Source organism: Cervus canadensis, chromosome 18 (assembly GCF_019320065.1).
Source record: "Cervus canadensis isolate Bull #8, Minnesota chromosome 18, ASM1932006v1, whole genome shotgun sequence".
NCBI classification, from domain to species: Eukaryota; Metazoa; Chordata; class Mammalia; order Artiodactyla; family Cervidae; genus Cervus; species Cervus canadensis.
In genome coordinates, this window is record NC_057403.1 from 29713969 (window position 1) to 29827080 (window position 113112).

At 39.5% G+C, this 113112-nt stretch overlaps 1 protein-coding gene across 2 annotated transcripts; it reads right to left on the minus strand.

Annotated features, from left to right (window-relative positions):
- Positions 1 to 20772: 20772 nt before the first annotated feature.
- DPY19L3 (dpy-19 like C-mannosyltransferase 3) lies at positions 20773 to 96446 on the minus strand. Of its 2 annotated transcripts, XM_043435567.1 has the most exons (20): positions 96268 to 96446; positions 95000 to 95298; positions 94346 to 94487; positions 91043 to 91176; positions 71575 to 71665; positions 64424 to 64545; positions 63689 to 63834; positions 61608 to 61731; positions 60933 to 61067; positions 48570 to 48701; positions 47094 to 47195; positions 44910 to 44983; positions 44589 to 44747; positions 41670 to 41792; positions 41192 to 41303; positions 40319 to 40375; positions 36059 to 36141; positions 29043 to 29175; positions 26308 to 26466; positions 20773 to 24809 (listed from the first exon to the last, which is right to left on the minus strand). In XM_043435567.1, the coding sequence occupies exons 3-20, from the start codon at positions 94446 to 94448 to the stop codon at positions 24648 to 24650; spliced, it is 2151 nt and encodes a 716-aa protein (XP_043291502.1). In that variant the 5' UTR covers positions 94449 to 94487; positions 95000 to 95298; positions 96268 to 96446; the 3' UTR covers positions 20773 to 24647. The 2 variants fall into 2 exon arrangements, with proteins under 2 accessions (XP_043291502.1, XP_043291501.1); XM_043435566.1 differs by lacking the exon at positions 95000 to 95298 and having other exon boundaries at positions 96268 to 96445.
- Between the last annotated feature and the right edge of the window lie 16666 nt (positions 96447 to 113112).

Sequence of the window (113112 nt, forward strand, 5' to 3'; positions counted from 1 at the left end):
ACACTGGAAAAGGAACAGGCTTGGAAGAAGAAATAATGAGTTTGTTTGGACATGTTGAGCTTGAACTGCCTTTGAGACAGCAAGGAAGAGAAGTTGAATGGGCGCATATGTACTTGTCTAGGCTGAAAAAATCAGTTTGTGAGTCATGTACATTTAGGTGGTCTTGGAAGACAGGACATGGTAAGATCAGAGGAGAGAAAATACAAGGAAGAAGGGAAGTTCTAGGACTAACTCCTGAAGTACCTCAACATCTGAAGGGGTAAGTATTAGAAGATACCCCTGCAGAAGAGCTGGGGAAGGGGAGACCAGGGAAGTAGAATGAATCAGGAGAGCACTGTCTTAGAAAATAAGGGAAGAGGGTTATTTCGGAGAAGATGGAGTGGTATATTTTTATTTTTTATTAAAGTATACTTGATGTACAATACTGTGTTAGTTTCAAGTGTACAGAAAAGTGATTGTTATATATATATATATATATATATATATATATATATATACATACATACATATGTGTATGTATCAATTTGGATAAGTATGAAAATATATATATTCTTTTTTCAGATTTTTCCCTTTTAGATTATTACCAGATATTGAATACAGTTCCCTGTGTATACAGTAAGTCCTTATTGGTTATCTATAGACAGTAGTGTATATATGTTAATCCCAAACTCCTGATTTGTCCTTTCCCCACCACCTTTCCCCTTTGGTAACCATAGGTTTATTTTCTATGTTTGTGAGTCTATTTCTGTTTGTATATAAATTCATTTGCATAATTAAAAAATTCTACGTATAACTGCTATTATATGACATTTGTATTTATCTGACTTACTTTACTTAGTGTGACAATCTCTAGGTCATCCATGTTGCTGAAAATGGCATTATTTCATTATTCTCTATGGCTGAGGACTGTCCCACATCTTCTTTATCTAGTCATCTGTCAAAGGACATTTAGGTTGCTTCCATGTCTTGGCTATTACAAACCACCAATGTTTAAACTTAAGAGAACACGAGGACTGAAAATTGTCCCCAAATCTCGTGAAGTCATTGGTGACAAGAGCTTTACTAGTCAAGTAATCCTGCTAAATCTACACTGAAATGAGTTGAAAGTGACTATAGGCAGCTTTTTTGGAGAAAGGACAAGGGCATTAGGACTGTTCAACCAAGGAGAGAAATTTATATGTTGGAAAGAGAGGATGTGAGGGTTTAGTTGGTTTGGTTTGTGCTTTTGTTGGTCTGTTTCTGTGAGAAGAGCCAGGAGTACACTGAAAAGCTGATGAGAAAGACCCAGTTGAACTGAGAGGTTGGCTGTGTAACCAAGGAGGGATAATCCATCCTGAAAGCATCCTGAGAAGAAGGGTCAAGATGGGACCCAAACCGCAGGTGAGAGGGTGCGTCTCTGTTGCGACAGGTGGTAAGGGTAGTAGGATGATGCAGATGAATGAACAGAGGAGAAAGTTCTCATACCATGGCTTCTATTTTCTGTGTAAAATTGGAAGTGGGGTGTGGTTGGTAGCCTTGAAGACGGCCTCCACTGATGCCTCCTGGTGCTCATGCCCTTGTGTGACCCCTCCTTAGAGTGTGGGCTGGACCCAGTGACTTGCTCCCACCAGACCCAACATGGCATAGTCATGGGAAGCCACTTCAGTTATGAGATACCCTGAAAGGTAGTGGCTTCTGTCTTGAACTCTGTTGCATGCAAGCGCACTTGAGGAAAGCCAGCTGAGTTGCCCTATGGAAAGTCTCAAAAGGTGAGGAACTGGGGAGGGGGCTTCTAACCAATAGCCTGCAAGGTGCTGAACACCACCAACAAGCATGGGAGTGATCTTAGAAGAGGATCCTGACCCACTTGAGTCTTCAGGGGAGACATAGACCTTACTGACAACTTGGCTGAAACCAAATGAGACCTGGAGCCAGAGGCATCCAGCTGATCCACACCTGAATTCCTGAACAACAGAAATGATGGACAGCAAATGCTTTTCATGTTTTAAGCCATTAAGTTTTTTAAGGTAATTAATTACACAGCAATAGATCGCTAATACTTGGTTTTATCTACTTAGAATGTAGGATGGTCTTTCTGTGACATCTTCAGGGACCTGACTCATTCAGCACATTTGCTGAGGGTTTATTATGTGCTAAACACTCTTTATGGATTAACAAATATTTACTGGGTGTCTAATTGGGGTTCCCTGATGGCTCAGACAGTAAAAAATCTCCTGCAATGCAGGAGACCTGGGTTTGATCCCTGGGTCAGGAAGATCCCCTGGAGAAGGGAATGGCAACCCACTCCAGTATTCTTGCCTGGAGAATCCCATGGACAGAGGAGTCTGGCGGGCTACAGTCCATGGGGTCGCAAAGAGTCAGACACGACTGAGTCCATAACACTTTCACTTTCATTAATTGGTGCTGGGGCTTCCCTGGTGTCTCAGACAGTAAAGAATCTGCCTGCAATGTGGGAGACCTGGGTTCGATCCCTGGGTTGGGAAGATCCCCTGGAGAAGGGAAAGGCTACCCACTCCAGAATTCTGGCTTGGAGAATTCCATATAGTCCATGGGTTGGCAGAGTCGGACATGACTGAGCAACTTTCACTTCAGTTGGTGTCCATTGTTCTAGACACTGTTCTTGTCGGCGATGTGGAAAATTAATAAGTAAACAAAAAGGTGATGCAAACTCGAAAGGAAAGGAAAGAGGAAGGGATGGGATGAAGGGGGCTCTTTTATGCAGGGGGCCAGGGCAGCTTCGTTGCAGGGGCTTCTGGAAATAGAGGATAGTGCAGTGAACAAGATAAAGTCTTTGCCTTCTTGAAAGTTACATTCCTGTGGAGGAAATAGAAAATAGAACAAGCACAACTGTGGGACTTCCCTGGGGGGTCCAGTGGTTAAGAATCCACCTGACGATGTAGGGGACACGGATTCAATCCCTGGTTCGAAAGGATCCCTTATGCCGTGGGGCAACTAAATCCATGTGCCGCAACAACTGAACAGGTGCTCTAGATACTGTGTTCCACAACAAGAAGCCCACGCACCGGGCTTAGAGCAGCCCACACTCACCCCACTAGAGAAAGCCTATGCACAGCAGTGAAGACGCAGTGATGCTACAAATAATATATAAATACATTGTTTTTTAAAAAGTGTACTTGTAGGCACCAATAGATGGTAGGAAGCAGAATCAGAGTGAGCAGGGCATGCCTCTCATAAAGGGTAATATCTGAACAGAGTTGAATGGAGGGAGGGAGGGAGTCCTGTGGAAACAGAATCCCAAGCCAAGGGGATGACACCTAGAAATGCTCTCGGATGGGACCATGCTTGAAATGTTCCAGCCTTGGCCAGTGCTCTGGGAAGTGAGAATTGCTTTTTGCTGGTGGCACACAGTATTTCAAAATTTTCATTGAGTTAAAAAAAAAAAGAGCAGAAAGTGTCTATTAATAGATGATCTCGTCACACCAGGGGTAAACATTTTATTCCGTTGGGTAAGAAGAAGAATTACACAAGCCAAACTCCCCTTTAAGAAGTGTCAAAATTGTGTTAATAACAGCAGTAAATATTTATTAGGTGCTTACGCCATGCCTGACACTGCCAGAGAGCTTTAAATTATTAACTAATTTAATCCTTTCAAACCTTATGGGATGAGACTATTGATTTAATCTATTTACAGTTCAGGAAACTGAGACACAGTTTCCTGTGTTTATGTGTTTCTTGTCCAAGGTCACGCTGCTGTCAAGTGGTGATGCTGTGGCAGAACCCTTCGCCCTTGTGCTGCCTTCATCCAAATCTCTTGGAAGGATATTAGAAAATATTAGCAAATAATATGCATTATGATTTAAGTGTAATGGAGTGGATTATATATGTGAAGGGGAAATTAATTTCAAATATCTTAATGTAACATTAGATTTCAGTAGTTGGATAGAAAGCAGCTTAGATTTTACAGATGGCTTACTAGTTGTTTGGGTTAGAATTCTTAAAATGTCACTCACTGAGTGTGTATCTTATCATAAAATATTAATGGGCTAATGATTTATGTTGAACTCTCAGCTGCTGATATGCCGAATCTTTTCAAATATTGTCCATTTGGAAAACCCTAACTGATCATGGGGTAGTAGTCACTCTTTGTGTTATATAGTCTTTCCGTTTACACAGCAGGCTCAAATACTCTGCATTTGTTTTTCCTTTGATAGTTTTGAGCTCAGTCTGTTAATGACTGATTTTCATGTAATTAACTTAAAAATAGACTTTATTTTTTAGAGCAGTTTTAGGTTCATAGAGAAATTGAGCAGAAAGTATAGCAGTTTCCTATATACTGCCTGCTCCCCGCTGACTCCTAGACAGCTTCCCCCACCATCATCTTCCACAAAAGGAGTGCATTTGTTACAATTGATGAATCTACCTCGACATCCTAGTCACCCGAAGTCCATAGTTTAGGGTTCACCCTTGGTGGTGTCCATTCTATGGATTTTGGCAAAGGTATAATGACAAACATCCAACATATATTTAGGGAAGATGCATGTCCCTAAAAATCCTCTGTGGTCTGCCTATTCAACATTTCCTCCCACCAACCCCTGGAAACCACTGATGTTTTATGGTCTCCATAGTTTTGCCCGTTCCAGAATGCCATATAGTTGGAATCATACAGCATGTAACCGCTTTGTACTGGCTTCTTTCGCTTACTAGTATGCCGACTCCTCTATGTCGCCGGCTTCTCATGACTTGATAGCTCATTTCTTTTTGTGCTGAATCACATCCTGTTGCCTGGATGTACTGCAGTTTAGCCATTCACCAATCAAAAGACATCTTGTTACTGTCGTCGTCATTCAGTCGCCCAGTCGTGTCCAGATCTGACCCCATGGACTGCAGCACTGAGGGACAGGGAGGCCTGGTGCGAAGGACATCTTGGTTGTTCCCAAGTATTGGCAGTTATGAATAAAGTTGCTATGCTGCTGCTGCTGCTGCGAAGTCACTTCAGTCATGTCTGACTCTGTGTGACCCCATAGATGGCAGCCTACCAGGCTCCCCCGTCCCTGGGATTCTCCAGGCAAGAACACTGGAGTGGGTTGCCATTTCCTTCTCCAATGCATGAAAGTGAAAAGTGAAAGTGAAGTCGCTCAGTTGTGTCCGACTCCTAGCGACCCCATGGACTGCAGCCCACCAGGCTCCTCCGTCCATGGGATTTTCCAGGCAAAGGTACTGCAGTGGGGTGCCATTGCCTTCTCCGAAAGTTGCTATAAAAGTAGATAAACATTTTCAACACATTTAAGTAGTGTGATTTCTGTCTGGGTCATGTGGACTTGGTGGCAGGGGGAGTGGCCCCCTTCTGAGTGACACCCTTGTTTTCGGAGGAGGACGCAGGGTGAGGGCAGTAGCTTTCAGTCTTCCCAACCTGCTCTTCCTGGCAGTGACCCTCAGTCTATGAAGCGGGCCTGGGGTTTTCACTGTGCCATCCTTGAGGAGAGCCTCCATCTGCGGGGACCTGGGTGGCAGAATGGAGCCCCACACCCTGGGCCACACCTGCCTGGAATCTAGTCCCTGCAACACGTAGCTGGGGTTGAAGGGTAAGAAATGCTGTGCCTCCTGGAAAGACGCTGCAGCCATCAGCTGGGAGGCTGGGGAGGGAGCCCTGCGTCCTCAGCTACACTGGCCTGGACTGGAGTTCCTGTCACGCTGAATAGGGAAGGGGAGGGGAGAGAGGGACCGGCCGTGCTTCAAATACCACAGACTCGCACTGTGTTTATTAAGTGTTAATAGATTTTCTTGAATAAATGGTTTTTTTGATAAGATAATTTCCAGAGACTTTAAATGGTTGGGTTTAAAAAATTATTTTCCCAATTTATACTTATTTCACTGATGAGCAGGTCCATAGAATTCCTTGTGCTACCAGTGTGGAAGTGGAACTCTTTGGAAAGGTTTTTGATAAATTCAATTTTATTAAAACATTAATTCCTAAAGTATTGTCTAAATAGCTACAAATAAAGTGTGGTAAAGAGAGAGGGTGAGGGAGGTCACTTTAAGGTTTACAGTAGGTGCCTTCATTACAGAATACCTTCAAATAATCCTGTATCACTTCAGGTAAAATATAAGAATCTTATCACAGGTGGAGACAAGGGTGAGAAATAACAGTAAACAGAATATAGTCTGACAAAGTGTGAGTTATGACTGAAATTTGGAGGAGAAGGGAGAAAAGCCAAGGTAGATGGGATAATTGATTGTTGAACAGATAACAGTTGAGAATCAACAGACACCCGAGATGCCAGATAGTAAAAGCTAAATGAGTTTTTCTTACTTATGCCTAATGAAGAACATAAAGAGTATAAATATAAAAGTAACCAGTGAAACAAGATACAAGCTTTCCTAAATATAAACAATAATTTTAAAAAGAAGTTGACATATCACATTAAAAAAAAACATGGTCAATATAACATACACAATAATTAAAACAATATGAAGGCATTAAGACCATACACATCAATCATCAATAAATGCTAACGGGCTTAACAGCTACTAAAAATGAGTAAAATCTCTATGAAAATATGTGAGATGATTTCAAGGATATATCATTAAGAAAAAACAGCAAAGTGCGAAAGAATATATTCATTTTGTGTAAGGAAAAATGGAAAATAAGAAAACATACACACACCTGCTTAGTTTTGCAAAAAGATACAAGGAAAAAGTAAACACTAGAAACTAGTAAAATGGATTGTGCACAAGAATGAAGTCAGGTGGGAAGGATAATGGAGAAAGTGACACTTCTTTTTTATTTTTTTGACTTTTGTAATCATATTAATGTTTTAAATACCAATAAACAAAAAACAGAACAACATGGATGGGGAGAGGGGAAAACTAAAACTAAATGCAAACATAAACTGGTGAATCCAACTGTGTTTCATAAGAATAACAACCACAATAAAGGCGGAAGGTATTAATTTGAGCAATATTTGAACACAATACTTTGACTATATACCCACCCTCAGTCTAAAAAATAATAAATACTGAACTTTTCCAAGTAGGTTTTATTTTCATAGTGACGTATAGGCATAGCAATTCTGAAACTATTTTATGGGATTTTGGATTGCTAACATTGGGAACCAGGGTTCTCACTGCAAAAGAAAGATATAAATACTGATTTTTTGTTTAAATATAGGGAAAGCAAGGAAGAACATTGTGGAGTTGTGTTGGAATTGGCTGTATCAGCACAAAGTCACTTGTATGTTTATGCATACGTGTACGTAATATATTTATGCATACACATATGTATATAAATTTTCTCATGCTTGCATATATGTGTATGCATATGTGTGCATGTGTTTCTGTGTATTTCATCACATAGTCCACGAAAAGCCTAGAAGCCACAATGGTCAATAGCAATGAGCACACCTAGCCTTCAGAGTCTGGTTTCTAAGTACCATTTCCTATTAAAAGGACCAGAGCTCCTTAGAGAAATGTTTGGTTGTAGAGCTCAGGAAGGAATCACACAAAGTAAGTATGGAATGTCTTATTGTACCAGAGAGAGAGGAGAGGTTAAGATAAATAACAGGGCATGTGAAAGAGGCAGAAGAGTCAGCTCGAAGGACTTCCACTGTTCAAAGATAGAAGAATGTGAACACTGAAATCATAAGATCAGGGATGGTTTGTAAATCTAGTGGAGGAGCTGGAATTGATGAAGGACACTGTTTTTCTTCTCAAAATATCTTCCCACACATCACTTACTATTTATATTTTCATAATTATTAATAATAACTATATAGTGACTAATTGGACAGCACCTTAAGTAAGTGACCAAAACTAATATCATTGAGAAAAGAAAAATGGTATCATGTGTCTTCAGGCGTGGTGCCCTGAGAAGGACACAAAATCACTTGTTTAGTATCACTGTATCCACATAATGTATTTATCCCAATGTATTTATCCATGATTACACTAAAATCTAAACAGACTAACCTTTCCTATTGAAAGGGCAACATTTTCAGAATGGAGGAAAAAACCCTACTGTAAGTTTATAAGGGACATAATAAATATAGGAATACAGAAAGCTTCCAAGAAAAAGGGTGGAAATATATATATATATATATACCATGCAAAGAGAAATAGGGTAACTATACTAACATCAGACAAAGAAAGCTAAGTCAATAAGCATCATTTAAAAATTAAGTGGGGAATTTCGTAATATTGAAGAGATTCCTCTACCAGGAAGGCATAGCAATTCTAAATCTTTTAAAATTAATTTATTTATTTTCGATTGTGCTGGCTGTTTGTTGCTGTGTGTGTGCTGTCTCTAGTGGTGAGCAGGGGCTACTCTCTAGTTGTGGTGTTCGGGCTTCTCATTACGGTGGCTTCTCTTGCTGGGGAGCACAGGTTCTAGGTGTGTGGGCTTCAGTACTTGCTGCACACGGACTCAGTAGTTGTGGCATGTGGGCTTAGTTCTCCCCATAGCACGCAGAATCTTCCCAGACCAGGGATCGAACCCATGTTCCCCGAATTGACAGGTGGATTCCTAACCACTGGACCACCAGGGAAGTCTGCAATTCTACATCTTACTGCATCCAATAGCATAGCTGCAAGACATGTAGAGCAAATTAACAGGAGAAAACTGAGAAAAAGGCGAGTCCATAACCATAGTGGGTTATGGGTTCTACCACCTTTCTCAACAACTGACAAGCAGAAACAAAGAAATAAGTAATCATATATATATTGAATATCTAAATAACAAAATTAAATTTGGCCTAACAATAAATATTAGAGCATTGCATTCAATCAATAATGACATAATAGATATCCTTTTAAAGTGTACATATATGTGTGTGTGTGTGTCTGTGTGTGTATAGTCACCATTTTTTTTTTTTACTGTTGAATGCTTGGATATTTTTGAGTGGAATTCTCATATTCATCCATTCTTTTTGGAATGTAGGTGAATCAGTTTCTTCAATAGGTAGTAGGAAGGGAAAGTTACCTTGCAGGAGCCACGCTCTCATTCCTTTTCTCTCCCTAAGAGGAATTGACTGACTATAGCTCAGTGAGTATTATTTGGCCATTTTGATCTTAACTGCAGAATCCGATGCAATAAACCCTTACAACACACTCACTCTCAGTGTCCATTTAGCGTTTGAAGATGGAAAATAAATAGTCCCTCTCAGGAAGTTCACAGCACAGTGAGAAGGGTAGAAACTTCCATAATTAACTAGACCCTGGTGCTGGGAAAGACTGAGGGCGGGAGGAGAAGGCAGGCGACAGAGGATGAGATGGTTGGATGGCATCACCGACTCAATGGACATGAGTTTGAGCAAACTCCAGGAGACAGTGAAGGATAGGGAAGCCTGGCATGCTGCAGTCCATGAAGAGTAAGAGACGACTTAGTGATTAAACAACAATAGGGTGACAAGTACCATGTCTACTGTGTAGAAATAGTCTTATGAAATTAAGAACAGCAAAAAGAGATGTCTTAAGAAAGCCAGACTCCTGAGAATCCTTTGCCTGTACTATCGTCTTCATCAGGGATCATTTGGTTATGAGAAACAAGCCCATAGTAGCTCAAATCAAAGAAGTAATTTACTGGAAAGTAACCTGACGGGTACTTTCTGGAACCCAAGAACAATGCGTGAGGCCAGCCCCAGGGGGACTATGATTAGACACTGATCATCCACAACCTGGTAATTCTCCCCCTGTCTTGCCAGGCAGCCACATGACTTCTTATGGCCGCTTTTCCTGTCTGCTTCACTCTTTGCAGGCTGGCTTTGTCTGGTTTGGTGTGCACATAGCTGCTCCAGTCTTGTGGTTTTACAACTCAAAATGCCAGTGGAGACTGACTGGGGTCCTGAAGTCATATTTCCAATTACACTTATGGTAAGATAACCCATTTAGTGTAAGTCAGCGGTAGGGAGGATTCGGGAATGTGATCTTTTTTGTGTTAAACAGAGGCTGAGGGGGGCAAACTCTCTGGGAAGCAGATGTGGGCAGTGTGGGTAACACACTTGCTATAGATGGGCAGACCCATAGGTTTTTCAGACTTCTCTTTACATGGTTAATTATCACAGTTGTGGCACTAGAAACAAATGTTAATTATTGTTTTCATAGTATCTATGGGGAAAATGTCAAATTAAATCTGTGGGTAGATAAAGTTACATACATGATATCTGCAACAATTTTAGCTGAGCTTAATAGTGCTCATAATGGGTTCCATGAAGGATGGGATTACTGATAAAATGGTACATGCTGGGAATTCCCTGGTGGTCCAGTGGTTAGGACTCTGCACTCTCATTGCTGAGGGCTTGGGTTCAGTCTCTGCTCAGGGAACTAAAATCCCACAAGCCACACACAGTGCAACCACACACACACACACAAAGGTACAAGCAAAGTATCAAGCCCTGTGCCAGACCTACAATAGGAACTTGAAAATGTGTTTTCCTCTTGTACTGAACATGCATTCCCAGCAGCTTCCCTCTCAAGAATGCTCTGGTTTTCCTAGTCATGTGAACTACATGCGATTGGTCTCACATTCAACTCCAGAGGGAGACACTGATTGGCCTACGTTGTCCATATAACCCATCCCCATGGTCTCAGCAATTGGCTCTAAGACAGACGCATGGACAAGATCAGGTCATAAAAACTCCATTCTTAGACCTCTGAGCTATCTGAACCTGGATCATGCCAGCATATAGATCTTGAGAGCAGCTGACAGCAAGTCTAGAAACAGGAAGAGTTCTCTGAGAATGGAGGTGATACATTAGTATTAAATTGCACTCATTTCACATGCTAGTAAGGTTATGCTCAAAATCCTTCAAGCTAGACTTCAGCAGTATGTGAGCTGAGAAATTCTAGATATACAAGTTGGGTTTAGAAAAGGCAGAGGAACCAGAGATCAAATTGCCAACATTTGTTGGATCATAGAGAAAGCAAGGGAATTCCAGAAAAACATCTGCTTTGTTGACTACATGAAAGCCTTTGACTGTGTGAGTCACAACAAACTGTGGAAAATTCTTAAAGAGGTGTGAGTACCAGACCACCTTACTTGTCTCCTGAGAAATCTGTATATGGGTCAAGAAGCAACAGTTAGAATCTTACATGGAACAATGGATTGGTTCCAGATTGGGAAAGGAGTATGACAAGGCTCAATACTGTCACCCTGCTTATTTAACTTCTATGCAGAGTATATTATGCAAAAGCCAGGCTAGATGAATCACAAGCTGAAATCAAGATTGCAAGAGAAATATCAACAACCTCAGATATGCAGATGATACCACTTAATAGCAGAAAGTGAAGAGGAACTGAAGAACCTCTTGATGAAGGTGAAAGAGGAGACTGAAAAAGCTGGCTTAAAACTTAACTGATAAAACTAAGATCATGGCATCCCGTCCCATCACTTCATGGCAAATAGAAGAGGAAAAGTGGAAGCAGTGACAGATTTTATTTTCTTGGGTTTCACTATGGACAGTGACTGCAGCCATGAAATTAAAAGACACTGGCTCCTGGGAAGGAAAGCTATGTCAAACTTAAACAGCATATTAAAAAGCAGAGACATCACTTTACCAACAAAGGGCCATGTAGTCAAAGCTACAGTTTTTGCAGTAGTCATATACAGATGTGAGAGCCGGACCATAAAGAAGACTAGGTGCCAAAGAATTGATGCTTTGTGGTGCTGGAGAAGATTCTTGAGAGCCCCTTGAATAGCAAGATCAAACCAGTCAATCCTAAAGGAAATCAACCCTAAATATTCATTGGAAGGACTAATGCTGAAGCTGAAGTTCCAGTCCTTTGGCCACCTGATGCAAAAAGCCAATTCATTGGAAAAGACCATGATATTGGGAAAGATTGAAAGTAAAAGGAGAAGAGGGCAGTAGAGGATGAGATGGTTGGATGGCATCACCGACTCAATGGGCATGAATTTGAGCAAACTGTGGGAGATAGTGAAGGACAGGGAAGCCTGGCGTGCTGCAGTCCATGGGGTCGCAAAGAGTCAGATATAACTTAGCGACAGAAACACAAAACTGAAGCAGAGCAGGGAAGTAGACAGAGAGGCACACTTTCTGACACACCACTGATTAAGCATCCTGAACTTAACTGGTCAATTCATAACTCTTTATTCTTGCTTCTGCAAAAGGGCTGTTCCTTCCCCAGTAATGTCAGGTCAGGATAGGTGAGACTGAGGTGCAGTAACAAACAACCCTAAATCAAGGTGACTTAAAACAACCAAGGTTTATTTCTTACATGTTGAATGTAACTTGGCAGGAAGGTCTGTTCCACACCATCCTTTTTCAGGACCTAGGCTGATGGGGCAGCGGCCACCAACTGGGAGAGAGCTCTTGAAAATTTTGCACTGGAGGGTAAATGCTCTGACCCAAAGAGGGACACATCTCATTGGCCAGAATTGGTAATAAGGCTGCATCCAACCAAAAGGTGGGCAGGGAGAGGGGAGAACCAGATTACTGAACACCAATAATGACTACAATGCCAGTCTTCTCCATATCAAAAGGTACTACCATCACATACCCAGTTTTCCAAGTAAAAAAAAAAAAATCTAGGTGTTTCCTTTGATTTTACTCTTATTCTCAATGTATAATCCACCAGCAACTCCTATTTAACCCTACTTCTTTTCCTTCTCCATCACTACCATTCTGTTCCCCAAGCCATACCCTCTTCCTTGGAGTACTGAAATACCCTTCCAGTCTTACCCTGTGCCTGCTCAAGTCTGATTTCCACACAGCATCTGTGGTAGGCTGAGTAATGCCCTCCTCCCCCAATTTCTACTTCCTAACCTCCAGAACCTGTGAATATGTCATGTTACTTGGCAAGATGGTCTTTGCAGGTTATAAACCTTGAAGATTATAAACCCTGAGATGGGGAGATTATCCTATAATTTCTGGTGGGTCCAATCTAAGGCCACAAGCCCTTAAAAGAAAACTTGGACTTCTCTGGTGGTCCAGTGGTTAACAATTAGCCTGCCAATGCAAGGGACAAGGGTCCGGGAAGATTCCACGTGCTGTGGGGCAACTAAGCCCAAGCACCACAACTACTGAGCCCATGCTTTAGAGCCTGTGCTCTGCAACAAGAGAAGCCACCTCAAGGATAAGCCTGTGCACCCCAACTAGAGAGCAGTCCCTTTTCGCCACAACTAGAGAAAACCCGTGTGCAGCAATGAAGACCACAGCGCACAGTCAAACATAAATACAATTTTAAAAAGTGGAAAACTTTTCCCAGCTGAAATCAGAAAGATGCAGTAGACAGGAGATAGACGTGAGAAGTGATGCAACAGAGTGGGGCTCCTAACCTTGTTGCTGGTCCTGAGATGTAGGAGACTAGGAGAAAGGATCACAGAGAGATCACCAGGAGCTAAGGGTGGTCCCCAGCTGAGAGCCAGCAGAGAAATGAGCACCTTAGTTCCACGTGTGCTTGGAATTGAATTCTGCCAACAACCAGAATGAGGCTGGAAATGGACTCATCCCCAGAACCCTCAGAAGGGAGCCTCGATTTCTCAGGAGAGTTTGAGCAGAGCAAACAGCTGAGCCATGAAGACTTCCGACTACAAAACTGAGAGGTAATGTTTTAAGCATAGGAAGTTCTTGGTAATTTGATACAGCAGCAACAGAAAGTTGCATCCATGGATACCTTTTTTGAAATAGAAATTAATGTCACTACTCTGCTCAAAATCCTCCATTATCTTCCTATCACATTGGAGTAAAATTCATCCTCTTTCCTATGGCATCCATGGTCTGATGGCTGCATGCTTCCTCCATTCACGTCCTTCCCTATGTTCTCATTTCTGACCCTTAGTCGACCCAGGCTCCTCCCACCTACTTGCCTCTTTCCTGTCAGTCACATCCTAGCCTAAATGCCATCTCCTCAGACAAGCCTTTCTGAGCACTTAAAACCAAGTAAGCCCCTATCTGGGCTTCCTACATGGCACAGTGGTAAAGTATCTGCCTGCCAGTGCGGGAGACGAGGGAAGATCCCCTGGAGGAGGAAATGGCAACCCACTCCAGTATTCTTGCCTGAAAAATCCCACAGACAGAGGAGCCTGGGGGGCTACAGTTCGTGGGGTCACAAAGAGTTGGACACAACTGAGCGACTGAGCACTATAACCCCCTGATTACACTATCACAATGCCTTATTTCCTCTCTCAACATTTTCTTATATTTTTTCTTATCAATTGTGTGTATCCTCCACTAAAATATAAGTTCAGTGAAACCATGGACCTTGTCTGTCTTATACACTAATATGTTCCCAGTGCCTATGTGTCTCAATAAATATTGAGTGCATTTAGTCACTGGGACATTAGACTAAGTCTTATCTAAAGGCCGAACGTGCTAATAAATTCCTTTTGGTTTGAGCCAGTTTGAGTTAGGTTTCTGTAACTATCAATATGAAACTTCCTAACTGGCACATCCTTTCTTTTCCCTTAGAGGTGTTTTGTTTTTTTTTGATGAGAGGATAATTGCTTTAAAACATTGTGTTGGCATGAAAAGATGCTCAACATCACTCATTATCAGAGAAATGCAAATCAAAACCACAACGAGGTACCATTACACGCCAGTCAGGATAGCTGCTATCCAAAAGTCTACAAGCAATAAATGCTGGAGAGGGTGTGGAGAAAAGGCAACCCTCTTACACTGTTGGTGGGAATGCAAACTAGTACAGCCACTATGGAGAACAGTGTAGAGATTCCTTAAAAAACTGGAAATAGAACTGCCATGTGACCCAGCAATCCCACTCCTGGGCATACACATCGAGGAAACCAGATCTGAAAGAGACACATGCACCCCAATGTTCATCGCAGCACTGTTTATAATAGCCAGGACATGGAAGCAACCTAGATGCCCATCAGCTGACGAATGGATAAGAAAGCTGTGGTACATATGCACTATGGAATATTACTCAGCCATTAAAAAGAATTCATTTGAATCAGTTCTAAGGAGATGGATGAAAATGGAGCCCATTATACAGAGTGAAGTAAGCCAGAAAGATAAAGACCAATACAGTATACTAACGCATATATATGGAATTTAAAAAGATGGTAACGATAACCCTATATGCAAAACAGAAAAAGAGGCACAGATGTACAGAACAGACTTTGGGACTCTGTGGGAGAAGGTGAAGGTGGGATGATCTGAGAGAACAGCATTGAAACAAGTATACTATCAAGGGTGAAACAGATCACCAGCCCAGGTTGTATGCATGAGACAAGTGCTCAGGGCTGGTGCACTGGGAAGACCCAGAGGGATGGGATGGGGAGGGAGGTGGGAGGGGGGATCGGGAAGGGGAACACATGTATATCCATGGCTGATTCATGTCAATGTATGGCAAAAACCACTACAATATTGTAAAGTAATTAGCCTCCAACTAATAAAAATAAATGAAAAAAAAATAAAATGTTGTGTTGGTTTCTTCTGTACAGCATGAATCAGCCAGAAGCATACATATGTCCCTTCCCTACTGAGCCTCCCTCCCCCTCACCTGTTTCACTCCTCTAGGTCATCACAGAGCACCAGACTGAGTTCCCTGTGTCTATACAGCAACTTCCCACTAGCTATCTAGTTTACACATGGTTTTATATATATTTCAATATTACTTCCTCAATTTGTCCCACCCTCTCCTTCTCCACCATGTCCACAAGTCCATTCTCTACATCTGTGTCTCTATTCCTGCCCTGCAAATAGGTTCATCAGTACCATTTTTCTAGATTCCATATGTATGTGTTAATACATGATATTTGTTTTTCTCTTTTTGACTTATTTCACTATGTATATAACATGCTCTAGGTTCATCTACCTCAGTTTAACTGACTCAAATTTGTTCCTTTTTATGGTGAGTAATATTCCATTGTATATATGTACAACTTCAGCTCTGTCTAAAGCATAGCATTATAACCATTTCTATTCATGTTTATATCATAGCACCTTCCCTATCCTTAGGCTTCACCCTGTCATAGAGTAGATCCTCAGTAAGTTCTCATGGAAGGAATCAGTGAGCTGAATGATGGTACAGGGAAGGTTGTGTTCATAATGTTCATAACCCAGCAGGCTCTTACAGATAATCAGATTTCCTATTAAACAAGCAAAAAGTACTGCCCACAAAGCCAGAGCAAAATAGCTGTACAGTAGGCCCTCCAATAATGGTTTTGTCCGTTTGTGTCACACCATTAATTATCAATAATCCCCAAATACTTTCCTGGCCAGAGAGAGAATCAAGGGTAAGATCAGGCATTGTTTAAAAAAAAAAGCATTAAGAGTGAATTCTGAATGAGCACAAGTTATGTAAATAATCTTAATAGCAATGATAAAAGAGATAATTGTTCACAGGTGTCATTTCCTGGGGGCGGGAGAAATCCACCATTTCTTGCAAAAGAAAATGCTAATAGTTACATTACATTTATGAGCTTTAATTATCACTCTGCTGTTCTAATTACTGTGGTAATTCCTGAAGTCATGTTCTTTTACTCCTTTCCCTCTCTTAAGTAGACTCATACACAATCAAACACTTTTACTTTCTTTATGAATATGTGTATTTTGGCAGGGCTTTGACATTTATCTTCGATGATGTTGCCTCCCAAAACATGCAAATAATTAGCTTCTCAGTCTTTGTCTATGGCTCTTTTTTCTCTCATATATATATACATATATATATATACATACACACACACACACACACACACACACACTCAGCAACAGACACAAACATACCTCTCTTTGTGATGTAAATACGTAACTCAGAAAATAGTAAGAAGTTAGTTTCCTTACAAGCTGTATGTCCATAAAGGTTTTTGTTTTGGTTTTTAAAGATTTTTTTTTTTTTAACAGCAATACAGCAAGAATAGTTCACGAAATTATCAAGGGTTCTTCTGTCTGAGTCACGTAAGTTTGTTCTTCATATTCTTCTTGACATTCTAATTTTGATGACAATGATGATGGTGATAATATCCTGTAGCTTCCACCTACTGTACTCACCTTGTACAAAGTATTAGGCCTATTGCTTAAAATGTTATCTCATTTAATCCATCCAATGACCCTATAGGTATATTATTAAACCTCTATATACAAAAAAGGAAGCTGAAGCTAAGAGTATATGTAGCTTGTGCAAAGTCATATAGCCCCATTCTCTTCCTTCTCTCTTTGGGGCTTTAGTTATACTTACAGGAAAAGTGAAATGTTTTAACATATATATCTCATGCTCTTTCCTTTTTCACTTTTTTCTCCTTTATGTTTTAGTCTGAATATTTTCTTCTAACCTATCATCTAGTTGATTAAATCTCTCTTCAGCTGTATCTAATTTTTTAGTTAACCCTTCACTGAATACTTTATTATTTTTCAATTCTAGTATTTCCATTTTGTTCTTTTTTACAGTTTTCAGTTCACCTAAATTTTCCATCTTGTCATTTAACTTCTTGAATATAATAAGCATAGTTATTTTTGAAAGTTTAAATGGGTTTCCCAGGTGGTGCTAGTGGTAAAGAATCCACTTGCTAATGCAGGAGACATAATGAGCTGTGGGTGTTGGGAAGACCCCCTGGAGAAGAGCATGGCAACCCACTCCAGTATTCTTGCCTGGAGAATCCCATAGACAGGAGCATGGTGGGCTACAGTCCATGGGGTTGCAGAGTCAGACACGACTGATGAGACGTGGCATAGCATATGCTTTAAACTCCAATGTCAGGCTTTTGTGGTGGTCCAGTGGTTAGGAATTCACCTGCCAATGCAGGGGACAGGGGTTTGGTCTCATGTCTGGGAAAATCCCACGTGCCTCAGGACAACTAAGCCTGTGTGAGACAACTACTGAAGCCCAACCACCTAGAACCTGTGCTCCACAAGAGAAGCCACTGCAATGAGCAGCCCATGCACTGCAGTGACCATCCACTGCAGCTAGAGAGAAAAGCCTGTGTGCAGCAACGAAGACCCAGTGCAGCCAAAATAGATAAATAAATAAATGAATGAATAAAAATACAGAGATGGTACTCTGGTCTGTTGCTGCCAGATACTCAGTATTGGCCAGACTCTAGTTTTCTTTTTAACCTGTCTGTGGTAGGCAGAATTCTAAGATGGCCCCTAAGATTCCTACCCCATGGTGATCACGCTGTCTATAATCCCTCCCCCAAGTACCGGTGGGCCCTGTAATTATGATGAATGTCACTCCTCTGATTACATCACAGTCTATGGTAACAGTGAAGGAAATCTGTTGATGTAATTCAGGCCCCAAGTCAGTTGATTTTGAGTTAATAAAAAAATGGAGATTATTCCGAGGGGGTGGGAGTGGGTGGGTTGTGGAGTCTGACTTACTCAAGTAAAAGGCCTTAAAAGAATCTTTCCTGAAGAGAGATGCATTCCTGCTGGTCTTGAAGAGGCAAAAAGCCATGTTATGAAACGCTTATGGAGAGGCATGGGCTCCAAGAGCTAATGGGCTCAGTCCTACAATCACAAGTAACTGAAATCTGCCACCAGTTTTACGATAACCATGCACTCCAGATGAGCAAGCCGCCTGGCTGACACCTTGACTGAAGTCTTGTGAGACCCAGCTCAGCTATGCTTGGACTCCTGCCCCATGGAAACTTTGGGATAACAAATGTATATTGTTTTAAGCTGCAGAGTTTGTGGTAATTTGTTATGTAGCATTAGAAAACAAATAAACTATTTGTGTTGAATTCTAGTGAACTAACTGAAAAAGTTTCCTAGAAGAAATGTGGGAGATTTCCTTATTTTTCTATGGCCCACATTAAATTTGGAGTCATCCTGTCTTTAAAAGTTGGAATTCAGCTGTGTATCCTTCTTGCCCAGGAGTCCTTTACAACCTTTGGACCTCTTTCCAGATTCTTCTATGGTTCTTATCTATTCAAGTTTTCATCTTCTTCTTGGGGTTTATTTTGACAATTTCTGTTTTGTTAGGAAATCACCCAATTCTGGTAGGGTTTCAATTTATTTCTTGCTACAAAATTGTATACATTGTTTATGTGTATTTTTTTTTTATCGTTTCTGATGCTGTGATTGTCTTCTTTTGCTCTCTTTCTTAATCAGGTTTACCAGGTGTTTTCACTAGTCTTTTTAAAAAATATGCAGCATTTTGGGGGTGGGCAATTTGTTTATTCTATTGTTTTCCTATATAATTGATTTCAGTTCTTTTAAATTTTTTATCTTCCTAGTTTCCTGGTTAAATTTGTTAGTTTTTTAATAACATCACTTTGATAAGAAGTTAATTTTTTTTAATTTAATTTCTATTTTTGGCTGTGCTGGGTCTTTGTTACTTTTGTGTGGGCTTTCTCTAACTGTGGCAAGTGGGGGCCACTCTTCATTGCGGTGCTCGGGGTTCTCCTTGTGGTGGCATCTCTTATTGTGGAGCAATTTGGATATAAACCCTGTATATATAATCTCTCCTATAAATATTTCAGTATATATTCTAAAAGATAAGGATCTAACAAAAGAACAACGTCCATATCATACTTAAAATGTATAATTCTTTAATGTCATCATCATTGTTCAAAAGGGTCTACTCTAGTAGAGTTGGGGGACAAGGACAGAGTCAAGTTCAAGCTGCCTCCTCCCAGAGTCCTCCCTGCTGTAAGGGCATGGCTTTCCAATTGACTATGAATTCACAGTAAGAAACACGTTTGACATTGCATTCCAGTGCACAGATATTGACATGTATAACTGAAACAAACATTTCACAAAACAATACTTAGAGTTACCATACTGGCTGTCTGCTCTCTCCCTTCCCCTTTCCTCTCTCTCCCCGTCCTCCCTCCGTCCTCTCTCTCTCTCTCAACTACTAAATGTTGGCTGCAACCTACTAAGCTGATTTCACATTACAGTATAGCTCTGTTATCTGTGCTTCAAAGAGCAATGCTATAAAGCAAACATTTAAGTATTAAATTAACTGAAAAGGGGTACCTCCTTGGCAGTTAATGGTTAAACATTTAAGTATTAAATTAACTGAAAAGGGGTACCTCCTTGGCAGTCCAATGGTTAAAACTCTGTGATTCTATAGCAGGTGGCATGGGATTGATCCCTGATCAGGGAACTAACATCCCACATGCTTCGTGGTGTGGCCAAATAAAAATAATAAAATAGTTTAAAAATTACCTGAAAAGGTTTGGGATGAGTTTCAGATACCTCTTCTGAAAGGAGGGGCAGAGAACTAGCATTTTATCTGCCCCGTGCCTGCTGTCACTGTCAAACCACTACATGTTCATTCACACCTGAATCTCTCGCTTATCTGTACTGCTTGCAATTCTTATTTTGCTAGACCGTTAAAGCAACCTGTACTTAACTGTAAGTACACGGAAACTGTATATGTATAAAGAGTCAGCACAAAATATCTGAGATCCCACTGCCATTTTCTTCTGTTAGGAAGTATACCCGTCTCCCTGACCATTTTTGCTTGGGATTTCAATATCTCCTTTGAACAATAGTCAAGCACACTTGTTATCTATACGCTTAGCAAAAATGTGAACCATTGCCCATTTTCCTGAGTTACTAAAGACTGAGAATTTGATCAAGAAGTAGAAACAATTCCAAAGGTCAAAACAATAGCATTTATCTTTTTATCAGAAGATAAATTTATCAGAAGATAAATTCTGCTTATAGCAGCCTTCTCTTTAGAAACTGTAACTATAACCTTGAGGTTCACGTGAAGCAAATAAGCAGCTAGCAAACCAAATTTTGTGAAAAAATGAACCCCCTTCAACATTAGCAAGCACAATTAAGACCTTGCCACATCCATCTTTAGTGATGATACTCTATTTAGCACATATTTAATACACTTCAGTAAGCCAGTTCCTAGATTTTTGACCTTCAAAGAACTGAGAGACACTCATTTTGTGTAACTTAAAAGAGCTTTATTCAGTACATAATCTTCATACAGTTCAGTACAACAAATTATAAAAGCTCTTTGTAAGATTTTACCCATAGGATATTAAGTACAGAAAATGAATTGCCACAAGACAGTAAGTCACTCTCTTTTTCAAAGCTTCTTCCCATGAACAAACAAGCACTCTCTTTTATGCCAAAAGGTTGTTGTATATAAAGCATTTGGGAGCATACTGGCCAAGTTATATAATCTGAGAACATTTTGTCTTCCTATTAATTCCAAGGTTTAAATGAAAATTTAAAAATGGAATATTTCTGTGTTACTTTAGGTAAGTTTTGGCCAAAGATGAGCTAAAATTGTTACAAGGTCCATGTGGAATCAGAATAAACATTTTTAGTTACTTTTAAAGATGCAGGCCAGATGAAACATTGGTCTGCAGTATCTACATATGCCCTTGCCATCACCAGCACCAACCCAACACATACAAAGACACACACACTCACATAAATACATTTATCTAGTTGATCTCAGTGAGGTCAAGAAAATCACCTTTAAGTGGACAACAAATGACCTAGATAACACCTAATTACGGTCCTGGCTAATATATCTGAAATGAATTCCTACTTCTAAGTCTGTAATAAAGTGACTGGAACCTTTCAACTCTAGTAGATCAGTCACTGTGATCAGCATCAGCAGCTAGTCATTTAATGAAGTTAAGTGGGTCAAAGCGGGGAATCCTAACTTCACATGTATAATTTGTCCATCCATTAGCTCATCTTTTGATGTAAAGCTGAAACCTTTCCTTTGCATGAGGGTCCAATGACTGTGGTTTTATTCTTGAATAAATCATACCAATAACATCCTTTGAGTACATTTTAATATCTTCTGATTAGTCTAGATTTTTTTTAAAGGTGAAATGAGGACTAAAATAAACAAACCTGTGACGCAATCTAAGCTCATAAATTTTCTTGAATTTTAAGTTCTCCCAATATTTTATAATTTTCCCAAACACAATTAATTTAAAAGCAGTTTTTACTAGTGGCAGCGTTTATCAAATAGGACCAAAGCATTTTAGCTAATTTTCACAGAAATAATCCTTTTGTTTTAGATCGAAATGTCCTGGGTTTATGTTGAATCGTGTCTTTCCAACAGGAAGTAGAGCATGCACGGACAAGCAGAGAACTCCAAGGAGGGCGCTGAGGCCTGTGAGAACAGGGCAGCGGGGAGCAGTCCCCACTGGTGCTGGGTGGCAGTCAGCTTACATGACGATGGAACTATCAAGGGATCTGGTGAGTTGTGTACGTAAAGGATAATTAAGAGCACTTACTGTACTTAGAGTTTCTTTTGAATGCTAACTCTGAAGCAAAATCAAGTGGTATTTCTATGCATAAAACACAGCCATAATTTGAGGTCATTATCAAATATTAGCAGAGCCACTGAGATCCGGGTGGAAGGGACCTTGGGCTACAGGTCACTTGCTTTGGCTCGGCAGAGAGCCAGGAGTCAGCCGCTTTTCTTCTCTTTCCTCCTGTGTACTCCAAGGAGAAGGTCATAAAAGAGAAAACTGAGGCGCACTAAAAATATTTAACATTATTCATTGAGAGATTTGGTCATCAGGAAATAAAAATGTCAACTATACATGGTCACAGTGTTTTGGAAAGAGTATATGTATGGATTCTGTCTTGCAAGATTTTTTGGCACTTTATATTTTTCACTAAAGACTGAACACTAAGTGTTTTGGCAACAGATGGCACCTAGACCATGAAAAAAGATTACTGTGTGCCATCAATGCAGTGATGATAAGCATAAAAATTTAAGTACACGTTTCTAGTATATTGAAACTCTAAATACCCAAATGCGTAGATTATAATAATACATATAGAAATATTTAAAATAAATCAAAATATTTCTGAGAAGGTAATAGGGGGTTTTAAAAACGTAACTAGATAGTTTAACATACTGTACCTTACATGTGCTTGGTTTCAATTAGAGTAAGGCACTCACTGAAGAATGGACTGACCCATGCTGTCAGCTACAACGGCATGCATCATTATAGAATTAAAGTTTTAGTACTGATTAAAACGTTTTATTATTGTATTATCCTAAACTGCAGTGGTCTCCAACCCTATTAAGGGATACAAGATATAATTCAGGAGTTTCAGTTGCATAATTTAATAACCCAGCTACTGTCAATTTTTTATTTAAATAAGTTGTGATAAAAGCCAAGTGTCCTTGAATCCAACATGACAGTGTAAAATTTCTTTCTGAATATTGCTTAATAAGTAGTAGCTGAATATAAAATCATTTGGACATATGATATATCCATCTTCATGCCGACAGTGATTTACTTTAATACAACTGTGAGGAGAAACATTTAAATCATTTCCAACTGGCATGAGAGATGAAAGTTAATTTCATTAGCCATCTTGATTTACTTGAAAACACAATATGCTTTTATCAGCAACTTTTACATGTCCCTATCATTAGAAATTAATTATAAAAGAAATTATCAAAAGACTTTTGAGCAGGTACAAGGTACACATAATCCTCTTCATTGTTGTTTACAAGTAAGCATGACTTAGAGGCACTTGGTTACCTTTGAGTAAGAAAAAGAACAACCTGTCAAGGGCCCTTGCAGTAAGATTGGAGACCACAAATCAAACCTAGTATGAAAATGCTTTCTGCCAAAAATATCATAGTTGTAAGTTAGTTAAGATACAACATTTAAAAAATAGTAAGACTTTGCAAGGTTCTAGGCTGTAAAAAATACAAAGGCTAAAAACAAAGAGTTTACAAAATCTTGCAAACCCAGTAAATTTGAATGAGTAAGAAATAAAGAAATATTTTCTTACTTACAGGATAGGTTAAATAGTATCAATAGGTTTTAAAATAATGACACTAAACAGTAACAAATTTGACTCAGCTACATAACATTGCTGCTGCTTTAAGGACTTGCAATATGGAATTTGTAACCCTTTTCTGTGTCCAGCATTAAAACATGCATGCACATGCTCATGTACACACATACACACACAGACACATACTGCGGAAGTGCTACCCATTACATTTCAGACAGAGCACAACAAAAAATTTAGATATATACGAAGACCTAACATGATCTTTCTTTAAATAGTAAAAGCATGACAAATGGAAAACATTATAAAATTTTTAGGTGAAACAGGACAATAAAGAGCTTTTTAAAAAGTCACCAGTTGGTCTTCACTGGTGAAATAATATTAAAGAACTTAATTATGCATTTCCTCAATTTGATTCAACTATAGCTGTTGTAAGTCAACTAAAAATTAGAAGTATTTCAAATCCTGGACAGGCTCTGGATTTACAACAGGATATGCAACTGTTCCGGGCTCCCTATGTGGCGCTAGTGGTAAGGAACCCACCTGCTGACGCAGGAGACATAAGAGATGTGGGTTTAATCACTGGGTTGGGAAGATCCCCTGGAGGAGGGCATGGCAACCCACTTCAGTATTCTTGCCTGGAGAGTCCCATGGACAGAGGAGCCTGGCGGGCTACAGTCCATGTGGTCGCAGAGAGTCAGACACAACTGAAGTGACTTAGCATGCACACACGCATGCAACTGTTCAAGCTACCTACAAAACACTTACTGTTCTCCCCAACAACAAACTTCTAGATCACTTTTAGAAAGTGGAAGCATTTAGGCTAAAGAACATTCATGAAACAGGACAAAGACTGAAGCTTGTATAAGATACTTTCAAAGATGGTAATGCTTGTGTAAACATTTGTAGACTTAATCATATCACAGCTTTAAGGTTCGGGCTACCTAATTACATATGAAACATCATCTGAGTTTCATTATGATGGAGTTTCACGTATCAAAAATAGAGACTGAACAGAAAGCTCTGTTACTTGTTTGTGGATAGCTTGTAAACGTGGAATGTTTTGTTCTGGAACACTCTAGTGAAGTATGCTGTGTAGGTAGGCAGGTTTTTTTTAATCTCTTCACAGAAGCGAGGGTGGCCTGCAAGTTTCAAATCAGGATCGTTCTCTCCTGGGCCATCCATCATCTACAGCCAAAACAAAACCAAATACAATTTGGAAAAAAAAAATCATATTTACAAGACAAACATAAGTAGCAATAGGGACTGAGTTTCTTTAAGAATGACATGCTAGTGAACTTAAATTGAATGACGTCAATCTGACCTGCTGCTCGGAGATCATCTGGTTCACCCTTCTCCCCTTTGGAAGTGTGACCCAGGACTGAAGAGGAGAGTTCTGTGTCAAACAGTGTTCGCCTTTAATGGTAAAGCTAGAACTAGAACTTGGATCTCCTTGTCCTGATGAACACACTACACTGTTCCTCTCACAAAAATCAAATACAAGAGAAGAATTTCTATGACCAGAGAAAGCTTTTCAACTCACTAGATGGCCTAGTTAGAAAAAGTTATAAAAGTTACCCACGAAGCAAAGTTGAAATGCAGGTATTTGGTCTGTACCGTCTCTGAATTCAAGATAGTTACAGACAGTTATTTTTCTTGGGCAAAAATCAAATATTCTTTTTTCTTCCCTCAGCTTTATTGAAGCATAACTGACAAATAAAATTATATATATTTCAGGCATATAATTGATGATTTGTTATACATAAACATGGTGAAATCATGACCACAATCAAGTGGATCAGTACATCTGTGTTGGTCACAGGATATAAGCTTGCCTTTATAAGCTGAGTAAGTTCTGGTGACCTCAATGTACAGCATGGTGACTAGTGTTAAAACCGTACTCTACACTTGAAATTTGCTAAGAAAGTAGATTGTTAAGTGTTCACAATCTCAAATTCTGTAGTTAAGTTTTTTCTTTTCAGATTTAGGCTAGATTTATCATTCCCCCCGCCCACCCATTTTAGAAATATCTATCAGCTTTTAACACAGCACCAATAATTACAGCAAACACCACTTCTGAAGGGCGAAAATCTTCTGTTTGCGCTGAGATCTGGCATAGCTCCAAAAATATTTCCCCTCAGAAGGGAGAAAAGAGAAGTAGCTTGTTTTCCTGCTCTGGAGTGTCGTGGAAGTGTGTCAGAGGACGAAAAGGGACACCCAACGGGAGAGCAGGGAGAGAAGTGAGATTCTATCACGGGCGGGCGAGAGGGTGAAGGGTGGCAGCAGTGTGGGGATGGGGCACCGCAGTCATTTTGAACGAGCCAAAATGATGGTTTGGAGCAGCGGTTTTAAAAGATTGAGGTTTTCTTTTTTCACTTCTGAAGCAAAGTCATAAAAAAAAAAAAATTCTACGCAGAGCATGACACAGACCAGCTGAAGACAAAGTTGCTCTACTTGGTGTGAGGCTGGGGACTAGAGCCCCGCTCCCATATCGCCCGCTGCCCAGCTCCCGTGGCAAGTATCTAACATGCCAAGGTAGGCATTCTGCAGGACACAGCAGACAGACACTTGATCTATCATGTAATTCTGCAGACACTCAGTCTAAAGGCTGCTACGTTCCTCAGGACTCACCCTGGACCCTCTCCTCCCCACGAGATGCCCCGTGTGCACTGGCTGGCATGCTTACGTGTCCGTTGGCGACGTCCAGCAGGTCCCGCAGCCGGCAGCCCCGGTGGTGCCTGCGCTCGTAGCAGATGCTGTCTTCCAGGATCACGTAGTCAGTGCCAAAGGACCTCAGCAGGGCATGCACTTCCTCTGGGGCCCTCTTTGCATATATCTGATAAACCTTCAAAAGGAGATAAAAAATGGAATAGGGCAAAGTACCACTTAACCGCTGGGGAAGTTAGTCAAGGACTATCTATCGAGGTAACTTCCCCCAGGGGCGAGTCTAATCACAGCCACCCAGCTCCCTCACCTCTTCCCGTGCGGGTCTTCTCATTCACCCACTGTCCTGGGGTGTGTGGGACATTTCAAAGAAAGAATATTGTTGGCAAGGGGGAGAGTGAGTCATGCTGAATATATCTGGATTTAGACACCAAAGAGGTCTGGATTGAGAATGTATTACCTTGAGTTATGAATATATTCATTAGTAGATGCTGATTCTAAGAATGCTTCACCAAGGTAAAGAATGAGGTGAAGTGAAAGTTGCTCAGTCCTGTCTGACTCTTTGCGACCCCGTGGACTATAGCCCGCTGGCTCCTCTGTCCATGGAATTCTCCAGGCAAGAATACTGGAGTGGGTTTCCATTCCCTTCTCCAAGGTAAATAATGCGATTTAGTAAATAAGACACGACATCTCCCTTTGAAAAGGGGGCTTTCAGACTAAGAGGAGTGGAGGGGACTTTGGAGGCACAGACACGTGTAAGGAGCCCCAGCTTCTGATGATGGCAGTTGGAGAACAGGGCCCTCACGGGGTCCCTGGACCCGGGCAGGGGCAGCACCCATCTTCTACTGTGCTCTGCTGCACTCAGCTTGACTGGCAAACCCTACACACACACACTCTCTCTCTCCTGGAGGGAGAGCAACGTGCAGTGCTCAGGGGCATTTCAATAGGAGGTGTCCTCCCAGTCACCGCCAGCTTCACACACCTGAAGTCCTGTCTCCTAGGACTTGGCAGGGTGGGCCGGGGGGAGGCTGGATGGGGTGTGCATGGGAGGGGGTGGCAATGAAGAGAGGTGCTGCTTCCTGTGCCGTCCACTGATTTCTCATTTGTCTCTGACTTAAGAGACTGGGTTCTGACAACTTCGGTCAGCGTGTCCGGACGGACGCTGAAATGGTCGAGGGTGTCTGTCTGTACTGCTAACACCGTGAGGTTAATCCTACCTACACCGCACAGCCTCAGAGTGAGGCATTTCAGGGATTTGAAGGTCATGACTGAGGAGGGGCACTGGGACCTTCAGGACATCAATTTTTAGGGCATAAAATGGTGCTGAGGCAGGGACTGGATCTCAGAGAGGATGAAATTCAGCACTCCCGTCTCTCGAGTCAAAGCGGTGGCCACCTCCTGGCTGAACGTTGGAGTCTGGTGAGTCAGGTACCTCCCCATCTTCCTCGAGCTAACTTGGGGCCATCTGGAACATTTGGGCCCGTTGGAAAATTCCCATTTTAGCTGGAATCAGACAGTTCTTTTTAAAATGGAGGAGTTAGTAAAAATCATTTGCATTTAGGCTAGTTATTAATAAATCTCATCCCCCCAAACAGACTTTTCAACAGACTTTCAGCCACCAAGATTAAGAAGTGAGTGACAAGAAACACTAAAAAGTCTGGAACGCCTGCTGGTAAGGACTAAGACAGGTACCCTTCTGTAGCACTGACTGGAATGTAAAGTTGGTGTAATTTATACAGACTTAGTAATTCTATCTCAATACAAACGCCCATACCCTGTGACCCAGCAACCTCACTTCTAAGAATCTGATGTACACTTTGTACCTGTGCAGAGTGAGCCCTATACAAGTATGTTATTTGAAACACTGTTCATGGAATTGCAGAAGACAGGCAAACAACCTAAATGGTTAAATAAAATTTGCTATTTCCACATAATGAAATATTAGGCAGCTTTAAAAATGATAAGGAAGCTGTTGATAAACCAATATGGAACAATCTCCAAAATATATTATGTGCCCAAAAAAGGAAGATGTAGTAGGTTAGTTCTTTTGTTTAAAAAAAAAAAAAAAAAGGACGGAAAAGAATATGAATTTACGTGTGTATATAGATACACACACATCTGTACATACATAAAATTCCTGGTAATGTTATTTGCCTCCTGGGAGAGGAACCACTAGTTGGAAGATAGGGTTGGGATGGAGACTTTTTAGTATGTTCTCTTTTGCATGTTCTGAACTTCTTAACTATGTGTTGCCCCCCTACACACACACACATGAAATGGCCCATGAACACTATGACACACACACACACACACACACACACACACACAAAATGGCCCATGAACACCACACATACACACACACACGGACACATGAACACCACACACACACACACACACACACACACACACACACACACACACACAATGGCCCATGAACACCATGACCAGCACGGCTCTCCCGCTTTCCCTCCTCGCTCCAGTTCCAACCTCCGAGGGCTCCGTCCTCAAACACTCTGTCCTGAACATCTCAAGGTGCCCTTCTCCTCGGGTACTCTTCTAACCCGAGAGGAACATATGGCCTAAATGGCACGCCTTGAATGGATGGGGTCACGGTCTAGGCTCCAGAGACGTGAGTCCTGCCAGGCGCTTCAGTTGTGCCTTCCCCTCAGGACCCACAAGACAAGCAGCCGGGGCCCGGCTTCACCAAACCCAAGCCAGCGCTCAGCTGCCCCGCGAGGAGCCGGGTGGGGCCCTCACCGCTTTGGTCCGCTCTCTGAGGCTGTTGTCTTCGTAGTGCGGGTGGTTGGTTAGCGTCCGGCCCGTGCACAGCTTGACGCCCGCCAGCAGCTGCATGCTTCCAGCAAACACAGCCTTCCCTGGAGTGTTAGTGCTAAAAGATGTTAAGAGTCGGAATTAACCTCACTGCTATGACCTCCACGAAGACAGTGCCCACACACTCAGGATGACCCGGCTGTGTTAAGAAAGGCTATGTATGAGTCGGGGAAAACAAGAGACTGCTGCGATTCTGATCTGCGCTCAAGCTGTTCTATGAAATTTTTCCTATCTGATTTTGATAATGACTGGGAAGTTTCTGATTTACTGTTTTGATGGGTTTCCTCTTATAATGAATTGTCTTAGGATGTGGCTAAACCTCCTGAGTCTTCTAGGCTCAAGCCCACAACCCTCTCCTGCTCCTGTTCCAAAGGGACAGCTTCTAACAAGCGGCCTTAGAAGACTGCCAATGCCTTTTGTATTAAACTTAATTAAATGGGCTGCCTAGAGTAAAACAAGTTATAACGCTAGGAACTGCAGCTGGCCACGAGTCGATTCCAAGGGTTTTTGGTTAAAACAAGGAAAAAGGGTCATAGTTACTACTATAAATTACTTTTCAGAAAAAAATAATTGGTTAAAACAAAAGAACACAGGAAAAAGATTCTGAACTAGCAGATATCTTATTACTCGGTATGATGCTATACAACATTTTTGATGCAGGCAGAAGTATTGTATGTATTCCTCCCCTTTAGTCCTGATTATGAAAGACTACATGCATCTTAAGGAGTACAGGACATTCTGATACTCAATTACGGTCTCACTTTCCAGTTATCACCAAGCTGTGATTCTCCGCCTCCCCATAGGGTGTCGGGACAACTGACGGAGGGCCAAGGGAAGACTTCCTGATGACTGTGATACTGTGAAAGCATGTTTTCCTTTTCCCCCTGGAAAAAAATAATCTTAGTCGTTGATTCAATTCCCTTCCATTTTTTAAAACCTGGGAGCTGCCTTCAAATCAATGTGGTGTCATTTTATTGTGAAGAACTTAACAGCTATTCTATGGACTTTCCTTAATGCAGAATTTCCGGTAAAGGTCCACTTGAGTAGTGCAAGATACACTCACCATTCTTGTGTTAAAAACAAGGAGTTGATGGCTGCTAGGGTGAGGTAAAATGGACATAGTCTTTTTGAGACGGAGTCTAACTGAAATCATTAAAACTCAACATACGTTGCAGAAAAAGCCAGAACATACCATTCTCAATGTTTTGGACATCAGGGCATGAAACTTGCTGTAATGTTCATTCTAAGAGAAGCCTCATCATATTCATATATTCCATGAGGATGTTCTACTTATTACATTTTTATGCTAAGACTACACCATGAATGCTACCCAACAAAGGCCTTAGGATGTCTACAAGCAAGGCATTCTACAGCTCAAGCTGAAACACTGACAAATAATATACTTTACAAAAATGCAGTATTTTCTAACAATGACACTCTCGTTCACTTGTATTCCAATAACCTTTCTTAAAGTGACAGAATTACAGTGAGCACCCAGGGAATGACACAGTCTGTACCCTCCCTTATTCCCGCTGGACGCCAGAATGGATTACAAGAGAAAAACTTTTACATGAACCTGGCTGTGCTTCACAGGATATCATCATTCTGACAACCGGATCCAGGAACACAGGCATAAATACATGTCTGCTCTGTCCTCCTGAACCAGCAATTTATAAGAAATTCTTGACATGTGTCCCACATGATCAGGGAAATAGGAGGGTTTAAATGAAAAAGGGTAAAGGTGCATAGAGTTCCTTAGTGAAAGATTATCTAAAAATTCAGCTTAATTCAATGACTATTTACTAAATGCTCAGTCTGTGCTATATATACTGTGCTGCTCTCATTTACAGTGTATCATAATTGCTAAAGAGAATAGATATGAACAAATAAGATGAAAGAACATGTCATCATTTTTCCAAATCTGTCTTCTTTCCTTCTATATACTCTTAACTGGCACAAACCATCCTACTGCAAGAAATTATACAACCAATGCCACAAAAACGCCGTCTTTGGGTCCTCTGAACCAAAGAGATTTAGAATGCAGGGGGAAGATGCGTCTGGTCTCCGTGTTTGGCAAAGCACAAGGTCGAGGTGAGAACTAACAGAGACAGAACCATCCTGGTCTGTATAGTCTTACTCAAACACAGCAGCTGAGCTGACAGTCTCCACTCAAATCTTTAGGCTGTCTGAGTATCATCATTTTGAATATACAACAGGATTCAACATCAGAGGGATGCTCAGAGCTGTTTGTAATGTTGGCCAAGATAGCTGACTGGCCTGTTATCTGTTCATGGCTAACGAACAAGGCTTCTTTCCCCTTCCTGGGCTACCATCATAATACTTTGATGAGTTATACAGTTCACAAAGGTTTAAAACGTCAAAAATTGTAAACTGCTCGCTGGGGAGTTACGAGGTTCTACTTGCTTCTGCCAAAAGTTATTACTGAGAACCTACTATGTGCTGGGCTGGTATGATACCCTGTCTTCAAGAAGCTTACTGGTTGGCAGACTCAGCTCCCACCACAGGCAAACACTTCAGAACAACCCATGACTAGTCCGCCACATATTGACGACTGTCTTTTGTGGGCCTGCAGCTGTGCTGGAAATGGATCGTGGCAGGATCGTGGCAAACACGCCTCTCCCCTCTGAGAGCACCTGCTGTCCCTGCCGCCCCAATGGCTACGGTCCCCACGGCAATAGCAGCCTCACCAGGAGAGCAGGTCATGTCACATGACCGCTTAGAGGTGAGGAAAAGTGGAATGAAGCTCATTTGATTGTGACAAGATTTTAATGTTTGGCCTCATTAGTAAAAGAGTCAGAGAGTTTAAAAGAAATGTAATCCGTCTCAACTGCAGGTGCTACAATCCTCTGGATTCTTAAGAGTCTTTCACTAAAGGTTCTTGGTTTCATTTTCAGCAAAATACAAGTACCCTAATGCCTATGAAATAGATTTAGATATAATAATTTCTTTGAAAACGACTGACTTCCAAGCATACTAAAGATGCTGTTTATTCACGGGATTGTTTGACTTGGTTTTATGTGCTAGCCCTGTGGTAAATCTGGGACATTTAACTGCTCCCTTAAATATTTAATTTTACCCATAAAGCAAATGCAAAAGTAAAACAAGCAAAGTGAAACAAAATGGAAAAAAAAATCACACGTTTTTCTAAACTTTAAAAACCTAAGTTTGCAGTATTTTATGTTTCCTGTGGTAAGCTCGGTGGGCAAAGGGAGCTGGGGTTCTTTGTCTTGACTTAAAATATGCAGCATGACAGATGGAACGATGGGTATGCTTCCTTCACGGACACTTCTGCTGACACAGTCTGCGGTCTGTGTCCAAAATAGCTAATGTGCTTTTAACCATTGAATGACACTTCTCTATTATAGAAAAACAAAGCAATTTTTACCAATGTTTGAACAAATGATGTATAAAATGAAAGAATAATTTGTTTTTATAGCTCTCTGCCAAGCTCCATAGCAGGCTGCCCAACCTGCAAACAATTTATTCTGTAAGAAATGTCACTAAATAATGACAAGGACTCACAGGTCAAATGGATTTACATTATATAATTTAAATGTCATTCCAGGAAGACCTGATGGCATTTTTGAACAAATAATCTCATTTATTTTTGAAGCTCTAAGCTTCAACAAGTTAATTACTGTTGAACTAATGAGTAAACTGAGCATTATAATATAACGTGTGAACATTTGCTTTATCTACACTTCAAAAATTTATAGAATTATGCAAATGCCACAAAATGATTCATTAAATATAAAAGAGGCTCATTGGCATTTAAGGTCTGAACTTAACCTACATCATATTTAAAATATACTGTAATTCTTTCTGCTTTGATTAAATGTGAGGGAAGTCTGGTCCATTTTTTCAGGCCCATTGAGAAAATATTGCATATGCAGGCTTCATCACTGGAAAGAAACTATTTCTAGTGAAAATCTCCCATAGCCAAGTAGGTAAAATGTCACACCTCAAAACAGTCAGTCTATCTGAATTGCACAATGTCCAAGAAATGTTTCAGGGGCCAAAAATGAAACACTCTAAGGATGCAGAGGAACAAGGTATGAACTACCAATTGCTGTGACATTTGGCCTTGAAGTAAATGTGCTTCCTAGTCACACATAAAACCTATGAAAGTTCCACAGGGTTCTGCTGAAAGAGAAACCAGAAAGTAAAGCAAAAAAGGCAGGTTTTTAATCTTCATATTCAGGAAAAACATCATTAGCAAAAAGGGGTTAATGTGAACACGTACACTTAAATTTACTGGAAAATAGGGCATGCTGCACCTCAGTATAACATGAAAGGCAGGCATCCAGGCCCGTGAACACACAGCTGGGGCTGTGGAAGGCATGGGGGGATGACGTCCTAGTTCTCACAGGGAAGACGCTGGGGGCCTGACTGCAACAAAGGGTCCTCACTGATTAAAGAAGAATTTAATCTTCAGGCATCAAGCCCTAGCATCAAGTACATGACAGACTGGGAGATGGTGGTAGCTTCTTCTGAACACTTTGCACAAGAGTTGCCCCATGCTGAAATAGAGAGTCATTTGTCTTCCTGAGTTTCTTCAGGTCACTGTTTCTTGTTCTGACTCATTCTAGGGGCCGGGCAGCCATCTGGCAAGGGAAGCTGTGCCCTGACCCCAAAAGATGCTGTCATGCCCGCCCTGACAAAGGACAGATGTGAGCATATCACTCTGGCTACCTGAGAGGAGCAGCAGACGGGACGGAGAGGAGGCGTCTCTCAGCAGCAGTGCTGGGTGGGACCAGAGGCCCAGCTGCTGCCTTCAGACAATTCCAAACAGGCTTTCAGATACACTCCATGAATCCTTAGCCCACAGCATCTCCTCCAGCTCAGCTCAGACCTACTAATGTCACCAACACTGTGTGATTAGTCAAGGTAGCAGAGTCAAAGGAGAAGGGCATAGTTTATGTTTAAAAACAGAAGAAGTCAGGACAGGTTAGACGAATAGTGAAGTGCATCTGCTTGTGTTTGGAAATGAAGCCTCGACCAGAGCTGATTTAAATGTTGATTTAAACAAATGCATTTTGTGTCTAAACAGACCCTATTTTGACATACATTCATCATCACTTAAGCTTATTTCACAAACATGCCTAGCAGCTATTTTTGCAAAAACAATAATTTAGATTTGAAGACTTTGAAGGGAAAACAGGCAAGATTAGATCACAATGGAACCATTTTTGGGGGAACAATACAAATCCTTCAGTTGCTGAGATTTTTAAAAAGTGAAAAGAATAAGTCTACATACAGGGAGAAGAACTGTTAATAGAAGGAGAATGTAAGAACAAAGCCCACTTTCCCAAAAGCAGACTAAAAGATTATCTTCTTTACACATGGAATAAACTCTCATCCATAATTTTTCAGAACCACAAATGTTATTTTAAATAACCTCTGTGAGCGAAAGCATGAAAATAAAATGTACAATAAAGTACATTAAATGCACATAACTTGGCTGTCTGACACAGCCAAAGGTAACTCCACTAGGATAAAATCTTACACTACAATTAATTCCTAAAAGATTGGGAAGTGGAGCTGGGATGTTTATAATGCCAATCCAAGTAGATCCAGAAGGTATGCCACCTTTGGGACTCTATCAGAGTGGGCACCCTACACCACTCCTACCTATGGTGCAATTTGAAAAACAGAAAACATCAGCCTCACCTTCAGATGCGCGTGTCATAAATTTCCAGTTGACTGTAGCTAATACAAAAGTAATTAGCTTTTCTTTATAGGAATAAGCCTTTTTTCTCTTATACAATAAATACTGAAGGAATTATTTACTTTATAATTGTCTGCCATGATTTAAAGTTAAATAAATAAATAAAGATAAAGCACTGCTTCATACTCTCAGCACTGGAAATATATGAAAAATTATACTCATTGCATCTAGTCAAATCCAGTCCAACATTGGGACCAAAGCCACATATATATTTTAGATACAAATCTCTATAAAACCCATGTATTGTACTCAAGAGGCCCAAGCTATCAAACATTTACCATCGCTTAATACACAAGCAGTGCTAAACTATACTGGTTAGTAAACATCAGTCATGAGCAAGTGCCAATATGGCTACTAAAATTCTAAGTGATGGAGACAATACAGCCAATGCTTTCAGAATATGCCACATAAGATTTGCAACATCTATTTATGTGTAAATAATGACACTGCTGCTTTTTGGCTATAAAATAGGGAAATACAGCATTACAGGGCACAGGAATGCTGCTTGGAGTAAAAGAATTAATTTTTGCTGGTGGGAGGTGGGTTTCATTAACGAAACTTTGAAAAACATGAATCTCATTCTGCTGCGGAATGCTGAGGTGAAGCAACCGTGCAGGCAAAAATAAAAACCAATATAACACGAAAGCATTATGATGTTCGCGGAAGGAAAAGCTCTAGCTTTTGTATTTTAAATTTTCTCTAGGCCTAATCTTGGGCAATATGATCAGTTAAAATGAAGTCTGCACTGAGCTAACATGACTCTAATTAACTGTAGTTTACTGTATAATTTTTAGATGATTAACAAGGAAAGAATACTTTATGTGTCAGTATTAATAGAAAATTTGAAATGCTATTAAAGTGAAGGAAATGCTAAAGATAAAACCGGCAGAGAACATACAACTTTATTTCCACTGCTGCCGCTGATCTGAAACACATCCTCCGATTCTGTTTCCCTCTCTATACCGGTACTTCCCCTTCTTCACAGGACTGTGGTTAGAGAGGACATTTCTTGGATGGAAAGAAATTATTTTCAAGTATAGAATTTTAAAGAAAAAATTTGAGAATGAATGTGTCTTCATAATTAGATTCAGAAAGAAAAAACCCCAAAAAACCAAAAACCAAATGAGGCCTACAGTGACTCTTAAAAAAGGCACTTTAATTTTTAAAGGTTAAAAAAAAAAAATCCTCTTACTTAATCCAGTTCATCAGCTCCACTGTATCTGGATCATAGAATTCTCTCAACTCGGAGAGTTCATCCATCATTCCTGGCCAGAACTGAAATTAAAAACAAAACTAAACAAAAACAAAATCCACCCCCAGACCCACAACTATCACTAAAATTAAAGTGAAAAAGGAGAAACTGCACATAACTTGTGAACTACGTAAACTCAGTAACTGGAATAGTAGAACTCCTTCACCTCTGAGGTCAACCCTTCTAAGTGTAAAGTGAGATAAAGTCTGAGAAAAGTTCCCCAAATCATTTTGAGCTGCAGCTAATTAGAAGTACTGGTGTTGCCAACTTTAAAAACTGAGCTTTTATTTTACACTAACAAAAATGCTGTTGTATGTGTGTTAATATCTAGTAAAACATTAATTTGGATATGATAGGAGTGGCAACCATGAGAAAGTTCACAAGATATGAGAAAAATGTGACTGACTAACTTCATGTATTTATCTTTAAATGCAGAATGTACCCTTTGGAATATAGGATCTCATTTTATCCTCACAATTCCTCGGGGAGAAAGATGATGCAGAAGGCATTATAACCATGAATATCTGTTCTTCATTTTTCTAGTTTAGACACCTCGGCTCAGAGAGATAGATAACCTGACTTGCTCAGATCAGACTGGCAGAGTCACAACTAGAAACTTTTCATTGTGTGCTATGGTGAGTATATTGTTTGTACTAGAAATCTGGACAAATGGTTTGATGAATATTAATATAATTACAGGGACAAAGGGAGAGAAGAATATTTGAAAGAAGGGTGGTCCAGGAAAACCTGGTACATCTGAGTATTATCTTTATGCCTCTGGTGCCTCCTACTCAACATGAGTTACTTAAGCTATGAAAATATAATTCAAAACTACACGCTGAATCCACTGCTTTCGTATTGTAAGTTATGTTTAATTCAACAATCAATTAAATGTTCATTGTTTTATGAAATGGCAGTTACCTAAAAAGACTTAATCATCTAAATACATGCTAGGGTGAACTACAGAACTCATGACCTATATTGAAACAGAAGTCCAATAATAATGTATCTATACTTCGTTCATGTTGTAAATAGAAATTTTCTATTTAAGAACCATTAACTAGAACCAAAGTGGCACCTGACTGGTCTGTGGCTGTTTTTTTAATCCCCATCACTTTCTTATCTTCTTATCATCTCATCTGTGGCCATTTTTACTGTTCATTCATATCTGGTCTCCTGGGTGGGTAAATCAGGAAAATTGTTGGTGATGGAAAATCAGGTGTCTGCACTACTAATCCTAGGTTTCAGAAGAGATGTAATAAAAATTGCTGATTAAATGATAACATTTGTAAGACTTCAATTACCCATTGACCCTATTAATTTTGATAACAGAATACCAACTTTTAAATGATATTTTAATTATTTTGGTATAAAACATTTTGAAACCTCTGAATTCAATAATTATCAGATATTTTTCTAGTTTGAAAGTGGCTGTTGTTAATTCTGAAAATGTTACAATCTAATAACACAGTCTTATGGTAAACTTCTTAAACAATGTGTGAAAAAATGCCGAATTAACTAAACGCTGTTGGCTAAATGATCAGCAGTAGTTTATATGAGACTTCAGATATCCAAGTAAGTGAATTAACATGAGGGCAATGATTTTATTAAACTCTTGATTTTTGAGTGGAGACTAGCACATACTTTTCCCTTTAAAAGAGGATTATCCTAAGCAGACATAGAGCAAAATAGGTATTATTAACAAGAAAATTTGAAATCCTCATTACAAGTGCTATGTAAATAAACTTAAATCAGACTTGAAATATTAGTTCCTATTTCTTACAGATAAATCTGTTCAATAGTTGGAAAACATTCAGTTTCAGGGTAACTGCTAATATACTTAAAATCTTTATTGTCTTTGTGATTTTGTATTTTACAAGTTCTGAGAAGCTGAAATATGTAAATTAAACTATTTTATACAGCGAAAGCTGGATGCATCAGGATTTCTCCTGAAGTCCAATACTGAGCGAGGCCTGGCCACCTGTCTTTGGAAGGATTCTTCAGAATTACTACTATCGGTCATGTGTGTGTGTGTGTGTGTGTGTGTATGTGTGTGCGCATGCTCACACATACACACACACAAACACATTCAGTCATGTCCGACTCTTTGCAACCCCTGGACTGTAGCCCACCAGGTTCCTCTGTCGATGGAATTTTCTGGGCAAGAATACTGGAGTGGGTTGCCATTTCCTTCTCCAGGGGGTCTTCCTGACCCAGGGATTGTACCCACGCCTCTTGCGTCTCCTGCATTAGCAGGCGGATTCTTTACCACTGCGCCACCTGGGAAGCCCACGAACTGTCTTACTCAGGATATATCTACAAAGACTTCCTAAGGAAAGGATGGCCTTTTCAGTGCCATCATTGGTTCTTCTCTGGCAATGGGTCTGAAGAGGGGTGGTGTTGGGGGATTCTGCCATACTGTAAAGGGACATTTTGCAGTGTCCACAAGTGTTTTCATTTCTGACAGTCACACCTGGAGGCTGGTGCTATTAGCATGTAGTGGGTAGAAGGTAGGGATGCTGCCAAGTGTCCTAGAACGCACAGGACAGCCTTTAAGTCACAGAATTATCTTATCTGGACAAAGTGCCCCCAGTGCTGCCGCGGAGAAGCCCTGTCCTACCGAGGGGGTTCTCAAGTGTGAGGGTGCGACAGTGTCCCCTGGAGGGCTGGTTGCACCCGGCTCCCTGGGCCCCCCTCCCAGAGCTCCTGATGCGGGAGGTCTGGAGCGGGACCCAAACATCCGCAATTCTAACAAGTTCCCAGGTGATGCTGATGCTGCCTGTTTATTTCTTCTATTATGTCCTTCCTCAATTTTGTCCAGAACAAAAGACTTTAGTCCTCAAGTAGCTTTAAAAAAAAAAATCAACAAATTTTCAAATAAATATCTGAGACATCAAGGAACTCAGCCCCACACAGAGCAGTGGGAGAAAAGACTGCTGTGGTGTGTGTCTTTAGTGGCGAGTCAAGAATGAAGGTGAGCTGAATCTTTTCTGTGCTCTATGCCTGAGAATCAATGTGTAAAGATAAAGTTACCTCCTTCGTCATCACACTTATACTCTACTTAATCCTTAGTTGTTGCTTTCCAGATGTTTTTAAGAAGTTTCATTTACTTACAGTAGAGCAATAAAATTCCCAGAGGCAAGGTGGCAGAAATGATCTATTTCTATGTTTGCCAGTATCTGGGAATTGGCACAGTGGTCTGCCTATAATAGCAAATGTTTTGGTAGACAAGAACATGGTACAACATAATTTTTTGAAATATTTACAACAGAACTGTCCAATACAGTGATTATCAGACACTTTTTCTTAGCCTAAAACCTTTGCTTCAAATAAAATCTAACATGAAAATACAAGCAAATAAACCCAGAAGCTGAGCTGCCAAAGCTGATCTTTTCTGTGGGAGAGTCCCCCCGCCTCCCGCCACCTCCTTTAGCTATCCTCCGAAATCAGAAGCTATACACAGGAGACTTTGAGATCTACTGTTCTAACTTAAGTCTGAAGAAAAAAAACCTAAAGTTAAAAAATATATGTTTTTTTTTCTTTTAAGAGAGGGTAAGAGCTCAATTGGATAAAACCATCCAAGTTCCCTACCCAGGTAACAATTCAAGCCTCTAAATTTCAAAGATGTGAAAACACAGACTCGTGGTCTTTTATGGAGGAGTCTCAGAACTGAAACACAGTTAATGCTGTTTCAGAAATCAGTCAACTGAGAATATGAAGAATTTCTTTACTTCCTGCCGAAACTGAAGGACAGATCACAAAGCTAATCTTAGACTGTATTTATATGTGCTCAGTCCTCTTACACAGATGATTTTAAGAATCTAATAAAGTGTGTAGGTTAAAGTAAGATGCATTTTAAGATCTTACTCTATCAAAAGTAGGTAATGGGGAAAACTAACTTATCTCAAAATAGGTCTGAAAACATCTTTATTTTCAGAGTTTGCATCAGCTGAATAGTAAGTCATAACCAAAAGTAATTAGAATAATTAAACTGTAGTGTTTCTTGCTATAATGTTTTTATCTGTCAAACCCCTTTTTGGGAAGTACATCACTTTTCTTATCAATGTCAATTGCCATAAGAAACTAAGCAGATATGTGTAAGCTCTGCAAACCACTCTACTTGCCAATGACACCAAAGTACACTGAGTCAAAGCAATTATTCTGCTAAATAAAGACAAGAATGAGGACAATCAGTCTTACCTTATAGCACAGATACAGCAGTATTAATATCGGTATTGAATATCGCATTATACATATCTATATAAGAAAGACATTATTTAGATTACAAGTATTTGGAATACTTTTGCTTTATATTTTGCTTTGTAAATACATTATTAAAAAATATATATATATATATATATAATCTAACAGGGCATGAATCTCCGATAGGCGAAAAAAACTGAGTCAATCATTTGTAAGGTATTTGTAGCTTCCACCATATTGCCACCTAGTGAATTTATAGGGCAGAACAACCCAGAACTGCACTTACGGGCTATTAATCATTACCATACTCTTATTAGTAATTATGTACATATTATATATTATAGTAATTAACAATAATAATAGTGATAACTCTAGATAATGGGATTACTGGTAATTTTTAATATTCCTTTTTGTGCTTTTCAGTATTTCCAAATTCTGTATAATGAACATATCTAACTATGAAAAAAAATGATTTAGAAAATAAAACTAAAATTAAGCAAAAAATTATTTTAAAATGATTCCTTATAATGCAGGGAACCCAAAGCTGGTCCTCTGTGACAACCTGGAGAGATGGGATGGAGAAGGAGGTGGTGGTGGGGGGGGGTTCAGGAGGGAAGGAGGGGACACATGTATACCTGTGGCCAATTAATGTTGATGTATAGCAGTGGCCATCACAATATTGTAAAGTGATTATCCTCCAATTAAAATAAATAAATAAAAAATCATAATATATCAATTATTTTAGTTTTAAATTTTAGTATCCATTTTATCAAACTGATACCTAGACAACTCTTGGTAAAACAACAGAATTGATCATGAAAGACATACTGAAAGTCGTAAAAATGAAATGGAAAAAGAGATAGCACTGACCCTCTTTGGGTTATAAAGATGGATCAACTTCAGAAGTAACTCCCATATTTCAGGGCTGCATAAGCCAAATGACGCAAATACACACATATGGGATGTCCAGAGGTACTTCATTCTGGAAGAATACAGGCAGGCAAAGGTCAACAGTGCTAACTGTATAGAAACCTGAGACAGCTGTAAAGGCAGCTATATTATTTGTGATCATAGAACTTACTAAAACTATGCAGAAACCGTCTGCCAAGGGGTTAGTTATTAATTCCATTGCCTTTTGAGAACCATCATATAAGTAAAAATAGAGGAGTATTTGGTAATTAGAACTAGTTTCAAATGGTATTTTGTACTGGGAGAAGACAATAAATAAGGACATTTTTATGGGAACCATAATTATTAAAGAAGATGATTGTCAGTTTCCAAATTACATTGCTAAACTATGTCAGGTAAAGAGTGGTCATAAAAAAATAAATAGATAAGACAAAAATACCTCATTGTACTCAATGCCAAGAATCCAAACAGAATCGTATGTATTAAATTGTAGGCAGTTTCTGGTTTCAGGCCAATTGTGTACTTTCCCATTTTACACATGGATTGCTGACTGGTAGAATCACTGGATAAAATAGCACATATACAAAATTAGTACTTAATTTTAATTCAGCTAAATCTTTGTTAAAGAAGAAGATATAAGAAAGCTATGCCTTCATATATTTAGAAATGTTTTATTTCCCTAAAATAAAGTGAATCAGCTCTTATCAATTTTGAATTTGTTTATGAGGCTAAAAGTGTCATAATATAAATGTACTAATATTAGAGTACCTAAAATTGAATAAATTTCACTTTAATTTAAGCAAAACCTTAAAGTCCTTCAATCCCTTCAATTATAAGAGACAGCAAAGAAATTTTGGAATCACTGAAACTATAAGAGATCTTCAGATATGTTGTACTCACTCATATTTTTCTAGTTTTTACAAATAGGAAGTAAAAATGTATCTTGGAATTCAGTAGTTTTATGAACCAATGATCACATTCTTAACCTATCACAATATCTCATTACATATGTCTAACATTTTTAAAATCAAATACGGCTACATTAAAATGACTGCACCCATAAAATTAACAATAATCCTTTAATATCACCTAATACCCAGTTCATGTTCTAGTTTGTTACTCAGGCAGTTTCTTTGAGTCAGGATCCAAAGCTTTCATATTGCATTTCAGCAATGTCTCTTTTAAATTATCTTCCAATCAACAGAATGACTCCCTCCTCCTGACTTTTTAAGGGCAATTTACTTGTTGAAGAAAATATATCATTTGTCCTATAGCTATTTCCACCTTCTGGATTTGGTTGATTGTCTCCTTGTGGTGCCATTTAATATATTTCTCTATTCTCACATTTTTGATAAACTTTTAACTAGATCTAGAGGTTAATTATCAGAGTCAAGTTCATATATTTTGGCAAGTACATTTCATGAGGGTACAACGTATTCCATACTGCATCACGTTGGAAAGTATGTACTGTATGGTTATTCCTACTTGAGTGATGCTGAGATGGATGAGTGCGTTCAGATTTGCACAATTTGTTGTCAAGGGGAAAGGGAAACAACAAGTAATGGCTGCCAGTTTAGGATAAAGATAATACTTCCATAAAGGCTCCACTTATCCTTCATACAAATCCAGTAGGCTTGGATACATACAATGCTTCTGTATAACTACCGACCTGTTATTTCCTGGAATTATCTTTTCACAACCCTAGATACATAAGAAAATGAAAATGATACTCTATGATAATTTTCACCACTGGTGATATTCTTTACCTAAACATTATGTATCACAACCCAAACTCTGGCTTCCATTGACACTAAAAGATTACTCCAGACAAAAGCATACACTTTCATCCTCCCTTGATACTTGGGAGAATTCGGCAACACCTCTCCTAGTCCCTGCAACTGAGCCAGAAAGCTCAATTAATTCTGTGAACATAGAACGGGGTGCCCCTTTCAGTTATATAGTGCACACTAATGTAGATGTGCTGCATAAACATAATAGTACCATCCTTCCTAGTACCAGAAGGCAGGAAAACTTTAAATACTTGGCGGTGATAATATATCCTTCAAATTACTTAGACATTAATTCACATTAAGACACTGTAATTCTTTAGAGACTTTAATTAATGTAGTGCTTTCCTCTAATCAAGTCCTAATATCCCTACCTGGTAGGTGAAGATGCTCTAAAATCTTTATCTATAATCATATACCAAATCAGCTTCCAGGGACGGCTCATAGATTCACACTGAGCAAGGCAGACATTTTCACACAACACTGCAGGCCCACTGAACTTCCTGCTTTGCATGCAGTCTAGAGTCCTGTCGACACTTGATGTGTCTGGAATAATATTAAATTACACTGTCTCGAATAATTTCCATCTATTTTCACAGGGCTAAATTTTTATCTTGGACTCGGTATAAAAAGAACACTTCTGAAAGATACTAAAATAGTTTATAGTCAATGAAATATCTTCATGGTTCAATGTTGCTTCATTCTTAATAATCATAAAACACCTCAGCTGAGCTGGGCTCACTGTAATGACTTTCTCCCAGCCAGCTCTTGGTGGCTGTGAATCAGCTCACCAGCACCTTAATTGGCAAGGTAACTACACAGAAAAAGGGCTTCCTTCTGGGCTTCATTACATTTTCACAAATGACAGCAGCTTCAACTTCTTACACTTAATTTTCTTTCAATTTAACAGGGATAGTAAATGCAAAAACCTCCATCAGCTTGATAGGTGGGTATTCCATAAGTTTTTAAAAAGTCTTCATACTCCCTGACTTTTTCTTTTAAGTAGGTTAGCAGATTGCTAAGTTTTAAAAAACTGTCAATTAATACTTTAAGACTTTTAGTAGACGTTAATAATTACGGTCCGTTCCAACTTCATAAGCCCTTAAACAAGATGCAACAAAACAATGGTTTGTAAACCAATAATAATACCTGCTAATGAGAGCTAAAGCCAACAAAATACACACAAGGCACTAAGTACTTTATGTAACTTTAACTTCTCTCTCACAGAGCCTTCATGGGTAAATACTCTTAGTGCTCTCCTTCTATAGAAAGGGGAATGGAAATATGGAAAGGTTATGTAACTGGCTCAAAGATCACATCATTCCCAAGTGTGTGGGCGACGACTTCAACCCAGAGCTGGGTGCAAGACATCCACTACCATTTACTGTCTCTTCACTGTTCCACCCTTAACAACTGAGAGTCGAGTCCATGCTAACCTGGGCATGTTCTCCCTTTAAGATGACTGTACTCTGTTCTGTATCTAATGCTTTGATTTTTCAATTTAGCAATTTTTCTGCAACACAGAACAAGCTCATTAAAGCACAAAATTAGATTTCTGAAATATGCCATACCTGAGATTACGGAAGGCCACAGCTAATGCTGCAGTCACTGTGATGGACAGAACAAATATATAAGCATAAAAAAGCAGAGTATCTGAAAGTCTTTCAAATGTATTAAAAGGCAGAAGGCCAAATGCTTCTTCACACAGGTATAGGTTTGCATCAAAATCTCTAGGAAATAAAAGGAAAGCAAAGTATTTAATTCAATACAAGATAAGTAAACCTTACATTTTCCCTCAAAACAAGCCTGAAATGAAAATAACTGATAACTTACATTTTAAAGACTGCTGATTTAATATAAAAAATAAACACAGACTTTAAATTTAATCATACCTTGTTGCTCCAAATCCAAATTTTGCCTTCAGAAATTTAAATATGTGTTCGTCTGACTTGAGGTTAAGAATTTTCTGTCAGGGAGGGAAAGAAAATGAAAATTGCTAATTAGTTCCTTATACATTGTTTTCTGATAATTTCCCATGGAACACACTTATTCAGTGTCCCATTTCATAGTGTGTATGTGTAAAATTAGAAAATGTTCAAAACAATTCTTAGAATCAAGAAATTCGAAAGCTGGATTTTCTTTTTTTTTAAAAAAGTGTTTTAGTGAAGTAGCTGATTTACAATGTTGTGTCAGTTTCTGGTATACAGTGAAGTGACTCTGTTATACATACATACATTTTTTTCCATTATGATTTGCTACAGGATATTGAATATAGTTCCCTGCACTATACAGTAGGACCTTGTTGTTTATCTGTTTTATATGTAGTAGTGTGTATCTCAGAGTCGGACACGACTGAAGCGACTTAGCAGCAGCAGCAGTGTGTATCTGCTAATCCCAAGCTCCTAATTTATCCTTCCCTGAACTCCTTTCCCCTTCGCTAACCATAGGCTTGTCTTCTATGTCTGTGAGTCTGTTTCTGTTTTGTAGATAAATTCATTTGTATCATATTTTAGATCCCATATGTAAGTGATATGTAATACGTGTCTGTCTCGGTCCGATTTACTTCACTTAGTATGATAATCTCTAGATCCATCCACGTTGCTGCAAATGGCATTATTTTATTCAAAAGCTGAGCTTTTCAAACTCTCTTTCTTCCTGTTTTTTTTTTTTTTTAGCAGAATCACTTTTGCAAACAAAATCTAGGCTTAAGTTCAATATGCAAAATAGATAAAAGATGAGGTTCTTTGGTTTCAGGGAAAGCAAGATGGCTGAAGCCCCAGTGAGTACAATTTTTTAAATCAGAAAACCGATAATATCATGATCTGAAACCTCAAACAGGAACATAGTCCACAAATCCTACTTTGCTGATGTAAGACCCATTCACTCAAAGATAATTCAAGACACAGCAGTAACCCTCAATGGGTGAAGAGACAAATGCCAGTGTTTATCATTAATGAGTATAATTTTAACTCACATTATTTTATTTTTAGTTTATGGCTTACAAAAATTCATACAACATAAATGGGTGAAGAAATTATATCAGAAGAAAAATGAAGATAGAAAAAAATATATGATTAATCCAGAACTGAGGTTGGTACACAAAACATATTCACTGGAGATGAGCCACAAATCTGGACTCAAGCATTGTAGCAGAAAATGCAAAGAAGGAAATAAAAGCATTTATGCTCCTCACAGGGTCATAAGATTAAAACAAACCAGTTGCTTAGAAGAGATCCTTATGGTCTTAAAATTGAGACTCAAGAGAAATTTTGCCCATGGGTATATTAAAAACAGTGAGCCGTCTCAAAGAGTATCTCTTCCTAATTCTTCTCATTAGGTGGCTGGCAGAATGTCAAGTGCAATTCAATAGACATTATCTTTTGGGGGAGTCAAAAAACAGTGGTCCAGATATGCAGCTCTCTCCTGGTTTAATCCAGACACAGATGACTGATCATCTAGGGTGGTGAGATGAACAGACTGCATAACTTTCAGCCAAACTTTCAGAAATGCTGATTGCTCTGCTCAAATATGTTTCTGGTGAGTACTGACTGGTATGGAGTTTAAGGACATAGTGACAAGGACCTGGAGTAAAGGTGTTTAATGTAGCTGGCTGAGTGAAGGGTCTTTTTTCTTTCTTTGACAGTCAACAGACAGGGGGAGGGACTGTCACTCTCCTAGAGGAAGGGTCTGTCCTGGGTCCAGCCTTCCCAGAGGGGTGAAATCATCTCCATCAATCAAAGTGGCTCTGATAATAAAGCTAGTTTATTTACGAACTTAACCCAATAAAAATCATGTCATTTTTTTTTTAGTACCGTAGTACAGAAAACTAGCCCTAAAAAGATTTTTTAAATTTAGAGAAATGCTTGTTAAATGTTTTTAAAGCTGAGTTTTTAAAAAAGTTTAAGAAACTCAAAGGTGGGTTCAAAGTAGAACATGTTAAAGAGCGAATAGAAATCAAGGACTAAAATAAAGAAAACAATCCTGTTACTGAAACAAAGGTAAAACTGAGTCTGTTTAAAATAAAACTAGTAACTCTTCAGTAATGTTAAATTAAATATATCATTTTATTTACATACCTTAATAATGTTGTTGAGAAAAAGTGTCAAACATAAAACAAAAAATAAATGTAACAACAGTTTCCCAAGTCTATTAAGGAGGTTTCCAGTTTTCATATTTTTCTAGAAATTAAGAGAGTTAAGTTTTAATTTTTTAATATTCATTTAACTTCACAAACATTTAAAATGAGATTACTTAAAAGATTTAAAACATTGAGTCATGCAACATACAGAGAAAATATAACCTAATTTTCATGCGGTAACATTGCTTAAAATTTGTTATTTTCTAATAGTAAATGAATCACTTAATAATAAGCACCATATGATAAGGAATGTATCCAAGTCCTTTCTATTTTAAAAACCTTTCAAACAAAAAAAAAAGATCTCTTCAACCAGTGTATGGAGTGAGCTCCTTAGAAGGTACTCAGCTCATACTGACTGAAGAAATCTTTTGATGAGTTATCCACTGATTTTTATGTCACAGACTATAACCCATTAAATAAAAACACCAGCATAAGAAATAAATTGTGCTCTTTGATATATAATAATTTTATTATAACACTCAAATAACTTTACAGATTATCAAATATAATAATATCTAAACAGTTCAAAGATGAGTGATAATTCATTTCTAATTAAAGTTAAAAGGATAAATGAGATGTACAGTTTCTAACAGTCAGCTAAAAGCCAATTTATTAAAATGTTTGTGAGGACTTGTCCATAGCAATTCTCACTCAAAAGACTAGTAAGAAAAAGGATTTACTCTTCCCCAAATGGAAAACAAAACAGCTTCTTGATTTAAAAGTGATCATGAGAAATGTTTCTCATATGCTTATGAGACAGAGAACAGGCTTTGCAACACTCTTAATAAGGAAAAGACAACTAACTCAAATTTTATGTAAATTTAAGAAATTTTACTTGCATAATAAAGTCAAAGATAAGGTGAATGTCAAACATGTTATTCTAGTAAGTGTCCCAAGGTATTTATTTATTTGAAACCTCAAATTCTCAAAACTGTTAATTTTAACTGACTTAAAATCAATAATAATAATAATATAATATGTAAGAATGAGGGAGAGTGGTGTTACTACTTCAAATGACAAGGTGTCCACCAACTTTAAAGACTGTGACAAACGTTCCCACAAGCAATAGGTTCTTCTCATTCTTGGGTTCACACTTGAAAAGTTAACATTTTTTTCTCTTTTGTTTCAACTTTAAACCAACAGCATTCAAGTAAGTATCTCTGGCTAATCCTATATTTAAGTAAGACTCCCAATTTTTTAGGAAGTAATAATGACGAAACAAAGGGATGATGACAGATCAGAAAGCTTGAAAACGAAAGCTACACCATGTACTTCAAAAAAAGAAAATAATAATAATAATAATGCCCCTACTGTGATTTAGTGGGAGTTTGGTCATAAATTTTCCTTTCTATCCTATATGAAACACAACCACATGTTTTTTTAAAAGTTTAAGGACAAAACAAAAAAGTCCTACCTGAAGTTTTCTTGCAATTAATACCGAAAGGTTGAAACTGATAAGCAGTGATCCAAGAATCATGGAATTGAAAAACTGAAGAATGCAGACCAGGAGTAAGCCTGTGAGCTGTATACCGTACAGCCACGTCACCTGCAGCAACCAGAGGTTAGGTGATGAAGCAGATTTTATCAGGGGGCTCCCACATGCGACGGGTTGGTCCCTAGCTGAATACATCTCAAGTTATAAGTAATGCAGAAGACACACCTAGCTTCAAGTAATACAATCTAAGAAAGGAAATAAAACATTATACCTTTTAGTTATAGAACATTTTAAACTTTATAACATTAAGAAGAAAGGAGATATATGAAGTAGAGGAAGCAAACAATGGTATAAATAAATTCTAGAAATAGGCAAATGCTGTTAATAGCTTTCAATGTTCTTCTAAATTCCTTTATAGTTATGGTTTATATTTTATCATATTCTAACAATGAATAACTTAATGTATACATTATTTCTCAATCTTTTATTTCCCAATCTTCCCTAATGATGTTGAACATCTTATCATGTGTTATTGAACCTTTATATATCTTCTCTGGAGAAATATCTACCTAATCTTTTGCCTATATTTAACTGTTGAAAGTACTGTAAGAATTCTTTATATATCCTGGAAATCCCTTTTCAAACATGTGATTTGCAAATTTTGTTGCCCATTTTGTAAGCTGTCTTTTTACTTTCTTGGTGATATACTTTGAAGTACAAAAGTTTTTAATTTTGATGAAGGCCAGTTTTTCTTCTTTTACATACTCGTGATTTTGTTGCTGTTGTTTAGTCGCTAAGTTGAGTCTGACTCTTTGTGACCCCCCGGGCTGCAGCACGCGACCCCTCTGTCCTCCAGTATCTCACGGAGTTTCCTAAAATTCATATCCATTAAGTCAGTGGTGCTATCTAATATGTCGTCCTCTGCCAGCCTTTTCTCTTTTTGCCTTCAGTCTTTCCCAGCACCAGGGTCTATTTTGGTGAGTCGGCTCTTCGCATTAGATTGTCAAAGTATTGGAGCTTCACTTTCAGTCCTTCCAATGAATATTTAGGGTTGATTTCCTTTAGGATTGACTGGTTTGATCTCCTTGCAGTCCAAGGGACTCTCAAGAGTCTTCTCTAGCATTACAATTTGAAAGCATCAATTCTTCAGCACTCAGTCTTCTTTACAGTCCAACTCTCACATCCATGTGACTACTGGAAAAACCATAGCTTTGACTACACAGACCTTTGTTAGCAAAAGGATGTTTCTGCTTTTTAATACACCGTCTAGGTTTGTCACAGCTTTTCTGACAAGGAAAACGTGTCTCTCAATTTCATGGCAGCAGTCACTGTCCACAGTGGTTTTGGAACCCAAGAAAATAAAATCTGTCACTGCTTCCACCCCCCCTCCCCCAACCCCGCTTCTATTTGCCATGAAGTGATGGGCCCTGATGCCATGATCTTAGTTGTTTTGAATGTTGAATTTCAAGCCAGTGTTTTCATTTTCCTCTTTGATCCTCATCAGTTCAGTTCAGTTCAGTTGCTCAGTCGTGTCCAACTCTTTGAGACCCCATGGACCACAGAATGCCAGGCCTCCCTGTCCATCACCAACTCCCAGAGTTTACCCAAACTCATGATCCTCATCAGGATGCTCTTTATTTCCTCTACACTTTCTACCATTACAGTGGTATCACCTGCATATCTGAGGTTGCTGATATTTCTCCTGGAAAGCTTGATTCCAGCTTGGGATTCATCTAGCCCAGCATTTCACACGATGTCCTCTACATATAAGTTAAATAAACAGGGTGACAATATATAGGCTTGACGTATTCTTTTTCCAATTTGAACCAGTCCATTGTTCCATGTCCAGTTTTAACTGCTGCTTCTTTACCTGCATGCAAGTTTCTCAGAAGAAAGGTAAGGTGGTCTGGTATTCCTATCTCTTTAAGAATTTCCACAGTTTGTTGTGATCTACAGTCAAAGGCAAGCCATTCAATATCACAGTAATCCAAGTCTATGCCCCAATCAGTAATGCTGAAGAAGCTGAAGTTGAACGGTTCTATGAAGACCTACAAGACATTCTGGATCTAATACCCAAAACAGATGTTCTTTTCATCACAGGGGACTGGAATGCAAAAGCAGGAAGTCAAGAGATACCTGGAGTAACAAGCAAGTTTGGCCTTAGAGTACAAAATAAAGCAGGGCAAAGGCTAACAGAGTTTTGCCAAGAGAACGCACTGGTCATAGCAAACACCCTCTTCCAACAACACAAGAGACGACTCTACACATAAACATCACCAGACAGTCAATACTGAAATCAGATTGATTATATTCTTTGCAATTGAAAATGGACAAGCTCTATACAGTCAGCAAAAACAAGACCGGGAGCTGACTGTGGCTCAGATCATGAACTCCTTATTGCCAAATTCAGACTTAAATTGAAGAAAGTAGGGAAAACCACTAGACCATTCAGGTATGGCCTAAATCAAATCCCTTACAATTATACAGTGGAAGTGACAAATAGATAATAGATTCAAGGGATTAGATCTGAAAGAATGCCTGACGAACTATGGACGGAGGTTCATAACATTGTACAGGAGGCGGTGATCAAAACCATTCCTAAGAAAAAGAAATGCAAAAAAGGCAAAATGGTTGTTTAAGGAACCCTTACATATAGCTGAGAAAAGAAGAGAAGTGAAAGGCGAAGGAGAAAAGATATATCCATCTAAATGCAAAGTTCCAGAGAAGAGCAAGGAGAGATAAGAAAGCCTTCCTAAGTGAACAATGCAAAGATAGAGAGGAAAACAATAGAATGGGAAAGACTAGAGATCTCTTCACGAAAATCAGAGATCCCAAGGGAACATTTCATGCAAAGATGGGCACAATAAAGGACAGAAATGGTATGGACCTAACAGAAGCAGAAAATATTAAGAAGAGGTGGCAAGAATATACAGAACTATACAAAAAAGATTTTAATGACCTGGATAACCATGATGGTATGATCACTCTCTTAGAGCCAGACATCCTGGAGTGTGAAGTCAAGTGGGTCTAAGGAAACACCACTATGAACAAAGCTAGTGGAGGTGATGTAATTCCAGTTGAGCTATTTCAAATTCTAAAAGATGATGCTGTTAAAGTGTTGTACTCAGTATGCCAGCAAATTTGGAAAACTCAGCAGTAGCCAGAGGACTGGAAAAGGTCAGTTATCACTCCAATCCCAAAGAAAGGCAATGCCAAAGAATGTCAAATTACTGCAAAATTGCACTCATTTCACAGGTGAGCAAAGTCAAGCTCAAAATCCTCCAAGCTCGGTTTCAGCAGTACGTGAACTGAGAACTTCCAGATGTACAAACTGGATTTAGAAAAGGCAGAGGAAACAGAGATCAAATTGCCAGCATACACCAGGTCATAGAAAAAGCAAGGGAATTCCAAAAAACATCTACTTCATTGATTACACTAAAGTCTTTGTTTGGATTGCAACAAAGTGTGTAAAATTCTTAAAAAGTGGAAATATCTGACCACCTTACCTGCCTCCTGAGAAATAGGTATGCAGGTCAAGAAGCAAGCAACAGTTAGAACTGAATACGGAACAAGAGACTAGTTCAAACTTGGGAAAGGAGTGCATCAAGGCTGTATATTGTTGCCCTGTTTATTTAAATTATGCAGAGTACATCATATGAAATGCTGGGCTGGATGAAGCACAAACTGGAATCAAGATTTCTGGGAGAAATATCAATAACCTCAGATATGCACATGACACCACCTTTATGGCAGAAAGCGAAGAGCAACTAACGAGCCTCTTGATGAAGGTGCAAGAGGAGAGTGAAAAGGCTGGCTTAAAACTCAACTTTCAAAAAACTAAGATCACCGTGTCTGGTCCCATCACTTCATGGCATATAGATGCGGAAACAATGGAAACAGAGACAGACTTTATTTTTTTGGGCTCCAAAATCACTGCAGATGGTGACTGCAGCCATGAAATGAAAAGACACTTGCTTCTTGGGAGAAAAGTGATGACAAAACTAGACAGCATATTAAAAAGCAGAGACATTAATTTGCTGACAAAGGTCCATCTAGTCAAAGCTATGGTTTTTCCAGTAGTCATGTATGGACTACTGGATCATAAAGTTGGACCATAAAGAAGGTTGAGCACCAAAGAACTGATGCATTTGAACTGTAGTGTTAGAGAAGACTTTTGAGAGCCTCTTGTACTGCAAGGAGATCAAGTCAATCAATCCTAAAGAAATCAACTCTGGATATTCATTGGAAGGACTGATGCTGAAGCTGAAGCTCTAATCCTTTGGCCACCTGAGGCAAAGAGCTGACTTATTGGAAAAGACCTTGATGCTGGGAAAGATTGAAGGCAGTAAGAGAAGGGGATGACAGAGGACGAGATGGTTGGATGGCATCACTGACACAAGCTCTGGGAGATGGTGAAGGAGAGGGAAGCCTGGCATACTGCAGTCCATGGGGTTGGAAAGAGTCGTACATGACTGAGTGGCTGAACAACAACAAGACAGCAGATTAAAGACAGAGACATCATTTTGCCAACAAAGGTCTGTATAGTCAAAACTATGGTTTTTCCAGTAGCCATGTACGGATTGTGAGAGTTGGACCATAAAGAAAGCTGAGGGCCAAGGAATTAATGCGTTTGAATTGTGGTGCTGGAGAAGACTCTGGAGAGTCCCTTGGACTGCAAAAGATCAAAGCAGTCAATCCTAAAGGAAATCAACCCTGAGTATTCTTTGGAAGGACTAAAGCTGAAGCTCCAATACTTTGGCCACCTGATGTGAAGAGTCAACTCACTGGAAAAGACTCTGATGTTGGGAAAGATTGGGGGCCAGGGTTCAGATCCCTGTTCAGGCATCAAACGTTGGGACCAGACCAACAACGAACTGACCTGAGGGAAGAGTGCCACAGAAGGATAAAGAAAAAGAAGACTCAGAAATAAAGAAAAAGAAGACTCAGGGGTCTGAAGCCATTTACAGGCAAAAGCCCAGATCCTGATCCTTGCATGTCTTTTATTGTTAACTTCTACTTCCTTGTTTGTGCTCTAGAGATATCTGTTCTTTACAATCTCAGATCGGGGATAAAGATATACAATGTACAGTCCTCAATGTCAAGCCTTCTGGCCTTTCATGACTTTTGTTTAGCTCTTCGGTTAGTGACGACCTTTCTCAGCAACTCCCTCAAGGCTCTGGTTACGGGAACAGTCACTAATGGTTTTCCATCAGTCACATCAGTACTTCAACATCTTGTTTTCAAGATGTCTTTCCACGATGTACTTTTTTTACTGCTCCCAGCCCTTCGTCTGGGGGTGATGAGAAAGTCATTCTTTTTCAAAGAAGCCCTGTTAATTATAGTACAAGCCTGTGCATAGCATATTCCCTACATAGGAAAAGGGGATGAAGAGAGGAGGAGATGGTTAAAAGGCATCACCAACTCAATGGGTATGAGTTTGAGCAAGCTCTGGGAGATAGTGAAGGACACGGAAGCCTGACAGGCTGGAGTCCACAGTGTTGCAAAGAGACACACAACTTAGTGACTGAACAACAACAAGGTGGCAGCTTGGTTATAATTGAGATGTTTCCTCTTTGATAATGTGAGTATGTAGTGCTACACATTTCTCTGTTAGCGCTGCTTTAGTTGCACCCCAAAATGTTTGATATGTTGCATTTTTGTTGTCACTGAATTCATTGTTTTCTCAAGGCTGCCTTTTTGACCCATAGATTATTTAGAAGTGCACTATTTAGTTTCCAAGTCTGTAAAGTTTCCTACCTTTTTGTATGATTTCTAGTTTGAATCCACTGATTCAATCCATTGGGTATTCTGCTGTTGTTGGGTGGAGTGTTCTATAAATGTTAGATCCTGTTGGTTGATGGTGTTGTTCAGTGCTATATCCTTAATGATTTCTGTCTGGTTGTCAATTATTGAGAGAGGGTTGCTGATGTTCTCAACCCTATTTGTAGGTTTGTGTATTTCTCCTTTTAGTTCTGTCAGTTTTTGTTTCATATATATTGTGGCACTGTTATTTAGTACATATGCATTTAGAGTTCTCATGTCTTCTTGGTAGATGAATACTTTTTTCAATATACAGTATTCTGGCAATTTCCTTTGTTCTCATGCCTACTTTATCTGAGATTAATATAGCCACTCCTACTTTTTTTTGGTTAATATTTGCAATGGTGTTATCTTTTCCAACTCTTTTAGTTTCAATCTTCCTATACTGTTTGTTTGGTGTGAAGTGAATTTTTTATAGAAAACATTTTGGTTGTGTGTTTTTAATCTGCTTTAACCCATCTCTGTCTTCAAATTTTTGTATTTCACTGCTATGTGTGTGTTAGTAGCTCAGTCATCTCCGACTCTGTGACCCCATGGACTGTAGCTCACCAGGTTCTTTTCTCCATGGAATTCTCCAGGCAAGAATACTGGAGTGGTGTGCCATTCCCTTCTCCAGGGGATCTTCTCAACCCAGGGACTGAACCCAGGTTTCCTGCATTGCAGGCAGACTCTTTACCATCTGAGCCACCAGGGAAGCCCTAAATAATTATTGCTATACTAGATCTTAAAATCTGTCATTTTATCATTTGCTGTTTGTTCACTCTGTTTTCTATTTGTTTTCTCTTTTCTGCCTTCCTGTGGGTTACTTGAACATTCTTTGAATTCTATTTTTACTTATTTATAGTATTTCTGAATGTATCTCTTTGTATAGATTTTTAGTGGCTGTTCTGGATTATTACATTATGCATTCTAACTTATTACAGTCTACTGGTGTAGACATTTTACCAGTTTGAATCAACTGTAGAAATTTTACCTCACTTTAAGTCCCTTTACTTTTCTCATTTACAACTGTCTTAAATATTTCCACTACATAGAGAACCATAGGCAATATTAGTAACTTTTGCTTCAGCTATCAAACATAATTTAGAACACTCAAGATCAGACAAGTTTATTATACTTAATTCATATTTTTGAATTAAGTAAAACTCAAAATTAACAGAGCTACCCACTCCAGTATTCTGGCCTGGAGAATTCCATGGACAGAGGAGCCTGGTAGGCTACAGTCCATGGGGTTGCAAAGAGCTGGACATGCCTAAGCGACTTTCACAAAATAAACTTGCTTCATCTGGTTCCAAATTGGGAAAGGAGTACCACAAGGCTGTATCTTGCCACCCTCCTTATTTAACTTGTATGCAGAGTACATCATGTGAAATTTCGGGCTGGATGAAGCACAAGTTGGAATCAAGATTGCGGGGAGAAATATCAATAACCTCAGATATGCAAATGACACCACCCTTATGGCAGAAAGTGAAGAGGAACTAAAGAGCCTCTTGATGAAAGTGAAAGAGGAGAGTGAAAAAGCTGGTTTAAACCTCAACTTTCAAAAAGCTAAGATCATGGCATCAGTTCTCATCACTTCATGGCAAATAGATGGGGAAACCATGGAAACAGTGACAGACTTTATTTTCTTGGGCTCCAAAATCATTGCAGGTGGTGACTGCCATCATGAAATTAAAAGACACTTGCTCCTTGGAAGAAAAGTTATGACCAACCTAGACAGCATATTAAAAAGCAGAGATATTACTTTGCTGACAAAGGTTGACGTAGTCAAGGCTATGGTTTTTCCAGTAGTCATAAAGAAAGTTGAGCACTGAAGAATTGATGCTTTTGAACTGTGGTGTTGGAGAAGACTCTTGAGAGTCCCTTGGACTGCAAGGGGATCAAGCCAGTCAATCCTAAAGAAAATCAGTCCTGAACATTCCTTGGAAGGACTGATGATGAAGTTGAAGCTCCAATACTTTGGCCACCTGATGAGAACTGACTCCTTAGAAAAGACCCTGATGCTGGGAAAGACTGAAGGCAGAAGGAGAAGGGGACGTCAGAGGATTAGATGGTTGGATGGCATCACCAACGTGATGGACATGAGTCTGAGCAAGTTCCAGGAGTTGGTGATGGACAGGGAAGCCTGGTGTGCTGCAGTCCATGGGGTTGCAGAGTCAGACATGACTGAGTGACTGAAGTGAACTAAATTAATATTTTTATTTTTAATTGCCATTTATTTGTTCTTGATGTCCCAATATTTCTCCTTTTATCATTTCCTTCTGTTTCAAGAACTTCGTTTACCACTTTTTAAAAACAGTAGATCTGTTGGCAAGAAATTCTGTTAGTTTTCCTTCATCTGAGAATGTTTTGCTTTCTCTGTCTTTCCTGAAAGATATTTTGGCTGGTATAAGACTCTGGGTTGACCACTGTTTTCTTTCAGCACCATGGTTTCTGATGAGAAATCCACTGTCATTCAAATTGGTTTACCCCTATCAGTATCATTTGTCTCTGACTGATTTCACAGAAAAATCTTTAGTCTCCAGAAATTGGATTATGATGTATCTTGGCATTGATTTATTTGGTTTATACTATTTGACACTAGCTCAACTTCTTGATTATGTAAGTTTTCCCAAATATGTAAAGTTTTTGATCATTCTTTCAAAAATGTATTTTTTCACATACTTTTTTCCAGTTTGACACTCCTTCTCTCCTATTGGGGTTCTGATTACATGAATTCAAGTTCTTGCTATGGTCCCACAGGTCTCTGAGGTTCTGTTCACTTTTTCCAGTCTATTTGAATGTTCAAATTAGTTAATTTCTAAATTGTCCTATCTTCAAGTTCACTGATTCTTTCCTCTGACCATTCTAGTCCACTGTTGAATTGAACTGAGACTTTTACTTTCATTATTGGAATTTTTCAGTTGTAAAATTTTCATTTGCTTGTTCTTTTTATCTTTTAAATCTCAGTTGAGAGTTTCTATTTTTTCATTTGTTTCAAGTGCATTTGTAATTGCTCAATGACAATTTTATGATGGCTGCTTTAAATTCCTTGTCAGATAATTCAACTTTTGTGTGTTTTGGTGTTGCCACCTGTTGATACCTGTTCATTCAAGAGATTTTCCTGGTTCTTAGTTTAATAAATGATCTTCAATTGCACTGTATGACATTATGTATCTTGGAACCTTCTGTAAACCTTCACTGTCAGCAGACCTCCTCTGATACCATCCTAGCTTCATGCCACTGAGGAAAGAAGGATGCTGCCTCATTACTTCCAGATGAATCTGGCTGTCCAGGGTGCCCATTTGACCTCTGCTGACTTTTAAGGGGGTGTCTCATTACTGCAAGGTGAAGATGAAAGTTTAGGCTCCCCATAAGGCATCTGCTGATACCATCCTGGCAAAGAGGGTAAGGGATGTCTTATTACCAACAGTTAGAAGTTGAAGGTTCTCTGTGTGGCATTCATGCTTCACCTTTTCTTGAGGCTTTTTTCCCCCTCTGAATCCATTAGTATTTCCTGGTTGTTAACTTCTCTAATACTTAGTCTGAGATAAAGACAGCAAAGAGAAAATTGAGGGAACTCAGCGTCATGTTTTCCCTTTGGTCTTGAGGTCTCTAGGCATTGTCTACTTTCTTTTCTCTACTTCTCAAAATCTTATGTTTGTTTTTTATATAACGTCTAGGGCTGCTTTTAATTGTACTTAGTGGGAGGAATAAGGAGAAGCGCGTTTACTTCATTTTGTCTGGAAACTTATTGAGTCCTTTAAAATTGCCTCCCAGGTATTAATCACTAATGTGTCTTGTTTTCACAATGGGTAATCTCTATAGCCTTAGTAATGGAACAGAATTACATGCTTAATAATAACATTTACTGTTCTATTTTATATTTTAAAGTTCTGTACACATTTCTCACTGAAAACTTCACTTTTGATGGTAAGAGACTTTCCATCATCCATGAAAAGAAGATGACATGTACTGAAAAAGATAGTTTTTTATCACCACATCAGGCTCTGAATTTGTATTATCTTTTTCTGTATCAATTATTCTGACTCTTTCCCATGTGACATGATTAGAGATCATGATTCCAGTTTATGAAGAAACTAAGGCTCCAAGAACTTGTATCAGCTGACAAAGCTTAAAGAGCTAGTTATTTTCAGAACTGATAGTAGCAACTTAGTATTATAAGCCAGGATCCTTTCATTATGATACTGTTCCTCCTTAAATTCTGATGCTACTTCTAACACCAACAGAGTTTCAAATATGAAAAGTTCAGTGAAGTTTAGAACTGAATATAAAATAGATCAGTTGTATTATTCTTTAGCTTTGTGTGTGTGCCAAAATAGTACCTTTTATTGTTTTCTAGTTAAAAAAAAAAGAAATAGATGTTCATTATGGAAAATTCAAGAGATCTATAGAACAAAAGGAAAATAAGAGTACTAAGCACATTTTGTTGTTGTTTAGTTGCTAAGTTATATCTGACTCTTTGAGACCCCATGGACTATAGCCCATGAGGCTCCTCTGTCCATGGGATTTCCCAGGTAAGAATACTAGAGTGGATTGTCATTTCCTTCCTCAGGGGATGTTCCCTACCCACGGATCAGATGACTGCTAATACTTTAATGTATATTATTTGTGGAAACTTTCCTTTCTATATACGTGTTTTACTTTTGAAAAAAAGGGAGAAGGAAAACTAATGGTTATATATAACACTCTGTTACATAGTTAAGACATGTTTATTTAACAATACTCTATTGCTGTTGACTTAGGTCATTTCCAGACTTTTCTTATTACAATACAACTAAAATGAACACCTTTGATTATTTCCTTATGATAAATTTCAAGAAGTGAAAGTCTGGTGAAAAGACAAACACATTTTCTTGGGCTTTTGATGCTTACTGTAAAAATACACTAGAGAAAATTATATACTACAGAAAAACTTCATAGTTATATTTTCAAAATTGCTCATTATTTACTTAATTTCTTCTTCCATTGATTAATTAATAAATCAATTTATTTATGTTAAAATGTACAGTGTTCTTTTGGAGTGCTTGTTTGGGGGGGGAGAGTGATATGAAGAAACCAACTGGCCTAGGAGTGTATGACAAGGAGAAATGCAGAGGCATCTAGGCACTCCTTCCCCTTAACTTGCAAGTCTCCATGAGCAAAGTATAAAGAGTTAACAAAATAGGAAAGCAAATATAATCCAACATGAATGGACTCAGCTTCATTTGTACATATAGCTTTTACAGGCATGTAGGTTCTATTATTATTATTATCCAATATCATGCATATACATATACACACATATACACTTTAGCTTCTGCTTATCCACCTGCTTTCTTTTTTAATTTTTTCTAAATTTTTAAATTTTTATTTTATGTTGGAGTTTACTTGATTAACAATGATGTGCTGATTATAGGTGTACAGCAAAGTGATTCACTTATACCCATGAGTATCCATTCTTTTTTGATTCTTTTCCCATTTATCCACCTGCTTTCTTTACTGTATTTTACCTTCATATTTTGCTTTCTCACACTCCATCCAAATTCTACTCTTTCTTCATTTTTGGTCCAGCTTGAGCATCTCCTTTCTGTGAAACCTTTCTAGCCTAAAAATAACGTTCCTCCTCTAGACTTCTAGTGCTTATTATTACTACAAATTGACATCATAGATAGATATGGCTATATAGATGTATATATTAGACATCTAATTGCATAGACATCTTTATTTCCCAAGTTAGATGGCAAACTCCCAGTGGGTGGGACATCTTACACGGGTTCCCACCTGTTTCCTGTGCTGACTGACTTTAACGTTTCCTAATTCACATTCAGTCAGTTTTCAACGATTGCTATATCTCTTCTGACAGGGAATATGTGAGCTCAACTCTTCTCTATTAGATTATATTGCTGCCCTAGGTCTGGAGATAATATTTCATTGTACTTGGGAACTTAAGTTACTGTTACTTTAGAATAGTAACTATGAGCAACTTAAAAATATACACATTAAAACATTTCTGCATGTGACAAAAACCATGCGGTTAAATGACGGCAGCACACACTGGGAGACAGACACGGTCTCCTTCGTAATTTCCTTAGTTCATAGGTGGCCTCTGGCCAGTCAATAGCGATTCACATCCCAGACTGGTAAATGTTACTATGAACATTTTATAACGTACCACAGAGAAGTTGTTATACATCCACTGATTTCCTTGGGGGAAAGAAGGATGGGGCAATACACAGTAACACATTTTAAAACAGCTATCCTACATTTTAACATTTAAGTAAACTCTATAAAGGACAATTGACTCAGACACTTGTACTCCAAATAAATATGTCTTTTAATGTAAAATAAGCAGGATAAAAGTTAAAGACATCAAACTAGGCTGTATAAATTACTAAACTTCAACTGACCACAGGATATTTACATTACAGTTAAGAAGCAGCTTCAACTTTATCATTAAGCATGTGCATATTTTGAGCTCACTCTATGATATAGAACATTAAACAATGACCATCTCAACTGAGAAAAGAAAGCAAAGTTTACCTTCACTGCTGGCAACATGTCTAGGGAGTCCAGTATGAACAGCACTAATGCCTGCATCAGCATCATAAATTGATTAAATTGCCATGTTAGACTAAAGAGAAAAGTTGATATGAAAATGGCAAGAAGTGTCAGCCTCTGTAAAAAGAAAATTTTATATAATTTACATGTCTCTACTAATAAAAAGCCTCTCAGACAAGTCTTCTCAAGAGCAGCCAATATCTCTACAAACAAAACAGAAAAAAACTATAAAGTGTTGCTCTGAAAACTCTTGCATTTGTTACTTATGCTCTAAATATCCTAAAGTGACACTTTGCATATAAATATTCACATACAGTATGTGTACTCCATATTATTATGGAGGCGATAATGCACCAAATCACATCTCAAGAGCAATCGCTTAAAAATTCTGACAGCTCTGCAGAAATTTTGTGTGGGTTTGCTGCAACTATTTAAGGGCAGATGATACAAAGAACATTTTTCACATCATAAATGAAAACATTTTCTTTGTAAAGTAGGGAAAGACTTGGAAAAAAAAAATGTAACTCAAGTTAAAAAACTGGTTGTGGAATAAGAACTATCAACAGACACTGGGACACTATGAACATCACATTTTCTGAAGCTTCTAAGATAAAACTGGAGAACTAAAAATAGACACAAAGGATTGTAAAAACTTACTTGAGAAAGAGGCTGTAAGTTTGGTCTCAAGAAGTATGTAATTGCTGCTATCTGGATTGCAAAGAACGGCAGCGCCCAGTTCTCTCTCAGGGGGATGGTAAACTCCACCCTCGTGGTATCTATTCTGCACATGGAAAACACAAAGGGCCCAAGGGGTAATTTTTACCACCATTACCTCAAAGATTTCCTGAAGTGAAAGACATATTACATTAAGTATATTTGGATTTTGGTTCTTGGTTCTCAATAATTCATCCTTATCATCATCCCTGTAACATAAAACTGTCATTGAGAAAATTTAAATAACCTGTCCACAGGTAGACAGGGGTGGGACTGGTAGTGTTTTATACTCGAGTCTTAATTTTGTCATTGATTAATAATTGGTAAAAATGGTACTGAAGAGTTTATTTACAGGGCAACAATGGAGAAACAGACATAGAGAATAGACCTATGAACATGGGGAGAGGGGAGGAGAGGGTGAGATGTATGGAGACAGTAACATGGAAACTTACATTACCATATGTAAAATAAATAGCCAACGGGAATTTGCTGTATGTCTCAGGAAACTCAAACAGGGGCTCTGTATCAACCTAAAGGGGTGGGATGGGGAGGGAGATGGGAGGGAGGTTCAAAAGGGAGGGGATATATGTACACCTATGGCTGATTCATGTTGAGGTTTGACAGAAAACAACAAAATTCTGTAAAGCACTTATCCTTCAATAAAAAATAAATAAATTAAAAAAGATACTGGTAAAAACTGTTTGACCCACTCCCCTAGAATGTGAACCCCCAGAGGGCAAGAATAGTTTTCAAGTTTGTACACCCAGTACCAAGAACCATTCCTACACACTAGATATCCAACAAATGTCTTTCATTTACTTTTAATAGAAGTAAATTTGACTTTTAGCTGGAATCATATGTTAGATTAAACTGTTAAGAAGCAGCGTAACAGCAGTCTCACACTTTGCATCTGAATTCTGATTAAAACTTAGCTCCATATGTGTGTGTGTGTGTGTGTGTATACCTTTCTATATAAATATATATGCCTAATAAATAGTCTCATATACATGTCTATGCATATAACTTAACCTTTTACATATATTTATATATATAATGTATACTATAAAACTCAACCTTTTAAGCTTCAATTATCTCATCTCTGAAATAGTAGTAATAATAGTACCTACACTATAAGGTTGCTAAAATAACATATACAGCACTAATGTAAAGTGCTTAGCATATAGTAACCACTCAATAAAGTTATAATAAAAAGTAATTTGTTGAGGATTAACCAGTATTAGAACTCATGTTCAAATTTTAAGACTGATACTGACTGAATATTGATATTGCTTTTACAGGTCAGGCAATAATTCGATATATCTTGACTATGTTTTTTAAAAATGCTATTTCATAATGCTCTGGTATTTGGAAATTAATATATATTAATTAAATAATATAAGAACTTCTTTACATTTGTACAGTGCTTTATGCTTTGCTAATTAGGAGCTCCACACAATCTTATTGAGGTTGCTAATAAAGATATTATTAAACCTTAGAAATGAGATTTATGACTAGAGAAATGACTATGATTAATATCATACAGCAAGTTAGTAACAGAATTGGGACTATTACAGATGATTCTCTTGACTTACAATTCAATGTTTTGTTCCTCAGTTGTAGACATATTAATACAGAAGTAGGACTTTCTATGTTACTAAATAAAATCTTTATGAGGTAACCCAAAGAGAAAATGGTGGTTGTTTAGTCACCAAGTCGTGTCCGATTCTTTTTCAACTCCATGGACTGTATCATGCCAGGCTTCTCTGTTCATGGAATCCTGCAGGCAAGAATACTGGAGGGGGGTTGCCATTTCCTTCTCCAGGGGATCCTCCCGACCCAGGGATCAGACCCATGTCTCTGGCATTACAGGTGGATTCTTTACCGCTGAGCCACCAGGGCTTCCCAAAGAGAAAACACTCTCACACAGATGTGGAAGAACAATCTTCTTTAACCTGGAAATGAAGTAACTTCATTTTCTAAACTTACACTTAGAAAGGGAGAAAGGAATACTGATTCCAACTCACCTGTTTGTGACATACCAGAAGGCTGCTAACAGTCCTGAAAGCCACGTACCACTCAGGAGCCAGCTGGTTATGTAAAGAGCTGTGACATAAATTGCTTGGAGTCCAAATAAGGTGTAAATATAAAAATAAACTGGTTCTATATATTTCTGTAAAAGGGAATGATAAAAAAATGTTTGTTACAGAACTCCTACTCCTACTCATTGCCACTTAAAAAACATGCAAGTGGAAATTTAGTATTTAGAAGTTTGGTATTAATTTTAAGAAATAAGCATCCATCACTCCTTCCCATGTAAAAGTGTGCTAGCAGCCTTCTTTCTCAATATCAAGAGCAGAAGAGGGAAGTTCCTGAAGACTTTGGCTTCAGACAAATTTTATACCTCATTTTGTCTAGTATTCCCTTATTCAGGTGAAGAGGGTCACTGTGATCTGCTAATCTTCCAGGTTTTTTTTTTTAATTCAAAGATAAATGAGGAGTGATTACACATTGCCAATTGAAAATATTTACCAGCTTTCAAACTACACACTTAAAAGTCTCAAAGTATCTATATGTAAAAATATCTTATAAAATATAAATAAAAAGCAAAATTCACAATATGTAAGGAGAAAATTAGCTTGTTTTTATAAAATTGTTGTTTTTATATCAAGACAGCTGAAGATCAGAAAAACCTATGTGAAACATTTCAACACTCTGACTTTCATCTGGTATTAAATTCAATGTCACAGATCACAACATACCTGTATGGGTAGAACTCTATACAAAATACTGAGAAAAACCTCTTGGTAAATATTCATTCGCTGAAGGAGGTTAATTGTCTTCATAGATTCCGTTTTGTTATCATATATTAAGCCACGAAAACCTAAGATTAATATTTGGAAATTCAGGAAAAGATAATTATTCATTCAAAACTATTCATAGATTCTTTAGTATATGTCAGAGAATGTGCTAGGTATTGGGGCTATAATATATCCTATCCACAAAGAGCCTGGGCTTCCCAGGTGGCTCAGCGGTAAAGAATCCACCTGCAATGCAATGCAGGAGATGCGGGTTTGATCCCTGGGTTGGGTAGATCCCCTGGAAGAGGGCACAGCAACCCATTCCAGTATTCTTGCCTGGAGAACCCCATGGATGGAGAAGCCTGGCAGGCTACGGTAAATGGGGTTGCAAAAGTGTGGGACACGACTTAGCAACCAAACAACAACATCCACAAAGAGCTTACCCCCCATATATCAGATGGACACTTGTTTAAATGTTTACACAAACATAGGTAAATTATAACTTTCGTGATGTGATAGAATCTTCTACAGAAATTTGCACAAGAGGATTTTATATTTTCCTGCCTTGCCTTCCTGTCATGAGGCCTGTAGGACCTCCCCGGGGAGAATATATGAAGCCTCCCTTACTCCCCTGGGATGGGTTTGGCCATATGACTTGCTCTGAGCAATGGCATGTGAGTGGATGTGACAGAGGTCATATCAGCAGATATTCCCTCTGCTGTGATAACAGTATGTTCCCCATAGAGGCTGGATAATAAGAGTGAGAAATCAATCTGTTGTTAAAGAATTCCACTGCTATAATTTGGTCACCTGCTACTGTAACCAAGTTGACTATTCAACAGAAGGTATGAATAGATAGTTCACAGAAGAACATGCACACAGTTCTTACACATTTGAAAAGATGCTCAACCTCACTCCTACTAGAAATGCAAATTAAAACTTCACTGAGATACCACTTCTCAACTACCAGCTTGGAAACAATCAAGAAGCTTGACAATGTATTCCATTAGTGAGCCTATAAGGGAAAGGAGTGTGTCAAGGCTGTATATTGTCACCCTGCTTATTTAACTTACACGCAGAGTACATCATGTGAAATGCCGGGCTAGATAAAGCACAAGCTGGAATAAAATTGCTGGGAGAAATATCAATAACCTCAGATATGCAGATGACACCACCCTTATGGCAAAAAGCGAAGAGGAACTAAAGAGCCTCTTGATGAAAGTGAAAGAGTAGAGTGAAAAAGCTGGCTTAAAACTCAACATTCAAAGAACGAAGATGATGGCATCCGGTCCCATCACTTCATGGCAAACAGATGGGGAAACCATGGAAACAGTGACAGACTTTATTTTCTTGGGCTCCAAAATCACTGCAGATGGTGACTGCAGCCATGAAATTAAAAGATACTCGCTCCTTGGAAGAAAAGCTATGACAAACCTAGACAGCATATTAAAAAGCAGAGACATTACTTTGCCGACAAAGGTCCATCAACTCAAAGCTATAGTTTTTCCAGCAGTCAAGTACGGATGTGACAGTTGGCCCATAAAGAATGCTGAGTGCCGAAGAACGGATGCTTTTGAATTGTGGTTTTGGAGAAGATGTTTGAGAGTCCCTTGGACTGCAAGGATATCAAACCAGTCATCCTAAACGAAATCAACCCTGAATATTCATTGGAAGGACTGAAGCTGAAGCTCCAGTACTTTGGTCACCCTATGCAAAGGACCGCCTCATTTGAAAAGACCCTGATGCTGGGGAAGATTGAGGGCAGGAGGAGAAGGGGATGACAGAGGATGAGATGGTTGGATGGCATCACTGACTTGATGGACGTTAAGTTTGAGCAAGCTCCAGGAGCTGGTGATGGACAGGGACGCCTGGTGTGCTGCAGTCCATGGGGTCACAGAGTCAGACATGACTGAGCGACTGAACTGAACTGAAGGTGCTTTCATACACTGTAGCTGCGAAGGCAAAATGATATAATCCTTACATAAGACAATTTGGCAACACCTAGCAAAATTACATATGCATTTACTCTTTGATCCAGGAAGTCCAAGTCTAGGAATTATTTCCAAAGACAGACTGGCAAAAAGACAAAATGACATAGGTACAAAGTTATGCATCCAACTCCAAAGTCCATCACTGGGAGGTGTTTTGGACTGAACTGCGTCTCCCCAGATTTCTATGCTGAAGCCCTAATCCCAGTGTGTCTGTATTTGTATAGGGTCTATAAGGAGGTAAAAAGGTTAAGATGTGAGGTCATGGGGTGGGACCTTAATCTGACAGGACTACTGTCCTTATAAGAAGAGGAACCGACAAAAGGGGACTCTCTCCCTCTCTCTAAGAATACACACGGCGGAAAGGCCATCTAAGACCACAGGAAGAATGGGGCCATCTGCAAGCCACAAAGAGGCTTCACCAGAAACCAACCCTGACAGTACCTGATTGTAGACCTCGGGCCTCCACAACTGAAAAAAAAAAAAAACTGTACTGTTTAAGCCACCCAGTCTGTGTTATTTTGTCACAGCAGTCCTACTAGACTCATGTAGGAGTGGTATGGAGTCTTTAAGTGCCTCCCGTCCATGTCAAAGTCCTAGGGGCCCCCAATGTGATGGTATTTGAAGATGAGCCCTTTGGACGTAATTAGGTAGAGATGAAGGTTGTAAGCGGGGGAGCCTCACGATGGGATTGGTGCCCTTACCAGAAGAGACACTGGAGAGCCTGCTCTCTGCCTCTCCTCCTTCTGAGGGTGCAGAGGTGGCCGTCAGCAAACCCAGGGAGTCCTCACCAGAACCCAACTGTGCTGGCGCTCTGATCTCAGCCTGCCAGCTTTCGGAATGGTGAGAAAATAAACTTCTGCTTTTTAAGCCACCCAGTCTATGCTAGTCTGCTATGGCAGTCCGAGCGGGCAGAGAAGACTACCTGAATAAAGTGTGGTTACCCACACAAAGGGGTGCTGTGCCACTGCAGGAATGTAAGTGAGCAAATAAATAAGGAATATCATGCTACTCTACTCCAGAGTGACGAGGATTTCATTCAAGTAAAAAAAATAGCAAAATAAAGAACAGTGTGTACAGTAAGCAGGGATTTTTCTACACTAAAAGGTAAAATAAAAATATATAAAATATTTGCTCACACTGAAAATATTAACTGCGGAAGAATAAACCAAAAACTAATAAAAATAGTTACCTTAAGAGTAAGAAAAGAAACAGGGTGGAGATGAGAGGGGGACTTTCCTGAATGCCCCGTTTTATAGTTTCGACTTTGGAACCATGTAAACATTTTAAAAATAAGTATAAAAATATATATTAAAATGTTTTACAAAGCAATCCCTGAAAACCGAAAGCAAGATAAAACAAAGATACCTACTGAGTTGGTATTAAAAAAAAAAACACCTCTTTCTAGTGTTCTTGAGAATAGAGGAACGTGACTATAAATTTCCAGGAGGCCACATCCTAAGGACAAAAATCCCTGGCGGTCCAGTGGTTGGGAATCCACGCTCTCACTGCCATGGGTCCAGGTTCAGTCCCTGGCCAGGGAACTAAGGTCCCATAAGCCACACGGTGTGGCCAAAGGCAAAAAACAAACAAAAAATAAAAAAATAAAACAGAATTACAAAGACAGCTTTGTTTTCTAGGCAGTCACACTGTTGGTAGCAATATTATCATTTCTACACTGTAAGTATCACACACAGCAGCAAAAAATAGATAAGTGATGTTCATATCATAAGAAGTTAAAATTTTTTACTTAAATAAAAAAGATACAAATGTAAAGTTGAGAAAGTAAAACCTTGTTCTAAATTTGAGCTAAAAATAGCTATATTCATATTTTCTCTCAGGGGAAAAAAAATCACATTTCCTAGCTCTGCTCACTAACAAGGTCTGGAAACAAAGACCAACCTAGAAGCAGTAAGGGCCTTGGGTACCCAGAATGTGGTCTCTAACCACGTCTCTAGCCGCGAAAGAGGACTGGGGCTTCTCTGGAGAAACAGCTGATTCTAAGCCAGGGGGAGAAAACACACAAAATGGGTTTGAAACAACTTGTCATGTCAAAAACGAGGGAGTCTGCAAAGACTACAGGAGTCATATCAGAAAGACAGAAGCTGATCTGAAGAGCATCCCACTGGCTAAAGATTGGACAATTTGTTTTAAGAAGAATAAGGCAAAAGATTGAAACACATCAAGTATTAGAAATCCATGCATTTATGGTGATATTTAAACAAGCAAACCTTTAAGGGATGTGAGAGATGTAACTCATTCTATAACAAAGGGAAAGCATCAATACTTCTCCCATCTTTCCTTTAGGAATTAAAATTCTGGGCTGCCAAACAGTTGAAGAGAAAATGTTTTTCTTTAGAGAGGAATTCCATCTGATAATGATGGCAGGAATTACAGACTTAGATTATCACCACGTTGTAGTCATGACACAATGAACAGATTTAGGTAGTGATCATCAGTGGTGTCAAACCAATAGGTGAAAGGCTGAGAATTCAATAACGGATGGACTAGACCTAACTTCAAAAGAAAGAATTGTACATTCCCTGATGTGGAATTGTACAACACCATCTATAAAGTATTCTTGCCAAAAAGCAGAACCTAAATCTGAGCAAGCCTCTAGATCTAACTGCCAATCAAGAGGGAATTCAGACAACAGAGAAACACCGAATGCAGCCACTGGGCCCCCACCAAAACCCAGAAAGTGGAAAACTCTAGGACAAAGCCATCTGTGTTTGTTTTCAACAAGGAATTTACAAGGAAAAAAATGATGGTAAGAAATCCATAGCTTGAAGGAAAAGACACCGCAAAAGACTGCAATGGATGAGCTTTACTTGGATCTCAAAAAACTACATCAAAAATCTGTAAGACAATCAGGAAAATGAGAATACTGAGTGGATATTTGATACTAAGTCATTTCTTATTTGTGACAATGACAAGTTGGTTATATTTACAAAAAGGAGTTGCTATTCTTTAGAGAAATATACTGATATATTTACAGATAAGCAATATGAGGTCTTGGAATTACTCCAAAATAATCCAGGTGGAGGGTAGGGGGTATCGAGGAAACAAGATTGGTCATAAATTGGTAACCACTGTAGTTGAGTGATACTTGAGTGCAAACCCATTAGAGAGTTCTACATTTTTATATGTTTGAAAGTTTGTAAAAGAATAGTCTTAACAAATGACTTAAATGAACTGAAAGATCAACTACTGCGTTCACAGTGATACTTAGAAAATACTCATTATTCGCCTTTAGAGCAGTTTCTCAACTTCAGCACTACCTGTATTTTGATATTTTGGTCCTGATAATTCTTTGTTCAGGGGTCTGTCCTGAGCATTGCAGGATGTTTAGAAACATGTCTGCCCTCTGCTCACTAAATTCCAGCAGCACACTCACTCCCTCCGCTCTAAGCTGCGACAATCAAAAGCTCTCTGGACATTCCAGTTGTCTCTCAGGGACACAACTGCCCTTGAATAAGAACCACTGCTTTAGAGAATGCTAGAGAAGCAACTCATAAGTTTGAGGACAGTTGATTCTCATACTCACTGTAGTTATGTTCTATAAAATTGCAAAGAAAACTGAGCAATACTGAACAAGTAGGAAAAACAGGGTTAGGTTCTTCCAAGCTTCTGGTCATGTGTTTTCATCAAATGATCAACACATGACCTTGATTTATGTGAGTTTTTGTCGAAAGACACCATTTGTTGATTCATTAACATTTAACTCAACAGCACTGTAATTCACACCTGAACAAAGCTTATCTAACACAAGTATTTTCTCTGTATGCCTTCACCACAGCCTTCTCACATTTAAGAAGACTATATAGCACTTCAGTGCTATGCTTGGGGATCACTTTAAATATCAAAGTCACCAACAAAAAGCACAAAAATGCAAAAAACATGGCACTAAACAGACTGTGAAAAGGACTCTGCAGTCTGAGAGCTAGAACATGAAAGCCGTGCATCACCTTGTTCAGCTTCAGCTGGGAACACGCACATCAGGCAACTAAAATTTTTCACTGCTGTGCGCATGCTTGTGAATGACCATGAAAGAACCAAAACTATTGACTCTGGGGTTACAGATAAGTTTCAGTGAGTAGGTGAATTTGCAAATATTGAATCCATGAATAATGAGGGTCAACTATATGGGATGAGAAATCAACACTTACCCTGACATCTTTTTTTTTGATAAACTATCTCAGGGTAACCAAATAGCTGATGAGAAAAAGGTTTTCTATATAACAGAGTTTTGGCTAATAAATGCAGGAGGAATGACAGTCACTTCTGTAACTACTGAAATAATGTACATAGCAAGCGTCATCAATGGCTGCCAAAACCATTAAGTACAAGGCTGGTGGGCTGGTGGGTAATTCACCTTATTACGTTTGAATGTGATTATCTACACGGGAGTCAACTGATGAACTTTTATAGCACTAAAATGAAAGGCGGCCAAAATTTCAAGTCTCCTATTGTGATAAAATTAGAAGTACAAAACATTACCTGTGACGGATACTTGCCAAAAATATGCCTGATTCCAAACAAAGCCTAGAAAAAGGCAATTCTCTGCCATTGCACCCATATTAAGGATATAAAGCATATATTAAGTAGGAGAGAGCCTTTTGTGGGGGTTCCATTAAATGGAGTAAAGGTAAAGAGTACACACTAAACCACTTATAAACCCAGAAAATGGAGGAAAAAGGTAACTGCAAAATAAAGGAATGAATGGGGGCACTGGAGACAAAAAAGACAACTGTAATTCTCATTTGCATTGCCCAAGTGTCTCCTGTTTTCAGACAACACTCCTTTTCAATACAGAGACCTTTTCCAAAATGATCATGAGAAAGAAAACAACAACAGTAAAACCAAGAAACTGCAAACAGATAATTTGGGATGGAGTAGAGCTGAGATGCAGAGAGAGGAGAATTACATAAAATATTATATATAACTTCTTCCCGAGCAAAACATCTTCACAGATTGATTATGTTAAGGAAAAACATACAAGTACAAAGAAAAACTACACAAGCCCTACAAAACATTTAAAATGTATTAGTGCAGAAGTATATTTTGGCTGAAATATTGAAAAGAATGCAGCAGACCCTAAATAAAACTGTTAGTTGTGATTACCTTGCATGAGGGTAGGCGCCTGCAGCATCTGCTTGTAGTAGGAGTAATATAGTCCACATTCTGTTCTGAATGAGATTTCTCGCTCCACTTCCTGAAATAAAGTGAGGTTTATTGGGTTTACATGACCTAGTTTTGTTTAAACATCTACTGTCACTGGAGAAACAGGACACAGAACTAAAACTTAAAAAAAAACAACACCAAAACTTCGGACAAAATAGTCTTAAAAAATCTTGGCAAATAAAAACAATGGAAGGCTTGATACATACATGTGTATGTATAGCTGAGTCCCTTTGCTAGTTCTCCTGAAACGATCACAACACTGTCTGTTACTCAGCTATACCCCAATAGAAAACAATGGAAGGCTTGATACATAATATGTACATGTATGGCTGAGTCCCTTTGCTGTTCATCTGAAATTCACAACACTGTTAACCAGCTATACCCTAAAATAAAACAAACAGTTAAAAAAATATAAACTACAAGGACATACTGTATAAGACAGGGAATACAGCCTACATTTTGTAATAATTATAAATGGAATACAACCTTTAAAAATTGTGAATCACTATATTGTATATGTGTAACTTATGTAATACTGTATATCAACTATTAATATGCTTCAATAAACAAATAAGCAACAGAAGGCTAATAATTATTGAAGCTGGGTATATATTACAGGGGTTGATTTTACTATTCTATATTTGTGGCTGTTTAAAATTTTTTCTAACAAATCATTTTTAACAAAGGAGAAAACTAGTTCCATTTAAGTTAATATTCTAGAGTTAATGTTTTTTTATTTCATACAAATTAAAACCTTAAAAAAACAGCATTCTTATGTACTGTTGGAAACAAAATAGGGACAGTAGAAAAAAGTCTCTCAAATAAAAAGAACTACAATTGCATTAGACACTCGCCTAAAAGCTAATAGTATTATATAAGATTGATAATCTTTTTATTCTAAGAATATAAGTTATTCTTAGTAAAATAGGGCAGATCTTTTACATGTGAATTTTACTCTGATAAGTGTAGCCTTGGTGGAAAGATTTTCTTGTAGGAAAATGGATATAAGAAATATTAAACTGCTTTTATATAAATATTCAATTTTAGAAGAACTGAAAATCTAAAGTAGTAGCTATTAGTCAATTAGGTTGCAAGATGCTTTTATGAAGTTTAAGATTTAAATCAGTAATACAAAATATGCAGGCAATTGGTAACAAGCATGGGGAACTTTCTGGAATCATCCTATTAATATTCCTAGACCTTATATTTCATACATATATATATATAACAATATAAATGAACAAAAATTTTTATAACCTATGTTGTTATAGATTCTTAACACCAGTATTTAAAAAGACCAGATTCTGTAACACACTGTCTAAAATGTAATACCATCTATGTTTTTTCCTATACAGCAGATCCATATTCCAAAAATGCAGCTTTATTGGGGAAGAAAATCTTAACTTTCTAGTCGATAACTTCTTTTAGCACATCTTTGCTTTCTCCATCTCCCGTTATTTTTCAAATAATAATAAACATTTCGTTAAAAGAACCATTCATACTATTTATCTTCAGATCTGGAAATTACGCAATGTATTTCCTTTTGCCCTTAAGATACTTAAAGAAATATCTCTCCTACCTTTTAAAAAAGTACTATAAATCAATTCATGAATAGAGCACTGAAGAAATACTCAATTTTCAAAGAGTGTGTAAACATTCACTTAGTGATACTGAAACAAAAACTGTTATGTTTTATCATTATTAACTCTTCTTTTTTAAAAAGCCAGGAGATACAGGGTAGCAAACCTTCTTATATACTGAGTTGCCTTTCATAGAAAACAAATTTATCCTTGGGAAATCAAACATGAAATCAAACATTTCAGGCCCATGAGGTTCTGAAATGTAACTTCATGAGCACACTTGCTTTATAAAAAGGACAGAAAATGATACAGCTCTTCTAGCTTTTACATTTGCTACTGATTTCTGCCCGTCTCTTTTATACCTACAAAGTCTTATCTTAGCAGTCACATTAATCCATTCACCTTCAATCTTTAGGCAAAACCTGCTCCATTGCTTTTGATAACATATAACTAAATTCTATCCCTCGTTCCTGGAATGTTCAACCTCCTCCTTGATCAAGTAACCATAGAAGCTAGGAATTGACATTAAGCAAATATTAGCTTTTGTCCATACAAATTAAAAAAAACCAAACCACTAAGTATATTACATTCCTTTCCTTCTCTCCTACTGTCTTAAAGTGTTCAAAGTATGGCTGCCTTCAGTGGAATATTCTAACATCAAACTCACATGCCCAAACCAAACTGGAGAACCAAACCAGCCATTCACATGTAGGGGGCTCCAAATCTGATACACTTTAAGAAATAAAAGGAGACTGACTTCATAAAGATGAGGAAAAAGAAAACAAAAACAAAACAAAACAAAAAAACACTGCTCAAAGTACTAAAAGTAGAAAGCCACTTTTGTGCCCCATCCTCTCTCTCTCTAAAATACCCAGAATGTAAAGAACAGAGGGGATCCTGATTAGTAAAAATGCATTTCGACATGATTAATTGGAAATCTTGGCACCAGCTGTATAGAACCAAATGCTGTACTTTATTAGACAGCCACTTGCAAGTTTTACATCTGCTTCATGCTAGGAGAACATCTGCTTTACTCATTCAAACACTTTTCCAGTTTTTATACAGCAATTTTTACTTTGCCTGGTGGACAGTGCCAATGAAAATGTACACTAATAGCAGTTACCCTCTAAAGATTCTAAAATGAACAAATACAATGCTTCATATTTTAATTTGCACAAGTTCCACAGGGGAAGAAGCACTGTTGAAAGAATAAGAAAACATGGTCTCTGAAGATAATGACAGCAAAAAGGAGAAAGACAAAAGATTGCATTTTTAAGAAACTGTACAGCTAAAACCATGTAAGTAGTAGTTTATATGGTAATTTAACAGAAGTATTAAAAAGAAACAGGCATCAAGAAAAAAAAATGACATCTCACAATTAATGATACGCATACCCTGGCAACAAACAAAAGGTAACAAGCCCTTTCAGACAAATGACACCACATTTGCAAAGGAACCATATCATTAGCTTTTAAAAATCTCACGTAAATAACTTTTGTTTATAAAAATTGCCCCCCAAATAACTAGGCAACTGGTAGTGGAGAAGCCATTGAAAAACTAACATTAAAGATCACATTAACGTTAAAGATTACATTAAAGATAAATGTAACCGTTCAGAATTCAGTTAACAAATCATCTCACCAAGAAACAGTAGCTCACGATAAGACAGCTGTTCTTAAAGTTCTGTACAGGGAATCATGCCCTCAGCAAACATATTTATGGCACATGCATGGTTTATTGTCTGGTTAAATTCATGTCCATCTGTTAGAACGGGATGATGCTTGCCCCAGAGTTGATTAAAGCAGTGACATGTGACAGTTGCCAAGCCGTGTTTGTGAGTAGGTTAGACTAGCTGAAGTGACAGCGCTTCCACTGGGCTCAGTTGAAGCAATTATTATCCCTCGTTCTACCAGTTACCACTGTGCAAATTAACCCTACTAGGTCGAAAGACTCCTTGCTTTGCAGGAGTATTCAATGGGGAGATGTGCAAATTCTACCGTATCAAATAAGTAAGAAAAAATGTTAGCATAAGGTAAAAAGACTTTTAAAAAAGTGAGTGACTTTAGTACTTTTAGCCAAATGAGAATTACCTATTCTTATCACTGAACATTCATTTGCTGAGGAAATAAAAGGTGTTAAGAATTCAGTCCTTGACCCCAAGCAGTTTGAGTTTCAGTGAGAAAGAACAATGCATTTTTTAAAAAGGGAATAGGCAAGACTGGTATAAATAGAAAGGAATGACTATTCTTTGCCTATTCAACTAGCCTCCCAGGCGTCACAAGTGGTCCAGTGGCTAAGACTCCGAGCTCCCAGGTTGCAGGGGCCTGGGTTGGATCCGTGTCAGGAACTAGATCACACATGACACGACTAAGAGTGTGCATGCTGCAACTAAAAAAGAAAAAAAAGATCCTGCATGCCACAACAAAGACTGAAGATCCCGCGTGCTGTAACTGAGACCCTGTGCAGTTAAATAAATAAATAAAAATAAATATTAAAAAAAAAAAAACCCAAAACCTAGTCTGCCCACTGGGTTTGGTGCTTCTGATTGGTATCTTTTTAAACCAATTGATCCTCCCCAATCACTCATTCATTCATCCATCCATCCATTCATTTATTCATTCAACAAATACCTACTAACCACCAACAGTTTATAAGTAATCTTTTGCCGGGAGATTGAGCAGGGAACAGAAGAGGCACAAATCTCTGCCTTCATGGAATTTATAATCCAGAGCAGGAGGAGAAGAGAATAAATCAGTAAAACACAAAAGGCAAAGCAGAGAAGAGGGATAGGAAGGGAAGGGGGTGGGACTGTGATCCTGGAGGTGGGCAGTGAAGGTCTCACTGATGAAATGACGCTGACCAGAGGCTGGAAGAGGTGAGGCAGTGGGCCCCGTGGAGGGCTGAGGGGAGAGCTCAACTGTCAGAACAGCCCACAGGCACCCTGGAGAGATCACTGAGACGACAGGATGGTCTGAGCAGAAGGAACAAGGGAGCGCAGTCGTGTCAGAGACACTGAAGGGGCAGAAACAGAATCTGAGGTGTAAGGAGGGGCTGGGGGCTGCAGGCACACGGACCTGGGCTTGTGCCCTGAGCTAGAAGGTGGGTGTGTAGGGAGGTGTGAGGTAGGAGTTTGGTTTCAGGCATGCTGAGTTTGAGGGTGAAGGGTTTCGAGCAGAGACATACACTGCCAAACATCTGAAAGAATCTCACTGGCTGTTAGGCTCAGGATAGACTCCACAGGGAATCCAGGAAGGGAGCTGTTGAAGTAATCTTCGCAGACACAAAGGCGGAGGTTGTGAATGGTGAGCCGATTCTAGATACTATCAAAAGAAAACTGAGAGACTTCCCTGGCGGTCCAGTGGTTAAAACGCCATGCTTCCCAACCCAGATGTCCACAGGCAGACGAATGGATAAGGAAGCTGTGTGTGGGACATATACACGATGCAATATTACTCAGCTATAAAAAAGAATGCATTTGAGTCAGTTCTAATAAGATGGATGAAACTGGAGCCTACTATACAGAGTGAAGTAGGTCAGAAAGAGAAACATTAATACAGTATATTAACACGTACATATGGAATTTAGGAAGACGGTAACAACAACCCTATATGCAAGGCAGCAAGAGAGACACAGATGTAAAGAACAGACTTTTGGACTCTGTGGGAGAAGGTGAGGGTAGGATGATTTGAGAGAATTGCATTGAAACATGTATACCATATGTAAAATAGATGACCAGTGCAAGATTGATGCATGAGGCAGGGTACTCAAAGCCACTGCTCCGGGACAACCCAGAGGGATGGGGTGGGGAGGGAGGTTGGTGGTGGGGTTTCAAGACGAGGAGACACATGTGCACCCGTGGTTGATTCAAGCTGATGTATGGCAAAATCCACCATAGTATTGTAAAGAAATTATCTTCCAATCAAAATAACTAAATTAAAAAAAAAAAAGACTCTGTGCTTCCAATGCAGGGCAGGGTGGGTTCAATTCCTGGTGGGGACACTAAGATCCTGCATGCTGCACAGTGCAGCCAGAAAGAAAACTGATGGGATTTCCTAAAGGATTTGATTTGGCGTTTGAAAGAACTAGAATTCTCTAAGGACAGAAATTCTGAGCCACTGAAGGACAAAGTTGCTATTTACAGATTTGGTTTTAAGGAGAAACACCTGCAGCCAGGGAAGGTCAGGTGTTTTAAGTCAGTTAAGTCCGAAATGCCTATTGGACAAATGCAGGTGATCAAGTAGGTGGCTGAATATACAAGTCTGAGTTCAAGGGGATGTCTGAGCAGGGATGGACATCTGGGAGCTGGAAGCATAGAGACGGTGCGTGCTCAGTCATTTCAGTCATGCCCGACTCTTGGCAACACCGTGGGCTACAGCCCGCCAGGATCCTCTATCCCTGGAACTTCCCAGACAAGAATACTGGAGTAGGTTACCATTTTCTACCCCAGGGGATCTTTCCAACATAGGGATCCAACCTGTGTCTCCTGCACTGGCAGATTCTTGACCACTGAGCCACCTGGGAAGCCCATAGAGATGGTATTTAAAGCTACAGACAGACTGTTCTTAGCAGTTGAAGGTGGACAGAAAAACACAGGAGCTGATTCTTAGGGTTCTCTGCCAATTAAGAGGTCACTCGGGAGGCTGAGTAGCAGCCTGTAAAGGAGTCCAAGGAGCAGCTGGAGAGGCAGGAGGAAACCCGGGAGACTGTGTACTGGAGGCAAGAAAAAATGCTAATAGGTCAGGTAAGATGAGGACTGAGAAATGACCACTACAGTTAGTAAAGTAAGTGAAAGTCGCTCAGTCATGTCCGACTCTTTGCGACCCCATGGACTACACAGTCCATGGAATTCTCCAGGCCAGAATACCGGAGTGGGTAGCCTTTCCCTTCTCCAGGGGATCTTCCCAACTCAGGGACTGAATCCAGGTCTCCCACATTGCAGTCAGATTATTTACCAGCTGAGCCATGAGGGAAGCACACAGTTAAGTAACTTGGGGGATATCCATGACTTTAGCCAGACCTTTTTAAGCATATCATGGGTGAAGCCTGATTGGAATGGGTTTGAGAGAGAGAAGGGGAAGAGAGGAACACAGATGACCAGTCACCAAACTTTGGGGGTAATTTTGGTGTTAAGGTGAGCTGAAAAATGGGACAGTAAGTGCAAGAGGCGGGGAGGTAGAGTAGACTGTTCCTTCTAGGATGGGAAAAAGTGAGAGAGACAGAGAAGGAACTGCTAAAGCGATGTGGATCAGCAGGAGACGGGGGCAAGGGTATGGCACACACGGGCAGGAAGTCGGCGAGTATGTGTACAGGTCTGGGCAGTGTGGAGTGGAGGCAGGTGGGCCGTCTCTTCGGTTGGCTTCTCCTTTCTCAGTTGACAGAGTTCAGAACACGTTACCTCAAAATACGGCTCCTTGGCACACTGAACACTTTGAGCTGAAGGAAACGGACGGATGGCAGGTGCAGAATGGACTCTGACCTTTCGTTTCTCCCCAGAAGCCGTCATTAGGACTCTTGTGAGAGGTGGCTTCCCAGAGGAAAAGAACCTCTTATCTCTGAAGACGGATGGGGCTGAGAGGAATCTGAATGGACAGGCCTTGCTCAGTGTCCCCACTGTACTACCCTGGGCTCACACACTATCACATTCTCCCATTACCTTCGATTCTTCATCAAATCCAGTACAAAAATGCAAAGGTTTGAGGATTTCTTTGGGTCATTTCATTAAGAAGGTGTTTGTGTCTCGTAAAACTTGTATTAAAGAAACTTGTCTGCTTTCCTCTTGTTAATCTGTCTTTTGCCAGCTCAATTTGTGGGACTCCAGCCAGAGAGCCTAGGCGGGTACTAGGAAAAATAATTTCTTCCTTCCCTATATGGTGAAACAGGAAGCAATGTCCCTAGCTGACAGTGAAGACTGGAGGGGGTCTGGTGAAGAAGAGGAGGGAAGAAAAGGCTGCAACAGTCACACAGGAGAGCTGCGTTCTAGGACTGCCAGGCAATACTTTTTAAAAGGGCGTATGTGAAGTCTTCCTTCCCTATTAATTTCAGTTTTTGACAAATGTAAAAATAAAATTATCGTGGCTTCTGCATATTTAGTTTTGGCATTAGCGTATTTAATCCCTGGTACATTGTGAACTTTCTTATTGCTTGTAACCACTTTCTAGATTCTCTTGGGGCAAACAGGTATATAGTTGCATCATCTGCCAATAACTCTATCTCCTCTTTCAGTAAGGGGCAGAGCAGCACAGCGCAAGATGCCTCAGCTCCAGGACCACTGGACAAAGTTTGAATCCCAGCTCTTTCAAATATTAGTGGACGGCCTCAGGCGACTCATGTAACACTTCTGAACCTCATTTTTTCTTTTGTGAAAAAAAGAAAATAGAATCTACCAGGAGGAGATTTTAGGATTTAAGACTGTAACCTCTGTGTGATATGAGTGTGCTATATACATGTACGTATTTCCCCAGAAGCAATGGTTCAGTATTCTCTAACTCACAGTTCTCAATGACTTTATAGATCATAACTGGTGGAAATAAGAACTGACTGTAGCTATATTCTGATCCTCAGGTTCGGTGTGTAATTCTTGATTTATAACAATATCTTGGAAATTTTCTTTCTCTTTAGTGTTCTAGAATAGCTCAAATAGCAGTGGAATTTTTTAAGAGTTTGGCAGAATTCCTTCATAAAATCCACAGCATCTGGTATTTTGGGGGTGGGGGTTAGATAGGTGTTTTTCAAGTTTTCTCTATCATACGTACAGAAATAATTATGTTTACTGGGGCCATTTTGGTAATTTATATTCTAGAAAATCATCCATGTTACCCACTCATTTAATGTGCATAAAATCAAACAAAATATTATCATGTAGCTCTTTCTTATTTCATGGTCTTTATGGTTATTTCTCTGTGACCATATTTCATGATCTTTGTAATTTTTGGATATTTTCACTTCCTACCCCATCTTTATCTTTCTTCAGTTTTAGTTTTCACTCCCCAAATAACCATTCATTTATGAACTGTTTTCCTATTTTTGAGGTGACAATTTCTCTTATTAATACTTTTATCCTTCCTTCTGTTGTGAGACTTCATAAGTGGAATAATTCATTTATTTAATAATGAAAGTATTTACAGTTATAAACTTTCATCTGAATACTCTTTCATTAATTCTGAAACATAGTTTTCAATATTTTCTAGATTTCATTTGTGATTTCTACAAATTCAGCTTTAATTACCTGTGGTCAAAGATTATTTTTAAAATTCAAGGTACTGATTTTTCTTTTTAGTTAGTTATCTCCTATCTTTATTTAAATAAAGGGGATACTGTGACCTTTATGCCCAAAGTCAGGAACAAGCAAAGACTATGTGCTATCACACTGTGATTAGAGAATATCATCATATAATTTTTGTATTTTTGGACCGAGATTTTCATTATGGTTTAATTTATCAATGTTTTAGTGAATGTTCTGTGGAAACTGTGGAGATGAGTCTATGTTATCTTTAGATATTATAGATTAGATCTATCATATTCAATATTACATCTTTATATCCTTATTTTTTAAAATATTTATTTTGCTGTGCCAAGTCTTAAAGGCAGCATGTGGGATCTAGTTCCCTGACCAGGGATCAAACTCAGGCCCTCTAGCATGGACTCCTAGCTACTGGACCACCAGGGAGGTCCCTCCTTACTTATTTTTGTCCACATGTTTTTCTATGACTGGAAAGAATTAAAACTCAATACTAAGGTATTTCTATATTCTTCTTGCATCTCCAGTGGTTTTTGCTTTGTAAATATTTTGATTATTTGATACACAGATAGTCCTATTTATAGTTTGTGTGTTTATCACTGAAACACTGTCCTTCTTTGCCTCAGTTCAGTTCAGTCACTCAGTTGTGTCTGACTCTTTGTAACTCCATGGACTGCAGCACGCCAGGCTTCCCTGTCCATCACCAACTCCTGGAGCTTATTCAAACTCATGTCCATTGAGTTGGTGATGCTATCCAACCACCTCATCCTCTGTCGTCCCCTTCTCCTGCCTTCAATCTTACCCAGCATCAGGATCTTTTCCAATGGGTCAGTTCTTCCCATTAGGTGGCCAAAGAACTGGAGCTTCAGCTTCAGCATCAGTCCTTCCAATGAATAGTTAGGACTGATTTCCTTTAGGATGGACTGGTTGGATCTCCTTGCAGTCCAAGGAACTCTCAAGAGTCTTCTCCAACACCACAGTTCAAAAGCATCAATTCTTCGGTGTTCAGCTTTCTTTATGGTCCAACTCTCACATCCCACTTAAAGCTCAACATTCAGAAAACTAAGATCCTGGTATCCAGTCCCATCACTTCATGGCAAATAGATGGGGAAACAGTGGAAACAGTGGCAGACTTTATTTTTCTGGGCTCCAAAATCACTGTGGATGGTGATTGCAGCCATGAAATTAAAAGACGCTTACTCCTTGGAAGGAAAGTTATGACTAACCTAGACAGCGTATTAAAAAGCAGAGACATTACTTTGCCAACAAAGGTCCGTCTAGTCAAGGCTATTGTTTTTCTAGTAGTCATGTATGGATGTGAGAGTTGGACTATAAAGAAGCTGAGCACCAAAGAACTGATGCTTTTGAACTGTGGTGTTGGAGAAGACTCTTGAGAGTCTCCTTTGGACTGCAAGGAGATCCAACCAGTCCATCCTAAAGGAGATCAGTCCTGGGTGTTCATTGGAAGGACTGATGCTGAAGCTGAAACTCCAATACTTTGGCCACCTCATGCGAAGAGCTGACTCATTTGAAAAGACCCTGATGCTGGGAAAGATTGAGGGCAGGAGGAGAAGGGGATGACAGAGGATGAGATGGTTGGATGGCATCACCGACACAATGGACAAGGGTTTGGGTGAACTCCGGGAGTTGGTGATGGACAGGGAGGCCTGGTGTGCTGCAATTCATGGGGTCACAGAGTCGGACACGACTGAGCGACTGAACTGACTAGACGGACCTTTGTCGGCAAAGTAATACCTCTGCTTTTTAATATGCTGTCTAGGTTGGTCATAGCTTTTCTTCCAAGGAGCAAGTGTCTTTTAATTTCATGGCTGAAGTCACCGTCTGCAGTGATTTTGGAGCTCCCCAAAATTAAGTGTTTTACTGTTTCTATTGTTTCCCCATCTATTTGCCATGATGGGACCAGATGCCCTGATCTTCATTTTTTGAATGTTGAGTTTTAAGCCAGCCTTTTCACTTTCAATTTCATCAAGAAGCTCTTCAGTTCCTCTTCACTTTGTGCCATAAGGGTGGTGTCATCTGCATATGAGGTTATTGATATTTCTCCTGGCAAACTTGATTCCAGCTTGTGCTTCATCCAGTCTGGCATTTCTCATGATGTACTCTGCACATAGTTAAATAAGCAGGGTGACAATATATGGCCTTGATGTAGTCCTTTCCCAATTTGGAACCAGCCTGTTTTCCATGTCCGGTTGTAACTGTTGCTTCTTGACCTGGATACAGATTTCTCAGGAGGCAGGTAAGGAGGTCTGGTATTCCCATCTGTTGAAGAATTTTCTAGTTTGTTGTGATCTACTCAGTCAAAGGCTTTGGTGTAGTCAGTAAAGCATGTGTTTTTCTGGAACTCTCTTGTTTTTTCAATGATCCAACAGATGTTGGCAATTTGATCTCTGGTTCCTCTGCATTTTCTAAATCCAGTTTGTACATCTGGAAGTTCTTGGTTCACGTACTGTTGAGGCCTTGGTTGGAGAATTCTGAGCATTACTTTGCTAGTGTGTGAGATGAGTGCAATTGTGTGGTAGTTTGAACATTCTCTGGCATTGCCTTTCTTTGGGATTGGAATGATAACTGACCTTTTTCAGTCCTCTGGCCACTGCTGAATTTTCCAAATTTCCTGGCATATTGAGTGCAGCACTTTCACAGAATCATCTTTTAGGACTTGAAATAGCTCAGCTGGAATTCCATCACATCCACTAGCTTTGTTTGCAGTTTTGCTTCCTAAGGCCCACTTGACTTCACACTCCAGGATGTCTGGCTCAAGGTGAGTGACCACATCATCGGGATTATCTGGGTCATCAAGATCTTTTTTGTATGGTTCTTTTGTGTATTCTTGCCACCTTTTCTTAATATCTTCTGCTCCTGTTAGGTCCATATCATTTCTGTCTTTTATTGTGCCCATCTTTGTATGAAATCTTTCCTTGGGATCTCCAATTTTCTTGAAGAGATCTCTAGTCTTCCCCATTCTATTGTTTTCCTCTATTTCTTTGCATTGATCACTAAAGGCGGCTTTCTTATCACACCTTGCTATTCTTTGGAAATCTGCATTCAGATGGGCGTATCTTTCCTTCTCCTTTGCCTTTAGCTTCTCTTCTCAGCTATTTGTAAGCCCTCCTCAGACAACCATTTTGCCTTTTTGCATTTCTTTTTCTTTGGGATGATCTTGATCACTGCCTCCTGTACAATATCCATTGTTCTTCAAGCACTTTGTCTGTCAGATCTAACCCCTTGAATCTATTTGTCACTTCCACTGTATAATCAATTGTAAGGGATTTGATTTAGGTCATACCACACTGACCTTCTTTGCTTCACTTAATACAATTTTCTGTCTGAGATTTTCCTTCCCCCTTTTGCATTAATTAAGTCTTTATCCATACTTTTGGTTTAATCCAAGTAACTTTGTTCTGGGAGGATCTTATGCATAATATGATGTGATTTGGATTTTGCTTTATGATCCAGAATTTTTATTAGGTGAACCTAAAACCCACTGACACTTATTTAAACAAAAACATTTGGATATATTTTTGTTAATACATTTTGTGTCATGCTTTTTGCTGCTTTTTAGAACAAATCCTTCACTACATGATCTGTCTGCTTGTTTCTATGTGTGTGTGTGTGTGTGTGTGTGTGTGTGCGTGGTTGCATGTGTGTACATGTGTCTTTAACTTGGAAGGTTTATGTTTTTGTTCTAGGGGTTACCTTTCTTTATAACCTCAGAGGATAACTTCTTTACCTCTAATGGATAGTATCTACTGACTTCCTACAAGGAGTAATGACAATCTTATTATGAAATTCATATTTCTCCTCTGCCAACTTTATTTGATTATATTTTTCTTGGAATGTTCTTTTATATATACTGTGTGTCTATTTCTGGACATGAGTTTTAGTTGAGTTTTTGAATTCTAGCTATAAAAGATAAATTAGGATACCTCCACCATCTTTTACCTTCTCTTTCCAATTCCTCTTCTAACTTGTGCTATTATGTTATTACTACACTGTGGTGTGTTACTATTATATAATAATATTATTACATGTTATTACATTGTTCATGGGCTTCCTTGGTGGCTCAGCTGGTAAAGAATCCACCTGCAGTGCGGTAGACCTGGGTTCAATCCCTTGGCTGGGAAGATCCCCTGGAGACGGAAATGGCTACGCACTCCAGTATTCCGGTCTGGAGAAATCCATGGATTGTATAGTTCACGGGGTCACAGAGTCGGACATGACTGAGCGATTTTCAATTCATTCACATATGTTTTGTTCTGTAACTATTTATTCTTAGTCCTGGAGTTAACTAAATCTGAACTTCACTGACAAGTTTTCTACCACTGTTTTGCCTTTTATCTCTTGACAGGATAAAGTTTTTCCTCTATCCACTTCTCCAAGCGTTGTTAAAAACACATGTTTCTCAGAGTCAAAAAAATCTGTATGGTGCTTTATATATGATGGAGTAATTGGGTTAAAACATGTAAATCACTTTCCTAGACATCATTCGTGGTCTTGGAGCACTAGATGTTACTATGGAAAACTTGGAAGCCAGGTTGATCTTTGTCGCCTATTATACGGAACTTGATCTTTTTGTCTGGATGATCAAAAGTTGTTCACTGCTCAAGTACAGCAATTTCATAACTACAACTTGCTAATGACTTTTCTAGGCCAAATCTTACTGGGACCCACTGTGCCTGTTCCAATTTGTAGATTCAAGTCTTCTTTTATTTTTGGAAAGTTTTCTTGAATTACATTTAAACTTTTTTTCTTTTCCTGTTTCACGGTTTTGGTTCCTTTGGGACACAAATTATGCAGTCTTGCTGCTGTTTTTCTCAGCTGTCACTTCTCTTTAATATTTTAACTTTACTAATTTTATTTTGTTTAATCAGTCCTGTCCAACATTTCTCTTTCTGTGCTTTCTGCAGGTTCTGGCCTCCTACAGTCATGATTTCTATCTATTATATCTTTAAATATTCTATTTATTGACTAAGATCTGTCAGCTCAAGTTTCATTTCCTTTTGTCATCTTCCTACTTCTCTTTAAAGATGTATATTCCTTGCTATATTCCTACTCTGAATTCACCTTCTACAGTGGCAAACACTGTATTATGTTTGCTTTTCCTTGTGACATGACTGGCTAGAATCTTCTTGTCTCTGCTGTAAAAGTTTTCTGGTGACTATTCTTCATATATCATTTGTTCTTGTTTTTCTCTTCCCTTTTTTCTTGCAGTATCATTGTACAGATCCTGTACTAGCTCCTTTTTGAGTATTAACTCATTTCTGAATATGGCAAGTTCTTACCCAATCAGCTACACGTTGGAAGTTCATGCAGGGGAGAGGCCTGGGCCATAACTTAGGCCTGCAAGAATTTTTCTGGTGCTTCAGAGTGGATTACACAGTGAAGTTTTAGTCTTTTCCTCATTTTAGTCAACAGAGATTGGCAGCTTTGGGGCTGTTGAAAATGCAAGTTTTCTTTCTTTACCCTGGTCTTCTTGACTTTTACAAAAATGGCATGTTTCTGTGATGCCTTTCAGCCTGTCTGTCTAGTTTCTCTTTCACATCAGAGTATCTCTAAGAAAGCTTCTGCCATTGCTCCTTACATCCAGTCCCATTAGCCACCACACCCCCCAACCCAGGATATGCCAGTGACTTTGGAGGACTAAACTTTGGCAGGTTTTTCCAAAATCTGCAGCTTTGAGATTCCTCTCTCACCATCTTTCTACACTCTTAGGGGTTTCACTAGATTTGGCAGCCCTTCCTCGTATACTGTAATTCCAGATTACAGGACTCTTTAGTTTCATCAAAGAAGGAATTTGACTATTTTTCATTTCTCTCAATTGCTCTGAAGTAATTCTAAAAAAAAGTAAGAGAACTGACATCTTTATTCTGCCACTTTAAAATGAGAAGTAAGCAATTTTAGGGGTCTAACCACAGAGTCAGAAACAATCTACCCCAAATTGGGGAGCAAGGAAACAGTGAAATGACCAAGGGTATAAAAATGTCAAAAAGATTAAATTATATAGCTATCATTATTTACATAATAATTGTTTGTGAAAATATGTAATTATATATTGAAAAGCATATGATGATTATAAAAACTACCTATATTGAAGTCATAGATAAGTAAAATACATATACACATACAGGATGAAGAAGAATGGAAGGGAAAATGAAAACTGTCTTCTGTTAAAGGCAATGAATACCGAGCAATGTTTTTCACTGAAAAAGTATTTGTTGTTATCACAGTATAGTTTGTGCAATTAAAAAAAATACATGTTCAAAAAACAAAAACCAACAAGACCACACAGATATTTACTTTAGTACCTACTACACACAAATAATTAAAAACACAATTAACAGCTTCCCACTTGCCATTGCTAACCATGCCCTGACCTTGAAGGCAAGCTCCGAAGGCTGCACCCTTCGGCTCTAGCTCCAACCAGACTCTTTGCAGCAGCCAGTGGTCCCCTGGCTACACCACTGCCTCACCCCTAGAGGCTGGCCCTGCTCCAAAAGAGCACTGTCTACTCAGCGCTGATGGTGTGCGGGTCACTGCGAGGGGAGCACAGCAAGTAGGAGTGTGGGCTTTAAATTCTCTTAGTTTGTTTTGTTTATAATACAGAGCAGAAGAAAAAAAACAAAAACGGTTGCATTTAAAGGACAAGTTAGAGTTAAAATAGCTTGGGCTTTGGAAACAGCCAGATTAAATAAAATATGTATAAAATGCACCTAAAACAGGGTCAAGCACATAGCAGACATTCAGTTAAGGTTATTTGAAAAAAGCTCTTATACTCTGAAAATGACTTTTTAATTAAAAAAATATGGTAGGAAAGGATACTACATACACATTTTCTAGGACCATTTAAACCAACATTTTCTCCTTTTCAGCCCTCCAGTTTCTGTTCCAGAGTTTCCCACATATTAAATACTAACATTGCTATGACCATTTAAAAAAATTACTTTGAATGCATAAACTGAATGTGTGATTAGTCTATTTTATTAACAACATCTGTACTCTCTGAATAATTACAACTAATTCAAGGTGTTCAAAAGATCAAAGTATTTTCATAAAAAAGTAGCCTAGTAATTTTGATAAGTTATAACTCACAAATAAAAAAGAGGAAAACAGATTTACATGTCTCAAATATTTCCATAATCCTCCAAGATGAAAGTGATGAAAAGGAATAAATCTAGGTATAAACTCTGAAAATGAGCTTCTCCTTTGGCTAAGTAAATCACTGATCAGTAATGGCTAGAATTGTCATTGGTTTATTCACAGAAAATGTATACATATTTGAAAATTAAAGTTCAATTTAAGTAAAATTTAAAATTTAGTTCCTCTGTTGCACTAGCCACATTTCCAGTGTCCAATCGCTACACCTGGCTGCCAGCTACTGTACTGGGCAGTGCAGGTTTAGATCATTTCCTTCAGTGCGGGGTTCTGGAGATCACTGGGTTTAGAGGATTCAAAGATGAAAAATAAACCAAAGCCTGTAATCTGGTTTGAGAGATGATTACATTATCTGAGGACTCCTCTTGTGACATAGGGGGGAAAAGAGAGAGAGGTTGAATAGAGAGAGAGGAAAAAAAAAAAGCATCCAGACTCTGGCTCAGTTTTAAGCTTGAGGGGCTGGGGGTGTTGGTGATGGTGAGGGAGAAACCTGTGGGAGGATGGGCCTCTTTCACGGCTTCTCCCAGATGCCATCTGAGGCACAGCCAGAATCCAGCGTAGGGTCTCTTTCTTTTCTCACTCTACATACTCCCCAAACAATCTTGCCCACACAGCCACAAGCTGGAAACAGGAAAGTGTCTGTTTCCAACACAGATGGAATTCTTGCCTCAGGTCCATACCCAGCTTCCTTTACTCTAGGTCTTTACTTGGATTGTTTTGAAAGTGACTCACAATGTATCCAAACTCGAACTTGTCATTCCTTGCCTTACTGACTCCTACATGATAAAGAACTTGGTTGCCCTCTGTCCCCGTTCCTGGGGGCAGCCAATGAACCCTTGAACTTCCCTGGGACAAGAGTATCTTTGTTATTCACGGTGGGCTCCTTGGCCCACATCTGATAGCTTGTGTTAACAAGTGATTCACGGGGGACCCCTAGACAGTTTTCGCTAAGGAGATGATTCACGATGGGAGTTGGTCAAGCCAGAAAGTCCAGCCATATCATCAGAGGGTTGGGGCACTGAGCCAGCAGATATCAGACCAACATCTGGGGAGTGAAGAGGGGCTGGAGTTTGAGGTCGACTTTGTGGTCAATTATTTAATTAATAATGCATACATAATGAAACCTCAGTAAAAACTCTCAACACCAGAGCTCAGGTAAGTTTTGCCGGCTGGCAATACTCTACACCTTGCTGCACGCTAACATGACAGTCCGGAGAAGGCAGTGGCGCCCCACCCCAGGACTCTTGCCTGGAAAATCCCATGGACGGAGGAGCCTGGTAGGCTGCAGTCCGTGGGGTCGCGAAGAGTCGGACACGACTGAGCAACTTCACTTTCACGCATTGGAGAAGGAAATGGCAACCCACTCCAGTGTTCTCGCCTGGAGAATCCCAGGGACGGGGGGGGGCCTGGTGGGCTGCCGTCTACGGGGTCGCACAGAGTCAGACACGACTGAAGTGACTTAGCAGCAGCAGTGGCAACGTGACAGTCATGTCCTGACTCTGGGAGATGGGACAATGGAGACCCTGAGTGTGGGGTTCTCCCAGGCCAGCCGGATGTGCCTCTCCCTTGGGTTGGTTCTGATGCGTATCCTAGTTCTACAATAAAGTTGTAATGATAAGTACAGAGCTTCCCTGAGTTCTGTGTCATTCGAGTCAATGTATGGCCTGTTGGTCAGAAGTGAGAGTAGCTGGGGGACCCCCAAAGTTGTGACTGGTGTCTGAAGTGAGGGGCTGTTTTGGGGAGGACTGTGCCATCAGCCTTGAAGAGTGGCTTAACTCCAGGTAGCTGGCCAGATGTTACTGTCCCCTCCAGACCTTCTCTCTCATGGGGCTCATGATCACAGTGAATGAAGATCCACCCATCTATCCTTCTGCTAATAGGGGAAAGGTCATCACTGATGATTCTTCCTCCTCAATCGTCCTCCACACAAACGATCAATCATGACATCCTTCTGACTCTGTCTCTGTCCATTTCTCTCCAATTCCTGCCCAGCCTACAAAGCCCTACATGACCTGGCCTTCTCCTCAGGGTTCTTGATGAGGGGGTATATTAGTAAGGTCACTTATCAGGTTTAAATTAAAGAACCTAAACTTACATTTTAAAATTACATCATCTCTTTCACCTGGTACCTTGCTATACCGCTCCTAGTATTTAATTTTGGCTTTATGCCCACAAAGGGGAAATTCCCTGCATTTATTCAAAACACTTGTGTTAAATAAGTTTTAAATTTCTTATCTCCAGGGAATCTATTTACAGGTACTCCATTTTAAAAAGAGAAAGGTGGGTAAAATTTTTCTTGACAAGAAAAACTACCAAGCATCATTGAAGGATAAGAATTATTATTCTTTGGTACCATGATCATTTGTAAAAAGATATATACATAGATACTTGCTATACCTATAAAGTAATGTGACAGGTTTAAAAAAATAAACATACTAGACATTATTCATAAAAATAAAACTTGTCATTCAAAGTAGTCTCCTTTGAAGACTCATTCCAATAACAGAACTGAAGCTCCAAATATTCTGCAAAACACTGGACAGTCTTTATATTCTGCATAGATGCTTTTGAATATTCTCACAGACAATAAACTTTGCTTGTGAAAGTCAATTTTACCTTCATAACCAACTAGTCATTAGAAGTCATGGTGGGAAATAAGGTCAAAGATCATGACATTTTTGGATGAAAAGCAAGTTATATTTGGATGAAAAACACTGGCAACGTGTAAGTTTCCTTTTAAGTGATATACTTGCTCTGAACCAAAGCCAAATTGAAGGATGTACAGAAATGTTTAGAGAGAGACAAAGACAACAAGAAAACTGGTGTTTAAAGAATCACAGACCCTCCTGAAAAATCTGATGACATTTATAGCTTCCCGCAACCTTTTGCATGTACTTTTAGAAAGGTATACCACATCAAGGTCATCTATGGAGCCAGATTCAAACTCTTTGGTTTAGAACAGTTGCTTTGGCTTTCTTTCTCTACCCCCCCCCCCCCTTTTTTTTTACTATACCCAACAGAAATAAATTATATTGTAACCTGTTTTGTATATACATATACATAGTTAAAATAAAAGTTTCACAAATAATTACCAACCTTACTATGTGACCATATTCTCTTGTATCTGATTTCATTAAGAAAAGTGTTACTCATGACCTACTACACCAATTTCACAATCTACAGTTGAAAAATACTGGTTTAGAGTAACTGATACGTAACTGGAATAAGCTAATGAAAATGGGAAAACTCATTTGACTATACAACTTCTGATGTTATTTTAAATTAACAAAAATCATTTTACTCTGCATCCAAGCACAAGAGCCTGAATTCTTTATGGCAAAATGAAACTATCTTGGTCATACATCTAAATGGCTAACTAACTACTGGAGACATTGATGGGTAAATCATACAATGTTCATACCTTAATATTAGAAAACCACAAATCATTCTCATGTAAAGTGGCCAAGTAGACAGACGTAAGAAGCCCAATGCATAGGGCAACAGTTCCGCCAATTGTAAATGACAGAATCTTCCATAATCTTCTATTGGTACAACCTTATAGAAAAAATAAAACAGATGAACAACCAAATCAGTAAAGGATTTAGCAGTTAATAGTTCTATTTCAGACTGTCAAGCCTGCTAAGTTCCAGCTGCCTGTCATTAGAGTTTTCCCTGTCCCCAGCAGACAGTTAGGGGCTCCTTTCTGTGTTTCCACAGATCTTTCTTTCTATACTTTTATTATAGCTTTTCCCACCACTGTATCTAACTGTTCATTTGTCCATTTTGCCAACAGGAATGTGAACTTTGTGAAGACAAGCACACTATCTTATTCACCTTAAAACCTAGGACCCATGTTTGACTTAGTTTAGCTACTAAGTTTCTTAAATGGAAGAATAAATGTGTTATAGTTAAAATATAAACAGTCTTTTAGACGATCTACTTAAAATATATGGTTTATTCATTAAAAGCTACCCCAAAATTTGATTAAAATTTTAAAATCCATAGAAAAAAATCCATCATTCTAAAGTTAAAGGGCGTATAAACGAGGAAACATATTTTTATAGTACATATAAGAAAGGTTAAGTATTCTTAATATAGTATTCAGCTCAGTTCAGTCAATGTAGTATACTTTCAAGGTAATAGAACAATGAATATTCCAGTAGGAAATTGATTAAGGATGTGAATAGGCAATGCACAAAAGAAAAAATTGGCCAATAAAATTAATAGAAAAAAAAAGTATTAAAGAAATGGAAATCAAAACAAAGAGCTATAACTTTACAATACTGGCTAATTTGACAGCTTAAAAATGTTTAGTATTCTGCTTTGGTATGTACACACACACAAAAAAAAGACATTTTAAAAACAATGCTGGTGTTAGAATAAATTGATACCGTTCTGCAATGCAACATGGCAATAGGCAATAAAAGCCACTGACATGCGTACCCTATTTGACCAATAATTCTAAATCTAGGCATACACCCTAAATAAACAGTTTTAAACAAAACATTTGGCCACAAGGATATTTATCGCAGTTCAGCTTGCATAGGTAAAAGGTTAAAAGTCATCTAAATATTAAATAAGAAATTAAAGAAATTATGCTATAGTTACACAGTGACTACACACTGATGAAATTTTAAAAATACACTGACTGATGTATGTTCATATATATCATAATAAGAAAAAGACAGCAAGTTACACAACAGCATGTAGGATCTCAATTTTGCAAAACCACATCTGAATGCTTGTAGGTATATATGTAGAGGAAACAACATGCAGATTGCGAGATAATCAAAGGGCCATAAGTGGCAATCTCAGGATGAGTGGGTTTCAGGGAATATCTGTTCCTTCCTTTTTGCTTTTGTTTTTTTCTGACATAAATACTGCTTTGGTAGAATTAACAATTCTCAAAGCTATGTTTTAATTTAATGTTAGGGAAACTAAAATGGAGGAAATCTTGTTCAGGCTTCAGAAGCAGGAGAGCAGGTCTCTGACCTGCTTCTGACCTTCCTGGCCACTGCCTGGATTCTGTGCCTGCCTGCAAGTACAGAAGGTCAGGTGGCACTTTAGATAAGAACGGAAGTGCGTCCTGAAATTTTTGGGGCCCTGGAGGTCTGGCCAGTCCCCCAGGGTCTAAGAAGTCTTGTGACTCACAAGGTGAAACAAACAGCATTATAAAAGTTAAAGAAAAACCAGAGCTGCATTTTTGTGTGCAAACTGATGATGATATCAGTTTGTGGCCTGGGATTATAAATGAAAGTGAAAAGTCAAAGTGAAAGTGAAAGTCGCTCAGTTGTGTCCGACTCTTTGTGACCCTAAGGACTGTATAATCCATGGAATTCTCCAGGCCAGAACATTGGAATGGGTAGCCTTTCCCTTCTCCAGGGGATCTTCCCAACCCAGGGATGAACCCAGGACTCCATCATTGCAGGTAGATTCTTTACCAGCTGAGCCACCAGGGAAGGCCAAGAATACTGGAGTGGATAGCCTATCCCTTCTCCAGGGGATCTTCCCAACTCAGGAATCAAACCGGGGTCTCCTGCATTGCAGGCGGATTCTCTGCCAACTGAGCTATGAGGAAAGCCCCGGAATTATAAGTGGGAGTCCTCCAAACTGCAATCTCAAATCTTGCCTGTTGGGTGGACACACCACCCAGGATCCTTCCCCAACTGAGAGTCCAGATTTGCTATTAAGGAGGGACTGCCCAGCACTGTTTAAGTCTGGATGCTGGTCAGCCCAATTTGGTGATGTAGGTGCTGTTACTTTTCTCTATTGTTTCCATTTATCTTCTTTTAATGATTGTATATTGAAATTAAGTCAAATAATCCTCTATTAAATGCTGAAATTGTTTATTGTGTGTGACAAGTGTTTTCTTTTGTTGATGAATCCTTCTAACCTAAAATGAAAGTAAAACTTTTGGCAAAAATTTAAAAGGACAAACTTGAACTTGTATTTTGTATAAGATCTTCAGAGAGTACTCTGCATTATCTCAACTTGCTAACAGCCGAGTGGCATGACTGCTCAACACAGATTGTTTACTTTATAAAACTGCTCCCCCAAATTACTTTACTAGCTCTAGCTGCAGTCGACATAAACTCAGTCATATCCAAAATGGCTAACAGACATGGACTTTTTCATGACTACTTTTAAAAATCCTGACATGCTTAGTCTAAGAAAGCAACTCAGGAAGCAAAAGGTTGGCAATTAATGCTATTTGATGCATGGCTTAGCAGAAGTCTTCAACATTGTATAAACAATTTACCAAATTCTGACCACTTCCCTCCCCACCCCCCAAAAAGGCAAAGAAAAAATATTCAGGAATTTGACTGAAAATAAAAAAATGTTTTGATTCAACTTTCAATACTTTAAAGAATTGAGAAACTCACCCAAGGTAAGGCTGTCTACTGTGAGCAGCATACACAAACCAGAAAAATAGGAACTAGACTAAAATCTAAACAGTGGGGAAAAGTATTACCCTGAAAGTCAAAAGATCAGGTTGGCATAATCATACTGAACAGACACCTGAGAAGCAAAGAATTCTAAGCTTAACTGTAAAATGAATATTATCAGATTGCAATCAAATCATCTGTAGAAGCCTCAGGGTAGTAGAACAAGTTTCTTCAACTATTAGGTGTCTCCAAATTTTGTTCCTGTTGGAGAGTGATTACTTCAATATGCAGACAAAAAAAAAAAAATCCAAAATGCTGCTTTAATTTAAATCACATACTAGATGGCAATTTATCTTCCAACTTCACATTTTCTTCTTGTGCCGTGTAATCCTCAGAAACTTCTGCGGTTTGTATTCCTTTTCTTTGCCTGATGGATATCATGGTGTCAAAGACTCACATGCATTGTTCTTCCAACCACTCCTACAAACAACACAGAAGTAAGGCACCAGCCATGTGTGAGTACCCTCTCTAGCAAATACACCCTAGTGCTCATCTGTGTTTTAGAGACTTTACCTGAGACATTTTCCCATGCTTACCATGCCCTCCCATTTTCCCATCCAAACCTTAACTAGCATTCAAAGCTACTCTCAAGACACAACACAAATATTTCTTTAACACAACCACATTTATAAAGCGCCTGTTCTATGGCAGGCACTGCCAAGAGTTAGGAATATAGGTGAGCATCACAGACAAACCCCTGCCCTTCTTCCAGGAAGCCTTCTTTTCCTGGGATGCACCAACCCCTACTGATCCTTCCCCTTCCAGAGTTACAGCAGTCATTATGCAATTTGTCACATAATTAGGTAGATTCCTATCATTTTCTATAGTACCATACCATGGAAATGGTACTAAGTAAAATCTGTTGATTGTTGATAGCCTGATTTTGAAGAACTGAAATACTGTTTTGTCTCAGGTATCTGGATTTTGGATACCTGTGTTCCTTCAAACAATCCACTCTGGAAGCTTTAGGAGTATGTCTGGGCGGTGATGGCAGCGGGGGTGTGCCAATCAGGGCAGCTGCTCCGCCAGGGAGGAACAGTGGGAGTGTCAGCAGGGAGCAGGAGCCTGGTTTGGAAGCAGCAAGTGGGAGGCGGGGGAGGGCTGGCAGTGAGTAAGCTGGCTACCGTCCCCCAGAACATCTTGCGTCACTCCTCCGACGAATGAACAGCCTTAACTAATTATCAACTATGACCGGCCGCCGGACGTGATTGTTGGGGCAGTTTATTAATTCCTAAAAGTAAACAAGTTGCTCTATTGAAAAGAACACAATCATCCAACATTATGCAATACATTCATTCATTCATTGAAACAAGCAAAAAAACCTGAGAGGCAAAACAGACTTCGGGGCAAACACGGAAAATGGAGAATCTGGAGCAACGAGACAGAAAAGAAGTGTCGGCAAAGTCGTACCTCCAGAGATGAGCTTATCCCCAAGTTACCTCATCCTAGAGTCATGCTCAGAAAGAGGCTCCGAGCGGAGTTGTAAAAAAATCCCACAACTGATACACTGTAACATGTTAGGACATACGGCAACACACATTTAAGTGTCAACTATGTGATAATTGCATGAACCCATGGTACAAAAGTTTCCCCACCAAATTACAAGCTACGCTATCTTAATGTTTGAAAAGGGAAATGACAGCGTTGCTTTTTTCCTCCATTGCTTAGGAGGACCAGCGCGTACTGGGCATCCGGGGCGCTGCAAGGCACGTTGTTCAGCTCACCTCCGCACCCCAACCCTACGGCACCGGCGGTCCCCGCCGGCCGCCGAGGGGCCGGAGAAGTTCAGTAACTCGCCCGGACTCACCCAGAAGTGGCTTGGCCGCCGAGGCCGGAGACCACTCGGGCCCTCCCTCCGCCCGCGTGGCCAAAGCGAGAAGTCGCCCTAGAAGGCGCCCCGCCCTCGGCAAACTTGCTCTCTCCAGAGTGGCTGCCCCCGGCCCCGCACGTCGGGTGGACAGGGGGCGACCCGTCCCAAATCGGGTGCCCCAAGACGCCACGAGGGGTGGGGCCGCGCCCCCATACTGCGCGACGGAGCGGGGCGGCCAGTGGGCTTTCGCTCTTTGCTGCTGATCCGGCCGAACACCACCAGGCAAAGGCGCAGCGCCACCCACCCGCCCGCCGGACAGTCCCGAACCGCCGAAGCCTGGCGCCCAAGCGTCCGTTCGCGCTGCCCACGGCCCGACACGCAACCACAAACCTGCAGCTTCAGTCGTCCTCGCGCGCGGCTCGGGACCAGGAAGGAAGGCTGCGGGCCGGCCGGGGGCGCCGAGGGTCGCGGGTGCGGGGCCTCACCAGGCCTGCAACGCGCCGGGGGTACGGCCTGGACCCCGCAGCCGCGGAGCCTTGTGCAGCACCCTGGAAATGGGGGGCTGGGGGGCGTCTGCCGCCCCGGGGAGGGGGCGCGCCGGGGAGGCCGGGCCACTGCGGCCGCGCCCATAGGTCCCGGGAGCCGTCCGTCAGCGCGGGCCACCGCCCCCTCCGGGGACGCCCCGCCCCGTCTCGTGCGGCTCCGGCCGGAAGGAAGCAGCGCACTTCCGGTCTCCAGAACGTCCCAGCCTGGGGGTGCAGCTACCTCCAGGGCACCCGGGACCTCGGGAAGGGGACTGGACTTGTGCTGCAGACCACAGGGCCGGAGGCCACCTTCGGCCACGCAGACGCCCGCCAACCCCGGACCAGAGCGAGGGGTGGGGCTTGGGCAAAGAGGGCCGAGCTGCGAGGAAGGGTGGCCTCAGGTCGGACCGCGGAGCCGTGGCACCTCTTCGTCCCCCAGGGGGAAGGTGGGCGGGCAGCAGGAAACTGTTCTTTTCGCCGGCGCCCTCTTGTCACCTTTGCTGGTCGATCCGGAGGGGCCGGTAAGGGTCCGACGAACGGAAGTACTCCGACCACTCGGACTTCTCCCAGCTTCCTGGGTGGCAGGGCCTGGCGCGCCCCTTCCCCGGTCTTGGCAAACTCCCCAGGCCCCAGCTGTCGCTGATCTGTGCTTGGAAGTCTTTTACCGACTGCCAGTGAGAGTACCTACAGAGATAATTTTGTATCTCCATAGATGCCCTTTTTAGGGGTGCGGCGGGCAGTATCTTCTTCCCAATTTTGTCTTCTAGAAAACAGTATGTTCCTCTGTCTTCTTACTCTCCTGTGTTACTCGTCTCCAAACGGGTGCCAGCCGTTTGGAGGGCTTTTACTGTTCTGTCTACGTAAATATCTTTCTTAATCACACTGCGATGAACAGTAAAGCCTTTTGTCAGCAGATTCTCAGAGCACATGTTAATTCATTTTTGTTAAGGAATGGTCCTCTGGGTCCTCCACCTGTGAAAAGGCTGCCCATCTGTTTAATTCCAGGAATTACTTCAGCCAGGTGCCTTTCCTAGTTACCCCTGTTTGATGCTTTTCTCCTCCTTTGTATGTCTGTTGCTATTAATAACAAACACATTCTGTGAGTATGGATTGAGGTAACTGCTGGGTTGTTTTAATAAACCTAAATGTCAGCTGTTTTTTCAGGTGGTATTTGTCCTATTTCAACATGATTGTTGGTGTCTTTACTTCATGGTGTGGACCTGAGAACAGGGACTGTGTATTTATAATCCGCCTTTTTCACCTTAAGATGCAGTAGTAAAATACATTTGTGTGCTTAATAAATACATATGTGAGTTGATGCCTCATTAAATAGGATTCCCCCCTTTCTTATATAGGGTTTTTTCTTATTAATAAATTTTCATGAGTCTGTTGTGAAACATGTATCTTTTGAGTAAAGGAAATACTGTTTGTTAGCAGCTGCTTGTTTTAAATATGAAATGGTTTTACTAAACAAGATAAAGCTTTGAGAGAAATAGTCACCCGCTGCACAGAGTAAGTCTTGGTATTAAATAAGTTAATTAAGAAGGAGTTCTTAATTCCGATACAGCATTTGTGGCTGTGGGGGTGATGGGTAATGAGTGGTAGACCTTATCCCCCACTGAGCTCTGGGCATGGACTGTGACCGCAGAGGTGAGCACTTCTTGTTTGTATTATGTTTTGAAGCACAGTGGACTTTGGCTTTTCCTTTGTTGGGGTCAGCAACAGTTCAGTTGTGCTGAAACAGGTCAAGTCAAAAAGTATGGTCTGGAAACCTGCGTCATCATGGGGAGCTTGTTGGAAATTATGAGATTCTCTCCACGCCTATTGAATCATAATCTGTAGGGGTCAGGGACTGAGAATCTGAAGGAAGTTCTCCATGTGAGTCTGTGTTCAGCAAAGTTTGAGACCCATAGCAGGACCTTGCTATTCAAAATGTGATCTGTGGACCAGCAGTGTTGGCATTACCTAGGACCTTAGAAATGCTGGATCTCCAGCTCTCCCCAAGACCTACTGAGTCAAAAACCTGCATTTTAATATAATCCTCAAGTTACTTGTCTGTACATCACACTGAGAAGCACTGCACCCGAAGTCATTAATTAATACTGTTCACGTCTTTCCCATAAAAGCATCTTGCCGTGGACCAGTGGGGAGAGCGCTCTACTCCACTGGCTTTTTTCTCATGCACGATGTTTGTTCATGTTTGTTCAGTTTTTAAGTTGTTTGGCTTAGTAGTGTGAACACTCTGGACCACTCCTGTTTTCTGTGGCAATAGACTCTCCTGGTATTCTTTCTTTGTCTTGTTCAGTCTGTTAGGTCATGTCCGACTTTTTGCAACCCCATGGACTGCAGCAAGCCAGGGTTCCCTGTCCTTCAGGGTCTCCCAGAGTTCGCTCAAACTCATGTCCATAGAGTCGGTGACACCGTCCAACCGTCTCATCCTCTTTCACCCCCTTCTTCTGCCCTCAATCTTTTCCACCATCAGGGACTTTTCCAATGAGTTGGATACTCATATCAGGTGGCCAAAGTATTGGAGCTTCAACTTCAGCATCAGTCCTTCCAATGAATACTCAGGGTTGATTTCTGGCATCCCGTCGCTATACATTTCTGGCATTCCTTTTCAGTCTTTTGTAAGCTCCTTTTCCTCTCTGGCTCATGTCTCCAGTTTCCAGTGATATTGTGACTCATAAGTTTTTATGTCAAGGCATAGCTCCTTACCTCCAGGTCCCATATGTTCAGTGTCTGTTGGAAATTTCCACGTGTACAAAGCACTTCAAGCTCACCTTGTTAAAAATTAAACTTTTCCTAATCCCCAAAACTACTTTTCCTCCCATGTGCCCCCATGTACCTAATTGCTGGTAACCTAGGAACCAAACTTTATTCCTCCCTGCTGTGTAACCCAAATACCTAGTCAAATACTGAGTCCCATTGGATTTATTCCTAAACATCTCAGAACTTGCCCAACTTTTCTCCCTCTTTATAGCCAGTACTGTAACCCAAGGTACCATCTTTCTGTCTGGATCATTTCAATAGCCTGCTGACAGAGTGCCTTGCCTCTGGTTCCTGGTCCCTGGCTTTGTCCACTCAATCCACTCTCCATATAATAACCAAACTGATCTTACTAAGATACAAATCTTTTGGTGGCTTACTGGCTTTCTATAAAAATCAAGCTCCTTAACAAGTTTCTAAGTACTGTCATGAATCAGGCTCCATTTACCTCTCCAGCCTCATCTCTACTTCCTGTTCATAAATTTCCAAGTTTTTATAAGTGGTCTCCTTGCCTGACTTAACTACTATTCAGCCTTCAAATTTCAGCTTAAATGATCCTTGCTGCTTGGTATTTATATACTCCCCTCTCACTGAATACAGCTGTTCTGTGTGATGCATAGGAAGTGGTGGAAGTGACACTGTGGGACTTCTGAGGCCAGGTCATAAAAGACATCCCAGTTTTAGCTTAGCATCTCTGGGACTGTTCAACTGTAGGGCCACCAGCCCCTGTGTTAAGCGGACATTCAAACAGCCTGAAGTGAAAGCCTCATGGGCAGCACCTGGCCTCTGGCCAACAACCAGCCTGCCATGTGAGCGAGCCCCGTCAGAGCAGGAGCGGCCGGGTCCGGGTCCTCCGTGCCACCCCCAAATATCTGATGATGAAAACAGTAAATGTTTATTTTTGATATAGCTGAAGCGATTTGGGGGTAGTTTTGTTACACCATGATGGCTAATCAATACAGTAAGTCATCCTCCATATGGATGTATTATCCTTTATATCATATGGATGTATTTATCATTATTTAATATTTCCCTGTAATTTGACATTTACATGGTTTCTAGCTCTATCCTATTACAAGTAATGCTATAGAGAATATCCTTTTATGATTTTTTAGGATATATTTCTAGAATTATAATTGCTAGAACTCATTTTAAATTAGGAAAAACATTGATAAACTACATTCCAAAAAGGTTAAAACTTGTTACTTTACACTTGCACCAGTGTATGTTATGGTGCTTATTTCTCCATGTCCTTGCCAACAATGGCTGTTTTTCATCTTTGCCAATCTTAGGTGACAAATGATACATCATTTTAGATGTATTGGTGAGGTGGAGATAGTTATATCAAGAGATTATTTGTATTGCTTTTTTCTGTGATTTATCTTTCATGTTCTTCAACGAATCATTGATATAATCTTTATATCCCAGGGTTATTTGTAGATTGTGGATATTAATTCTTTGTCATTAACATGCAGATATTCAAGTGTTGTGTACTTCATACTGTGTGTTTATTATGCACTGATTTTCCATTTTATGTTGTCAAGTCTATCCAATTCCTTTTATAGCTTCTGGGTTTTTTGACCATGCTTAGGAAAACTTTTACCATCCCGAGATTGTAAAATTTTTAAAATACTTTTTACTAGTTTTAAAATTATTGCATCCTTTTAATATGAGGAGTGATAGACATCTGATAGTTTTTTAAATTGGAGAATCACTTGTTTCACCTCATTCTTACTGATTTGAATTATCTGTATCACATACTAATTCTTGTATGTATATGGCCTATGTGTAAACTCGTGTTTAAATGAGTCTAAAAAAGAACTAGTGTGCAACAGTTCTATATAGTGTATTATTATCATTTTACAATAGGTCCTTGCAAGGAGATCAAACCAGTCAATCCTAAAGGAAGTCAGTCCTGAATATTCATTGGAAGGACTGATGGCTGAAGCTCAAACTCCAATCCTTTGACCACCTGATGCAGAGAACTGACTCATTGGAAAAGACCCTGATGCTGGGAAAGATTGAAGGCAGGAGGAGAAGGGGATGACAGAGGATGAAGTGGTTGGATGGCATCACTGACTCAATGGACCTGAGTTTGAGCAAGCTCGGGGAGTTGGTGATGGACAGGGAAGCCTGGAGTGCTGCAGTCCATAGGGTTGCAAAGAGTCAGACATGACTGAGTGACTGAACTGAACTTGCTGATTATCTGTTTTAAATATAGTAGTGTGTACATGTCAATCCCAAACTCCTTATCTATCCTCCCCTCCACATTTCACCCCTCATAACCATAAATTCATTTTCTAAGTCTGTGAGTCTGTTTGTTTTGTAAATAAGATCATTTGTAACATTTAAAAAAAATACTGTATATAAGTGATATCATATGATATTTGTCTGTCTCTGTCTGATTTATTCACTTAATATGATAATCTCCAGGTCCCTCCATGTTGTGAAAAATGGCATTGTTTCATTCTTTTTACTGGCTGAGTAATATGCCATTGCGTGTATGTACCACATCTTTATCCACTCATCTGTCAATGGACATTTAGGTTGCCTCCGTGTCTTGGCTATTGTAGATAGTGCTGCAGTGAACATTGGGGTGCATGTATCCTTTTGAATCATGTTTCCCTCCAGATATATGCCCAGGAGTGGGATTGCTGGATCATATGGTAGCTCTCCTGGCAGGTTCAGTCAAACAGTTCAGTCACTCAGTTGTGTCTGACTCTTTGCGACCCCATGGACTGCAGCACACCAGGCTTGCCTGTCCATCACCAACTCCCAGAGCCTACTCAAAACTCAAGTCCATCACATCGGTGATGCCATCCAACCATCTCATCCTGTGTCATCCCCTGCTCCTCATGCCTTCAATCTTTCCCAGCATCAGGGTCTTTTCCAATGAGTCAGTTCTTTGCATCAGGTGGCCAAAGTATTGGAGTTTCAGCTTTAGCATCAGTCTTTCCAATGAATATTCAGGACTGATTTCCTTTAGGATGGACTGGTTGGATCTCCTTGCAGTCCAAGGGACTCTCAAGAGTCTTCTCCAACACCACAGTTCAAAAGCACTGATTCTGCAGTGCTCAGCTTTCTTTATAGGCCAACTCAAATCCATACGTGACTACTGGAAAAACCATAGCTTTGACTAGACGGAACTTTGTTGGTAAAGCAATGTCTCTGCTTTTTAATATGCTGTCTATGCTGACATAGGATTAATTTCCAAAATATACAAGCAGCTCATACAACTGAATGCCAGAAAAACAAACAACCCAATCAAAAAGTGGGAAAAAGACTTAAACAGACATTTCTTCAAAGACGACATACAGATGGCTAACAAACACATGAAAAGATGCTCAACATCACTCATTATTAGAGAAATGCAAGTCAAAACTACAATGAGACATCACCTCACACTGGTCAGAATGGCCATCGTCAAAAAGTCTGCAAACAATAAATGCTGGAGAGGGTGTGGAGAAAAGGGAACGCTCTTGCACTGTTGACGGGAATGTAAATTGATAACAGCCACTATGGAAGACAGTATGGAGATTCCTCGAAAAGCTAGGAATAAAATCACCAAATGACTCAGCAACCCCTCTCCTAGGCATACTCTGTGGAAACCAAATTTGAAAAAGACACATGTATCCCATTGTTCACTGCAGCACTATTTACAATAGCTAGAACATGGGAGCAACCTAGATGTCCATTGATAGATGAATGGATAAAGAAGTTGTAGTACATATACACAATGGAATATTACTCAGCCATAAAAAGGAATGCATTTGGGTCAGTTCTGATGAGGTGGATGAACCTAGAACCTATTACACAGAGTGAAGTGAGTCAGAGAAAGACAAATATCATATTCTAATGCATATATACAGAATCTATAATAATGGTAATGAAGAATTTACTTACAGGGCAGCAGTGGAGAAACAGACACAGAGAACAGACTTACGGACATGGGGAGAGGGGAGGAGAGGGTGAGATGTACGGAAAGAGTAACATGGAAACTTACATTTCCCATTGCCAAGGGGAATTTTCTGTCTGGCTCAGGAAACTCAAAGGGGCTCTGTATCAGCCTAGAGGGGTTGGATGGGGTGGGAGATGGGAGGGAGGTTCAAAACGGAGGGGACATATGTATGTCTATGGTTGACTCATGTTGAGGTTTGACAGAAAACAACGAAATTCTGTAGAGCAATTATCCTTCAATAAAAACATAAAACACCCACACACACACAAAACAATGTCAGAGTAGTGGTCTCCACACTTGGATCTCACAACTTAAATAACAAACTTTGTCCTGTCTGTGTGTGTATACACACACATTGTTTGTATATAATGTATAGATATAACACAGATAAATATATGTGTGTAGGTATATATTGTTTAGTCACTAAGTCATGTCTGACTCTTGTGACCCCATGGACTGTAGCCCACCAGGCTCCTTTGTCCATGGGATTTCCCAGGCAAGAATACTGGAGTGGGTTGCCACTTCCTTCTCCAGAGGATCATCCCAACCCAGGGATCAAACCTGTGTCTCCTTCATTGGCAGGTGTATTCTTTGCCACTGAGCCACCAGGGAAGCCTGTGTATGTATGTATGTGTACATGTATATACACACACACACACACATACACTACATATGTATATGGAAATGCTAGTATGTTCTTCCTGCATCCCATGTGTTTTATATACTGCTTGTGTATGACCCACGTCATAGACCTCAGAGATCACATATATCTACAGCATTCTTTCAAGACTGATTTGGCACACTTGGTCTTAAGCACCCCATGCTGAGTCCTACGGAGGATCAGCTTTCTCAGTGCTCAGAGATCATTCCAGAGTTGTGCAGGAATCAACATTACACCAGAGTCCTTCTCCCTCAGTACTCCCTCTCCTTCTCACCCTCCACCTCCATTTAAAATATTTGGTTCCTTGTTAAGAGTAGGCATTATGTAATATCACTCATAACTTTTTCTCTCTGCCTTTGATCAACTTTGTGTTAACTGGATTTGTAATGGCTTAAACAGTGAAATTTACAGGCAGGTTAGCATAGTGCATAGTTATCCAAGGATTCTATTATTTACACATTGTGTTGTTTTATTTTAATACCTGCTACTCTTCTTACCTCCACTATTAGTTTCCACCTACACCTGTCTTTTCTGTTTCTATGGTTAGATTAACTATTGTACTTGTGTATTTTTGAATGAGGAAACAAAATGCTTGTGCTTTATCACTCAAGCTCTAGGTCAAATGTGATGATTCCTAGATGTTGGCTTTCCAAATTCACAAATCAGTGGCCTTGGCTAGTCTTTCCAATTTGTTCTAGACTGCGCTAGTACCATTCCCTGCAAGACAGGGTATATACAACAGTGTCTGCGGACCCTAGAAGCAGATACTTCTGGCTTCGGTATTCTTTTTTTAATAGGAAGAAGTAGGACTTTTAGCCATAAATGTATGTGTTTCTAAAACCCTCAAATTCAGATATTTTATCATTTCTTTTTTTGTATATATTTGTTCCAGGTTTCTGATGGGCTCAGAATATGTCCAAGTATATATTTATTTATTTATTAACTGTGCTGTGGCTTACTTGCCCCATGCAAACTCTTAGTTGCAGCATGTGGGAGTTAATTCCCTGACTAGGGATCAGACCCAGGCCCCCTGCACTGGGAATATGGAGTGTCAGCCACTGGACCACCAAGTCCCCCTAAAATATTTTTTAACCAACTCACACAATGGAATTGCTGATGGGTTGTTGGAAGGGATCTTGCTTTAGGGATACATGCCTTAGTCACCTGGAGCCCAGAGCAAAGATCTGGCCAAATATTTGCCCAAAGGCATCATACCAGGGAGCTTTGACCACACACTGGTTTAAACATGCCACTTGAGAGAACCAGCATTAGAAATACCAGTGATGAGAGCAGTAGCAGGGTGTCAACCTGTCAGCAGAAAGCAGGACAGCGGGGTTAGTCACAGCACAGGGACGGATTCCAGAGGGAACAAAGGTGGTGGTGTGGTTGCTGTGGCTGTTTAGTTGCTAAGTCCTGTGTGATTCTCTTATGACCCCCTGGAGTGTGGTCCGCGGTCTGCCAGACTCCTCTGTCCATGGGATTTCCCAAGCAAGAATACTGGAGTGGGTTGTTTTTTCTTCTATCATTTCTTAAATTATGGCTAATCTAGCACTGGGTTGAATTTTCACTAACACTTATCCAATCCTGGCCCCCAAACCTTCCTGAGTCCACCCGTGGATGTTGATAAACTTGCTTGAAGGGCTTATGCTTAAGACAAAAACCACTACAATATTGTAAAGTAATTAGCCTCCAACTAATAAAAATAAATGAAAAAAAAAAAAAAAAGAATTCAGAGGACTGATTGCATCTCATCAGGCCTGTGAGCTGCTAGGACTCAAATGACCTCAATAGCTGTGTGGGGACTGGAGTGGGTGGGCTTTGTCTGCTGTGCTCCCCACGTGATGGAGGAAAGAACACAGCTAACTCTGAGAGGTTTTTAATTACCATCTCTTGATGGCTTAAAATTTTTTCAGTCAAGATACCAGGAAACAAAGCTTGTTTCTTCTTACCATTGTCACCAACCAGCTCATTTGTATGAGCATGACTTCTCCATGGTGACACTATTCTCTCCACTCCCAGTAGGGAGAAAATTGGTTCTTAGGAGTTGAAAAAAGAATTTGTTTTATGCATTGGGTTGGTCAGAAAGGTCATTTGAATTTTCGCATGTTACGGAAAAATCCAAACAAGTATTTTTGCCAACCCAGTATAAAATGCAGATATACAGTATATCTAAGGTATTCAAATTTCATGCAGGAGGGGTGATCAGGAAAAAGAAGTCTAGAAAAGTTTCCTTAAGGAGGTGATAATGAGAAGAAGGTTGAAATGCTGATATAGATTAAATTTTGGGGATTGGAATCCTGACTAAATCCTAGCAGTAAACTTTTCTCTCTAGTGAATTTTCACTAGGCATGAGTGTGTGGCGGGGAGCAGGGGGGAAGATGGGAAATAATAGGTTACATCAACAAATAATGGTTAAATACAAGTGCTGCTTTGGGTTTTATCTTTGCCCCTTCTGCCTTTTTCCTTTGGAAAAAAAAAGAAAGTATTAGTCACTGAGTCACGTCTGACTCTGTGATCCCCCAGACTGTATAGCCCGCCAGGCTCCTCTGTCCAGGGAATTCTCCAGGCAAGAATACTGGAGTGGATAGGCATTTCCTTCTCCAAGGGATCTTCCCGATCCAGGGATTGAACCCAGGTCTCCTGCATTGCTGGTGGATTCTTTACTGACTGAGCCATCAGGGAAGCCCTTTCTCCTACCTGATCCTAATTCTTCTTGGTGGAACTACAGAGCTATGCCCCAGGCCCACAGGACAGTACCCCACAGAAACGAGGCTGGCTTTGGGGCTGGCCTGCAGGTATACTTCAGAATTAGGATTGCTCTGCAACCGGAGTCCTGCAGGTCAAACTGTCCAGTGTGATGGTTAGAAGAATGATTTTGGTGTGAGAGCCTTGCATGGTCTAAGGACATTTCCTTAGGACATAAGAACTTCCACCCTTCCCTAATAGTCCACTGCACTCCCATATAGTCAGCAGTTGGTTATACTGAATGCATACAATTTAAAGTACCATTCTTTTTCCTTGGGCCATTCTGCCAGGTTACTAGCTTATTTAACAAAAGAGGCATTCTTACATAGTCCTTAATAGCGGTTTATGGATGTGAGAGAGGGATTGATACAATGGGAGCAGGGTAATGTTCTGATACTTTATCCCAGGCCATTGTCTTTTGAGATGTGACATGAGTTGTATACAATATAGTCCAAGTACCAAATTTGTCTTTTTTTTGGGTCTATTTTAAGAGAGAGGATTATTTTGAGTTTTTGTTGTTCAGTCACCCCATCATGTCCAACTCTTTGTGACCCCACGGATTGCAGCACTTCAGGCCTCTCTATCCCTTACCATCTTCTGAAATTTGTCCAAGTTCATGTCCATTGCATCAGTGATGCCATCTTCTGATGCCCTCTTTTCCTTCTGCCCTCAATCTCTCCCCAGCATCAGGGACTTTTCCAACAAGTCAGCTGTTCACATCAGGTGATCAAAATACTGGAGCTTCAGCTTCAGCATCAGTCCTTCCAATGAGTATTCAGCGCTGATTTCCCTTAAGATTGACTGGTTCGATTCCCTTGCTGTCCAGGGGACTCTCAGGAGTCTTCTCCAGCGCCAGAGTTTGAAGGCATCGATTCTGCTGTGCTCTGCCTGCCTTCTTTCCAGTCCAGCTCTCACAAGTGTGTGTGGCCACTGGGAAGACCATAGCCTTGGCTATACGGACATTTGTCTGCAGAGTAACGTCTCTGCTTTTCAACACACTATGTTTGTCATGGCTTTCTGCCGAGAAGCAATCGTTTTCTGATTTCATGGCTATAGTCACCCTCCACACTGATTTTAGAGCCCAAGAAGAGGAAATCTGTCACTACTTACACCTTTCCCCCTTCAATCTGCCATGGGGTTGGATGCCATGATCTTAGTTTTAAGCCAACTCTTTCACTCTCCTGCTTCACCCTCATCAATAGGCTCTTTAGTTCCTCTTTGCTTTCTGTCATTAGAGTGGTATCATCCGCATTTCTGAGGTTGTTGATGTTTCCCCTGCCTATCTTGATTCCAGCTTGTAACTCATCCAGTCCAACACTTCTCATGCTGTATCCTTCCTCAAAACACAAACCAGTATGGTTCTTAGATTCCTGTCCAAGGCTCTAACAGGAAGCTTTGATACCATGATTTATAAGGGCATTTAATGTCTCCCTGTCCTCACACACACTGAACACCCAAACAATGACAGAAGCCACTGTTTGAGCTCACAGATGGCCAGACCCTTTCTACCCATGGTTCCTGATCTTCACAACTCTACAAGGTTTAAGTATCACTGTTTTACTGATGAAGAAACCAAGGCTCAAAAGAAGGTTGAAAACCTTACTCAAGGTTACATAGCTTAGACCCAAGGACCATCCAGAACTGTCAGAACTTGACTAGGTATCTTACAGATGATCTTCTCCTTTAGTCCACATAACTCTGAGGTAGGTATTATAATATCAATTTGACATTTCAGAAAATAAAAGCAATAACTGAACTTACAAGAGGTTAAAACAGATAAAAGCAAACTATATTTCACACCAGCTAAGGCAGCAATACTCACTCTGCGTGCAGCCTAGTGGGCTGTCCAGGGACACAATGACTGCTTCCCCATTAGGAAGATTCACACTTTTTTTTTTCCCTCCTGTGATTATAAAGCAGGTTTTAAAAAGTGTCACACATAGGGGTTCAGGATGGCGGGGACACATGTATGCCTATGGCTGATTCATATTGATGTATGGCACAAACCATCACAATACTGTAAAGTTAATTATCCTCCAATTAAAGTAAGTAATAAACTGGAAGCTTTTAATCAGCACTGGCACAGAGAGCAGAGGGGTGGCTCCAACCGGGCAGGCTCTGAAGGGTTTGTTAACCTACACGGTGACCCTGCACGGGCTCGTCTCAGCGTCACGACCGCACCGTCTGCCTTCTCCCGCTTCATATGGACAAAGGCTTAGAGAATAAAGAACCTTGAGACCACTGGTTTCCCGCAATTATTAAATTATCTCTGCACAACTACTTTTTGTAGAATGTTAGCTGTAGAGGACCAGAAATAAATACAGCTTAAGATTTGAACCGTATCCTGCTGTACTTTTTCTTAGAAGCCTAAAATAGAATTTTCTAACACCTTTTGTGGTTGGAAATACTGAATTTAAATAGAATTGCAGATACAAATATGTAGATTGACGTGTCTATTTTCGTAAAATGCAGCCACCATATTGGTGAAGTATGGATACTAAAAGTAATAAAATGACAAGTAGAAAAAAAAAAAAACCCCAAATCTGGAGACAGGCACTGTAGTGACAATAAGCCTTTACATAACATTAGGGACTAATAAAAGATCTGAAAAATGAGTAACTTGCTTTATTTTGTTGAGGGTCTCTTCAGGTCACAATTTTCTGTTGTGTACATATTTAAGATGATATTCTTTATTGATAATTAAAAAAACAGGGCTTCTCTGGTGGCCTGATTAAGAATCTGCCTGCCAGTGTGAGGTACATGGGTATGACACCTGGTCTGGGAAGATTCCACATGCTGCCAGGCAGCTAAGCCAGCGTTCCACACCTACTGAACCGCAAGCGCCCTATAGCCTGTGCTCCTCCACAATGAGAAGCCTGTACCGCAACTAGAGAGCAGTCCCTGCTCGCTGCAACTGGAGGAGGCCCACACGCAGGAACGCAGACCCAGCACAACCTAAACAAATAAATCCATCTTTAAAAAATAAATTAAAAAATATGTTACTATTACTGATACCTGTGGCAATGACATGGATAATTATTATTTTAATTTTTAAGAGGATAAAACTGAGAAATTGGGGCTTACCTTGTGGTCCAGTCAGTGAAGAGTCTGCCCGCAATGCAGAAAACCTGGGTTTGATCCTTGGGTCAGGAAGATCCTGTGGAGGAAGAAATGGTAACCCCCTCCAGTATTCTTGCCTGGGAAATCCCATGGACAGAGGAGCCTGGTGGGCTACAGTCCATAGAGTCACAACAGTTGGACACGACTGAGCAACTAAACAATGACAAAGCTGAGAAATCAGAAAGATGAAAACAGTTGGATCTGACTGCATGGTTAAAGAATAAATAAAACTCCACTCACCTGTCTTGTCCTTTTCAAACAACAGCCCTATGTGCCTCTGAATTGCCATGGAAGTATCTGTCTTACATTCAGGTTTGCAAACAGTTCCAAATGGTTCCTTTACTATCTGGATTAAGTGACACAATTGGTTTAAATGTGGTTGAGTTAGGAAGCAAAACAGTATCAACATCTGATGATTTTTTTTCTATAAAGGTAAAAATTTATATTAGATGCCTAAAACTTTAATTCAAAGGATGATCTATTATAATCACCTTTTTTAAAGGCAAACAATGTAAACAGGAATTACTCATACTGGAAAAATAATCAATTGGTGAAAATCAATGTCATAACACTTTATGGTTCACATGAGAAAACTGGATACAGTATATTAATGTATCACCAGAAAAAGGAGGTCTACAGTTCCCCAACACAACATACACACTGGATTCTGCTGCACATTCAGGACTCTGGAAATGGTTTAAGCATCTTAGTCATTTGGATTCTAAGATATAAACCAAAACATACTATCTATCTATTGTATGGCACCAATTAAAAACAGAAACATCTCTAAGAAATTACAGGGCCAAGAATGTTTATTTTACATCTTTGCTGCTTGATATAGACTAATCTATGTAGGTGAACACTGTGACTATTTCTTAGATCTGCCAGTTTAATCAACAGTCCTACATCAAAGTCAACCACAACCGCACCCAACCTGAGTCTGGCTTTAGGCTCAGAGAAGCTATTCATTATAAAGAGGTGTATCTGAGGCTCTTCTTTACATCCTGGATTATGGAAGTCAACTGGTCACCACAGTTGAGTGGTTTAGCTGCCATGGTGACCTCCCACCACAGTTACATCACTGAAGGGGTGAAGGAGGGAGGGTACATTAGCACCATAAGGTTGCCAGGAGGAAAAGTTTAAATCGGCATTATTATTTAATTATGTTATTTTAAACAAATCATATATTTGGCTTTAAGTAGAGACAATGAAACAGGTTGAAGTAGTAAATTATGGGTAGGGCTGTAGAAGAACAGGAAGACTATAAAAATTACAGAGGGAAAGATAATATAGTTAGAAAACAGTGCTATATAATAAAAGTTTTCTTTATAAGAAGCCTTTTTTCTTTTTCAGAGCTTTAAAGCACAATCATACCACAGTTCTACATCAGAGGTCAGCAAACTCTACCAAATGATTTACCACTAAAACAGATCGTAAATAAGTTGGGTTTCATGGTGCATATATTTTGTAACAACTATTTAATGCTGCTGTTGTACCTCAAAATTAGCCATATACAATATGCAAATGACTGGTGTGGCTGTGTTCCAATAAAACTTTATTTACAAATAAGGGTGTCAGGCCAGATTTCAAGCAAGAGCAGTTAGTTTACTAATCCCTCTTCTAAATCACCACAGAAATACAATGTGAGCCACACAGGCAATTTAAAATTTTATAGCAGCTACACACAAAAAATAAGCAGGTGAAATTCATTTTAATATTTTATTTAATCCAAAATATCCCAAATATCATTTCAACAAGTAATCAATATAAAAAGCTATCAATGAGATACATTTAAAAAAATATGTCTTCAGAACTGTTGTATATTGTACACTTAGCATCCTAGTCATTACCAGTGCTCAGCAGCCACATGTGGCTGGTGGCTACCAAACTGCACCATATGTTCTGGATCTTCTGTGCTGGGGTTTCTACAGCTATCTGGAGGTTGGCAACAGTGTTGGGATTTGGCTCTTGAAAAGATAGGGGATATAATTATGCTGCCTCTGGGAGACAAGACGAGGGATTAAAGCTTTTGGGGAGAAATATGTGGTCTCGGACACTAGCAGTTGAGGTAGCCCATGATTCTAGGGCAATGTAACTAGACCAATGATATAGTCAGACTAGCTTAACTTGCCAATGCAATGAATCAACACACATGCAAAATGCTAACTGCCATTACGAGAGCTAGTCTTTAGCACTTAGACTGTATCAGAATTTAAACCATATACGGATGTGGAAGATAGCTGTGTAGCAAGGAAAAAAAAACTTCAAAAATTAAATTGAATTTTTCAGAAGATTTAAACAGTCTAAATGCTTTTTCAGTTATCTCTGTCTAACACAGTATAATGCTAGTCACCAATAGCATGTTAACATGTTTTTAACATGTTACTAAAAGGTAATCATAACCCTTATTTTAAGCCTGGGGAAGTTCTTCAGTATTTAAACCCAAATTTCTAAGTGATTAAATCAGCATTTCCAAATTAAGAATGGACATAACTTTTTGTTAATAAAACTTAGAGGCAAGTGTTTTTAACAAAAAATTTATTACCAAAATACAATATTAAAGTCAATACATGACAAACTCCTGTAAAGCAAAATAAATTATTCTAACATTGTACAGTATTCCCAAAGGTAGTTAAAGAAGCGCTAAGACCTTGCTTCACTGTTTATTGAACAGATAAACTGTTCCACCATGAACACAATCCTAGAGTTTTAGGCGTTAAGGCATGCAGCTTGCTGTGCAGGATAATTTTACAAAATGCAAATCATCCTATTTTAATAAGGTACAGTGTCAGAATTAACTGTAGTCTTTACATGTCAGTGTTTCGGAAATTTTCAGACTTTGGCTATAGAAGCAATGCCGTAGTGTTACACAATACTTATTTCTTAAAAAAATACATGTATTCATGTCCATGAATATCAAACTCAAATTTCTATTAAATATATTTTATAGAATATTACTTAGAGCACCTTGCTGTACAATAAAAAAAAGATTAAATAAGTGTCTATGAAAACTAAAAATATAGTAAGTCTCAATAGAGAAGCCTGCTTGTCTCTGTCAAGCCAAGTACATTGCAGGAAGATACAATGTAAACATAGGTGCCCACCGCTCAGATTTGTGAGAAGAGACAAAAAAAAAAAGTAGCAAAGCCACCGACAGCTACCTCGAATAGACGAAAGATCTAGAATGAAGGCTTCAGTCAGTGTCCCTACACTGCGCTGGCTGGACTCAGAACTTGAAGTCTACAGGTCAACTGGAATATAGGCATGGTACTGTTAGAACACTGGGGATACCAACCATATTCTGGGTTACTAGAGAAAGAGAGAAAATGATAGAGCCCTGATAAAGTATTATTTATAATGATCAGAATGCATCATCTTCCCCCTCCCCACCTCTGCCTTATCCAGTAAGTTTGTTTTAAAAACTATGGTCACTATCAAATCTTAGAATTTAAGTGTTGAGC

Excerpts from the sequence above, each read along its gene's own strand:
- DPY19L3 (XM_043435567.1), bottom strand. The coding sequence starts at position 94,448 with ATGATATCCATCAGGCAAAGAAAAGGAATACAAACCGCAGAAGTTTCT. Across the intron at positions 63,835-64,423 it reads ATAGAGTTCTACCCATACAG|AAATATATAGAACCAGTTTA; the intron begins GTATGTTGTGAT and ends TCCCTTTTACAG. Across the intron at positions 48,702-60,932 it reads ACATGTTGCCAGCAGTGAAG|GTGACGTGGCTGTACGGTAT; the intron begins GTAAACTTTGCT and ends TGGTTGCTGCAG.